Raw genomic sequence first — 139,921 nt, 5'->3', positions numbered from 1 at the left:
CGAGCGAGCGTCGCGGCCCGAGATGCAGTTATCTTTCGGCAGTAAAAGTAGCTAGCCAGGAGAGAGAGTGTCAGTCGAAACGATCGAGATTCGCAGCAGAGGGACCATGGGCGTCACGAGAGTCGGCGTGATCCTCGCGACCTTAGCGATCGCGTGGCTCCAGCCGGCGGTCGGGGTCAAGGACCACGTGGCGGCCTTGAACGAGATCAGTCGCCCGACGCAGGAGGACGCGACGGTGAACGAGGTGTCGTTCTCCGCTGACGAGTTCCAAGACCACCCCCACAGGATGCCTGGCAAGCCCAGCAAGCTGGACATGAACATGGGCCAGGTGATACAGACGGACGACAGGTCGCAGTACCAAATCGAGGCGAGCAGATTGGAGAACGCCACTGCGTCCCCGACCATCGACTGTCAGGACGACGTGACAGAGCCTTGTATACGCAAGGACCTCGACGACCTGCTGGACAGGCTGTCCAGCATCGACACGTACAACGTGACGGACGGCGTGCAGATAATAAGGCGGGACGCCGCGAGGAAGAGCGAAAAAGGTAACGACCGGACGGACGCAAGCCTACTCGATAAAGTTCGCCGGTATGCCAGAGATCACGTAGTAAAGATACGTCTGAGCCAGGACTTGATTCCTGCTAGAAAAGCTAGAACCTTCTTCAATGGTGAGTCCACGGAATCGTCGAGTCACGCTTTCGTAACTTGCGTACCAGCCTCGCGAGAGATGCTCGGGCTGCCGATGTTGCTATGGACGGGATTCACCGCGAATCATTCGAACGCTTGTCACTGGTTTCACTATGTGTGCGCAGGGTGTCGAGGATGGACGGGTCTCGATGGTAGCTGGGGTGCGTTTTCGAGAAGAATTTGGGAGAGGCTAAATGATTCCCTTGATCTTCCTTGAGATCTTTTGAGGCGTGGATTGAGAAATGTAAAAGGGGATGATGAAGTATAATAGTTATTAGGATTGCTGAAATTGAGCTCTTTAATTTTCTTAGTTTGAATTCTATTTCGAATTCTGGCATGTTTAATATATTTCTTTTGTTTACTACTCTTGTGTTTGTGGATGGTGATTCAAAAGGAAAACTCTATATTCTATATGTTCTTTGGCATGATTTTGAGACGTGGGTATTATTAGTTTATGGAATATTAAATATCGGGTCTCTAGGGTGAAGAAAATCATTCTTTTTTTTTAATTTGGACACATATTTGTTATAAGCTGCATGTGACTATGTAGTGCTTTGCTATCGCTATTCCAACAAAAATAGAGGAACATTTTTTAATAGTAAGCTAATCGCTTGAAAGATCAATTAACGAATAATTAGAACTTCGATATTTCATATCATAAAATTTATTATACATAGTATTAGAGGTAAAGAGTAATAATAGATTTATGTATTATGATCAAATCCGTATAAGTAGATCTTTCCTCAAAAATCATTAATAAAATAGAGTAATTTTTAAGACAGTATTTTAAATAGAAAAGTATTATCTCATTTTAGTATCTTCTAAAACCTAAAACGATCGTTCCCTATATTAATGTTTAACGAGAAAGTAGAAATAGGCTTTTAAATCTACTTTCTCAAAACAAGGAAAACAGTAGACCAAAGGAAGTGAAAGAGAAAAGTAAACCTCTCGAAAGCTGAGAACCTGCATTCCGCTGGTTCACTTGTGCGCCTAAATTTTTCAACTCTTTATCGAGGTCTAGAGGGCAACAGGTTTTAGAATCATCCGTAGAACGTCAGGGAATACAATTTTTTACCATCGAGACCCAACTACATTCTCCACCTAGAAACATGAATGTATGTACATACACGTAATTTGTTGAAAGAGTCAAAGGTCACATAACGAGAGAATGAAGCCATCACGTTGAAACTTACAATACAATGCAATACGTACAACATCGAAACAGTGACACTGGTATGCTAAGCTAATGTCAAGCAAACGTCAAAAATGAGCGCTTCTCACATCACACGATTGGCTTTTTTGCGTGCTAGAGAAATGGCTAACGGTTGGGTGGGTCATCGCTGATTGGCAAAGAGAAAACAAAATGTTCGGCTTTTTAATCGCGGGCACTCGAATTCACACGTCCGAACACAGAATCGTCGCCTGTCGATTCTAAAGTGTCTCACGACTTCCCCCGAGTGATTTTCAGCAAAGCCGCTGGCACTTGGAGAGCATCCGAGCGAAACCGACGACGAGAAAACGCAGCATGGCTTTGAGGACTAACCGCAGGGCTTTAATTCGCTGGTACTTTTGCTTTCAGCCATGTTTCAGGGAAAGAGTACCTTTTTAACAGGATTCGGACTTGGTTTTCTAGCGTTTGGCCTGAAGAAGCTGCTGCTACCTCTGATTTTCGGTGTACAGATTATTAAGAGCATTCTGCTCGCACTATTTCTGCCCAGCATCATCGGAAGTATTGGTAATATCCTTGGTAAAGGTACGTATTTTCTTTTAACGTGAATTATATACCATAAAAATCCCAAAAATAGTTTCAGATGTCTTATCTACTATAATTGAGTTAGTAGAATAATATAGGAAGTGAAATTATTTTTTTTCAAGGGATTAGATTCTCTGAGTAGATATAATTATTATAAATGAAAGATTCTGTATATTTAAATATAAGTAAAAGATACCATTTGTAGTAAATAACATTGCAATTGCATTAAAGTGCTCTTTGCTGAATAAATTTTTATTCTAGGAGTTTCGTCTTTCGCACAATCGGCCCATACCACAGCACAGCCCGAAGAAAACTTCGAGTTCAAGGACAATTCGGATCTCTATAACGACGACTATTTGACACGACAGCCTGTTGGAACCCTACCTGCCTCCGCAATGTACGACGAGAGTATGTTGCAGAAGAATCCTGAGATCTCCTCGCGATATTCATTCGTGGACCCTAGAATAACTCACGCCAACGCCATTTCTGATCGTTATTATACTAGACACGTGGCTGCTAATGGACTGTCCAAAAAGCAAGACTTTAAGGTAGCTATTTCAGTAGTCACAAAATCATATCCTCTAGATTGCAGTCTTTAGTCTTTTTCATATTTTATTTAGACTATTCTTAGAGCAAAGTATTTATTAGAATATTCGAAGTCACTGAGAAAATGACACCATGTTAAAGAAATAGTCACATTGAATCAATAGAAAAAATATCGTTAATTATAATCTTACAACTAGCATAAGCAAAGTGAATTATTTCTAAATACCTTTAGATTCAGTTAGAATTAGGTACCTGTTCGAAGAAGATCAAGACAATTAACCACACTTAATTATAAAACTGCAATCGAGGAAGTGATGACCTCATACACCTTATATGAAAGATAGTTGGCAGAGAATTTCCATGCACCAATAACTTCTCGAACGTCATCCAATTTCCACAATAGGTCTTCCACGAGATCCCCACGAGCTCGCTGATGCTGACTAACTACGACCCATTCTACTCCCCGCTGTTATCGCGTCTCGACGCAGTGTTTTCTCGTCTGGGCCACACGACAGAGGGGTGCAGAGAGTACGCGGTGTGCGCGATGTATCGAAGCCCAGCTCGATACGCGCCCTATTCGAATCTGGTCTCTGCTCAGCTATCCAGGGAGCTGAACGAGCTACGAAGGCCCAGCAGCGATAACCCAGACGTCCTGCGGTTCTTCCGATACATGAAGGCCGCGAAGGATGGCCAGGATGGCGTCAAGTGCGAGGACGCGTACACGAATTGCGCGGTCGCGAGGGAAGATGAAAGTCTGAGGCAGAATCAGGCCATTTTGGCGACTTACCAGGACATCGACAAGCTGGTTCACGCGAGGAAGTTGTAAAAGGAATTTTAGACCTTGTGGAATCGCGTTTGAAAGCGAACAGTGACTTTGGAAAGCTAGAAACTAATTTTAGGAATGAAAGCTTGATTGAAGGACTTTGTGCTGTTGCTGAGTATAGAGAAGATGTTGTCTAAAGAGAGAACATGTTTACATCTTGTGGATTATACGTTGAGTATGCAGGTATGAGGCTTTGGGAGGTCTGAATTAACTGGAATAGCGATGTGAGTTGATGATAGTATCTAAAAGTGGGATTAATTGGTCTTATTTGATGTAAGGTACTCGCTACTTGGAGAGAGACTAGCGCTCCAGTAACCTGGGAACTGAGGTGTGGATAAATGCGTAATAGGAGTTTCGGTTGCTTGAGATCATTCGAATTACCTCTTTGTTTTATTTCTTGGAAATTGTTAGTTTCTTTATCCAGAAGGAACATTTGAAGGTTCGGGGGAAGGTATTTATGATACGTTAGGATACTCACTTCTTTCAAATACTAAGAAATGTTAATGCTTCTTTACCGAGAAACTTGCTAATGTTTGTATCAGTAAAATGAGATATGTGGGATACCGTCTATGCGGACATTGAAGTCTCCCGCGCTAATTCGAATATCCAGTTACTTGAAGTTCCGAAACTTTCTCTTATTAAGTATTCGTAAAGCTGGTATTTCCACTATTTTAATGTTTAGGTATTTATCCATTTTATTAGTAAAATCTTCATCTTCTTATGTATCCAGTAGTTAAATATTGATAGCCTAGTATACAAAATATTTTCTGACACCCGTGCTAAGAATTTACCAGTCAATCTTGTTATTAGAAAACCAAGGAGATGTTAATAATCAATCTTAACAACTGTGCTTAATTTTGCTAAATCTACAGCATAAAAGATCTTCTTAAGCCACCTGTCTGCATACTCATGTGTATAGTATACTATAGCAAATACGTTGAGATGAGAATTGACGCAACGAGGAATTTCCTTCCTCAATAATGCAGACGATCAGCCAGTTAAGATGTGATTTTAATGATACGATCACAGAAACATTTGCATTTCGCAAAATCATTCCGCGCGTTCCCGCCGTCTGGGAAGTTAATCGTGAAACGAAGAAACAACGATAGTTATATTAACCACAGTGATAACGGTACATACTATCCGCTTCGATTCACGTACGCTGTCATTAGGATTTAAATGCACACTCGTGCAGTAACTGACCTAAAGTTACATTTTCACGTGGCATTGAAGTTCATAGTATTAGAAAATCCTATTTTTTCGTATCTTTATCACTGAAATCGAACCCTTCGAATTATGATTCTTCCTCGGTAGGGATAATTACCTTCACGGAACATTGCCGCGTCGTGACGCGTCGACGACGCTGTGATCTTCCAAAGTGAAGCACAGTGATTCTTAATTTAGTGTACAATTAATATATCCTAACGAATCGCCGACTAGCGGAGCTGGGGATCGGTTACCCGTTCAATTTTTACCCTTAAGTCGCCCCAAGCGTTACCTACCGCTCCGCGAAGTTAAACTATTTATTAATCTCGCGTGCGTCACGAACGTCGCGGATGTTAATTTATTAATCAATCGTGTGAGGTGTATGAACGTTCCCGCATGAAGTAATGTCACTATTTATTTATTCGAGTCGGGTTAGAGCATCAATGCGGGTCGGTGTGTCCATGTGTACAGTGCGCCAATAAATGCTGTGACTGCGCTAGTTCCCTTCTCTTTTCTTTCAAATTTTATTCTTATGGTGCGTCTAAACATGCTTTAAACTTTAAACCAATCGAACGAATGCTCGTTCTTCCCTCACTTCAGAAAAACTCAAGTGACACGAGCATTGTTTCTTTCAGTTGTCGATTATATTCATTCATAATAATTGAATTTTGTTGAAGGTGGAAGAACGAGTATTTCTTCACTTGGTCTAAATTCTAAACGTGTCATTATGCAACAGAAAATTCCATGAACGATTTGACACACTGTGTAGACATTCGTACCTTAATTTACTATATTCCTGTTCCAGTGAAATTCCGTTTGCGAAACAGAGTCGAGGGAGCGCGTGACAGAAAGGGCTGCGGAGTCGCGAGAGAAAACGAAAGGAGCAGCGCGATGACGCACGCTTCATCGTGGATTACGAAGGAAAGTCCACTGACTCCGGCCATTTCTCGCTCTTGCTCGTCCCTCTTTGTTCAAAGTCGCCTGGTTCCGGTCCTATATCCGGCGACTACTTTCACTTTCGATTTTTAAGCCTTCCTTTTTTCTTTCGCCACGCAACCGCCCACGGATCTTTCCCTCTCTCGCGACAGACGCTGTCCACTCCTATAAATGAGACGGATGGACGCGAGTCGAGTTCATCTTCTAGTGTTATCGGCCGCGATTTAATCGGGATCGTGGGAATATACGTGTTTTTCTGGAGAAGGTGAGAATTGTTTGCTTCCGCGGCTCCAGTTTACGATCCCCTTCTAGCTGGGATCCTAAACTGGTTAATATTAATACGATATACTTTCGTGATTGAAACTTAATTCGAGGATTTGTGTGTAATAGTTGGATTTTAGCGGAATTTTGAAAAGAATATGTAGTAGGTATTTTCGTAAGGATTAATTGTAGACATTGTAGTATTTATACAGAATGATAGGACAAGGTTATGTGAACTGTCACGTGTCAGAAAATTTGTATTTATAAGATTTAGGGAATCAAGATTGTTCTAAATAATTAGTACTAATGTATAAATTTGTCAGTGATAACGTCGCGATGGTCGTCGTAAGTGTTTCGTGATCGTACGACTATATTATTGATTCAATCTACTTACAAAATATTTAGATCAGTGACAGTTTCTTATTCTTTCAATAGGCAGTCGACAGAAAAATGTGGAGGATTTAAATTTCATTCAAGATACGTAGCAAAAATTTGATAAGGATCCTGATTATAAGTACACTAAAATTAGGTCTTTTTTGAACCTACTTATACTCTTAGAAAAACGTCACACAATTCAGATTTCTTTACCTTTCTCTTCCATTCTCTTTATTTTATTTACTTTCTTTATTCTTTTTTCTATATTCTTCTGACTTTTTTTATATCAGGAGCTATAGTCTTCCATTTTTTCCTTACAAAATTCAAAACTGACATTCATCGATCATCCTATCAATATTACAATATTCTTTTTACAGTAGTCACGACGGCTACTTCTCACTATTAACACCTAATATGCCCAATCCTGCTTTCTCTTATAATCATATCCAGTTCGTAATAAAATTATTAGAGTAGAGTACTAACAATAAAAAATTAAATATTCGGGATTAATCGGTCGTCGTTCGAGGAGAATGCGCGATGAGTGTAACGAATACCGTGCACGCGCGACCAGAATACAAGGTTACGGACCTGGTTCCTTTCAACCCTGTGATCCGATTGGCCCGTAGATCTAACGGAACTTCGTGATCCACGGCGCGGTTACGATCCAAGCTGCTCTTCAGCAGACATTCGAGTCTGGTTCGTGAATCACGCCAAGCGTTGGTTTTTTCCCCTCCAAAATAGTGAAACGATGCTGTTCATTACCACGTTCTTGAAGCCTGTCAGTTGATGGATTTTGGTAAGGGATTGGCATCGATTTTTCACTGAACATCCTGTGATCTTCCCCCTATATACGAATCCCTATCTTGACGAGAACTTGTTTCGTTTTGAAATTAAGTAGATACAGCTGTTTCGATCAGACATCAATTTTCGTCATTCCCTGTTTCCATCTCTGGTTTTTTCTGTTATATATTTATAGAAACAAAGAGTTTACTGTTCGTGAAATTAGGTAGAGTAGGTTTCATGTTAACGAGCACGTGAGAAGCGTGAATAGATGTATACACATTGTGTTAAGTGCTCCACGTGAAATGAGTGTCGATAAGGAGACGTGACTACAGGTGCAACATACAAGTGAGCAGCATGCGACTAGTGCAGTTGTTGGTAATCCATGGTCTACTGTTGGCTTGGATGATTCTGGTGCCCTGTCACTCGGTTACCTTCGAGGATGATAGTTCTACTGAACAGTCCGAGGGACGCGGTAAGTTTGATGACTTTTTAAATCTTGTTACACATTAAATAAATTTTTATTTTTTGGATCAGAATATCATTTCCATAAAAATTATTATGAAGTCTGAGCGAGAAGTTTAGCAATTAAATATTGTAAAATTAATCTTTCAGTTACTTTAGCTTAGAAAATTGTTTAACTCTGATCTATATTAAAGCATTTAAAGTAAATATTATATGAACATTTCAGAGAACCATGCACCAGAGCCGCAAGATCAAGGATCCTTTAACAAGACACGACAAGGAAAAGGCCTTTTTGACTGGATCGGTCTGGGAACAGGCCGAAACGTGGATCCATACGTAGCGAAGACAAATAAAGGTTGCTTAAATGGCGATTTAGCGGAATGCTTTAAGTCTCAGGCTCTGGGCTATTTTTCCGATTTCTTTGACCAACCTCACTATGATTTGAATGATTACGTCAAAGTCGTGAGAATGTCCAGAGATGTAGTGAAGGAAGTCAATCGTGAACCGTATGAATATTCTAGCGAAGCAAGGTACAAATATCTTAGAAGATTCTTGGGAAGATACAACATCTTTGAAAGATCTATAATAAATATCCACATTGAATCTACGTGAAACATTTTGCTAGAAAAAATTGCAGATTTTTCTATTCCTGAATCATGGAATCATGGAACACATATTTGCTAATAAGAAGAAAATTTGCAGTTATAAGATGTTGAATTATTTTTATACTTTGGAAATATGAATTTTTTTACTACTTTTGACTTTTTTCAAGATTTTGAGAACATGTTCCAAAGTCCCAAGATGATACTTTCAAATTTTCATAATGAATAAATTTGAAGAACTTTTTTCACCGTTCAAGTGTACTTAATATTATGAGTAGATATAATCTTCTCTGAAGTATTAATTACCATGCTAATTTTTTCTCTTTTATTTCAGATCCAGCGATTCAGAATGGGACCAACTGGTGAAATTCGCCATGAGGAAGGCCGAAAAATTCGTGAAAAGTGTGGCCATTGAATTGCACATACCATCCTCTGAAACTGGAGAGAACGAAGTATACGCGCCTCGATTTCTAGACGAAATAGCCGATGAAATCGATACTCTTGAGAATAAAAAGGACACTCTTTTCTGTGAGCACAGTGTTTCTTATAATCAAAATCTATTCCTTCAATTTAGAGATTTACATAATATATTTCTATCTTTGCAGCTCGTCATCAACTGAAAAAGCTTCTGATACCAATGTTAATAGTTCTGAAACTCTTCAAGCTCAAATTGTTGCTGTTCCTGCCTCTGATCTTAGGTCTGGCATCCTTCAAGAAGTTCCTTGGCTTCTTGGCGCTAGTGATACCTGGTCTAATCGGCTTCTTCAAGCTCTACAAACCTCTTTCTCAAAATTATCACCCCCCAGTGTATAGTCAAAGTGGCATTGGCTATCCTTATTACAAAGAAAATTCTAACAATTATCCTTATGGGGGACAAGACGTCCACCATGGTCCTGAGTATCAAGGGTACCATGGAGATACTGTATCCTTTGGACAGGACCTTGCTTATCGAGGCTATCGAGAGTATCAGTCGTAAGACTGTTCAATACAGTTGTTTTTCATTGATTTTATTACTTGTTTGTTGGAGAACCTGATAGTATTACAAAATCAACGTTATTGTTAGTGAAATTTTGTCTATTATAGGCTAATTTGTAAGCATGATGTGCTATGAATGTTTCACTTCGATAGTCAAAGAATTTTATTAGGATCGAGATACATGTGCAACAGGTTTTCTTATTTCATCTTGTATTTGACGTAATTAGCCGAATTAGAATAAGATTTCTGAATAATTGTCTTGAAAGTTATAAAAATCACGCTGTACAATGTTGCCATTTATATACAGTGTGTTATTTAGGTGATATTCAACAGTAATGGCCATGTCTAAAATTGTAATAGTGTATATGTTTTGGACAGGCTCTGCAGCAGCTGTTAAGATGTATATATTATTTAAGAATGCATGTAGATATTCATCGAATGAACGACATTTAGAATAATATTTTTTTAGCCATTTATTATAATTTATTATGTACGTTATTTAAAAATTTTTTAAATGTAAGTGCATTTTTATACACTGTGGCAATAAATCGAAACTGTCGCTAGATTTAATCTTTATCACTAATTCGTTTATGATATTTTCCTTTATCGTTCATTCATTAATTCATATAATAAATGGATCAGTAGTTTTAGGTGCAGTTATATAATAACTAATTATACATATTCATGTTTTTTATTTTAAAAAATATCAAAGTAGTTTTACCGATAGTAAACTTCTTATGTATTATAATATTAGAGTTTTATAGGTATATTTCATTTGCAATTTAATAATCAAATGTTAGACATAAATACAGGGTAATCTAAAATAGGAAAAATGTAGAAGATTCCATCATTAAGTTTCTTTTCAAATGGCAATGGTACTTGCTTCTGAAATAAACCCGAGGAGATTAATAGACTTATCAGTTAATATAGTTTATATTCAAATAAATAAAGGTCATCATAACGTACTTTATTGTATACAAAAATATAAAAAGAAATTAACTTTCGATCAGATGGTCTTCTCTAGTTACGACTGAATTTAGTGTTGCGTAATTAGGCACTGCATTTACTTACCCCAATATGATTAAAAAATACGCGTTGTCATGGTTTTATGGCATTCTACGTTCCTTCATGCGTGGAAATGATCTGAAAGCGGCCTTGCCATCGCGTTCCAGAAATATCTGACCTCAGCGCATCTGGTTCTCTGTTTTTTCGCGTTCTTGCGGCTCGTTATTAATCCTCCCAGCCGGAAGTCGCAGGAAAATTGGGTCATCAGTCGCGGTAACTGATTACGCAGATAGTCACACCTGCTCCTACCTCTCTAATTATTTATCTTAATGTAAATCACGTCGTCATTCATTAGATACATGTATTCTGAAATCGAGAATTCGTCTATCTCAATTAGATACTGTTTTTGCAGCTTTTCAAGTAGTTCAGGTCAACGTATTACCCTCAAGGCTCAATGACCAGGCATCAGCGTATTTTTATTTATTCAATGAACGTTTAAACTAAAAAGCGTGAAAAGCGAGAATATCTGTACACATTCAGCTTATGAATATAACTGCTAGGAGTAATTGACACGTTAGCAGTATAATATAGAAGACGTTTCGCAAAGTGGACTTCAATTAATCACTTTAATGTGGCGCGAAAATAGAAACTGTAAATTGCTATTTTCTGCATAGTAATTTCCTAATGTCTCAATTCTTCCATAATTCATCTTCTAACGTACTCAGACATTTCCATTACCTCCTTACTCAAACGTTTCAGTTACGTTTCAAGTCTCTGGTTCCTTGTAAATATATTTCTGTACACTGAAAAGCAGAATTGCATAAATCACATATGTTTATTTTCAAGATCTTGACGTTCGATATTTAGATCCTCAGTTCTGTTTTTAAGAAAAATTCGTTGTAAGTTGAATCCTCTTAACTTGACTAAACTTGACTAAATTACTATTTTTCTAATAAAATGAAGAAAATGCAATAAGATCCTGAAAAAGACTTTATTTTGAAAAAAATGGACTTGGGTTAGTTTGGTTCTGGTTTACAAAATTAAAGTATAGATTCAGTTTTTTTTTTTCTTTTTGAACATGAGACTTAAGTTGTTCCATCATGTAACCACAAATTTTAAAATCAACATTTCTCGAAACCTAAGAGAGTAAATAGCGTTGAAATGTTATTTACGCCTTTTTTCCTTCTTTCTTTTCCACGCGACAGCGGCGCGGCGTGACAAGCGTTTCGAACCGCGTGAAAATCTCCGTCGACACTGCAACGCTTTTCTTCTCTCTCTTCCTCGAGCGCGAAGGAGGCAGGTATCGTGGTAACCGGTTCGATGCGATTCTCACTCGCGATCCAGAGAATCGTATGAAACACGGACCTGTTGACCAAGTGGCCTCATTCGGTCAGAAGACCGGAAGCGGTCTGCTGTCCGATGCGATACACGGAAAACACGGAAAACCGAGGCGCGTTTCTGTCGTCGAATAACGATCGCAATAAGAAGTGGTGATTTTGCGAACCAGTTCGCCCATGAGATCCCTCGATCGAAATGCGTGATTCCGTTTACGATCACGATCGCCTGTATTTCATCTTCGACGCCCGAGGCAGTGGAGGTTGATTGGTATTCGATTAATTTTATAGAAAAAAGTGTAAATGTTAGAGCTATATATGAAAATATACGCATACATAAAAGTATCTATTATACATGGAGAATAGTCATGATGATTTCTGATTTGGAAATGTGAATAAGTGTGCAGTGTTTCTATTGAGTGATATGTATTGATTGCATTGCGTATAAAATTCATATAGCCTTTTCATATCGTGATTTCATACGTATAAAATTACGATTACGATGAAATTTAAATTAGGATTGTATTACCTACTCGGTCTGCGAAGATTCTTGGCCTGTTTCTTGTTTTATGTCTGATGTAAAATGAACTTGATGTAAAAAAATAGTGCAGTGAGAAAATATTCTAGAAGAACGTTAATAACTTATGGAGTATGAAATTAATTTTATGTGAGAGTGTAAATGGAGTAATCTTCAAGTTTCAACGAGGATATTAAATAATGAAATTAAAAGTAAAAGAAAGGGATCGTGACCCAGCATTTTCTTCTTGTCTTTATGAAAACTCTGTTATTGAAAAGGTTCATTAATGGAACAAACCTGTCCTACTGTCAGTGAAGGCTTCTATCAGTCTTCGTATTTGTCAAGAGCTCTGCATATTCTGCGCGATCAAAATGTGTGCTGTTGCAGTCTCATAGTTTCACTTTTAATCATTTGTGTATTTATACATCCGACAGTTTGTAACTTGGAGATTGATATTAATGTTTTAGAATTAAGATTGTAAGGCTTAGATCTAATGTTTTGATATAGGTTTATTTCTAATACTATAGCGAAGGTACGCCCCGCAAAGTCATGAACTCTCTTGCTATACAAATTGCAAAAGGAGTGCGCAGAAATTCGCTGATAGGAGCGCGTCAAGAGGAAAAAATGAGGGAACAAGGTTACCAGGAGAAAGTTAACACGAAACAAGTACTTAGATATCAAAGTCCTCGAGCAGTGCTAAACGACAAACCCTGCACGCGTCTATAACAGTTTCTTGAAGTACTGATCAAGCACCTTCGATTAACTCTAGAAAAGTAGGATAATATTAGACCTGCATGTTAGTCGTTAACCCAAGGCAAAAATGTTATAAGTATTATAAATATTTTCTTAACTTCAATTGAACTTTCATTAATCTTTCTTAGTCTCCCAGGAAATTCAACTTTCGAGGAAAAGACGTTGAAATATAATGTGATAAATAACTCCATGACGGAGATCAACTCTCCGCCTAGACTTGACCTACAGCGATCAGTATCCTAGACTATCAGAATTAATTGCTATAATTAAATCTTTCATTCTCCTTTAGCAAATGTATAAGATCAGAGTAGCTAACACTAGTTTTCTTTAAGAGAGCAATTACTAAAGATTGAAGTGCTCTTACATCTGCTAAATAATTGAAACGATAGCTCGTTGGGAAAATACAAATTACATTACAAAAAATATGTTCAATAAATAATTGCAATAATTCCAGTGCTCAGACATTAATTCTCGAGAAAACACCTAAAATATTCCTGCAACGTGTCTGACTTATGACTTATTCTACTGACAATGCCTCGTCCAATTCATCATCTATCTACAGTAGAATAAGTCTCTGAGTCAGACACATCTCGCGTGCATTATAAGTGTGCACATCTTTAACAATTTACAACACAGAAATCAAGCCACAAACTCAATTTTGACATTCTTAATTTTCATTTCATTTTGACGTGTAGAATAGCGCCTTAAGATTTCTAATACTTACTATCAAACATGCTAGGTAGGACTAGATTTATTTACAGCTAGATACTCCTGGAGACTCCAAGGATCGAATCGAAGTGACACCTTATCTTTCGATTCCCATTAGCAGGGTCTTGCTGAAGACATAAACCGAATTCAGATCTTCCGATTTCACCGGAAACCGGTCACCCACGCCGTCTGGTCGGGCAAACGGGTCCAGAGCCAGCGACCCTGACGGATCGTTCGATTGGAATTCAACGTAACGGTTCGCAGAGTATCAAAACACCTCAAGACCGTGAGATCGTGCTGGCCACTGCGAATAATCGCTCGCCATATACGAATTCGCGACGGCATACTTCTTCACGTTTTTTCATTGGCGCTTATCGATCACCTTCCTCACGACTTCCTCAGGATTGGTGGCCCAACAGAATTTTTCGTCGGTACGGTTTCGGTAATGGGCACACGGCGATGGGCTAGCGTGCAGCTCAATTTTGAAATGTAAATTGCAACGTGGGGGACGGTGTGCGTGCTCCTCTGCCTGCAGCTCGTTTTGGCGATGAAAGTTTATGCATTGTCATTTTTTAAAATCGTTCACACGTATCGTTTCCGAATTGACATCTGAATTGCAAATATCGCGGTGTCGTCACTTTTGCTGCCAATTTACCGCACGTATAATTTAGATTTAATTGTAATTTCAGGGGCGTTCAGAGGGAATTAATTTCACCGTGCAAGTTACGTGAAAGCTGAGACTATTCCAAACAGAATTTATTTAAGTATGTACTTGTTTCTAAAATATAGTTATTCCAGCACCTTCTGCTGTAATAACACCATACCAGTCAAGCATTAATATTATTAATAAGTGATTATAGTTTCTTCTTGGATCAATTATTTCGGTAATAAAGTTTTCTCAGTTATATTTATGTCTTTGCTCAAATACAGTAATTCCAATTAGAATTCGAGTACGTTACTTTTTTATCGTCATTTTCTCTTCGATCAGATAAAAGTCGGGGAGAAAATCAGCCTCTTCGTCCGCGAAAGCAGCCTGTAAACAGGCTCGATTCAAGAATGAAAAGCGGATATCGTTCTTTTTCTACGTGTCCTCCCTACCATCTTCTTACTCTGATCTCGATAGAATAGCCGCTGCTCGTAGTCGTGTTGTCAATAATCGCACGGTCGTGCAAGAATTTCAGGAACGATCAGAGGTCTCATTGCTTCTCTATTCCTATGCTTTCTAGTGTCCTTTTGTTTCTTTCTTCTTCTCTCCTCCTGATTGATGCCTCGCGTGTTTAGGAAAGTATATCGAGTATACGGAACGAATAGGTTGTATTTACATTTTCCTCTTTGAATCAGGACAGAAGTGCCAATCGTCTTGTGGTGGAAAGTGTTTCGTTAATTAAAACTAGGAGACCACGAGGTCCCATCGCTGAACCGACTTTGCACTGCGGTTTCTTCTTCGGTTTTGCTCTTATTTTCAATCGTATACCTCGAGTTCTCTGTGGACTCTAGGGAGTGTCTATAGCATCGTTTTCTGTTGCATAGTAAGATTTAATTATGATACGGTAGAGCAGGTTCGATTTAGCAGACATGGTCTCGTTTAGTCGAATAACTTGGGAATATTCTAGTACACTATTCGCCATAGTATTCCATTAATTGATACAAGTTTTTACAATGTATTTCGTTTGTGATAGTATCCTATTTCTTTCTAGTAATTTGAATTCAGATAGTATGCTTTAAACTTCCTGCAATGTTTAAGGAGTCCATTGGATTGCCATAGATGGAAGGTAGAAATTATGTTTATAACCAAATATGTAAAACTCTTTTAGTGGGACGAAGTGGTTCGTTCAGACCATCATGCTCGCAAAGGATCGCGAGCACGCTCGAACTTGGCCCACTTCGTGGTGCGTTCTTCCTTCCTGGCGTAATTGTTTCTGGTTACGGCACTCGGTCCCGCGATATTTACTTTCTTTACGAGCGTCATATAACGCTGGTTGCTTTCTAGAGTGTTTTTCGCCTCGATTTGCGTCCCCGTGTATCCACAGTCGGTTCTATTCCGTGCACGTGTGGCGATTCCTCGTTCATTTCTGGAAAAGTTTCTCCTATCAAGTTTCAGATATAAAAAAGGCCGATCGTAGAATTAAACGAGGAAAGAGTCCGTGAAGTGACATTGATGAACAGAGTTTTTCTTAACACTTGCGTTTCTGGTGGGTTTGTGCGTTACGCAGGAGCCAGGAACTCCACGCTCTCTGACCAAAAAATCAATGGTTGGAAAGAGATGATCTCACAGGGGTATAGAGATAGGAAATAGCATGCAGCCATGTTGTCTTATCTCGATTAAGACCAAACAGGAATTACGAGGCTATAAAGATTTGTAGATTAAATAGGAGACGATTTACGATTTTACCTGATGAACATTGCAACTTGACTTAATGGATAATTTTATGAGTTTCACTGAATATCATGTGCTCTGGGAATTATATTATGCTCTCTTCATTTTGCAAAATTGAACAGGGAGATCAGGAAACTGGTCATCAAAAAGATACTTTATCTTTGAACTTGGTTTTAAGCTACTGCACTACTATCATAGGTATCCTTTTTATACTGATTTCGGAGCGATATCATCATATCATATTGTGAAACTGATACTAGTTAATACTTTGAACTCGATTTTCATACTAACATTCCAGGGATTTAACAATATTTAACCCTTTGTAACTTCTTAACTCTAAACAGGACAAACTGTATAGAAAATCAGGACCTCAAAGCGTAAAGGGTTAAAAATTACCCCAGGTCAAGGAGCATACTGAAACATCAAGGCCCAGCAAACCCCTGAGCTCTTCAAACACCCACAACAATAAAAAGATTTCTCCAACAGATCAGGTAAATCACGCAAAAATAAAGTAACCTACTTAAAAAGATGAAATAAGAATAAAACACAGACCAAATGACATCCTACATTCCAAAGATTAAACCCTCCGCAAAGACAATGCCTCTCTCAGAGGTCTTGAACCTGGCTTTCCGGAAACATTGTTCTCCGCACATTAGATTACGATCGGATCGGTCGAGCAGCCATTGCCAGACCGATGCATGCAGTGCGTGCTCCACATCCGTGACACGGTTCTCGCGGTCGGCAGTTAGCCCTCCCTACGTACTCCAGGAACAGGCTCGGCGTGCGTGGACACGGCCTGGCGGTGCATACACGCACACGGATCTCCGTCGATGGAGACCCCGAAGGTGTCACTGGGGGAACCAGTTTCGCGATGGAGGAGAAGCCCTCACCTAGGGATCGGGTCGGTCCTCTTTTCAGCGCGAGATCGCGCGTAGAAGGAGGCAGTCGATCACCGGGATACCACCACCCGTGTGCCGAGCGACCAGTCAGCCGTCCAGAGAGCTCGTATCAAAGGCAAAAGTGGCCACCACCCGCTCCCCCAAGCGAACCGTGCCTCCCGAGGGAGGGTGGTGGGTCGTGGACCACGTTCCAGCCTCGCTGATCTACGTATATAAACTGGCCAGGGCGAGACGTCGGGTTCAGAATACTGTGCACGCTCGATCCACGCGTCGGGTGACACACGCGCGAAGGGACTGCAGTGCCCAATCCGACCAGGAAGAGGAAGAGAGAGGAGGCGTCGTCCTCGCATCGTGCTCTCGACCCAGCTTCCGTTCATCGCGTACGAGGATCGAAAACAAGGTGGGTACGCTGCCCTTGGCTTGTGTTTTTAGAAGATCGTTTACTACAGCAGAGATTTGTTTAATAGGCTGACCCTGGTAACAAGTTTTTCGCCAGATGCAACAGTATGAAGTTATTTAAAAATGTTGTAGTTTCTGAAATGTAGGATACTATCGTGTGAATATAATATATATGGTAGTATTTTATATTTTTGAAAACAGTAATGTTTTTAAGTAACTTCGTATTCCTGCGTTTGGTCGTAAAGACTTTTTGACAGGGGGAGTATTTTGGTTCTTGTTGAATATTTGGACCACACAGACAGAGTGTATTAAGTCTACTTGTTTTCTGTATGATTTAATGCACTTTGACTCTGGGGTCCAGATATGTGTATGGAGGTTTGTGAGTACAGTATTAGAGTTGGTGAGGGTATTTTTGAGGTAGATTCTTTTTGAGTAGACCTTTTCTGAATAGAATTTTCTTTAAAGCTGATTTTTAGTGAATAATTTGAAATAGTAGTAAATTAAGGGTTTCAGCTAACTTGGATAGAATATGAGCACTAGCTTTATTTACATGAGCTTGAATTATTATAATTTACGACATTGTAAGTCATATATATCGTCACAAATTTTGAATGAAGATTAATATTGAATTATAAAATTAATATTATAAAATCACTATGTAAAATAGACATCATAATACCTATAATTTCGAAAAATGATAATACTCATCTGTACATACTTCTCCCTTCAATTACTAACATCTTACACCTTGCTCCAAACTAAATTAGCTTGAACAACCCTTGACTAACGACGCCCGAAATATTAACATTTTCTTCAATGCTTCTAAATTCAGGATAATTCACTGTAAACTAATTTCTCCACAGAGGAACACGATGAAAGCGATCGTGACATTCCTGACGATCTCGTGGCTGGCCCTGTGCCTGTCCACCCCTCTGGAGAAGATCGAAAAGATAAACGTCCTGGAGAAGCAGTCGACAACGATAACGGACCGCGCCAAGTATGAAGAAGAGCTACTTCGTAAGCTGAACTCGAACTGTTCCCAGAACCATATCAGCAGCTGCGTGATGCTGAAGCTGGTGACGAACATGAACAAGTTTCTGAAGAAGGCGTCCATCGAGTTGACGGATGACATCGAAATCAGAAAAACCAGCCAGGTCTCAGAGGAAGTAGTCAGTCTGCAAACTGGCAGGAGCAAAGACGACGAGTCCGAGGTCCTCGACCTTATCGCTAGCAAGGCGTACGCGTTCATCAAGTCCAGGAGCATCAAGTGGAAGATCCTCCCAGAGGATGACGTAGATATCTCCACCGTCGAGGACGAGAACGGAACACTGAGTCTTAGTCTATCCATCAAACGAGCGGATAATGTCCAAGATGGTAATTAAAACGTTTATTTATATCCAAGAGAAATTAATTTAAGAGCAGATTTTCTTTTCCTTGCTAGAGAAATGTGAATCTTCTTTTTTTTTTTTAAACTATCGCTTGATTTGAAAGAAAATACTACAATCCAGAGGTGAAGAATTAACTCTCATTTTCGAAGAATCATAGTTTCAGTAGTTAATTAAAAATTCGAGGCTTTTATGAATCGTTATCGTACAATCTTCACTGTCGAGGCTTTCTGATATAAATTCTTATTGCGAGGTATATTTCAATATTTTGCAAGCATTGTAATTAGCCTCGTCTGGGGTTCTAATGACACATTGATGCTCAATATTTAAACCTAAGTAAGGTAGCTGACCACAATGTCCCAAGATAATTTATTTATTTATTGAGAGGGTTGAAGTCTTTTACTGTGACGATGTAAAATATAACAATTTAATGTTTAAAACATTTCACAATATTTCTAAATTCCTATTTAGTGACATTATCAAATGTCTTGTAAGATCCAGAGTCTCCTCTAATGCCTAGAACCTTAATGTTATCATGCTATCTTAATTATGGTCCATAAATTTCTAATACTTGGTAAATGTTAAAAATCCTGGCGAAATTGTGGTCACCTGTCTCATAAATAAACCTAGAGAGTCTGCATTCTGGAACCCACATAGTTCTCAAATCCCATCTCTCGTCATAGCAAGTAAAATCGAGTCTCTTCGAAAGTAGAAACAGAGATCCCAAACACATCACGCAAACGAAGGGAAAACGTGATTCCCAATTCCCCCTGTCAGTGGCATCGTCAAACAATAACCAGCCACGTCTCGCCAAACAAACGTCAGTCCTTGCACCTCCAGGCCAGTGATTCGGTCACGCCTCACCAGACTTTACTACCATAGAAAGTCCCCTTCGTTTTACCTTCCCCATCGAAAGCGACAACGCTCATTTGCCTACCGTTCTTCCAGGTCGCGGGAAGAAGAACAATAACATGGGCCCGCTGATCGCCGCCGCCGTTCTCAAGATCGGTCTGATCGGTGGTCTGGCGTTCAAGGCTCTGGCGCTGCTGGTCGGCAAGGCGCTTCTTCTCTCGAAGATCGCTCTCCTCCTGGCCGGAATAATCGGTCTGAAGAAGTTGTTCTCGCACCAGAAGCACGTGACGTACGAGGTGGTCGCCCATCCTCATCACAGCTCCAGCCACTCGTTCAGCTCGGACCACGGCCACGGCGACAGCTACTCGAGCGGGTGGGCGAGGAGCTTCCACGGTCAGGGGCCGATGTCCAGTCACCCTGACGCCCACGAGATGGCCTACTCCGCGCATCTCAAGTGAGAAGAGAATCCAAGACGGATTCGCGGTACCTGATGACGCTCCTCAGAGTCTGTTGGGTCCAGTTGGGTCCTCGGCGACCGCCGAGCCTTGCCAGCACGTTCTTGCCATTAGATTTAGTATTTAATTCCTCCTACCTGACGCTGTACCTTCTTCATCTTCGTTCTTCTTCGATCGCTCTACCTTTCTTCTGGTTACTGTACTTTTCTCTTTCTTCCTGGACTACGTACTCACGCGACTGACTCATGACGGACAGAACCATGCGCGATGGACGAGACGCTCCTTTGATTACGAACGTGATCGTTGCGTGATTTGACGATGCTGGATCGTTTGTGAATTGAGGGATATACGAAGGAGGTTATTACTGTTAGATCGCTTTGGAGAAGGATAGGGAAAGAGAAATTCGATGTAAGATAATGTGATACGGGCTTTCTTCTCGTTTTTAAGACTGATGAAATTGTACTGAATTATTAGGGAATGTTAAGATGAGTTTTGAGAAGTTTTGGTAAAAATTGTTTGAAGACTTTGGGACCGCGGATTCCTTGAGGTAAATATGTTTTCCGAGAATCAAGGATCAGATTAGCGATACCAAAGGTTCTTTAATTAAGTACTGAAGATTTAACGAAGACTGACGTTTATTTTTTTATTTATTGACTGCTAGCCAAGCATCGGAAGGCAGCGATGCCAGTAGCTTTAGAATTGCGTTCTCATGACTCGTTAGGAAAGCGCATCACGTTTGTAGATGACCGACAGACGAACGAGACGCTCCCATCGACACGAAAAATATACACTGACGTACGCATGCGTAGAACCTTGTAGTTACACTTCGTTGACATAATTTATAATTAATTTATTCTCTCGCCTCAGCGTTGTCGGGCGCAGATTGTAAAATAATGTTATCCTCACGTTGTTTTCTTTTGTATAAATAAATATTTATTGTTTTTTTTGTACATCTGCATCTGCATCTGCATCCTACAATGTGTGCATAACTGGCCTCGCGCGATGGCAGACTTGCTAAAAGCATTCCATTGACATATGGAATTACAAAGCAACATTAATAAGAGAACGATGAAAATATAATTTCTCGACACCTGCATCATTTCCTTTCCTCTCTTTTGCGCTGTGCAGGCGCAATTGTAGATAGGTGCTATTAGACTGCATTACGGTAGACAGAAAATGGTTGCAAGAAACATAATCGCTAGCACGTGTAACCTTTTTCGCAATTAATTGCGACCGCTGCGCTGCAAAACGAACGGTGAAACGGAACTGGACAGACAACTTCGCGCTTCTTAAGTGCGACATAGTTGCAAAACGAGATCTTTATGCCGTACAACAAAAGAAGGACGACAGATCGCGAGCGTTTATTTATTCCGATAGATGCAAGCCACTGTAACGTTTCTTTTGCTTTCGACGCACGTTCGCGAACTACTCCGTACGAATATGTAAAATTCACGAGTGAAGTGGGTTGCTCGTTATCCTTGGATTTGGTCTGTTTGCGAACCGGAAGTTATCCGAAACAAATTGCTGGCATCGTTTACCATTACTAACAATTTTCTGTGCGACTATGGCTAATAACCTCAGGTATTTCTATGGACACTTTGACTATTGTACCACACGTAGTTATTTAGATAATTCTCAAATGTATCGATACTAACAGATCACAAATAAAAAAGAAGTACAAAATGGATTAAAAAGATTCATGAAAGGCAAGGTCAAAATAAAAATTATTATATGAAACTATTAATAAAGGATAGCTCGTGTATTTAATCTTTTCATGGAATGCACTTCCAAGAAAATAGTTTCTCTAAGTTTAGATAATAATTATAAAAATGAATGTTTGATTGGAGATGGAATTAGATTTTGCAAATAGAGTGGAGAATACATGAATCTAGTTTTATTTCTCACTAATTTGCATTGATTCGTTATCGATGAAGCGTTGTAAGATATGCTAAAATTATGCCAAACATATCGTATTCACTGCGTTGTGCTCCGGTTTGCGGAACTTAGCGGGACTTCAACGCCAGGTGTGACGATATCGACTCTAGGAATGCGATTCTCCATGAAATGCTGGTTTGAGTTTTATAAATAGAAATGTGTACTTGATATATAATTACCTCTGTATACAATCCTTCTCACAAAAACCTAAAGTATATATTTCTGGAGTAATCAAATTTAAATAGCTTCATGTATTATTGTTAAAGCAAATAATTTCCAGTCCCCACTAATCTCTGAAATTTCTTAAAGCACTCGAATAATTAAAACCTTCTCAAAATCCACAGTTCGAAGAATTCGACTGTTCGACCTGGATATCGTCTCGAAGTTAATTCTGTTCCCTGAAACCCCCACGATGGATGACTTTTGGAAGCATCGAAGTCGATCCCAACGAAGGGAAAACTACTGAGGACCACACGGTGCGCGAGGCATCTCTCATTCAAATGAGTTGGCCTCGTTTCGCAGCGACTGCTTTCTCTTCGCCTCGATTGGGAAGAATCGGAGAGGAGATGACGGCTCGATAAGGGACGCCTGGGAGAAGGAAGCTGCCTCTGTGGGAGATCAACTTTCGGTTTCGGGTATGCCAGGGGAGACGGTGACCATCATCGTTGACCCAATTCTTCGAACGTGATCTTGGTGAATCGGAAGAAAATCGACACGTGCATAGCGCTATGAGAGTTCCTGGATGAAATCAGGCGAGAAGACATTTTGCACCTGCTTATCGAGAGAAACGAAGAATTAATATAGAACTTTAGCGAGGCACATCAGTGAAAGATCATCGAGGTTTGCTTCTTACAGAAGGGGATAGTTTTTCCTTCAATCTTTACTCAAGAAACACTTTGGTTTCGTGCAATGGAATTTATGGTCGTTTTTCGTATTCTGTCTTTTTGTTCTCTCGATAGAAACATATGACACAAAAATTGATAAACGAAATCCTTTTCGCGTGTGAACGCGCGCGAGGTTCTCCCGTGACCTGGTTCCTTTTCGAAGGCACGTTTTCGCCGGATTCGGAGAAATTTAACGGCAGAGGAGAAAGTATCGAATATTGATTGAATCTTCTTGTTATTGACACGCAGATGTCGCATGGATGTTTCTGGTAACGGTGCTGGCCAGTCTGTGAATGATCGAGTGGCCGAGTGGTCGACACACATTTGAGGATCGAGAGGAGAAAACGTCTTCCAGACGGATTCTAACGTTCACCTCGCGTTTACGGAAGTGTGGTAACCATGGACCAATTGAGAATCAGGATTTTCGCTACTGTAGCTATTTCGAAACACGTTTTACACTGATTAAGGAGATAGAAACGACGATTGTCTTAAATTATAATTCAAATACATAGCTGTAGAAGATAAGATCGCGAATGTAGAGCAGAGAAAATGCATTAATTATTAACTTTACTAAGGAAGATCATCTCTGGTGTTAACATAATAGAATCAGTTTTTAAACAGTGGGAATTTTATGACTGCAAGTGTTCATAATTATACAGATTCTCATTACCAAGGCAATTTCTCCGAGGTAATATTTATAGAAGTTACTTCTACTACAATTTTTCTAAGCTAATAATTATCACCTTTCTAATCTGTCACCATTAGAAGTGCCTGTCGAAGAACTCAATCGTTATTGAGCCTTACACCGCTAGTCTATATATTTATCAATTATTCATTTCTGAGTAATGATAGTTTATTTGTAGTTTCAGAAATCTATAAATATTGCAGAAAATTCGAAAAAGTTTCCAGAATTCCTCGCTATTCTGAAGAATAGAAACATGGATCGATCTATTTCTTGAAAGAAGGAATTTTTGAAAGACCTAAATATATTCATTGCAGTTATAGAAACGCAGAACCTAGTCATAAACTACTTAATTAAATATTCGAATATCCAAAATTCAAGGAAATCCCTGAAACTCATCGATGAGGACAAATTTCACCATGAAATGCAAGCGAGCTTAATTTTCAAGAGGAGTTAATCCAGAAACCCAAATATTTCAACTTTTCATTATTAAATACCATTTCCTATTGCAAACTTGAGACAGACGAAGCCAGACAAATTCTTCCAAAAAAGCCTTTAAATCTCCCATTCCCTACAATTAATAATTACCATCCGACTATCCCATCAAATCTCCCTTTCAGCCCTAAAGAACGTCCAAACCGGAAGCCCTCTCCGCGAGTCCCCCGAAACAGGTGTCCCTACCCCCTTTCCCCTGCCTGAGTGGCGAAAGAACGAGGTTCCTTCGAGCGCAGGATGGCTCGTGGACGTCGGGACCCCGCGGACGTCGATCTGGTTTCAAGGATACAGGATCGTTCCGTGTGGCGTGGCGTCGTCCCGAGGAACGAGCGAACGGTTTCGAATCGGGCCTAGTTATACCTACCAGCCGGTGTTACGTATATGTATACCGTATCGGCGGGCGTACGCGAGGGGAAGTGGAACAGAAGAGAAAGGTATGCAGCGAGATGAACTAGTTTCCATCGACGATCTCTTGTTCGGCGCGGACAGATCGTTCCCTCCACTAGCGACGCCACGGTCCAGCAGAGCGGTAGAATTGTCCACAGGGGACGCGGCATGGTCGAAAACCAGAAGAAAACCGAGACAGATCACGAGGGGCCACTTTCCAGTTAAAGGACAGACGGTTCCTCTCGCGAATGAGAAATCTCCGAATAATGGAATCCATATGCAGGAGGATCAGAGAAGCGTGCGTGCTCGCCACGAGCCACGGGGATCCGCTAATTGCATATTGAACGACGCTCAAGCGGCGTATCGGCGCTCGAAATCGGCCACGTTCTCTTCCGCTCCACTAAAGCGCGGAAAGAGGGAAAGGAAGCCGTGGCGGGCGGAACCGTATCGGGAGGCTGATATCCAGTGATCTAGAATAAGAGGCGACGGGACGATCGAGGGAAAACTCGCGAGTGAAAGACGAAGGGAGACGGACCGATCGGGCGTCGGCCCGCGCGCAGGCAGACGCTTACGCTCGCCTCGGCCTCGCAGCCAACCGCGGCGTAACGCTCTAAAACGCCTCGCAAACAAGAATTAAAGGAATCCACGAGAGGATCGTCCGATCCGGACGAAAAATTGCAGGCTAATGCACACAGTAAGAACAGAGAATGCCCCGTACGCCGCCGCCCGATGCTCTCGTTGCTTTTTTCTCCTAGTACAATCACCGACCGTCGCGTACAACGTATATAAACGAGATTTGAAGCCTGCCACGATGCACCACTCGGACCTCCGCCGTAGGTTCCGCAGGATCAGTAGATCGGTCGTTACCTCGTTTGCGTCGCGTGTGTCGTTGCACCCTTATCGTTATAAGCGCGCTTGGTTCCGCTAGGGCCAGCCAAAGAACAGTCGAAGCTTCGTTACTCGTCAGGATGGATTGGTCCCAGAAGAAGCTGGGAGGACCTTGGTCCCTTACCCTCTGCCTGTTAATTCTCTACGTACTCTCAATTATCGATTGCGCCCACTCGCTGGATACAAACGCAACCAAGGACGTCTGGAACGGATTTACAACAGGTTGCTCGAGCACTGATACCAAGAACATGTCTGTGTCTTGCTACGGAGTGAGGATCGTTAGGAAGATCATGCAACAGCTGCTGGAGAAGTCTAGCAAGGAGCCTAATATTGAAATCTTTGATGGCGTCAGTCTGGTAGAGATCCCTGGTGCTGGGCCTAATAGGAAGGGTAGATTGATGAAGGGATTCGGTAGCATGGGCTCGTTGATACAGTTCCTCGAAGGAAGGGAGGTCAGAATAAAGCTGCCTAGCTTCCTGCCGCAGAACATCGAGAGTGCTTTACAAGAGAGCTTGCCTATTGACCAAGGTTGCTTGATTTGATGGGATATTGATGAAGGTGTTATGGGGTTATGTACTTAGGAGCTATATTCTGTTTTCAGCCAGAGGAGGAGGTGGTGGTTATGGCGGTCTCGGAGGCGGTGGTGGAGGAAAGAAGGGCGGCGGTGGCGGTTACCTCATCATGGCGCTGATGATGGGTAAGTTTTTGAGAATTCTTTTGTGGTATTGAATTTTCGAAGTTAGGAAAGTTGAAGACTTTCGTAAGGTCTAATTGGAATTTTTCGAAGGGTTTTTGAATGGAATTTTAGGGAGCGTTTTGAGTCTTTCTATTATAAGTATTTCTAATGGCATTTGTAGAGAATTCTAATGTATGGAGAATTTATACTATTCAGTGATAAAGTTAATTGAAGTCATTTTTGTAGAATTTCTATAAATTCTCGAGAAGAACATATTGAAGTTCTTGGGAATCTTCAGATTCTAACTCTTATGGGCAATCAGAACTTGCAAATTCTTTAAAGAACACTGTACTCACTTTTTTACATCTCAATATAAAGAATCTGCAACCCAACTATACTGATTTAATATTATTAGATTTAAATTTTGTCTCACAACTACAAAATCCTCTCCTTTTTAATCTAAAATTAATGTCATATTAACTATATAGTTATTAGAAAGTTCTGCTTTTGCATCTTTCAAATACTTCTAACGTTTAATATTAGTCTCAAAACCTCGAAAGTCTCAAACCATTCAATATTAAAGGCCTTTACAAGAAAAAAAATTAACATTAAAAGTGTGTCTGCCCTAGGTGTTCGTATATCATAGGGTTATACTACTAGTTCCGCTAAAATCCCTTTTTTACTCCAGAAAAACTCAGATTCCCAAAAAGAATATTCAATAAATTTTCAAAAACTCTCAGTCTCAGCTGCAAATACTAATTTTTCATTCTTTTTCAGGAAAAATGATGGCGGCAATGGGATTCGGCGCCCTCGGTCTCCTCGCCATGAAAGCGTTGATGGTGTCCGCGATGGCGTTGATGCTCTCGATGATCGTCGCCGTGAAGAAATTAACCAGTGGTCACGACAGTGGCGGTGGCCATCACGTAGTTTACGCTCAGGACGTGGGCCATCATCACTACCGGAAGAAGAGGTCTCTAGGAGAAGAAGACAACGATCTTCCGTACAGAGGATACGCGCACCTGTTCGGTGACTCACGGTTGTCTTGATCCATGTACTCGCCCTTCGTATCCTCTTCCAAGGCCAATCCCGCGTCAAGGATACTTCACGACCTGGCTGAAGAACACGACGTGACGCGATTCGACAGTGACAATGACATTGACACACAGACGTGATGACGGACTGACAGCAGTAGAAAGTGACGCTTTACGGAATCGTTTCGCACGTGATGATTGCGATAAACGACGTCCTCGACGACTCACCGGATGACACGCGACACGGATGGACGCTGGATAAACCAAAGTACACGTTCGATCCTCATATTTATTATTTCATTCGCCTCCTTCTTTTTTACATCCATCCCTTTATACTATTTATTTATTGCGCAACACGAATAAAGCTATACTCCAATCATTGACCAAAATCGAGCATACGATTTATTGCTACTGGACTGGTACCCCGAACGATGGACCAGATGGAAACTTATCGAAGTAATCGCGACCGTTGAACGCGGGAAAATCGGACGGCGAATGGAGCCAACGAGGAAAGTGTGCCAACGAGTAACCGTACCGTGCGTCGCATATTTTCTCGTCTCGACCATTTCCGACATTCGTCACTGCCTTTCGCGTTCCGATCTATCCTAATCGAAACGGTCGGTGCATTCATTTCTGATCCACATATCTCAAGCTTTTATGGATTAGGATGTCGATTGCGTAACCATTTGTGCAAAGTGAAACGACGTTCATGGAATGAAGGAGCTAAAAATGGAGAGCAAAGTCGTTTCCCAGCTAATTGTTCTGCAATTACGCTGCTCATCCATTATCATTAAAGTGAGCAATCTCTGGCTTAGAAAATGGGTGATGCTGAGGCTGTTCCGGGTCCTGGAAAATTCTCTGTTCCCTGGAAATCGGGCGAGTCAAGTACTTTGCTCTCGGAAAATTCTCGACTGTGGAACTGATGTTCCGTTTCGCGCGAAAGAAAGCCGCGGAACGAAACGACGGAGGACTCGGTTGAGAGAGTCGGTGGCGTTTGAGAGGGGTCCCTCTTTCTATGCACCCTTTTCTCCGCGTCGCCCTTCCCCTCGTCCTCCCTTCCATGCTCGAAGACTTCGGTTCCGTTCACCGTGGTCTTCGAAGCGATTGGAGGGAGGAAGACCCACTGGCACACATTTCAGACGCTTCCTTTTTTACGTTTGGAGTATCATAAAACGGGAAGATCCCGGTTGAAATTGGCTCAGAACGCGGCGAGGCCTCCACGCAGGCGCATCAGCCGGACGATGAACCTTGATGAGCGCAATTTGAGAACTGCAAATATGAGTTTGCACCGACTTTAACTTAATATGATTGATATTTATAGGGATATATAGTTTTGAATGGTTGCAATTTGTGGGGAGCAAGTTTTAAAGAGTGAATGTTTTGTCAATTCTTACTCTTTTCTTACTCCTATGAAGAGGTTTCAAAGCAATTTAAATTTTTTTTGTTACTGTTGTCTGTTTAAGAGATACATCTGTTTTTCTGTGTGTAAGTCTTTAGGTTTTAGCTTAAGAAATTTTGTACTACTTAAGACAATTTGTCAGACATTTTCTTGTTGAGTATCGAAAGAGGATGCAATGTGTTCAACTGTATTTCTAATGAACTTACTTTAACTACACAAAATGGTACCAAACTTATAATACTCATATGTAGTATCTACTTGAAGTATTAATGACAAATAATATACGACATGATCCTCTTAAAATTCGTTTTCCCATTTTTTTATCTTTTACTTGCAAAATGCTTTCAATAATATTCCACTTTTCAGCTTCCCTAGATGTTAAAATTTTGAAGATGTTGAGGACAGTGGGACCATACCAATTCAGACTTTTCTTCAATTTCCCACAAAAAATTCCAACAATCTTCAACTTCTACTGTACAAATAAAAATCTTTCTCTAAAAGTCAGATACAGCATATCGAAGCTCCCTTTCTCCTAACGCAGCAGAGCAGCTCCACCGAAGTCGACGCCCAGCGTCCGCTCTGCTTTCGTTTTCTTCCCCCTTCCGCGGCGAACAACGAGCAGGAGAACGATTAAATTTTTACAGCGCCGTAAACGCGAGCGCGACGCTTGACGTCAGCTGCATCGCCAAGGGAAAACGAAAGTTAGGATGTTTTCGTGAATGGGCAGGCGGTGGAGGAGCGGCGAGGGAGTCAGAACGCTTTTGTGCTTGTTTTTGGGTTAAAGGGATCTACCGCGCAGGGAGTTTCTACTTTTTGAAATTCCAATCGACGCTGGACCACCTGAAGCGTCGTTGCAACACGGGTCAACCGATCGTCGCCCCTTTTTCTTAAACCGTCATCGTCGTCTATTAATATCGCGTTTTCTGGCACACGGAGACGAGCCCGTTACATTCCACGCTCATTACCGATCGAAAGAAATTTAAAATTCAAATTCAGCCTGTATGGCCGATTTTTCGTGTCGCGCGCGTGTCAGCGACGGATCGACGATACCCCCGTCAGGAATTCGTCGCGCGATTTGGGGATTGTTAGAGGATCGAAAGGCGCAATACACATTCAGAAATCGAATAATTTTAGCGAGACGATGGAATTTTTGCGAGTGGCACGATCTGGTTGATTAAGGTTACCAAATGGAAGGTGGAACGTTAAGGATTTGGGCGTGAATGATTTATAAGCGACAGAGGCTGCCGATTTCTTTGGAATCTTCCTACTTTTCAGGGGGATGGTTGTATGAGGACTCTTCTGATGCAATCTTGAAGCTGGTTGGATGATATCTGACCTAGTTTCGTCGATGATGAGTCGCAATTGGGATGTGCACATTAAGGTGCTTCTTTGATCATTATATTGGCGGTTTGGAGTAACTTTGAGTCTTCTTGATAGAATTTCAAGGATATCCTAATATATCGTATTCTGGATTTAATTCTCCAAAAAGTATTTTTATGCTAGTTTAACCTGTCCACTATATATTCGAGATAATATTTCTCAGATTTAATTAGAGTCGATAGATATTATATTGTAAGAGTACATAGTACAACCACAAATGAAATTAAATAATTTTCCTTTTATGTTCAGCAGATTTACTTTTTAAAGGAATTAAGACAAATATGAAGTAATTAGATCTTGTTTTCACACAAGTATTCCAGCTTCAGTAAAAGTCCTTTCAGGAAAAGTAACAATACAGACAAGTTGCCATGTACACATAGATATTTAGGAGTATGTGAAGTACAGACAGTGAAGCGATTAAGTACCGTTTTTCTCCTCGTGAAAATAACATAATCGCTGTACTTTATTGACCGACTTATGCGCACGTATGCTTTCACGGGGCACGCTTCTGATTTCACGAACATTTTGGTTGGGGAACGATTGTTAGGCCAGTGGACAAATCACCTGGAATTTGCAAGAAATCTTGCGTGCGCGATTGTGTCGCGAGTCACTGGGTTAAGATAGCTAGCTATTAGTGAACGAGTGCCATCAGACGTTTTTCTGGGCTTAAGTGAAACTTCATGTGCTAAGTGAGTCAATCAGAGAGCAAAAGAAATGCTGCTGTTTGTAGATAATATTCTTGTATGTAGCATTTGTGGTGAAATTTTGAGAAATTATTGAAAGACACAATGGAATTTATAATAAAAGCGACCTTTGTCAATTTTTATCTTTTTCCAGGAATCCAAAAAGAAATATTTTACTGTTTCTAATTCCTGTTAAATAAATTAGAAACGTTGTTAGTAAAATATTCATCATGAATGAACCAATGTTTCTTAGTTTGTGCATACTGGCTTTCATTTTATTAAAAGGGAAGGTGAACTATATTTGGAAATAATATTCATAAAAAATACTACTACCTACACGAAATAAGGATTACAATTCTGTGCATCATATAAACACTTTCTACATAATCTCGTAAAATCCATTCAAAGTGAATTTAGAATTCAAAGAACGACTCTCTAACATCTCCACTTGGACACGCAACAGGCTTCAGATTTTCCTGAATCAAACGACAAAAGTGTTTGTAGGCCACAGGAGTCATTCACGAAACCCCGAAAGCGGCATTCCTCGCGGTTTCACATGTCGCTCAATGGCTCGTTCACGCTTGCCAGGAATAGAGGTCACATCGAGGACCTAACATCCTTCGCCGTGGGGATAGTCGTGTGACAGCCAGGAATTAGCGCTAAAATTGAAAGTGGCTGCGCCTGACGAGCCTCGTGCGGTCTACTGACACCCTTTTCCACGTCCTCGAACTATAGAACACGAAACGGTAACTTCGCGAACCGCCTGCCAACTATTCGGCCACGCTTCGGTGCCCACTAATCACTATAATCGACGAAACAGTGGCGAATCTACGCCAGAGCAACAGAAACCGATCGGGGCGAGAGTCATAGAGGCTCGGTGAAAGTTTACATAATCCGTTTAACGAGCAATATCTGCCACACCCGATTTCGCGGGTATCCTTGGAGACCTCGTCATCGTCGATCTCTCGGTTCTCTAAGCTGCGGTGATTTTACCCGCGGCTGGGCGTGTCCCGCGCAAAGGAGAAACTTTGGTTTTACTTTTTAAGAGCCCACGCTGCTCTGCCTCTCCCGACGGGAGTGAAGGATCGACGAAAGGATTCCGACCGGGCAGACTGCGATGACCGAGAAAGGATGAATGAACACTGACGTAAGATCGCGCAAATTTCCTTTTCATCCTGTCCCTTCTTCAGGCATCTCGCTTGAATCAAGAGCTTCCGCCTTATTAGCGGAACGTCACGAGTCTTTGTTGTCTTGTGAACTTTTCCACGCCACGGCGATTATGTCAGCTTGGTTAACCGAGTTACGTTGATCTTATCGTTTTCCATTTAGAGGACATTTTCCTAGTGAATGGGCTGCGGGAGCATGGAGCACTGAAGCGAATTTAGCAGAGCTCGATTGTTTTGGCTTCCTGATGTATCAGATAGTTGAAATTGAAAATGGGTTTACATCACTTGTGTATTGTTACATAGAGGTAATACTGTAGCATGTGAATTATAAGTGGAAATTAGTGAAGATCAAGTTATCAGTCCTCTTATATATAGATGCAGTGTTTAGCCGAATTGTTATTCTTGGTAATACTTCTCACAAGTACCTACCTATAATTTGTGTACCTTAAATATAAACTTGATTCATTAAAACAAAATCTACAAATTGATTAAGAATATATAGCTCTATAAATGAGAAGACAAAAAATATTATGCTGCCAATTTATGTGCCTCAAATTACCTATCTTTATTAAGACAGTGACTTGAAATAAATGATATTCATTTTAAGATGGCGTATACTTATTCTCTCTATTACAGTAGAGCCTCCATTAATCAAACCCCAATTACTCATAATACCAATTGAAGCTTAGGCGTCGATCTAATAATAACTTATACAAGATAAATTCAGTTATCAAAAGAGTACCTCAAATTTAAATTTCACGATATTCCAGACAATCAAAGTACCACAAATTGCACCAACAAATTTTTTGCTCCGTCTATTGAACTTACACCGATCGAAAGATCGTTCACACGATCGATATACGCGGAATCATGGTCTCTCATTAACGACGGGAGTCACGGTGCCGGTAGCAACATCGTGGACACCATTGGAATTTCGATGACAGCGGGCTACACGGAATTCCTGTCAGTGGCACCTACGCTCCGCGTCGATTTCGCAACCGAAAATTCCACGGCCGCTTTGTAATCGCTTCAGGTTGGAAGGAACGAAACGAAAACGACAAGAAGCGTTATCGTCGGTCCCGTGAGAGTCGCCCAGGGGTCAGAGTAGAAAGTGGTGGCCGCAGCGTTCGCGCTCGCGCGCTCACATCGATGAAGGTCGGATCCGGGTGGTTTGAACCTGATCTATACCAGTTTTCTTTCATTCATGACGATCGTGTTTCGCGGGAGAGAGTACGCGGATTTCTGGCTTCCTGTCGTGGAAATTGCTAATAAACTGGCTTGATAGAGCAGGCACTTGCATTGACGTGAACGCCTGACGGATTGTCTTGGATGGCTCGAAGTAATAAAAGTTACCAGGGATCGCGTGGGATTGGCGTTTCCTCCTACGCACATTTCCTAGTTTTCTTTCCTGCCTCTTATCTGACATCGTACATGACTTATCGCTCTCGCCGAGGCATCGTTAATTGGAGAATCTTCGATAATTGTTCGAAGAGGCTTCATAACAAGCTCGAGAGGCGGAGAAAACGCCGAGCACCGGTTTAACAAACATTGAATAATTGAAATTCTTTGCTTTACTTCCTGAGTTTCTTTGAATTGATTCTAGGTCAGTGGAAGATTTAGATAGTCGATGAATCATTGGTGATGACCTTAGATCAAAGTCGTATCACAAATTCGTAGGTTGATTCCTTGCTTTCAGGTCATTATTTCAGTGTGATTGCAATCACTTTTTCTATATTATATATTACTAAATATCTGAGGAGCTATTTTCATTACATAGCTAAAATTACTTCGTAACCTTAAGTTTTTTAAAATTGACTCGCTACATTAAACCAACTCTAATCTCTATCGTTTCACTGAGCTGTCTTTCGAGCACGACCAGAGCACATTCCACCTTCTCCTCATATGGCTTCAGAATCATTTCTAGGTCACTCCTAACTCATCTCTAGCTCGTCTACGCACTACTGACCACTTCAGATAATTACAAATAAATAATATAGCTGTCACCTGTGAAATAAAATTTATAACATCAACTACTCATTACAGCGTGGTCTCATTATATGAAACCATTCTTTTCTGAGGCTTCAGATTAAATTACTGACTCCAAGTCTGGACCTTTCATCAAGACAATGTATCCATCATCTACGACAAATTCTGTAAAACTGATATTCCCCACGCTCCAAAGTGCACCTAGCTTTTCCTGGACACCTAGAACCATGAAGTCGTGGCACGCCACGAGCCGTGACTGTACGATCGTGGAAACTTCCTAAGCGAACGATAAAGAGGAAGAACGGAAGTGTAGATTTCTCGCCTGAGGCTGGCCCCCAGCCCACGGGCGTCCTGTATTTACCTGTCGTAGGCAGGTCGCAGGTCGCGATGGGCGGTGTGTTAGCGGTCGTATACCTGGCGGAACACCTATCCGCGTCCATTGGGCGAATACTTTCGTCGGTTAGGCCAGCTAAACAGCCCGTAACGCAGGCCACAAAGGAACGACGGAGGAACATCGGTGACGACACTCATGCAAGGCAAATAGGAAGAAAAAAGAGCAGAGGTGGGGCGACGAGGCAGGCGATGGTAGAGGAGGGGTCCGCCAAATATAAGCTAAAGAGATTGTACGATGGACCACACGAAATTTCACTACCTGACGGGACGGGTTTCGAAAAAGGGCGTCCTTCATCCTCCGTTGCGAGTTTCGCTCTTCCGTGTACCATTCAGAGCAATTTCATCTCGGTGAAACCGATCTTTGGAGATCATGAAGTTCCACGCGTTTGTGCTACTCGCGACCTTCGCCCTCGCGGCTGGGCAGACTTTCGAGAACTGTTTGGAGAAAGATAGCATCGCCTGCGTGCAGAAGAATCTTTATAGGAAGGCTAAGGAGTTCTTCGACTCTGACAACGTGGAGATCTTCAGCGGCGTCAGCTTGGTGAAGAGTGGAGATAGTCAGGGAAGAGGATCCAGGTCTGGCAAGGAGCTGATGTACGACCAGGAAATTGATGGAGCTAGCAACGTTGCTGATAGACAGAACGCCCTTATGGACTTCGTGAGCGCAGAGGCTGGAGAGTTCCTCACTGGTCGTAGCCTCAAGGTACGTGGGGAACTTTGTTGCTTTAGTGACAACGAGAACTTTTGGTACTCTATTATCAGTTCTGCTTGAAGTTTAAGTACATTTGTCGTAGCTGGTCAGATTTAAAAATGAGACTCTGTTAGAGCATTGCATTCAATATATTTCTTTCTTTCAGATCAACTTCACTCCTATCATTGAGAGAATCGGAAGCTCAGCTCGCGCTATCAGCGACTCTGCACCGGAAGAGGTCCGTCAGGCTGTTGACTTGGTTGTTGAAGGTAAACGTCAAATTGAAATTTTGACTGATGTGAAAAAAGCTGAGGAAGCTTTAGTTTCAAGATGAAGAAGCTAGTACTTGTATAATGTAAAGTAACCTTAAATGAGTTAGAAAACCTTAAGAGTTTGTAGATAATTGTAAATAGTTCTAGGTTAATATGAATGAATGAATTTAGATCTTATGACACTGATCAAAAGAATAGCAGACAACTAAAAAATAGCCTGCTTAATTTTCTAGATCAGCTTTAGATATCCTAATATTCTTTTCTCTGTCCAATATCAATAAGAGACTTCAAACATATGTGTATTAGATTCTTTAATCACATCAGTGAATTTCTTTTCCAAATTCAGTCTTACTTTAAGCCTGTTCGAAACCTTTACTCCAGTATTTCTACAATTCTTCCATATTTGCAGGCCGAGGTAAGAAGAAGCAACTGAAGCAATTGCTGCCCCTCCTGCTCGCCGCGAAAGCGAAAATTGGTGCCCTGGCCACCCTCGGTTACTTCGTCACTGGCTTCATCGCTAAGAAAGCTATCGTCGTTTCGCTGATCTCGCTTGCCATTTCTGCCTTCATTGGTTTCAAGGCACTGTGGGCCAAGGGTGGTCACGATCTTACCCCCTACCACGGGGGATGGAGCAGCGGGCCAGCTACTTCTGGGGGATGGTCTGCCCCAGTTCCCTCTGGTGGATGGTCTTCTGGCGGTTCGTGGGATGATGGTCACGCGTCGTACGCCCAGAATCAAGCATACTCTGGCTACCACCACTAATTTCCCACGAAATTCGTTCATTTGAACCGTCCTTTATCTCTTCCTCTGTCTCTTCTTTCTCCTTCATGCTTTTCTTCTCTCGCTGATCTACTCAGTACTCGAGCACGTTTAGGAGCTCGCGTGAGGATCACGAGAGATGATTTTCCAGATCCCCATCCTCCCCCCCAACGTCTATGTGGGACACTATTATAGCGAATATTTATTGTTTATTTATCAATTTTTAAATGTAAAGGCGAGCAAACGCGCCCCATGTAAATACTACGTATTCTAATTGTCGAGGTACGCGTGTACGAATAGAACGGACATAAGACGTCAGAATCAAACATAGAGGCTAGTCGCAACGCTTCGAGTGCTACGACGTAAGCATTATGGTACAACGTCAATCCTCATCTCAGCAGAACACCATCTAGTCCCGTACGATTTAAACGAACTCCACTCAAGTGCCCTCAACACTGACACTTTGTAATGACAATGTCCATCCAGTAAATACAATTTTTATAAAAACAGACGCCCCGTCTTATTGGCACCTTTAACACGCTTCCCTGGACCAAATACTGGAGACCCCAGAACAGCCAAGCCACTGTCATATTCCTCGAGTAAATATAGAGGAGACAGTGGCTTTGCTCACATAAAAGTATTAAAGATCCCAAAATATCCTCAGCCTAAGGAATCACCTGCAAGCGTTACTTTCTTCGGTTTCGAATCGAGTCTCGCGGCCGAAAACGTTCCCGGATCCGCGTCAGAGAAAAGAGAAATCACGCGTGCTCCGTCGACTTTCCAACCTTCCAGGAACCTCCGAAACGGTTTCTTTTTTCGCTGTTTCACAGGCGAAATTTCAAATGCTCGGCCTCGAAACCAGCCCAGCGAGTTCCCCTGCGATTAAGTCCGCGTCGAGGATCTCGCGAACTGACGAGATGGAAATGCAACATGGCGCGGGGCCGAGAGGAAAGTGCACTGGCAAGGTGCACATCCGGTCGCGCGTTTCCTCGCGGAGGTCGAGAGGCCGAGGCTTGCGTACGTCATTCTTAATCGGGTCGCGAGGACGGGCATTCCACTAAATCTTCCGCGTCCGATGTCCTTAAGTCCCAGATAGGAGGAAAATGAGCAACTGGAAAGGAGGTTGACGCAGATCCGCCGTTTCTTTCGTTCCTGACATCGGAAGACACTCGAGGCTGGCGAAAATGATTTTTGCGCCAGCGTAACGCAAAAAGGGGTCACGAGAAGAAATGGCTGATTAGCGGCTGCATCGGTTGCAAACGCGCGAAACAGGAACTAATCGACGATGAATCGCGTTTGCTATTCCACCTGGGGCGATTTATGCTTGAGGTTCGTGGCGCTTCTTTGAGTCTCTTCTGTGTCATTGGTGAGAGGACACTTTACTTCAAGTGGGGACTATTGGCTGGGAGTTGAATTATGAATGATGAATGTTTTACTATGAATGATAGAATGGAGTTAACTGGCACTTTTTCTTTGCGTGTTTAACACAGTTATTTGTATGTTTCTATTGGAGTGATTTAAGTGGAAGGTCTCTGAGGAAATATGGTGTTTAATGAAATGATGGTTATTCATGTTTACTTTTAATTTTATTTAATTGCAGTTGGATGTATATAATAAAATTTAAAGAGGAAAGGTTAAACTTTCTGTGCTTCTTCTTTTCAAGTATATTACATCTGATAGTTTTCTTCGGTGGTTTATACTTGTAGTTTGTATTTTAAGATTATTGTCTAATCTCTCGTTGATAACTTCCAAGTGGATCATATTATTCGATGAAACGAAGGTGAAACGATTCGAGAGAGCAAGAACGCGAGTGTTACGGCTCGTTACGTCTGTCTGTACCGCGACAGGATCGCGAGGGATCCCAGGGAAAAAAGATGCGAAATTATTTCGAAAGGAAGAGGAGACTTTCGTTAGTGGCGGAGTCACGAGAAGACACGCTGTATTAATCGCGATCCCGTGTTCAGAGAATGTCTTCTCATACATTATCTTTGACTATAATTCGGTAAAATCTTGTTTTACTCAATAACTGATTTAAGCAAAAAATATTTGTTTCAACTCCTTACCTAGAAATAAGCTCATATAATAAATACTGTGCATTCCACGATTTTTAAACAAACACTTTGAGATACCTACTTAAAAGCAGATATATTTTGGCTTGCTTTTATATCTGAATGCAGTTGCATAATCATGCTACTTGTAATTTTAAATTAGTTCCATATAAAATATCTGCCTAAGAACGTTCGAAGGCAATGTATTTTATTTATTAGATCAGAGTAAATTGCACGACCTATTACAACACTTCCTTGTCTTCTAAAAAGAATTGATGTAAAATTTTCATAATAAGCTAATCTTTTTTGCAACGCAGAGGAACTTTTATAGCACGCCCTCGATTAAACCTATGCACTCAGACTTTAGTGAATTTTCCATAAATTTGACCTCCTTAGAAAAAAGTGGAAAAGATTGATACGCTAATTAAAAACTAATTGCTTTAATTACACCACATCCTTATCAAGATTTATATCCAGATTAGAAATCCAATTCGCGTATAATTGACCGAAAGAGCCATAGAAAACTACCCCGCTGAATGAATCACTATCAAAAGCTAAGTGACTTCTTTTCACCTCCATCAATCTCTGCAGAAGGTTGGGCCCCGTAAATCGTCCGATTTTTTTCGACTGTCGAGCAGAACGCGGACAGAAAAATCGGAGCGTCGTGCCCGTTAAAAATGCTCGAGCAAAACGCGCGACGACTGAGGGGGATAGAGGGGGAAGGAGGAAAAAGGGTGCCATGAAAATTGGCGCTGCGCCCCGTCACGGATCCGCGAGCGGATGAATAGGAGGCTTTCTTTCGGATTCACAAAAGCGGAATTTCACTGTGTGCTCGGCTCTGTCGCGTTATTAGAGAGTCGTAAACTAAAAGCGGAAGCCAAACGAGCGTCGCTCGGACCGTATCTAAATCTCGGTACGGTTCTCACGCCACGATTAGGCCAGTTTCTCATGCGTCACTGGGTTACTGGATTCTTTGCGTCCATTCTGTCGGATTTCTTCGCTTATTAGCTCGCATACCAGCGGCTGGATCGTCGTTTCAATGTCAATGTCGACGATCAGAAAAGGACTGCCGTTCGAAGACGTTCCTTACGTGATTCGATGTCACGAGGGTTTGTAGGTTCTTGGTAAAAGCGCGACATGGATTCCTTCGGTGAACTGAAATTGTTTCTGTTAGGCAATTTTATGCATTCGTCTTTTTGATACGTTAGTGGTTAAGTATGGTACGTGGTCTGACATATTGACGACTGCTGCAAACGTCAATGACTGTCTGTTTCGATTTATGTTCTTTGAAACAGTTGCAAGAATTGAACATTAATTATCAATTTTCACGCAATATTACGCATCATTAGAAATGTTATCGATAAGTGTAGTTTTAACTTAAGTAATTTGTGCTTATACGAATGGTGGAATTTATGGAGTGTTAAAATTGATTGGTAGATAATTCTTGCGTTAAGTGTATAACATGTAATGGTACTGCATCATTGGGACTCGCGTTTTTCTTATCGAAAGTGGGGGTGATGGAAGATGAAAGTCAAATGTATAATTCAAATGTAATAAGATACGCTCATTTGAATCTAATTAGGTTACATGTATGCATGTATGTGCATGTATTAAATAATTATTCATTAAGGAGCACCTTCTTAGTTCCATCGCACAATGTCGAGGAAACTAGAACATCATACTCGTTCCCCCAAAAATTGAAGAAACACTTTGTATCTGTGCACTGTTCTCACGTAGCATTATTGTCTCGTGATCGCGCACGCAACTGCCTCGAGCTACACCTTGAACTTCACCGACCGTTTCGAAACAACAATCGCCAGCCGACCGTTACTCTTTCCCGCGTGGCTCCTGAGATCGCCTTCGCAGACACCGTGGCTCCCTCCTCTGCGTCTCTACCTACACTTCTGTAATCACATGTGCTCGAAAGATTGGGTACTTCGGTTTCACTTCACCTAGAAACGATAAATTTTTAAAAATATTAAACAGCAGTTAATTAACCAAAATTTAAGGGAGTTGATAATTGTGATTCTATTTCAAAGAAGCTAGATTTGAAAAGTCTAGAATCTGTTTCCATATTTCAGCAAGTATGTCTATTGTAGAATTTATTATTTTGTAGTCATAGAAGTTTTAATATGTTTAATATTTTAGGTTTGCTTATCCTGGAGGAGCAAGGGAGAAAAAGGGCGCATCCCTTTGACGATGATTAACGCTGATCCACGTCGATCTCTCTTCTCGATGCACGTGTGTCCCGTACTTTCGATGAGCATTTCGACTTTCAGCGGCTTTCTTGATCGACCGAAAGTGTGTTGCCGTGCCTGCTCCCCTCGCACGAGCTCTTAACCTTTGATTCTCTCGTTCTCTAACTATTAGGTCATCCGATGAGAAATACCACAGGAAAACTTCAATCTGCCTTAAAACGATTTACCAACTGCATTTCCAACGCTTTGTAAACAATTGTGATCTGTACTGCTGATGAATTTCAAGGTTTAAAAAAATTTTTATAGCACTATATTCGACGTTTTCTGTGATTGAGAAAATACATGATCCATAGTTACACAGAAATCATTGAAGATTTCACATTGATAAGTCTTTCACAAGGCATTACATTAACCCTCTTGTAAGCTTCTCAGTGTTTTGCAAAAAATAGACTGTTCATCAATAAGTGTCAGGAATTTTAAAAGATGATTCTAAATGCTAAAATAAGACAAAATAAAGAAACACGAAATTGCATTCCAGGTTTCATTCCTAAGTTATAAAGTATTCAGAAAACACCTAAAATACGCCTGAAATATGTCTGACTCAAGACTTATTCTACTGACATCGTCGCTTTAGACTCGATTAACTCACAGCGACAGTAGAATAGGTCCTAAGTCAGACACATACACAACACCTTAACTCTGAAACAAAGCCCCAGACATCGCTCTTAATTTTCGTCCTATTTCGACCTGTAGAATCATCCCTTAAAATTTCTGACATCTATTATCAAACACTCTGTATACAAGAAAAAGGAAACCTTACTTATTAAAAGAGGCATAGATGTTATATTCTTCTTTGTAAACGCTTTTTAGCGTCTATTAAACTTTAAAGAAAGTAATCGTCACAGATTCATCACTCTGTAGCCTTATCAGGCTTTTGACAGCAGCTCCATAAGGACCCACCAAAACGGGACGATCCTCCAGGAGATGCACCATCGATCATCCGCTCACGTGCACATTCACGCCTCTGATTCTGGCCGAGGAGGTCGGGTACGTTCGCTTTTGTTGCGATGCACGCGTTTGCCCGCACGTAAGCCCGAAACGGCGAGCGGAGTGTCAGGTGGATGATTTCGCCTGGGGCGACGTTCGCTCTCGTGGACCGAGATCTTGATCCCCGAAACGAGGCGGAACGGAGAGAGAATCGGCCATTTCGGCCAGACGGAGACGGAGGATCGAAAAAAAGGGAATGGATCGAGGCGAGATGAAGACAGGTGGAGGGAAGAAACGAGACGGAGAAGCCGAAATTGAACGCTCGACCCAGTTGTAAATGGGTGAGCGACCCCGTTCCCAGGATAATATCTCGCGTCCATCATCTACCGACAAACGCTTCGAAGGTGGACCGACATCACCTGCGACGATTAACGATCGCCTAAGAGATGGCTGTCCTCTGGATCTTCTATCTGGAGCTGGAGGACGAGAGCGTATTCCGTTTGTCCCCGATCTAACCCTTTAGATTTTCTCTTTGACAGTGGACCATTAAGCTGCTATTATCTTGTTTGAAGGAGTTTGGAGAAGTATTGCGTGCTAGGGATTGAAAAATGAATTTTGAAATAAATATCTTTGAGTTGATTTTGTGCTCATTGAATTCAGACAGGTTTTTTTTGTAATATATTAAGTAAAATGCATTAAATATCTTTTGGTGTTAAATATTGACAAGAAATTTAGAACAGAAGGAGGTTTAGAATGCTTTGGAGATATTGTAAATAGTTTCGGTCAATCATGGAAGTTGTAGGCAGGTTTTAATGCCTCTAGATTTATAGTTTCTGGAAAATCAAGTAATTTTGAAGTCCAAAGTGATAGTTAGCCACGAAACCTTAAGTAGCCCAGAGTAGTTTCGAATATCTTCCACGGAAGAGGAATTTAACGACATCTCGGTTAACTGTAAGCCACGCTGGACCGGTCTAGGTAGCTCCAGTTAATTTTAAAACAGTGTCAAGCAGATGCTACGACACATCTTTAGAATTGATGAACTGTCGAAAATATAAAACATCACGCCTTCTTAAATATTCCTCGTACTAACGGAGTCTCGGATTGCGGTACCCAAAAAGATACCTGTTACGTATCACCATTTCAGTCCTCCGTTCCCCTCGCCCAAAGTCCTCGCCTCCGAAACCCTCTACTCGAACCATCCTTCACAAAATACAGAAATCAATTAACCACGCATACCGCATTACCTTGCACCTAACTTCAATCCTACTCCTCAATCTATCCAATCGAAAATAGGTTGCACCTGTGCAGGACATCCACGACGAACCCCTCGATCCTTCGCTTTCTAGAGAAACCGACGATCCACATCAGTGAAAAGTCCAATCCACGGTCATGACCCAGGTGTCCCTTGTCAGCAGAGCGAATTTACGACCCGAGGACACCCATCGAATGCGAAAGGGCCTCCCCCCTGTCTCGGCACAGGTATTCGAATCATGGCGCCCGGTCCCATGGTAATAATAGTCGAGGCATCGGTAAAGAGGCACGCGAAGTCGTGCGAGAAATCACAAGGGAGCCGTTGGTACCCTTCCCCACGACCTGCACCGTAGATTTCCCTCATTGAATCTCGCATCGCCGCGAAGAGGCGCACAGAGGGAGAGGGAGGAGGGGGGGATATCTCCCTTCTACCATGGGACCTTAATGGCGGCCGAAGTAGGTCTGCTGCATCAAGAACGAGGCGTCCCGGCATGGGGACACGAGGAAGAAAATGCAAGTGTGTCCCTCTCCTATTTTCCCACCCGTGTCCCGTTGGCTCCGCTTAGAGCGGACTTTTTGCCCTGCCGAAATAACGCGCGCGCGACCAGGGGAGAGGGATGCCGAAAGGGAGAGGAGGTCCTCCGTAGAGAGGGCTTCGGAGGACTCTCGACCGTGGAGAGGGGTAGGAGAGAGGGGCGAGAGGACGAGCAGAGAGACATAGGGGGGAGAGAGAGAGCGTGCACCAAGCGAACGCGAACTCTCGGTGGCCCGCGAGGTCTCCCCTCGTGCGATACTTCGGTATAAAAGCAATGCAACCTCTTTTGGATTAACACACGGGGTCCGAACGACGCATCCTGGCGTCCAGCAGCTCCGACGGTACGGCCAGTCACGCAGGATAATTTAAGCGACTCCCTTCGACCAGACAACCGACCTTCTTTCCACACGGTGGTGCAATTTTCCTAGACCAGGGATCATGAACAAGTACTGTGTCCTGTGGCTACTTCCGTTGATCGCCGCGGCCGTAGCGCTGCCGGCCAACGACAAGCCCGGAAGCGAGAACGATCTGATGGCGACCATATACAGCGACTGTCTGAAGAAGGAGTCCATCAGCTGCATCAAGTACAAAGTATTCTCCTATGTGGACAAAATGTTGGCTGACAAGGAGGATATCACGCTCACGGAGGGGATCACCGTTGTGAAGACGTCGAACGCTGAAGAGGGTGCTCCTAGGTCAGTTTTGGTATTGACTTGATTAGGGATTTTGTTGAGTAGAGTTTTCGTTGAGTTTAGTTATGGGGTCAGTTGTTCTGTATGGGGTTTGGTGTGGTGGATTCAGGAGGTTGAGGTATCGTGATTTTACAGGTCTATCGAGTCCAGCGACTTGGAAACGCTGCTCTTTGATCGACTGGGAAGATTCTTGAAGACCCACACTGTTAAGGTTGACCTTAAGGGCACTGACATTCTTGGCGCGATTGAGTCAGCTGGACGAAGCTTCGAGGACTTCGCTGACAACGCTGTTGAAAGTCGTGGCAAGAAGAGTGAGTATGAATTGTTATTGTTAATGAAGTGTAGAGCTAGTGTCAGTGATGGGATTTTAATCTAACTTCCTTGAGGCGTAATGTTTTGCGCGGTTTTCAGAATAGTTTGACTTTGAAACAGGTTTAAAGATAGTATGAGTATCATTTACACTATCATCGTAACTTGTTAAACAGTTCGCACGTATAACGGTAATTTCTATTCCGTGTGAGAGTTTTCACAGCTGCAGGATTGCCTATCAAATTGTGGTTTCACATTCCTCGTAACTCTTCCATGTATATCGGTTTGTATTGCCATAAAGATTTTCCAGAATATTAAAAGCTATAGATTCAAGATTTATGAGACAACTACATTCTTAAGAATTTCAATTACATACAAACAGTTGTGCAAAGAGTTTTGATTCTTTTAGATATTTCGAAAATTTTCGATCCCATTACTGGTTTCTGCTTCAAATTTTTGACATTTTATCAACTACCCCAGAATACTCAGTCTTTATACTATTCATTATAATTATAATTCAGGAACAAAAGAACGTCTCCAAAATTTGAAAAAGACGAAGTTCCTGGTAAGCGATAAAGTGTCAAGATCAACGAACTCTACTAACTCCTTAACACCACTTCTACATTCATATTTCCAAAATTAAGCCACACAGAAAGTCTTGTCTGATCAAGATTAAAGGAACAACAGATATTTCTCAAACTCTCTGTCCTAAATTACCCAAGATTCCACTTACAACTTCCTGGATACTCATTCTTAAGTCACTTAATTATCTGCACAATTACCATCATTTCGGTCCCCCCTCATCCCCAAACCACTTCACACGTCTTCCTATAAACTTTATTACAAAAACAAACATCAAATGAAATAAATCCACCCCCACCACAATTTTCCTTCTTTCCCTAACAACTTCTCCTATTATCTAACTAACAGGAAATTGTATCCCACTCAAACAATTGAATATCTGCTAAAGAAGTACTCCTTAAGTGACCCAATATCGTTAATTACGCTTCCCAGTGTCTGTCATTAACAATCAACTCAAGGTGCTATCGAGTAGTCACCTAATTAGCCGCAGGCTGACGGTAATTAACTCGAGTAACCGGGATCTGGTGGGTCGGTGTCAGCTGCATCGCGCAAGTTCCTCAGCCTCGTCGTAGCTCTATTCGACGGCGACGATGACGCCGCTGGGGAAGCTGGCAGCGAGACGTTGACCCACTGAGGAACTGGTTCCGCTTCCCCTTGAAACACTCGTTCGAGTAACGAGGAGAGGGTTACGAGCGAGGCGGGCAAGAGGCAGATGGATCTCTCCGAGATCTTGCCGTGCGAGATTTTTGACATACTTTCCAGCCTTGCGTTGGGTACATCGCCTTGACCTTCGCCTATTCCACTTCGAGATCCCCTTATGCCTGAGAAAGGTCGGGTCGCGATCCTGCGAGCGCTTGCTGTGCTGTTATCCGCGTTCTCGAGCCATTCCGTGGGAAATGCTCTTCATTCAGACATTGTTGCGAGAGCGCTCAACACGTGATGCGCGATCGTAATCGCTGAGAAACTGTGGCTACGGTACGCTGAGCTTCCGATCCACGCGCGGCTGAGCAGCAAATTAGCGACGGAAGGTCGTTGGTTTCTGAACCACGGGGCCATTGTAGTTTGTTTTTGTGCAGGAGCTTGTGGGATTCGATAATTGAATGGTTTTCGATGAATAGTAAATTATTGTTGGGAACTGGTGGAAAGTTTTTGGGAATCTGTATTTTAAGATCTTTTAGTTTTTGCAAGTCTCCAGATAAAGAGATATTTAAATTTCAAAATTCCTGGCATTGAAACGTCTTAGGAACATTAAAATAATTGTACGAGTTAAGAGTTTTTGAATTTTAATATAAAATCATAACGGAGAAAATATATTAGATCTGACTATTTGAAAGTTCCTTTAAAGAATCTTGTTCGCACACGTTATCAAGTTCCTTCAAACTTGAGCACCAAAATTCTAATATGAAAATGAAATTAGGAATTCCCTTATTTAAAATTTTATTTGGAAAATCTCAAACACATATTGGCTAAAACCTGCAAGCCTCAATACTAAACAAATTTTAGCAGAACCCAGAATGTTAGACTTTACTTCTGGACAATTTTTTAAACACTCCAAAATCCCTACACATCTTCTAATTTCCACTAGGTTAATAATCTACTTACAGTTTTAGATAATTTCACTAATCAAAAAAATTTTACAGAGAAGGCCCAGAAAATTCTCGGCCCCCTGCTGATGGCCCTGGCTTTGAAGGCTGCAGCCCTTTTGCCCTTGGCCCTCGGCGCGATTGCTGCGATCGCAGGCAAAGCTCTCCTGGTCGGTAAAATAGCTTTGGTGATCTCGGCGATTATTGGCCTGAAGAAGTTGCTCAGCTCGAGCGGAAAGCACGTGACCTACGAGGTTGTCTCGCACCCTCATCACAGCAACAGCCACGTCGTTAGCCACGACGAAGGTCACGGTGGTTACGGAGGCGGCGGTGCTGACTATGGCGGCGGATACTCTGGTGGCAGTGGTCACGGCTGGGCAAGAAGTCTGCCCCAAGATGCTCACGAGATGGCCTACCGTGCTCAACAGCCCCAACAGCAATCTTAAAGCATCTCGTAGGAACCTTTCACCCTTCTATTCTCTAGACCTTCACTTTCCTTCCCTTTCTGTTTCTTCTCATTTCTGCTTCCTCTCTTCTCTGTCCTCTGACTTTCCTCTTCCTTCGTATCTATCCTCTACTTTATATTTATTGTTCCTATCTTCCTCGATACTTGGAGACCTCTTTCCTTTCAAGCTCTCCCTTTCCCAACGACGAACCAGTACCTCGACGGGATACTCGTTCCAATTGTATAGCATCGCTCGAGCCTTGTTATTTATTCATCGCGTCTAACAAGACTTTAGTATTTATTTAATTTACGCTATTTGTTATAATGCCTCCGTTTTTGTAATAAAGAGACATGGCGAACGCCGCGATGGCGTCTTGTCCCAAAGAAAAGAAAAAAAAAACAGATGCAAAGAAACGAGTCGCGTGAGTGAATCAAGGCCCCCCCAGGCGGAACGCGTCCGCTCTTCGCACTTGCACTCGCGACGCGTGACAGAGGGAGGAAACCCCGATGATGCGTCCGCTTTCCGCGAGGCTGATATTTATGAAAACGAGTGAAAGTAGTATAATAACGCGCCGGTGCATCCATTGATACTTGAACCAGATACAACTTAACGAGCCGCGCGTAAACGCAACCGCGAGGCGAGGGGATTCCTGCCTCCAGTAGAAAGTGCATCGATAACTCGGCGTTGCTCTTTCCTCCGCGATAGATAACCCGAGAAGCTTCTCGAAAGAGAACAACCGCGAAGCTGCAGCGGAAGTCCGCCTCGAGTACTCCAGAGATCCCTCAGATCCACTTAGGAGATACTATTCTTCTCTCTTCTCGTAACGACGTCGTAAAGAGCCGCGAAGCGTCTCCCGCAGCGCGGTGACCCGCACAGTTCAGCAGTCGCTTAATGGCTCGTAAAAAGGCCGAGCGTCTTTCCTCGAGGAGCACCCTCATTACGAATCGCATAGATTACCGTCGAAACCGGATACGCCGAGGCCGAAACCTGTAACCTGCATACCAGACGTAACGTTACGCGCGCCGCGGCTGACCAACGGTTTCATCGGCGACGAAGTGACGCGTGACGGAGCGGCGATCAACAGGGATCGCGATGCGGAAAATGACGAGCGCGGCGGCGAGGATCCGCGCGCCGACGAACCGGAAACTCGAGGAGCAGGCCACGGGGGGGCGCGAGATCTCGTCGCTTTCGCCGTGTGCTCGCGGAGAGATCATTTTCACAGCACGTACGCGACCGAGAAATGGGTGAAGCTATGTCTACGCTTAGGCAACGAGGAACATTCTGTCACCTATCGTTACTGCATGTTCCAAAATCTTCCTGAGGAATACTAATTTATAGAAACATTTTGTCTAGAATGAAGGAAGGTAATTGGAGTAATAGATGTTGGTGGTTTGAATGGAAATAGGTAACGTGATGTTCGTTGCTGGCGATAGAAATATGAAGAAATTAGAGAAGCACTGGGCTATATGGAACGGTAGCAAAAAGTTTCTTTTCTTGTTGTTGTTTCAGTGTAGAGATAGCTTCAAAATACACTAGAGTTTGCGAACACTAAGGACATTGAATTTTCTAGAAATTGTCTGTGTCGCGTGTCTGTTCGCATGCTGTTCTTAGTGTTCGTGGAAAAATCGAGTATGGGTGATAAAGAGGTTGTGAATTGTTTACGAGCAGTGTTCGCGAACTGTTCGCTGGTGTATATCCAGCTTAATACAGCCGAGTTCCGGCAGACTGATGGCGAGGGATCAGCCTCGATGGAATCGGTGAATCGTCTGACCAGGCCGACTCATCGTCATTAAGATCGAAAAGAGGATACGGAGCTGGCGCAGCTTGGACGGTGAGAAAAGAGACTGTCCTGAAACAGGGCCAGCATTTTCTCCCCCCGAAATTTCGTCTTGCATCGGTGCTTCTCGATGCTTCACTGCGCCCGTGTGAATCGCTGGACGATGCCCCCTCTCTAGAGGTTGTAAAGGCCTACGCGTGTATCTACGTGTAACGCGTTTTCACTTGGCGCGCGGCCTAGTTACCTACAGCCGCGCAATATCGACCAGGACGAAAATGGCAAGGATGCGAGGGAGGCGGCCAGGATAAGAGGAAAAAGCGTCGACTAACTGGGCCGGCCGATAGCGTCAATCGGCTAACGGTATGCTCCGATCAGCGAATGTGTGGATTCTATTTTTATAAGTGACGGAAGGCTATGGATGGAACTGACTATGCAGTTGACATTAAGGCAGTGGGATCGTTATGATGGGACCAAGTGGGTAGGTCTTTCTTTGTAAGTGGGACGTATTTGGATGAGTATTTGAGTAGTGTTTATAGCATTGAGTAGTATTGAGGCAGTTTATGGGATAGCTGTGATGGGGACTCGTGACTAGCTTTTTATTTATGAACAGGATGTGCTTTAGTAGGTACTTGAGGAGTGTGATTAAATATAGAGACTTTTTTGTATACCTTTCTATGCCAGAACTTGTGCAAAGTGTGGTCTCAGAAGCTTAGGGTTATCGAAATATATTTCAGAAAATTGCTGAAGGTACAGTTCATTATATCCAAGTAGTATTTTAATGTTTCTTCGTACACTCTTACGTTGGTCTTCTATTTTGATATAAGAAAATCTGTCATTTTGTATCCACAATTAGAATAGATCTACAATGTATTCTTTGAAACAAATCACTAAGCAGTCCACTACCTTCACTCTCTATTGCTTCTACCATCTCATTGCCTTCCTTCCTCTGCGTATCCCATAATCTGTACTCGTTCTCCTCGTAATAACAAGAAATTAGACGCAACAGAGTCTGCACTCTATCGATCCCATTTGATCAGCCAGGATCCACCCATCCGCGGATCCTTTCGATTTCAGGTTCATCGAGATCCACCGATAAGCCTGCGAGGGAAATCGCAACAAAAGGACACAAGAGGTGCATCCAGCGATCGATCCACGTGGGCTGCAAAACGAACAACTGGCAACGTTCTAGCGCGTTTGAAGCCGAGTAGATCGTGATCTGGTTAGACCAGTCCGATTCGCATAAGTCGAGCGAGCCAGGGCGAGGACGACGTTCATTCGAGAGCAGCGAAACGATGGCCTGGTGGGGTTGTCATGAGAAGGTAGGGAGGAATTCCCCGCGTAGATCCATTGGAACTATGCTCTCTACTCGCTGTCCCCCAGGTGGTTGGCGAGATCGCGGTCTCAAGTGATCCTTAGCAATGAAAATGCTCCCGATGGTGGTGTACGTACATAGGCTGTGGGTGGGGAGGAATATCGCCACGGTGGTACACCTGACCAGATATATAGAGCTAGGGCAGGGCTTCCGTTGCGGACAGTCTAGTTACAGTGCTCTTCAGTACGCACGCATCTCGCGTACACTAAGTCAGATACCGAGTTGTGGTGGTCAGGACCGAGCAGACATCGGTAGCCACGTTGACTCGCGAGGAGAGAGAAACGGAAACAGGAGCTTCGTTGCTTTGATTCGCGTCGAATCGCGTGGTGGATACTCCACTTGATAGGTATGGTGACCCGCGACAGAGTTGAAGGGGACACGAAGATATAGCTTCGTTAGGGGATAGCTTAGACAATTCGATCGAAAATGGTACAGCTTGTGAAGGATATGTTGTAGGAGGGTTTACGTAGAAGCCTGAGAAGACTAATATAATTTGGTCGACCTAAGATCGAATATCATTATTCTTCCAATTTTAGCTCCAAATAACAGTACATTAAGTTCACGTGCAATTCCTTGAAATTGAGTTTTTCCGCAAATTCACTTAACATCCGGCTTCAATTTAAAGCCTAAAGCAGAGTAATATTGTCATCTGAATCGTATTCACGAATTTGTTTGTCTATTATTATACCAAACCCGAGAGGTCATTAACTCATCTTTTTAACACATGCAGACTCTGCCGACCACAAAAATGAAACACTTCATCCACGGTTGCGTGTATCTGGCCGTCCTCTTGGCCACGGCCTCCTCAAGGTCAGCCGAGACCAACTCCATCGACGAGGAGATCGCAAGATCAAGCAGTGGCAACAGCAACGTGTTCGGTGACCTTAAGCAGATATATCAGGTCTACAAGGAGTGCTCCGAGGATGATATCAGCCCCTGCCTAAAAGTGAGGCTCCTGTCAGCAATAGACAGGATGTACAGAAGCGCCCAGTTGAACGTGGCCGACGGCGTCACATTCATCCGAGACGGTTCCGTCTCCAGCGACGATGAGCCACCGAAGTCCCTTCAGGAGATCGAGGCCAGCCTGCCCAGGGCTTTGGACGACAAAGAGGACGCCCTCAACACCATGATCTTCGATAAGGTCATGAAGTTCTTCCAGAGCCACACGCTGAAGCTGAAGCTGCCGAACGTCGAGGAACTTCAGCGTAGCCTCGTGGAGGAAGGTGAGAAGTTATCAGTATTCTGTGTTAGGATCACGGAGGACTAGATTCGGTTAGGCTAAAGCAGTCATCCGAAAAAAGAGCAGTCCCGAATTCGATTTCCCGGTCTACTAGACCGTATGGCCCACTCTTTTTCTTTATAGAGTCATTATTCTATTATTTGTGCTTCGCTGAGCGAGGCTTATTAAGCGAACTTAGCGAACCAGTTGTCCCGTCTGACCAGGTCGCAAGAAGAAGAAGATGGGCGGCCTCCTCGCCATTCCTCTGCTAATCGGTGGAACTCTGGTGCCCTTGGCCCTGGGCGCGCTTGCCCTCCTAGCAGGCAAGGCTCTGATCGTCAGCAAACTAGCTCTGGTTCTGGCCTCCATCATTGGCTTGAAGAAGCTTGTCTCAGGAGGCGGCGACCACGGACACGAGGTCGTCCAAGTCTCTGGAGGTCACGGATCAAGCGGCTGGGCGAGATCGAGCCACGACCTTGCCTACTCCGCCTATAAACCATCCTCCACCTAGTAAAACGAAGGGATCACCCTTCGACTCTCATCGAACTTCGCTTTTGACGAACGCTTCTCGCCAAGCGTCGATTTTCACTTCGATCATTCGGGTCCATCCTCGTGACTTCTTTCAACTTCTTTCTTTCTTCTTCGAACCTCCTCCTTCTTCGTCATCTTTCTCTGGCGACCTTCCGTTTCGCCAACGCGTCACCTGTCTTCGCCTCTCTCCCAAACGATCACCACCAGCGCCTATTCGACCGTATCATCCTCAGTATTTATTGTTCTGCGCGAAGCTGCGAGGCAGCCATGTGTATTTATAGATATGGAAATATATTGAGATTAACGTTTGTACCGTCGTTGAAGCGAGTTGTCTTTCCACCTGTCCCCAATAACCCTTCTGTAATGGCATTCCTCGTCCCAGTTACTATGTATCTTAATCTGTGCATCTTAACTCTCGCGTATCTTAGGATCTGTGAACAAACCAGGAGATTGCGTAAACTCGAACCGCACAGTAGATTAGAGTTTCAGCGTCGACTAATAGCAGCTACAGAGGTTCATCGAAAGTAACGATCATCGTGACGAGGATGAGCGTAACGCAATTAGAGAAGTCGACATCGTTCAGCTATTAATTAACTTCACATCTGATCGACGTCTCGATCGCGCGTGCCGCCCGATGCAGGCCAGCAGAGCACTTCCGGCTTCTTCCTCGTCTTCTCGTAGAAGAAGCCGCCTGAGAGGAGACGTAGGGAGACAGAGTCGCGTTACCTACATACTTGGAAACGCGCTGGGCACCTTACGCACTGGTCAGGGGCCTGGAAGCTCCGCTGCACGCGTGCGTGTGCGGCTCGTACGAACGGACACACGTCTGGCTGGGAAGTAAACCAGGCCGACCAGACCGACCAGGCCGGTCAGCATCCGCGCTGAGCCTTTTCAAGGTGCGCCTAACACTCTCTACCATCCACGGGAGAAAAGCCGCGCGCTTGTCTGTCCCTCCTTCCCGCGCGACGCCTTTCCCCACCGACGATCGATCTCCCTACCTGCGGCGTCGGGGTTCATCGATCCTCGGGTCAGGTGGTCCCGTTCCCGAAGAGATGCCGCCCTTCCCGACTTCCGAAAGTCGTCTCGCGAGTCCTCGAATCCTTCACCTCCTTTTTCATCGCTTCCCCGGAGAGCCAGCACGTGTTTTCGACGCGACGACGAGAATTCGATCTCTCTATTGGAGCTGATAGAGGAGGTATCGGCGAACTTATGGGTTTAGGTGTGACGGGTAATTCGATCGAGGTTTCGTGTGAGGTGTAAATAAGATGGTTGGTGTTATTGTAGAGTAGATATGGAGGTAATTAATTGTTTGAGACAGTTACTTGGGTAGGTCCTGTAAGTAGTTGCACTCAGGGTCTGAGAGTGAATTATTGTCGATTGATCTATTGACTTGTACTACTTAATTGGTGATTTGCTTATTAGGATCGTTCTTATTGGTATCTTTTTTTTATGTAAGGTGCTTTTTAGGTTGCTCTGTGTTGTTATAGTAATATGAATCACTTGTAGCTTTAGCAGCAAGCAGCATGAATAAAACAAGGGAAAGTTGAAGTTCAAAAACGAAAAAAAGAGGAACGTACAATTCATTCATGCCATCGACGTATATGGAAAGTTGCGTAGCTCTGTCTTTCTCTTTTTTCGGATGGTACATCGCTGTTCTTTTTTAAAGATCATATACAGGAAGCTCGCGAAACGAAGGATGAGAATCGCAGTAGAGCGAATCGCATTCATTCGCTCGTGTAAATGAAGTTTCTGCTTCACTGCTGCGGACTAGATTTTCAAGCAGTTTAATAGCAGGAGTAATAGCTGGGAGGATGCTTCCTGGTAGATCGGTTGTCTGTGCACCTGTTCGTTCAGAAATGACAGGAGACTCCTTTCTGACCCACTTCCGAAGGTTAAACAAAATTTCGCGACGAAAGAAGACGGTCACCAGTGAAATTCAATGAATACAGAGCGGAGGGTCAAACAGACATTTAACGTCGTAATGGTCGTATAATGCTGAAACTGGTCGTCAGTGATTGAAGAGTACGTGGCCAAGCAAATTTTCACTGTTCACATAACAATGAATGAATCTCATTGGGAATTACTGAGTCAGACAAGAATCGGCAATGAAGAAGCTTAGTAAAGCATTCAGAGCTCGCAGTCAACCAAGATTTTAACAATATTCGAGAACAGTTAAAAACGATATTTAATGATAAGAATTATAAAGTCAAACAAAACTTAGAAACCAAGAATAAAGAACTACTGTCAGACGTATGCAAATAATTGAAAATAGAGGATCAAGCATAATATTAGCAGAGTCAACAAAAGGTGAAAGGTGTTACTCGGTAGAAAGCATGCATGGTCAAGCAAGTTGACCATGAATAATTAAAAAATAGAGGTTCAAATAAATCTGAGACACAAGGAACGCAGGCCTATTAACCTAAACTTGACAATGGTTCAGAATAGATATTATCTAGTAACTAGTATATTTCCCTATAAATATAAATTCGATTAGAAACAAGCTCAAACGATAAGCATTTCATATCGACGAAAGTTCACCGATAGGTCAGGCAAGGCTTCATCTAAGGAACATTACAAATAAGGAAGAGAAGAAGGAAGAGAACAGAAGAACGTGAATCCTCTGGCTTCGCTTCGTGGGGGCCTTGACCTGACCTCGATCCTCAGGCGAGTTCACTCTCGCCGGCGTCGTCGAGAGGAAAGTGTTCCATTACCAGCCGCGCGCACCTCGTGCCCGCCTCGCTCTGCCATCGATGGATTAGCGTTTTGGTCCACAAATAGCTCACAATTTGACTCCTCGTGACCATCTCAGCGATTTCTCGTGTTGTACACGCGTGCTCGTAACATGAATCGATGATCCAATGTGATCGATCCGCCTGGGCAGAGTTCCACAGCGCATCGAACCAAAAGGGAATCAAAATTGACGCTCGTCGATCGCGCGACGGACGTCGCTAAAGTGAAAGTTTTCTGTGGGATGTAATGCAAACGATTCCCTTCTTCTCCTTTTTCGTTCTTTCTGTTTTTTCTCTGAATTAGCGTGCGGTCTACTCGACAGACACTTTCGTTTTATCGGTTAGGCGATTTGATAGAACTCGTTTGCGGTGACGACGATTTTCTTCTGTCTGGCTGAGATATTGAAACTATTTGCTCGACCACGAAGATCTCTATGAGTAACAAGAAGAAAAAATGAATGGAATGAAAGAGACTACAGTAAAAGATTATTTAGGTATTTATTAGATTCAAATTAAATCTGAAATGTACCTACGAACAAAAAAAGATAAGATTTTTTGGAACAGTAAGAAAGATAAAAAGTACTAACTAAAGATGTCACTTAACTCACGAATCAATATCTATACATAGAAGCTATTCATATTTTCTTCTTCTCTAAGTTATTAAGTTAAGATATATGACAATTTATTATTATATACTCTTCACAAGTCATTTAAATTCTCAGATCGTACTAACAGTAACCCATTCCTGTAATCACAATAAAATTTAACAAATATCTCCAGCTGAATCTCGCTTCGATTACCCTTCAAATTGAGAGGTAAAGAGGAACGACAACACGAGAGCGAGGAATTCGAGGCAACGCTCGTGCGACCATCTTCAAAACCGCGGAGAAAGTCGCGTGCGATCGTGCTCTCCCCGCTGCTGATCGGAAACGACGCGCTCCGTTCAATCCTGCCCTCTCATCCTTTTTTCCTTCCTCTTTCTCCGCGTTTTTCTAGGCGAGACGTCTTCGGGGTCAAGCCGAGGCGCGGCCAGTCCACGACGAGGTTTGGCGCGGACCCAACTCGTCCGCACACGACTCGTCCGCGTGGACATTCCATGAAAAACCGTTAAACGCGCTCCTCGCGACACTCGCGTGCATATATTAATTTCAAACGCCATCTCGGAGGACGACCTTAACCCATCTATGGTGTCGCTCGGTTCCACTGAATGGGAGACTGAGGAAGAGAGAGAAAAAGGAGCTGAAAGCAGAGGGAGAGACGGGCCAAAGAATGTCGGGGGAACTCGTTTAACTGCGAATTACAGTTACCGAGAAAAATCGCCGAACTGTTCCCTGTAATCGAATTCGACGGGAGATTGGTCTAGGTGTCGCGGCTGGTCTGCCAGATTTAGTTCGAGGAATTTCGAGTATGCGTACCAGGCTGGGAAACGCGTGTTCTGTGCGATAGGAGGTCGTAGCACGACGATGAAAGTTGCGGAGGCGTGAGATTCAAGTATCTTCTACATAATGCGCGGTATTATACGGCTTGTTGAAAGCGAAACCACCGTGGATAGCGTCGTTTTATCATCGCCACTTTTCGCTGAGCTCCGTGTCTATTTTCTTTAGGAATAACTGGCTTACTGGTGATCGAGCGTTTTTGAGGGAGGAGGCCTATTTGAGTTTATATTTTTTAATAGCTGTCTCGATGGAGCGATTACTTTTGAAACAGTTGAAGTATAGTTGACTGGGTAAAAGGAGTATTTCTTAAGGATGTGGTGGAAATGACTGGAGTAATTATGTATTTTGGAAAGAAAATAAATTTGAAGGAGAATGTTATCTAGTGAACCTGTTTCTTTGATCCTCTTGTTAGGCCTACCTTTTTCTTCTTCCATTCATCTTTTCTAATACTGTCTTCCCTATAATTATCTTTCACTTGAATTCTTATTCATATTTTCCAATTTATTCATACCCTTTAAATTTTTAACAGTACTAAGGTAAATGTTCCAATAGTTGACCATGTCCTGACACCCAAATACTACCTCTAATTTTATTCAATTTTTGACATCAATTCTAATATAGTAGCTATGAATAATTAAAAATAATTTGTATCATAAAATAGTATCCTTAGTTTCTGGGACCTCATGGCTAAAGTAGTAGGACATACAATTTTAGGGTGTCTACTTATTGATACATTTGACTTGTTAAATATATAGATACTGAGACATTTATCTTTCAAGAAAATCTACCTTAGATCCAACCAAGATCTTTATTTAAGAGTGTTAATAGGTATTGTAAATCAGTCGACTTTCTCCCTACTCCAGCAGATTTCATGTGTCATATACACCGTTCGTTAAATTCCTACATATAACATCATCGTACTCCAAACGATTTTCTTACCCTTTCTTAATAAACAAACAAACCTTATACACAAAATTTAAATCAATTTATATTATAGCAACACTAATAACAGTAATCTTTCTAACACTTCTGAATCATTCCTACTGTCTACTGATTAAACAACGTCCACTTCTCCCATAGAATCTTCTCGAATCTCCGCAGAGTCCTCCAGGTCCATGGACCGAAGCTCCGATCTCGACAAGATGTCCCAGACGTCTCGTCTGTTACCGGAAACGTCTGAATCCGCGTTCCACGATCGCGTCGTGGAAGCCACTTTGACCCGGCTGAACCAAGGCGGCCGAATCTCCTCGTGGATGGAAAAGGGCAGGTCCGCGTGGGCAAGCATCTTTCAGCGATTTCCACTGTGCCCCCTCTGTCCCTCGGCCCGTCGATCGAGGGACCACGGTCGTCGTGTGCGTGGCACACGGACGTGGAAGCGAGCAGCCACGGACGGAGAGGAGAAAAGCGAGAAGGACCGCGCGTGTGCGAGCGTGTGGAGGAGCGTCAACGGGAGACGAGCACGACAGAGAGAAGCGCGCGCTGGACGACCGCCTGGAGGAGAACCAATAGCTCGTACGGGTTGTAACCCGACGGCGGGCGGGGGCCTGGTCGGTGGGGGCCATCAAAATTTCAAAAACGTACGCGGGCCCCTTTCGCGACGAGGATAAAAGGCAGCAATCGTGATTCTTTCGGTCAGTGTCGATACGATCGCCGCAGTAGTTCGAGTAGCACGGTGTGAGCAGTCCGTTCCGTAGGGAGTGCGAAATTATCGGGAGAAGTACGCAGAGATTTTGTTGATCGCAACAAGTTCCTTTTTGGTGACCGTTCTTCGGAGATGTTCAAGTACGTGGTTCTCGCTACGCTCCTCGTCGCGTCCGCCTTCGCCGCCCCCGCGGCGCAGGACGCGGCGCAGCCTTCCATCCTGGAAGAAGCCCTCGACGTTTACGCCTCGTGCTCCGGCGAAGAGGATCTCTCGGTGTGCTTGAAGCTGAAGGCCCTCCGTTTCGTCGACAGAGCGGCGCGATCGGCTGACATCGAGATCGCTGACGGATTCAAGATTGTGCAGACCGAGGAAGCTAAGAACAGGTAAGGATCACGTTTGGGAGACAGTGACTGAGTTGCTCGAGTGTATTATATGCGAGGCACCGTGCGTCGGCGATTACGTGCGCCAGTCAATGGGATTGTCGATGGAATTGTCAATGGAATTGTTCTTGGGGTTGCGTCGATCCTCACGCGAGGATTTTACTTTCCAGCCGTGCTGACAACGCCAGGTCCCTCAACGATATTGAAAGTTCTCTGCCTGCTGAAATCGAAGCCAAGGAAGCGGCCATCAATGACGCTCTCTACGACAGGGCTGCCAAGTTCCTCTCCACCCACACTGTTGAGCTGAGCCTTCCTGAGGAAGTCTCCCGCAGTTTCGACGAAGGTAATTCATTACGACTGTAACTTTCTCCGAGTTCACAGTCAGAGTTTCTTTAAATAAAAGTTATATGTATAACCTACATATTCACTAAATTTATCAGACTTCTACCTGGGACTTTGTCTCGTGGATCAGTTTATGCATTCAGCTACTGCAGGATGTCTTAACTTTATCTAATTTGTCAGAATTTTTTATTAAACATGTATAAAGGGTTAACGATATGCAAGCATGCAAAGGTGTGACGTTAACGTAACACTTTTTATTTCATTCCAGCCCGTGGAAAGAAGAAGAAGATCGTGAAATCCCTGTTGCCAATCCTTCTGCTGTTGAAACTGAAGGCTGCTGCCCTCATCCCCATCGCTCTCGGTGCTCTGGCTCTTCTAGCCCTGAAGGCCCTCGTGATCGGCAAGATCGCCTTGATCGTCAGCGCCATCATCGCTCTGCAGAAGCTGTTCGCTAACAAGCACCAGAGCTACGAAGTGGTTGCTCACCCCGTGCACTCGTACGGCCACGAAGAGCACCACGACCACCACGGCTGGGCAAGATCGGCTGGCTCTGATCTCGCGTACAACGCGTATAAGCCTTCCGAATAGTTCGACGGCTTCGTCCATCATTACCTCTCAATTCTCCACCTTCGTTCGCCAAAGTGATCGTCCAACCATTGACGATCACCCGAGGGCTGCGTGACTCCACCCTTTGAGGACCTCCGCGAGTCGAGGACCGTGCGCGAACCTATCGACTCGATCGACTGGACTACTTGCTTCTTACAATGATACGCGTTTCATAAAACGACACGAACTGCACGTGACTAAGTGACTAAACGTGACGAACTGTGACGTGGACTGACCACTGACTGGACTATGTAACTTGGACTAACAGAACTTGGTGTCGAACGATGAGATTACTGTTGTCGCGGTGCTTCAGACAGAAAAGAGACGTCGAACAGACTCTAGTAGGAACAGTGAACGGTGACAGTCGCGCACCCTTGATCACCCAGTGCGGTAACCCTTCAGGGGTCAACAACGACCTCTCCAGAGGGAGGCTAAGGCTTCCTGAGGTCGGTCGCGCACGGACTCGTAGTCAGTACCTGCACAGGGCCACCAGATTCAATCCAATGATTATTTATATACCCCACGGGGTTCGCCATGTAACTTATCGCATTATTTATAAATAAACTTTAATTTTATACGACACATCGTCTATCATGCTACTTCCTGTTCCTCTTCCCATTGATGACTCTCAGGTGTGACTCTCATGGACCGTGCTAATTGATCGTAATCGTGTTAACGCTGCTTTATGTTTGCTCAGTTAGCTAGCGTGTTCTTTGCACAGTCTGTTGGCTGTCACTCGGAAGCTTTCGCGACAGCAAACATCGTCGATTCTTTTGCATGGCCCAGAGTTTCTCTTCTCTTTCGCTTAGACGTTCTGACGGGGTAACGAGTCCTGGCTACCAGACGCTTCCTCAGCCAATGAAAATTGTTCTTCTCAGGTGCATCCGGTGTATCAAAGGATCCCGGACGAAAAACAAGGCAGACAGTACTTTCGCTGCTCGCAAGATCCGTCGAGTGAAACCGATTGTTCCGTCGTGTGTGAACGCCCCCTTGACGCCTATATAGTCGGCTGATCGTGGGTGCTGGATCAACAGTATTGTTTTAGAACCCGGCCACATTTCTTCCACCTCGCTTCGTGAGGCTCTTGTGAAACATTTTTAGTCGTGGTACGTTCAGTCGATGTTTGGAAGGGTGTGCTTTTACTGCCAGTGCAATGAAATGGGGGAACATGAGATGTGGTTTCATTAGGTGAGGATCGGGAACGAGACAATATTACAAGATCAAAGAGTGGGAGAATGACAGTGGAATGGATATGGGAAAAGTGGAGGGTGGTAGATGTAGGACTGTAAGGGATGAAGTGTTTGGAAGATCTGAGGAATAGTTTACCTTGAGTGTTTCTGACTTTAGTATGAAAGGTATAGTTAAATATTTAGGTATGAGAATATTCGACATTTTATTTAATTTGTGGATATGAAGCACTGTTTAATAATGGCGGAGTAACATAAAACTGTAAGTAAATCATCAGACTAAGTGAGAAATTTTTGCATTTTTTGTTTATTCTGAATTTGATACAAGTAGGTTACCCAGACAGAGCACCAAATTTCTTATTCCACATTTTCAGGTTTAAAAGTCAGTGTCTTCTTAAATTGTATAAAAAGTAAGGTAATAATAAAAAATGTCTGCTGTGTCTCAAGTTCATTATTTATAATTACACATATCTACTTATTATGTACTTACACATATGTATGTGATGAACTGATATGTATCTACCTCCTTCTTACTGAAAAACGTACAAGTAGAAATTTCGAGATAATAACATTTCCCATAGCCGTTCCACGTCTCTGAAGTCAATCTTCACAATCGACAAGGTTCCCATTCAGGTCTTTCCTGTTCGCCGCATTCACCGCAACTTCTCTTTTCCCAGAGCGGCGCGATCAGCTTAATTAACAATTCCTCTTTCTCGCGAGGGACTTTCATCGCGCGACCGTTTGCACGAAACCTTATCAACTTTCTCCACCATCATACTTCGAGCTTCTGTTCATCAGCTGTTGACCGTGTAGCACTTAACGTCACCATGAAACATGAACTCCGCAGTTTGTGCCTATTAGTATTCGTTTCCACGGGAATCACGGTGATCATGGAGCCAACCGAGGACCCTATATTAAATAACGAGGACTCAGCGAGCTTCAATGAAGCTTTCGGCGCTTGTTTATCCAGAAAAGAATATGGTCCCCTGGAATGCGTGAATCGTGGAGCTCTGAGCACTCTTCAGTCTATGAATCAGAATGACGACTTGGATTTCGGGGCGGTGCATCTCGAGAGAGCCGATGGCTATGGAAGAGAGCTTCTCGATTGGGATTACGATCCAAAGGATTTCGGGAACATCGTGAAAGCGGCGGCCAGGTTAATGGAACGCAGAAGCCTCAGGTGGAACTTGAATAATTTGTACCCAGGGCTGGAAATGAGGGCTGGCCCGATGTTAAATGGAAATGGAGTCCTCGAGTTCGCTATCAATGACAGAGTAGCAGCTTTTAGCGACAGACAGGCTGGCCCAGGTAAGCTGCAACTTTATGAATGGTTCTTTGATTGAATATCTCAATTGATAATTCAGAGAAATGGTAGAGTATGAGAGACTTGAACCTCGTAGAGTTAGTATACGCAAAGTGGGACACTCTGAAGTTTAATTGACCTCGCGAAGATGAATGATTGATTCAAGCTGCTTGCCTCGAGAAATTGCGGCTATTGGCTGGGGGAAGCGTCAGATTATCGTAGAATGGAAACGAACCCGTTGTTCTTCAGGGTTCGCATCTTTGCTGAGGCACCGTTCGCCACGAGCTGCTTTCAGGAACTACCTCCAGTAGGCAGCACGGTCAAGGCCACGCACGTTGAAGACTTAAGAATCTTGCTTGCTATATTCAAATGTAGTTAAAAAGCTATAAACTGCATTGCTTAGAGATTCACGGTTCTGTTCTTCTGATACGATCTAAATCTACTGTCACACGACAGTTCACATAAGTACTAGAATTTATTGGCCTACTTGTGCTAAAATCTACTAATCCTGTTTATTACCCGGAAGCACTCACCGCGCGGTTTTATTCGTTCTAAAAATACTACGAAGTTTTAAGGAACAGGATCCTCAACTGAATTGTGGAAAAATAATTTGAATTCAAATTTTTGTTCAGGAAGACTAATGATGAGGCATCTGCTGGTTCCTTTCCTTCTGGGATTCAAGTTCAACTTGGCTTCTCTCATTCCACTGCTCTTTGGATTCCTGTTACTGCTAACGAAGAAGGCATTGTTGTTAACAAAGATAGCTCTGATTATCAGCGGTCTACTAGGTTGGAACACGCTATTTTCCTCAGCCTCGGCTCCCTATCCAGGAGGTGGATTCAATGGATTCCACACGCATGGTCACGAGCCTCCAGGTGGGGGTTACCCGTACTATGACTACCAAACCTATCAGCATCGACCATATAAAATCTATCAGACGAACAATTTCGAGCCGTACAATCAGCATGTGATCAGGGAAGTCGTTGATGTCTACGATAACGCAGAGACTGCGAAGAATAAACGAAGTGGGAAGAATTTTGTTTGGGTGAAGAATAATTAGTTTCAATTTGGATGCTTCGGAGAATTGTGATCGATGACATGGAATTTGTGAACTATGTTACTTTAAGTAGGAGAATACTTTTGTTGTCCAAAGATTATTATTTATAGAACCTGTTCAGTATTAAATTCAAAAGTAGTATAGGGTATTATTAATCTTCTTATATACTACTGTACCTTTTTTAATAAAATTAAAGCTCAAGGAAGAGCGAAAGAACTATAATTATGTTACGACTTCCTGCATTTTATTAGTATGAGGATAAAAGGAAGTGGAAGCTCTTCTCTACTTTCAACAATTAATCGACTGTTACAAAGACACTTCTTCTTAAAAATTATAAAAATACACGGATTTGAGAAATGAGATATTTCAGATAGCATGTAATTCTAGCATTTATGTAGAACATATTTATCGAAAGGATTTCGAGAGGTCCATTTTGTACGTCCGATACCTTCAGTTAAATTAGTCAAGTAGGACATACGTATCTCGCCAGCCACTAAAGGGCTAACGAAACTCATTATCAGACCCAAGCCAGTTCCTCTCTATCACTGTCGGTTTCACATATCCCCAGGGAGGGCATTTGACGTATTCTGGACAGTTTTCACCCGACGAGTCCATTAGTCTCACTCCATTATCGGATAGCCCTCTCGTTCGGTCGTCTAACTGTTCATCGGTCGGAAGAAGGTGGATCACGGTGGCAACGTAAAACGCGCGTCCAGGAAACATTGCTGTTCGTAAATGTAATAGCTTTCATGGTCCCGTGATCGCCTATACCGCCACGTGCTCGTAACTCCTTATGTCAAGTGTAACAATCAAGGTGAGCATATATTACGCGGGCAGGAGACGGTCGACCGTAAAAGTTCCTTGTTTTCCGCCATTGTTTCACGGCCCCTGCGCTTGCACGAGAACTGTTTGGACTTCTGCCTCTGCCTAGCTGGCCGTCGAACATGCGTGACTACGATGGATTCGTCGGAACGTAACGGTTCGATTTTTCCTCCACCTCGAGAGTTTCGTCCACTCTTCACTCGAAGAAGCCTCATCCGTGGCACAGAAGCGTTTCTGTTCTCGATAGATTTATCACGGCGTACCTCATGAAACTTACGAAGAGGAAATCGTGCTATTACACATGTTGCAGTTTTTCCCTCTATTCTTAAGTTCTTGTTGCGTTAAATAATGGGACTGTGGCAGCGAGTAACTGTACTTCGTCTTTTTATATCCTATGTACTAGTAGTGTGTATCGTAGCTTTTCTACTTTTATATGTACAATGGGATAAAAAGTTTGCATTCAAGTACGATGGGATGAAGACATCATTGTTATAAGGAATAGTAGTAATTGCAGTAATTGTTGCAGTTATTCTCATTACTGTGATTAGTATTGTTAATATTTTCCTGTGATTTAAGTGAGATCGTACACATAGCCCGAGAGGTCTAACCGAAGGCTGATGCAGCTCGAAATTTGTGTAATATTGGGAAGCGTAATTCCATGGCTCCTCGAGTTAATGATATTAATGTGCAGTCTCTTTTTTGTCCAAAGTAGGGTAATTGCGATCGCTACGTGGTCACAAGAACGATCAGCGTGGAGAAGAGTGCCCTGGATTTTCAGGCGGAGCTCGAACGACCATGAGTCAGTGGACAATTTTCAATAAAATGCGTGCGCGTGTAATTGCCCCGCTCGTTTCGTCAAAAATAGTGCGTCACGGTCCGTAATCTGTGTCGGACTAACAGTATCTCCACAGCATGAATTAATCTCTACCATTAAGGAGAACAATGCGTTAAAGATCGGTCGTGATATATGTAAACACTGACACTTGCCATGAAAAGGGTTGCAACCCCTCCTCCTTGCACTTCATCTAAGAGATCAGAGTTGCAAATTTTCTTTCAATTCCTTAACTTCATGCCTGAAGTCCTCTGTCCAGATAATTCACAGAACTCTAAAAAAAGATTCCCAGGATATTTAAACCGATCTGTACCTTCAACTTCTCTTCTGGCTTCTGCTTCCAAACGCATCGAAGTTCCTCCAAGGAATGATGGCCAAGCAGTAGAAGTGGGCAACAAAAGAATTCCAGTTCGGACCTCCGATCCTCCTCTGAGCAGGCCTTTGATACCCATTCAGCGGCCGTTCTGAGGCGGTTTCGGCTTCACTTGGCAACCAGGTCGGAGGGATACTTACTTACGGGGCTATACGACATTGTTTTGGTTCAGGAGTCCCTCCTCCCAAAGGAGGAGGCGTTAAACAGCGCGTGGATCAGGTGTGATGCGGCAGTCGTAAGGACGAACGATGACCGATGGTAGGAGAACGTCAAATACCCTTATAAAAGAGCCGCCGCGATACTATTCGATTTAGTTCGCGGCATTTTCCGGGCGGTCTTGTTGCCGCGAAATAGATCGTCGTAGAAGCTTGGAGTTTCCTATTCGAACAGAGGAGTATCGGGCAGAATGAGGAGGACTAGGGCGATTGGGGCTGGCTTTCTTCTTCATCTGGTGCTGGTGGTCAACCTGGCGCACAGCAAGAGCGAGTATATGAAACTGTTCGACAGATGCGCCAGCGAGAAGAAAGCGTTCGATTGTCTGAAGCAGAGGGCACTGGAGATATTGGACTCTGCGGTTAAGGACGATACGGTGTACAAAGTTAACGATTACGTGTCTATCGGGAAAGATCCTGCTGCAGGTTCCAGGAGCGTCGATAGATCGTTCAAAGACGAGAATGGGACTGAGCTGAGCTTGGACCAGAAGCTGGATAACAAGTTTCATGAGTACTTGTCCTCTAGGAGCATTCAGTTGACTATTCCTGGAGATGCATTTGAAGGTGCGAACTTTGGCCTAGATTCAATGATTTTGGAGTAATTTTAAACAGAATATTTTTAATCGTATCTAATGCATATTACAGTTGTTATTTTAATACTGAAGTTTTTGAAGTTAACTAAAATTGAATAATTAAAATTGATAATTCATGTGATATGAAGGTTTTGTGCGAACTTTCTTTCTGCTTCTGAAGACATACTACAGTAACTTAAATATAATCGAAGAATCTGAATAGTCAATTTGAACAATGCCATATAAATTGTTGCTATTTCAGGTCGAAAAAAGAAGGGCAAAGGATACGGGGCTCTAATATTGGGTGGCCTCGCTGTGGGAGGTAAGTCATAAAAGACACTTAGAAAATGTTAAAAAGTATTTAAGATTTTAACGAAGAACGTTCTTCTAGCTATGATGGCGCAATTGGCTTATGGAAAAATTGCATTCATTGCGGGGACGGCGTTGCTCACAGCCAAAATAGCTTTGGTTCTGAGCGCTATCATCGGTCTGAAGAAGCTGGTTTCTAATCAGGGTGGGAGTGCACATGAAGTAATCTACGCTACAGGATCAGAACACCATGGAAGCTATGGAGGTGGAGGATACGGTGGAGGTTGGCAGAGAACTCTTGAAGGCGTTCCTCCCACTTGAATTGAATGTACAATGTTTCATTTATTTCCTTCCATTGTATTACATACATTGTAAACACCAAATTCATGTACTAATGACTGGTTAAATGAGTGATAGTAGTTTGTATACACATAACAATTTATAATTTATTGAAAGTACCTACGATAGAAATTATAAGATTGTTAATGATGAGTAGATAATTATTATATGAAATGTGACGCATGTAAGTGTAGTATTATTTATTATAAATCTTGACCAAATGAAAATATTTTTTATTTTAGTTACTGGTAGTATTTTATTTATTTTTGGTGGTCGATGCAGCATGCTTTACCAAAAATTAGTTGTAGTTTCGTAAAATAAGATTTATATTTAGATGTCAGTTGCGTATGTCAAATGTAAATGTGTACACGACAATTTTTATTGTATTTTTCAGTGGAAATAAATAATGTAAACAAAAATTTTTGTTTTAATTATAAAGAAAGTATATTAATAGTAAGTTAATACTTTAGGTTTTGTATAATTGGAAAATCCATTTATTTTATTTAATAGCACTGTTTTATTTTTCAGCTATACATTCGTACTTAACAAGCTCATACAAAATTGTTTATTAAATTTAGGGGTCTTTACGAAAAAACTTTTCGTCGATTCCAGTCGCTTTCGTCGAAGCTACTGTGAGGCTCGAAATCGATGCTTGAACTGTGTGTATGTTCATAGGTATGATATGGATGCTTAATTATTTCATACGACACTTTTTCCTTGTGTTCTGAAAAAAAGGTTCCACATTATTATCATTAAATTCATAAATCTGTATTTTGCTAACTCACTCACCAGAAGATTTCTTCAATGCAAGTGCAGTCGCGATCGCAAGTGCAACTTTAGCCACGATCAGAGCCTTTGCAGCAATAGCAGCGACGGTATTGATAACAGCGTAAAGCATTGTCAACTTTCCAGCTCCCAGAAAATACAGCAGCATGTTGTATCCTTTGTCTTTTTTCTTCCTCGATGTGACTAAAGAATAGTACCACAATTTCTCATTATTTAATCTAACAAAATTAGCAATACGATTTGCCTTAATTATGCATGCCTGCATTCTAACGTAAAGTAATGAAAAAATTACTGTGTCACGCGATGTTACAACTAGAGTCCACGTTTTTCGCTCGAAGAACAATCGAGATCGGACTTGGAGATTACGTGGAAAGAAAACAATAAGCAGCGTTAATTTGTGGTGTTCATAGATTAAGTGAATAATTAATAGTTAATGCGGTCTACTGCATACCTACTGCATATCTACTGCATAGAATCATTTCCATGAAGCTAAAGAAAACCTTTAGGGATACTTTCAAGAAAGAAATGAGGCAGGAGAAAGAAAATTTGGACGTAATTTAATTCCACTTTAATCGGTCGAAAAAGTTCTTAGGTCATGTCTGACCTGGCCATACCTATTCCCCTGACAACTGAAGTAAAGTATATTTAAAATTGCGTACGTTACTATACCTAATGCACTACTCATTTAATCGCTATATTACTATATTAATACCTATATTACTGTACCTTACTAGATTTAGTTACTATACCCAATGTAACACTAATTTAATCAATTGTGGGCAATCTGATAATGCAGAGAATTACTACATTCTTTGGTTTCAAATATCGTGATTACCTGAAGTTATTTTGTATTGGAAAATAGACATTAACTAATGATAAATTATATACCTACTAGGTTAGTACAAAATTTAATTATATTTTAAGCAATCAATGAGACCTATACTACATGAGAAGTAGAGATAAAAAATATTTGAAAGTCAGAAAGCGGAAATGGAAAAACTTTTATGATATACTGACAGGACTTTGTGAGTTGTAGAGTCTGACCTCAATCCACTAACTCTTCTTAAACCTTCGAGTACGAGCATAAGATTCCTTTCCACGTAATATGTACGAATATTTTCTGCTCATATCAATTGACTATATTCGTGTTGATAATTATGAAAGTGGTTTAAATAACAAATTAAAAGGAAATTGAACTCGTAAGAGATACATTCACCTTTTCCAATTCTTTATTTATTGTTGCACCACTTTCATAATTACTAACACATTCGTCGATGCTAATCGGCATTCGGTGCACTTAATCCTTAAACACACATCCACTTGTCATATTCATAACACTAAAAAGCATATAACTTCTTCAACACTATTATTCATCACATTCTCCACAAAACTCACCCTCTTCAATTCCCCCATCACCTTCTACATTATTTTCACCAAGCTTTTTCAAATCGACCGTCATCTGACTACTTGTCGACTGAATCTCTTGCGTCGCAGACCCACAGGTCGAATTCCCATCCTTCTTGCAGTCTATCGATATCGGTGCACCTCGATACGCGTGTCCACGAACGAAGTAGCAGCAACACAGGGCTAAAATACTGCAAAATTGCAGAACGACGAACGTATGTCGAAGCATGTTCGACGCGGACTGACCAGTTACACACGTAGTCATTTTTATAAGTGCAGAGGCAATTAACGGTTACGCCATACAGAGCGTGAATGCATCCACGGTTTAGAATCGTTCTCGCTCTAAGTTTTACCATGATTGGGCGATCGTCGTTAACTTAGGGGCGTTTATGGCTATGCGTAAAAGAACGCATGGTCTGCGCGGTAAGAACGGCAGAATCAAGGTCTGTGGCCATGATAATTGCTTCGTGCGCGGAGAGTGTGAAATATGGCTGTTCCTTGTTGGATTGAAATCAAAAGGAACTGGGCTAATTACGAGGAAGCTGGGAAATGTTAGTGAGTAGTCAGAAGTATGATGATCAACGACATTTTTTTTAATGCTTCGAAGACTTATGACTGCAAATGTTGCTTGTGCTTTAGGTATTACTTTTTGTGAGAATATTTAAGGTAAACGATAATTTATATGTGTATGTGAAATGTTTTTGTAGAAAGAAGTATACTTTGACGAAAATTAATTAGAATTGTCTCTCAGATCTTCAGAAAGGAGATCAGTGAGAAGATCAGAAGATAACAGTGAAAAACACTGTTATCTACAGACCAAAGTCGCTTAACCTGAATCATCCTTCAGCACTTCCAAACTGCTGCTGTTAAACACCATACGAGGCAGTAGCTTGATTTCTCACGATTTTCTAAGCAGGGTTCTTAAACACCGCGTGTAACACTTTTAGCAACTCGGCGGAGGATCAAAGTATCATGGGTAGAAAGCAACACAAGGCTCTGGAGATCGAATAAAACACTGTCGCCTAACCGAAGATGTCTGGATGCTCCCCTTACACCGCCTCCCTTGTTCCTAGTACGCTAGGAAGTAGAAAATAAGGTTTAAAAGGTTGATTACTTTTCTTCCACCGCTTTGTGTGCCACTGGGCCGATCGAGCATCCTCGATTCACTGCTTCCAAGCATATAGTGCTGCAGCCTACGAAGGTCGTGCACTGCAGGGGAGTCGAACTGTGAAAACAAGCTTCTGCAAAACGGTGAACACCATCCTCGACTATCATTAGAGTTCTTAGCATTCCTGGCATAATGGGTCTTCAGAAAACAGTGTTTGCTATCTCGTCGGTGGATAGTGTGACGGAAGACAAGACAAGATTGCGAAACTACACTCGTACCTTTAGAACCTCAATGATCTCTTAATGACTTTGCAAATTCCTCTTGGGTGTTTATTCAGATATTCCTATGATCATAATAAGAAATTTAGTAGCATAATTATTCTAGGATTAATACTCAAATCGCATAGAAAATTCTCTAGAATAGAACTTTCTTCTGTTTGAAAGGGGATTCCTTCAAAAGAGGACACTAACACTCCATCGTTAAGTACCCTGATCGTGTCATGAACTTTCTGCTGTGAAACTGAACAGTAGTTTATTTAAACGACGAACATAAATTCGTGCCTTTACAAGCGTGGTAATGAGTTAGGTCAGCATCAAGACTACTTGTCGCGGATCAGTGACCTGAATCTAATAAGCGAGAAACGAGCTCTGTTCTTATCAGAGAGCATCTGCAGCGAGAATCTATGATTTCATGGGTGCTTGAGAAATGATTAACTTAGTGAAATGAATTTTCTTATGTTCTGAAGTGTTGAAAGACTGTCTGTTGAAGAATATTCAATTAAAATTTCCAAAGAGATTTAAATGCACAGAATTCTGTAACTAACATTCTTTTTGTGCTTTTCGGAAGCGTGTAACTGTTTAACCCATTGCCATACTTCCGTCACTCCGGAAACCACTTGCAGCTGGTCACGTTTCCGCGCGGTGTTTCGAATTGCGTAAGGGGAAAACACTTTTCCGCGAGCTGGTTTAGCTGCATAGCACGTGTGTCGTGTAAACTTGCGCAAAGTGGCAATGCAAACGATCCGAAAGTGTCTCCTTGGGGGATTCTGTTGATGAATGAACGTAGTTAGCTTTCTGGAGAACAAGCTTCCATTTGCACGTAATTCTGTTCTCCACAATCTCAAATGCAAATGGAATGTGTATTGGTATTTATTGCTGGTAGAACAAAAGTGAAAATTCTATTATATTATGTCACAACTATTCCAGCACAAATATTCTTAGAATTTTTGCAAGTAGGATACCTAATATAATAGAGTGTCGATTATCTGAACTGAATTTTCCTCGATCTTTGTTATTTAGAATTTGCGGTATTTGAAGTATGAACGATGAAACTATACAAGGACCTCAAGTAAAAAGAAATTAATTATGAATTTTGAAGTTAGTGTTAATTCCGATAATCGACATCCTACTGTATTAATTTTATTAAAAATATCTTTGCAAATCTCGACTTTCTGATGAAAACTCTTTTCATACATTGGAAAGATTCCTCCGTTTCCCGTAAATTGATGGAAACGTGATCCCAGCAGAGAAACTTGAGGTGCATTGACATTATGACAGGTACATATTCACCCATTAATTCATAGTGTCCTCCTTCGGGGACAAATCAACTTTCCTTCGTAACAATGGAGAACGTGCCCTCAAACGTAGTAAAGTAATCTCAGCATATTCAAATGTGGTTAGGTCTTCTGCAGTAGTAAGCAAGTATTAATTTCTGGCTACATTAATGGAAGATGGGGACACGCAGTTAACACAGCAGGTGCTGACTAGCTAATTGTTTCTCTCCAGACTGATCCACCTCGAGATTACTTTAACTAGGTCAAGGCTAGACCTGATTCCTGTCAACCTCAAATCTAAATGAAAGTAGACCAAAATTTTATCAAATTAGGATCACTGGCATGAAATCATTTCTGAATTAGGTTTCATTAGAATATTCACTCGTTCTCTGACTGATTTAGATTAATTCTACAATTCTACTATGTTACTAATTGAATTGTGCCACTAAAATGCTAGCAAAAACTGTTTACTTAATATAAAGTTCAGAGCACAAAATTTCAATCTTTTCTAACATTTACAGCAAGACACACGTCGCGCTGTTTGCACCAAACGATTACAACCTTGGCGATTCATCATTTGCACCTGTCACAAACTTTCAATTACACCTACCTCTCGCAACCGTGTCCTCAAATTAACTGGATACCATCGTACACCTCGGAGGATTTTTTAAACTCGTTAGTCTTCCTTCTAACACTTACTAGCCCGTTAAAATCAGTTTACGATGTAATTCGCGCCCATTGTTCACCGTGGAATCCGTTCCTCGCGCAACTCGTGTGAATTCAACTGCGTGCCACGAATGTGGCACACGCGTTAACGCTGCTCAACTCCTCCGCGAGCCTGACTATGGGATAATCGCGAAGTAGGTAAGTCAGCAATGGAGGATGCATCGTTGTCGCATTAGAGATGCGTTAACCTCGATCGAGCCTGTGCCAGCGTGACTGTGAGATCGGCACAGTGACACGTTCCATTTGATGGATATATTTCCATAAGGGTATGACAGTTGTCTTTCTTTTGGCTTCCGATCGGTCTGACCTCTTTGCTTTGTTGGCCACGAGCAATCTTTTATTCGAGATTTCTTTTATACTTCATGATACCATCAGAAATTGCTAATAAGTCTTGTATTTAATAATCATATAACAATCTTACTGTACAATTTATAATAATTGTTAAAATAAGATTTTCCTCCTCAGTTAAATGGAAAATATTTTGACAGAATTTCCCAGAATTCTTATTGGTCTTTGTATTGGAACTTCATGGTAAAGAGCTGTTTTATTAAGTAATGTAAATGTTCAAGTTTTTATTATGAATCATTCAATGTATTGTTATTAGTAGAGTAGAATTCTATTACTGCTTCCTAGAACCGATCTACGTTCGTTTTCATCCGTGGACACGCCCAGTAGCCATCGGAAAAAGAGGAAGTTCCCGAGTGAAGGTGCAGAGCCACAGCCCGATGCAACAAGCAAAAAAGGTGCAACCGATGCGGTTCACTTTTAGCGGACGTAATCTCCTCTCCCTGTTACGTATGCAGCATCTCGAAACCTGTCTGAGTAATATCGGCAATTTTCAAAACCGATTTCCCTGAAACCAGAATTCCACGCAAAAACGTCATCCCACATTTTCTACTTATTTTCGCAGGAGGAAACCCCCCCATTCCTCCTTAAACTACCATCATCTCGATAATAACCACTAACTTCACATAACTCTTAAATCGCCTCCAATCAAGTGCAATTTGACAAGAAAACCTCTTCGATCGGAAGAACGAGCGATAAAAAGCAGATTAAGACAAGCGCATCGCATTGTCGCCGAAGATTAACTCCTCGGTTCATTGAAGCCTCGGTCTCAGCACAGAAAACAATGCGACCGGATCGATATCATCGTAGAAATCGAAGAACACGGGCGAATTTTCACGAGGTATCCCAGCAGCAATTTAACGCTGACCAATCGGCGCTCGATCGAATCTGGATCGCGGGCGGGAATCTCGCGAGAGTAAGGCCGCGGTCCGTCCGCGACCTAAAACTACTTCCAGTCATCACGACAATATCGCGGAGGTCGACTGGGGTCACGGTGCCAGGTACGCCAATGGGATGCTTCCTGGTGCATCGTTCCTTTCCCCTCCGCCGACTTCCCAGGCGAATCCTGGCTGGCGTTAGCGAAACTTAATGACCGAGCTGCTCTACCTCGATCCTCAGTGGGTCTCTGTGTCAGGATGGGTCACATGCACGCTCTATGAGAGAATCTCCTTGGGTAGGAAGGAACGAGGAGGAAAGGATCGAGCGATCTCGCCTCGGCGGTGCAGCAGAGGACAGCGTGCGCTCGTTTAGGAGCTGGAAAGGGACGCGGAGGTTGCGCGGGGGACGTCGTCACGTGTACCACTATGTACGTCCGCGGTCTTGGTACGGTTGCTCACGTGGGAGACGGTTCACCCTGGTTCGCGAAAGATGGTGGATAGGTGGATGGTATATATCGGCCCAGGGACCAGGTCCTGGCGCCAGTTCTCTCCAGCTGAGGATCCTGAAGACCGCGACAGTGCTCAGTCGATCTCGTCTCGGTGCACGATTGCGTTCCAGTGACCGGTTACACGTTGTCTCGAGGCTCCTCCGTCAGGATTACCGTGCAGTCTCCAAGGGAGGACGACCATGGCTCTGTCCAAGTGTGTGTTGATCTTGTTGGCGTGCAGTGCGTTTGCAGGCGCGTCCACGACACCGAAAGAGGACGACAGTATGCTGGACAGAGGGTTCAGGGCGATGTACCGTGTCTACGAGGATTGCCAGCAGCGCAACATAGCGGTGTCGCCGTGTCTGAAGAAGAAGGCGATCGCGTTCTTCGAGAGACTCGGCAGGATGCATAGCCTGCCGTTGTCGGAGAACTTCGAGCTGGTCAGGACCACTGACGAGGCTCCTAAGAGCACTCTGTCCGAGCTGGAGACTAGTTTAGGCAGGAACGCGGTCAGCAAGGACGAAATTCTCACCGAAATCCTGTTCGACCGAGTAGCGTCGCTGTTGAATAGCTTCAACATCCAGATTCGTCTGCCCAGGACCAGCCCTGGCGAGTTGAAGAGGGGCATGGAAGAGGGTCGCGGAAAGATGAAGAAGATGATGGGCATGATGATGATGGGAATGGCTATGAAGATGGCAGCACTGATACCTATTGCTTTGGGTGTGTTGTTCCTGTTGGCAGGAAAGGCGCTTATAATCAGCAAGATCGCTTTGGTGCTGTCGCTGATCATTGGACTCAAGAAGCTGCTCAGCCAAAAACAGAGCCATGATCATGGCGGCTGGCAGCAGGGCGGGGGTGGCTGGGATAGGAGCCTGAAGAACGTTTTCGACCCTCTGGAGTCGACCACGACTGAGGAAACGAGGGAGTATGCGCAGAGTTTAGCCTACTCCGCGCGACATCAGCATTGACGCTGAAACTTGGAGAAGGGTGGAGAAGATCCTCCGGGTTCCGCTTGCAAATGGCGTCTGTGGCTCTTTAGGAGCTAGCTTTCGACGCTCAGAGCGATTTTTTATTGGTTAGATTTATTGGACTGTTGTACTTTAGTGAATGCATTTCTGATTGTGAGCAATATGTTCATTGATTATGAAACAATAGAGGTATTTTCATGGAAAGCGTAATCGAATGAATAGAAGAAGCCTCTGAATGTACCCCTAGTTGAAAATATGGTACTGCATATTACTCTGCAATTATTATAAATGAAACGAATCAACGTGTGCATTTTCATAACAACGACAAATTGCATAGAATATAGATTGAATTATAAATACTGAGATCATTGAATCTGACAATTGGGAAGTCGTAGATGTCTTGAAGAAATTATCCTTCCTGCTTTACTTGTGTGAATTCTACTATGTGCAAATTCAGAAAAGATAAAGAGTTATGACACAATGGGAATTCAAAATTCGATCCTCGAGTCTACTACCTTTCATGAAAAGACCTCTGTACTTGAGCTTAATTCCTTGCCTTGTACCGATAAGATTAAGTTACAATTACAAAAGCAAACTTTACCAAAAAGAGGAGACTTCAGTATCTCTAATTACTGATTCTCAAATAATTAACAGTCCATGTCAAGGAGTAAAGCTTACTTTTCAAAGAATTCTTCCACTTATTGTAACCCGTAATTACTTCATTACTAAAAGTTGAATGTAACCATTTACAAAAGGAGACAAGTCTTATCTGTAATTTAAAATTACTGTGCCTTGTTAGTAGATCTCGGTCAAATAATCTCAAACATTGACAAAACAAAAATATATTTAAAATTGCTCAATCATAATCGTCTCTTTAACGCACGACAAGTGTGTCAGGTATGTGTCAAGTCTGCGCAATCATTAGACGATCGAGCGTCTTAAACATCGATAAGAGGATAGGTCACGCGAGAGATCGAGGCTGGAGCCGTCTATCATTTTCGTTCTTTACCTCCGAGGAGAGTAGTTCGACACGCTAATGGCGACGCAACCATTTCCACGCACGCGAGTTTCTAACGGGACCCGGAACAAGGCCTTTTTTGCGCTCATGATCGAAACGACTGGCAAAAAAGAAACCAATGTAGCGGATCTGAAAGAAAAAGGCGCCTAGCTGGATTCACAGTCGTTTCTTCCGCTTGGGTCTTCTCCGTATTTATAACTTAACCACTTAGGATACAAAGTATTTATTCCCGAACGCCATGTATTTATTGTTATCGCGAGAGCTCACCGATTTCGTATGCGAACGAAGACTGATCGAATAAAGGATCGTACAATCGAAAAGGGAGCCAGGAACGTTTTAATTCCATGATCACCGCTCGTTTGTTTCGTTACAGCAATCACAAATATTACATACTTGCGCGATAATTTTTTACATCCTATTTCACGGTCGTGGATCGCACGCGATCTACGAGAGAAACGAAACTGCAACTCTCGATGACGCAAGCTGTTACGAAATAAAAACGACTTGTTAGCATCAATTTTCGACTCGATACATCTTCCCTTTCCTCCCTTGCGAACATTGCGTAAATTGTTGGGCAAATTTTATTCGATCAGCGCACTTTCAGTCCCAAAACTGCAGCGAACAGGGCGAAGAAGAAGCCCGCAAGAAGGGCTGTGGCTTTCAGAAGGATCAGACCACCGATCATCGTCGGAATCAAGGCGATGAACTTCATTTTATACGCCATTAGGAGGGCCATCATCGTGCGGTCCATTCTTCGCTTCTTTCGCCTTGGGCTGTCTGAAAATTATTGGAATCATTATTGTCTACTTTTAGGGGTCTCTTATTAATATTGTACCTCTTTCGATTCAATAAAATGTATTCCTATTCAAGTAGTATTATTATCTTATTTTTTAAGCATTAAAGGAAGTTGACTGCCGAGATTAATTAAGTGCCAATTTTGATTTCAATTTGACCCAGTAAATCTTTAGAAGATTCAGAACTTAATTCTGATCTAATTTTGAAAATTCAATATCACATTGATATCGAACTATATAAATCATGACGAATAATGAAAATATCAGAGACTAAACTTGGCAATCAAGTTAATTTTCACAAGTGTCTAAATACAATATTATTGAAATAGCCTCTATTACATATTACCTCGACTCTGCAAGTAAGTCTTCGACAAAGCTAGAGCATTGCTCTTCATTTGCGTCTTCCTCGTCTTCGCTCTGTCTTCGTACAGAAAACCCTCCATCTGTGGCGTAATTTTACTTTCAGGATCCTTAAGAACCTTCTTTTGCATAAAATGCCCTTTCTGGATCCCTTGCTTTTGACTGGTCTTCGAACTCTCCAGCACGTGAATCACGCAGACAAGGGTTAACAGGATCGCGACTAGATTCACTCTTAATCTCATCTTCTCGTCTTCGCCTGGATTCTATCTACAATTATTCGGGACTCCTAATTACATTCTCAAGGTGTTCATGTGTTCTCCGAACGAACACCAATCCTGAACATATCCACCTTCCTGGATATTCTGTCTCCCTTCTTGGTGATTATAATTGGAGTACTGTGTACAGAGCTGCTGGCAGCATGGTTTCCTTCAATCTTAGCTCCAGGTGCTACTAAAATATTGGGTATTCGTCAGGTGAAAGATTTGGTAAATTTGTGGTTTGAAAGAAGGACGAAATATACGATCCTGGAAACTAGATGTACTCTGTGAGATTGATGTAAGAAAAATGTTAGCAAAGGATGGTGTAAAGTGGAATTGGCTAGGGAATAAAGACAAGAGGAGTATTTGAAGAAACAGCGCCAGAGTAAAAAGCAATACTGGAAGTAAGAAACGACGAAGGAAGTAGCAGCGTAAAAAAATAAGAACTAAAACCAGGAAGTGGTGCCAATAAAAAAATCGGTAGTAAAGAAAATAGGAAACGATATCTATAACAAAAATAGACGAAAAGACATTATTCAAGAAAGAAATTATTTCTATTTTCAAGTTCAAGCTTCAACCTTCTTAAACGAACACAATTTCGTGATTGGATTTTAAAGTTACTCAAGAGCTACTTGAAGAAGCAGCACCAACTAAATATATGAATCCAAAACACAATATCAAAGCATGAAGAAATTGACCAAAGAACAAAAGCTATAGAACCCTGAAGTAGACACCCAAAGCTTCAACAGCCCCTGAAACAGCTCAAGTTAAACATACCTCTAAAAATGAGACCTCCAAGTCACATCAACCTCACAAAGAATTACTACGTTTCCTACAGACCCAGTATTTCACTGAAACCAACTTACGATGCCACGGAGGCTCCACAAGCACCCAACGAAGCAGCTTCCTCCTACGATCACCTCTCACGAGCCCGTCGAATGTCCCAGCGAAACGTCACGTGTGCTCGTCCAATTGATTTCCGTGTTCACACGAGGCTGATCCAGGAAATGCAAATAACGAAGAGGAGAGCCTTGGAACTGACTGAACAACGAGCAACCGCGAACTAACTGATGCGCTCTTGATTCCTCGGCGACGACCCGAGGGGGGCTGGCTGGGGTACCGCGTCGGGCACGCTTCAGTTACCAACAGGATCGACAGTCCGTGAAAAATGAGCACCGCGGGACGAGCTGGTAATATATGCGTGCCGCAACCACTATGATCCAAATTGTCGACGGCAATATATGTGTCAGGTTATACTGTCGAACGGTACAACTCGTCGTCGCGGCGATTCCACGTTCCGCGTTCACCAAGAGACCGAGCAAGGGTGGTGGAGGTGGGACCCGAGGGGTTCGAATGGGACGTAATAACGTAGGAGACGTACATTGATCAGCACGTTGATTTTTAAGTTACGCTGCGCTGGCATTCGGGCCGACGACAAGTCGACTGTCCTGATGGATCGATCGATGTCGAGATCTAGGTGGGATCGATGGGGGAAAGCATTCAAGTGGGGGAGTTTCTTGTATTCAGTGGACTGGAGGGGTTGGAGTGATCGAGATTAATTTCAATGGAGAGATGAAAAAAGTGAAATTTAAGGATTTAGAGGTCTTCAGGATACTTTTGATGGCTTATTGTTTCATGAGTACCTACTTTGCATAATGTTAATGATTCAAGTTTGATAAAGTATTGTATTAGTGTAGTGGATCGTAGCTGAATAAAATTGAAGGAAATAGATGAATATTTTTATAATATGGTCTGAATAAGTTAGTTATATTCTAGTTTCAATTTTCACGTAAGCACACGTCGAATGTAATAAGAATTTGTAGTTAGGTAAGCCAAAAATTAAGAGTGGGACAGAAAATTAGATCATTTGTTTATTTATAGCCCGTGTCAGATCTGAATGATACTTTCTTTATTCCAGTGGCTCAATTTCTATTCTAATGATCGACTGGTTTCGCGCCCGCAAAGTTTCTAGAACTTCTGAATGAACGCAGTTCCGCCGGAAGTCGATGGAGATATCGGTTTATCGACTCCCGCATTATATGAAAACCGAATTCCTCTATCGTCATGCGTGACTGCCTTTATGCTTTCATGTAAAGTCGTTGCCCTAATATCAAGTTCACCGCAACAGCTTGTATATCACGGTCTAATTAGACCATTGTAGTAAATTCTCTGGTTAGGTTATTATTTTTATCAACCCTACGTGCACTTTCTCGACTTTCTTTTTTACCTGTGTTGATAATAAAATTTCGCGTGCAATTCTTCTCTAGTATTATCCACTATTTTTATATAGTGTAAGTTTCTAGTATCAATATCAACTCTTGAAAATTTAGTGAAATAAAATTTAGAAAGTTAATAAGATTTTTATACGAGTTTTACTTGAAAGAACGACTTCCTTCTTCCTGTTCCTCGCCTAAGAATAGGGGGAAAAATGTCCCCAAATTTTCATTGAAGTCAAAACAGCAAAACTAATAGAACTGCCGTGATTTATTCGAGAAGAATGGTGCTTACCGCATTATTCGATTCTCTCGCGTATGAAACGAGGAACCCAGATGTCGAGCAGTTTTATTCATGTGCCAGCTAGAGAGAGCATTGTGTCGTTCCTCGAGGAAAGGACAATTTTCCCGTTTCCTGCGCGAGAGCACGGGGCTCGAATAATTGGCGGAGGAAAGAGAAGAAAGACGAAAAATCCAGGTCCACTGAATCACTATCATCATCGCGGTCCTCTTTCGTGGCTTTGTTTCGACGTTAGTGCATCGCGTGTGGTAGTCGTTTTAACTTTAAAAAAAGGTACCAGTCGTGTTTGGATCATTTCCAGTACACGGGGTCACGAAAGTGCATACTTCTGGGAAACACTAGTGAACTCTTCTTTTCTCTGCGAGCTCTAAAAATTCTAATTTATCTATAATCTGATACTTTTGTAGAAAATGAGAGATGTTAGGGAATCTAAGATTGTCGAGTGTAGATATGATCAGAGAAATATAGGGAAATTGGGATTTTGAAGACTTGAAAATTTGAGAAATTGAAATGCAGAAATATAAAAATCTAAATTTTCTCTACAAATCTACTTCTCCGCTCCAACCTACTACTACACTAAATTGTAGGAACAAAATTAAAACACTCTATTAATCGTCCTGGTAATCATGCTATATCCAACGATAAACAAAATATAGTAGGTAAACTGCCTATATCGAATTAGCTGTTAAATCACGTCAAACGTGTGTGTAGCAATTAATCAACGATTTGCCACGGTGATTTATGAACTCATTACGGGAACAGATGCAATTAGAGGAATGTTTCGTGAGCGTTAATTGAAATATTCGCTGTGAAACACGCTGTTTCAACGCAGCGATGGGCCCAGTAATTAAGGGTGATACGAAGCGTGTGACGACAGCGTGATTTCCTCTTTTTTCCAGGGGAGACGCCCGTAATAACGGGATAGATGGTGACGTGGAGATCCTTTTTATTCATGGGACAAATTGCTGGTTACAATAGAAGAAATGTGAAGAAAGAATACCACAGATTTCTTCTCACGCGCGCTAGAAAATGCATGGAATCTTTGGTGATAGTCCAACCCCTTCAAAATGCTGTCAAAGGATAGGAAGTACTACATACTCTTCTTTAGATTTCTTCAAATTTCTATCTGCTTAGGATCGATGACTTCTCTCTGGATTAGCGATCTCTGAGCCACTTTTTTCCATATTGTACGTGTCGAAGAAGGACCTTCAAAGTTTATATTATTTCTCAAGATATCGAAGCTATTACTATCATTTCAAGAACCTCATCATTTGTGGTACCTGTATCTATAGTAGTTCTAAAACATTTTGGCTACCATGTCATCTAATTGTAAATAATATTAATTTACACAATTATGAATGTCATTAACAAAAAATTATAGCCATAACTACTGGAAGAGGGAGAGCTCTAAACATATATCAGTAAAAGAGGCCTATAAAATGCATATGACAGTGAACCATAGCTAATTTTGAAATGTAACGTGAATCAACATGTAAATGGACACCTACTCTCTCAAATTTCCAATCTGAATTTTCCTCGACCATGGATTCTTCTCCCAGAACGAGTTCCTCTAGCTCATCCCCGCAGCTATCATCGACAACAAATTTCCAAGATCATCGGGACGCTTCTGTTCACCACGAAGCTCGCCCCGTGTCACGTCCTCATCTCGCCAACATCGCGGTTCATCATTGTAAACACGCCACCGCTGAATTAGCCGGCAGTGAACTCGTCCAGTCGATTGCTCAAGTGTGAAACGAACCTTGGATCAATGATCGAGACGGCGCGAGCGATCTCGTTGGCTTTCCACTGCATCGTCGCCGTCGACGATAAACAACAGTCCCCCGAAGGGACTAATCGTCGTGATTCTCGGTCTGCCCCGCTAACCACGCCGTCCAATGATCGGTGAGAACAGAAGACCGTGGCGGATGGGGATGGTCGGCGATCCTTCGTCACGCGTCAGTACCAAGCTCGGATGGTGGTCTCCTTCTCTAGGCTTTTCGCGTTCCAGCTATATAAACTAATGGCCCGACCTAGGACGAATGTCAGTTGACAGCTTATATGCCAGTAGGCAGCTACGTCGCCCGCGTAATACGTCTTCCATTGTGCATCTCCTGCTCGCGACGAGTCTGGGCTAGTCGAAGGCGCACTCTTCGTTCGATGGTCGCGAGGTGCATTTCTGATATAGGTACAATTTCATACGTGAATTGATAGACGACCTTCGATTACTTTGGATTGCGGGGTACATCGATCTTCAGTTGTAAGATCAAGCTTCTGAGGCTTGAGGTGTATTCGACGCTGCTGCGTTAGAGGTTGGTGATTTCAACGCGGGGCGAGAGCGTCAGATGAAACGGGAGGATGCTGCTGATGTACCCGTTGCTCCTTCTGCCTCTGTTGGTGGCGACAGAGGCAGCGCAGCCTACGATGATGGAGGAAGAGTGGAAATTGCAGTTGAAGGAGTACAAGAGTCCTGTGGATTGGATCAGTGAAGGGATTCTGAATGTGGTCGATAGCGTTCTTCCTGCGTCGCAGTCTTCGCTCGAAGGTAGGTGAAATGGTACGATTCCAGTCTTGTGGATAGGTACAAGACTTTGAAGGATTTTAATGTCGACTTGACTCTTACTTAAATGTGGGGGAAAAAGCCCTTGGGAAGAGATTCAGTTGCTATTTAATTCTTTTAATTATAGGTCTTTGGTTTTATGGAATAGTAATACATGGTTATGTAGAAAAATACTAAAAACTGATGTATTAAGGAATTAAAACAAAATTTGTACAATAGTAAATAATCATACTTTTTCATAATTTAATAAGTCGGAAGACCGACAGGTCCTCCTTATACCAATATTTGTCTTGATAGTAAATTAATAGCTAGTTAATTCATTCTTCTCAAGTAACAAAAAATTTCAGAAGTCGCAACTTTATTTTTTGATTTGTCAAGATTCTTCTTAGATTTTCATTAACACGTGTGTTATTCAGCGTCGTACCATATTGTATGGTATAATATAGCATTCAATTACTGAGGCAGTATCTATTCATTAATTCATGAAAAAGTTACCACCATAACACGTCGAATATATCTACATTATCTCGTTCCATCAGCAGTTAACTTTTTGGAGCCGTAAACAAACTGCATAGAGATGTGAAATATGTATAATGAAATTCCGCAGTGGATCGAGTAAAACCGCGTTAGCGCGTTAAAGAAGCGTGTAACTATTACACAGGCTTGTTAGCCGCCTCTAATATGTTTCATGATACGAAACCTGATCGTTCACGGCACGTGGTTCCTCGACACAAAAAGCTATAAGTGCTTTCCACTCCAGTTCACCCTATCGCGTTGCTTATTTCATGAATATGCTTAATAAGGAGTGCTTCTTTTTTGTTCCTGATGTCCCGTATTACATAGTGCATCGCCAATTGCATCGCGTTACCTCGCTCCAAAAAGTTTCTACCCTCCAGCGAACCATAATTTAACATTGAATAGGGGTTTCCTCGAATTCTTTATAAACATTAAGAACTGTATTCGATTAAATAATGAATTTTGTATTCTTCATAAATTTTTATTACTTGATATAGAGCGCATAGGAAGATGCATCTAGATTTATGTCGAGATAAATTCAGTTTTAGAAGATTTTAAGATTTGTGAAAACTACTGATGAATTCTTTTTTTATATCGCATTTCTGTGATCTTGGTAGATCTCTATTCTACTTTAAAAATTTTTTTCTGAGTTCTTCATATCGAAAGGAATATTTCTCCAATGAATGAGAAAGTCCTTAGGAATAAATTAACTCCAAATTAAAGATCTTGTATTATTATTATTCTTTACTGTTACAGCTCGAAAAAAGAAGAAACATAAACTAAACAGGTACCTTATTCCTCTGATCGTTGGATTCATGCTAATCAAGTCCATCCTCCTGCCCATCGCGCTGAAGACCCTAGCTATCCTCAGTGGCAAGGCAGTCGTCCTCAGTCTAATGAGTCTGATCTTGGCAGCCATCGTGGGTCTGAAGAAGGTTGCCCAAAGTCACTCTGGAAGTAGCTACGAAGTTGTGAATGTACCTGGTAAATACAGGCGACAGGACTTCTTCGAAATATCTGAAGACACGCCTGAGTCAGAACCTTACAAATTTTATAGAGAGCGACGTAAAAGGAAGTAAACATTAATTGCATTTACACTGAAATCGTTCTATTTATTTTAATTCCATTTTACTTTCCTTTTCCCTAATTCTTCAGTATGAAAAATTATACAGGATAATTTTCTAGTCATGAAAATAAAATAATAATAGGCATTTAATATTCAAAGCCGAATACCAGACAATAAAGACAACTTAAATTCTAGAGAAGAGAAAATGAATCCTAATTTACATCAGAATCACGATTTCTTAGAGTCTATGTGCTTTCTAAAACTATAATTTGATAATCAAGACGAAATACATGCTTTAATTGTCTTCCTTAGGAAGTGATTCTTCTTCTACGTTGAGGAAGATCTTTTAAACTCTGGTAATATAGCGAAATCTCTATCTACAAGACTGTTAATTATTTCGACAAATAAAGGAGCTAAGTTTGGGAATCGCACACAACTGCAAAGCGAATCGTAGAAAGTGTTTTTTACAAGCTGTCATTCATTCACAAATCGTTCTAGTTAGCGAGAACAATATATGTATATACTTAATTACTTCGAGCCTCTTCGAGTTCGACAGTGAATTACGTAATCACTGCTTCGCGGAGAGAAAGTTCATCTTGAATTCCAAGAATTATGAACTACATCGAGGACTCGCGTAGCGAGTAACACAAGCCTTCAACTTTACTGCTGTTCCATATGAAGAGTTGCATCCCATTAGTTAACGATAGCGATTTTTTATAATTGTTGTGTGAGGAATCCAATTTCAATTTAATTTTAAAGTAGGTGAAACTATGGAAGTGGTACGAATGTTAGAAAATACCAGATACGTTTAATATAAAATTCCTGTACTTTATTCAGTGCCATTTTCTCGTAAATCTGTTGAAGGTCCTAGCTTCAAACTAAAGCCACGCCTGAATTATTAAGAAAGGAAGTAAAATATGTTCCTAACGGGAATACGATTTGGTACTATTCCCCCAAAGGAGAAACGATGCTAATTCTATCTTTGCGTTCCACTTAAATTTTAGGCCTTACACGTATTCAGAGATGAGATTTTCAAATGGTATGGTAATTACTATTAAGATAACTAGTTTCATACGTTTTATAGTGTAATAATCACTTGAATATTTTGAAAGAAACTTAATGAAGAAACAAGTAATCACTGTAAAATAGAAACACCTTTTAATGGTTGTTAATATTCAACTAGTGCACCTCTCTTACACTGAAAAGAAAGATAAGAAAGTAGAGAAGAGGAACACACCAACAGCGTCAGTCAGGAACCAATCGAGATAACACTGGAATGAACCACAATGAAATGGAACAGACGTGGTCTAAGTAAATACCTCAATAAGGACTCTAAAACCTTCAACTTCAATTTTATACTAGTTTTCCTTTAACAACCACCTTTTCTATAATATTCCCTGGTCTGTGCAACCGAGATGCAATCATCACAAAGAATTCTCAAGAAAATTCCTCATTCCATCCCATTAAAGTTACATCGACAATCGAAAGAAAGTAATACAGGCGCATCGCGTCGAAATTGAATCATCGTCGAAAGCAGCGTGAGTAGCCGCGAAAAAATTTCTCTGTTTAACGTCCCGCTATTAGCATTCTGGACCTCCTCTCCCCCTCTCTCCCTTTCCTCGCCTCATCAAACGGACGTACCATCTTAGGATACTTTCCGTTTTCCGAATTCTCGTTCACCAAGCCGAGATTCGTTATTTCTGTCGGAGCAGCTGCTGTCGGAAGTAACCGACTTCGTGGACGGGCGTAACCTAGAAAATTAATCGCGAAAATCCATTGCGTTCGAACAGGGATACCGTTAACGTTCACAGATGACGAAGTTCCGCGCGGCTGTTAAATATTTAAAGAGACATGGCGAGACAATGGAGCCGCGAATAAGGCTGTTGCCATTCGGAGACGGTTGTCGCCTGAAAAATGTCCCCGATGAGATACGCGCTGTTGTACATTGTTCGACAGCCGAACGACAGCCTTTGGGCTACTTCTCGCCAGTTGTGGAATGCATTAATTGAGAGAGGGTGCACACTTTGCATGTGATTCGGGGGCAGATTGATCGGTTATGTATGAGGGCACAATTGATTGCTCATTTTTATGCATTGGGGATTTGTAAGAGGATTATAGAGGAATAGGTTTTAGATATTAGTACAGTTACCAATATGATAGAACTGGAAGAAAGAAGTAGATTCGTGGGGTATGTAGATACGTGTAAATCTTGGTTCATAGTCTGATTTGAAGAGCTGTTTAACTGATTGTGAGATCTAGCTCGCATCTGACTCAGAATTACCTTGTGTCTAATCAAATTTGAGCCAGGGTAGGTTGGACAAATTTAGAAGTTACTGTCAGTATTGTAGGAAAAGGATTAATTTGATAATTAAAAATGTTAGAAACCTTGTGAACCTGTATTCTAATTATCTTATAATGAATACACTAATTGTAAAATTTCCTACCATTCAATTTAGCTACAATTTAGCTGCTTGTATTCTATGACGAAATACAATAAAAAAACTTACGATAAACTTGTAACAAAGAACAGGGAAATTGTTCGAACAAGTATTATATCAGAAAATTCACCGACGATGTAATATCCACCATCAAACGGTGACCGTGCCTGTGGGTCAAGGCGAACAAGTCACTGCACGTGGACGTGCTTACTCGAATGCAATGGCCCTCATTCTTGGAACATATTTGATTCTAATGTTTAAGGAGCAATAGCGTTTTCTAATATGTTCTAGAGAAAATTGAGGTGACACAATATTCCATGAGATTCATCTGGGACACTGAAGTATTTCCAACCTTCAGTGTCTACTGTTTGACGAGTGTAACTATTACAAACGTCAACTAATAAACAGGCTTTCAAGTTTTAAACCCGTGGACAAACGCCGTACGTTTACCCATTCGCTCGTAAAACTGTCGCGTTTGCAAAGGGAATTCTCTAGCTTGTAGAACTGTCGAATTCTTGTAACGGGTCGTGAGAAACCCCGAAGAAATCTTGATACTGGATTCTGGAATTCGAGTTATGTGATTCATCAGAAAGAATGATGCCTATTGATTAGTTCATCTGTGATTAAATTTGAGTACACCTTCTTGGACGATAATTAGCGTTTAAGAGAATTAAATTGATTAATAATATAACACTTTAAGCACTGTATTTCCCAATGTTTCATATTCTTTATATCAAGCACTTCAGACTTAAGCCTGCTTAATATCTTAATTCTCTCTAGATGCAGAACTCACTAGCCACTTGTGGTCAGGTAACCTGAAACACTTTATATATTCTCATAAAAAAGCAGATCGAAAGTGATCTTCGTATCCCCACAGGCAGAGGACCCACGAGTTCTGATTCTTTGTCCACACAACTTTCCACTTCTAAACTAGTTAGATTGTGTAATACTATTCGAGCAATACAACTTCTACACTCTCTTCATGGATGAAATATAAATGCTCTTATAAGACAGAAAAATCCCTGTGCATTTGCTCCGTCTACTCCTAAACGCAGTGATTTCTGGATGCATACGCCACGTGATCAACGAGATTCTAACATGGTCCAGGCACCGAAGTACCTCCTCTACTGACCCAAATCCGTGGGCCCAGATGGAGCACCAATATCAGGGATCGCCTAGACGTTAGGTCCGCCCAGCCTCTCCACGCTCCTCGACTCACAAAACAGTCCAGCGGCAGTTTGTTTAAAAAATTATCGAAGAAAGTCGCGGGGAGGTGACAACGTGTGGCATCGATGACGCCTCGCGTGCCTTGGTCGTTTGTCGTCGTCATACGCGTCATCGAGCAGAGTGGGGACATTGGGAAGGGTCTCAGCTGCTGTACACCTATAAAGATAGAAGCTACGGAGGGTCAGATCACACTTTGCTCCGAAAATTTTCTGAGGGACGTGCTCCATCGTCTTCCAAACGCGAGACCTAACGTTCTACCTTTGTGTTACGAAGAGAATCAGGGAAGATGAACAAGCTAGTGATTTTGGGACTCCTTGCTGCATCCGCGATGGCGGTGCCCATGCCTGACTCCAGCAGTGTGCAGGTGGACAGGAATCTCGATTGTCTGGAGCAAGAGAGCGCGCTGTTCAGCTGCATCTTCGTTAAAGCTGTCAGCACCTTGGATAGAGCAGCCAGGTCGAGCGATATCGAAATCTTCGATGGTGTGAAATTCGTGCGGGAAACGCCCAGTGAGTTTTTGAACACTTTTAGAAGATCTTTGTGAAGTTTACGTGGATTTAGAATTCTGCAATTGGTGCATTTTTCGGGGTATCAGACAGCAATGTTGAAGTTCGTTTTATGAATTATATAGATAATATTGCGGATATCAAAGAGTCAGCTGGAGTCACTTTTTCTTAATCGATTTAATACCACATATTTCTGCCTTATTTGTTCTCATCTGTTTCGCTAACTTTGTTACTACATGCAGTAGTAATTTTGTACTACCTTCCTCTACTGCTAGCATTAGCGTGGGCGGGAGTTGCAGACTCTTGTTAGACTTAGTTCTGCTTTAAGATCACTTTCATGAGAAATTACTAATCGCCTAAATATGCTCAATATTTTCCTCAGTTTAGATGTCTTATCGAAAGTGAGAGCTCAAGGGTCTCGAATTAGTAAACAAACTTTCAGCAATCCTAATACATTATCGTCATCATGGTATGTTATTACTTGTTCCAGTGGAACGCAGCGGAAAAGACTTAAAGACCGAAGTGGACATCATGAACGAGCTGCCAAAGGATACGTCCGACAGAGCCATCAAGCTAGCAAGCATGCTGTATGAATCGGCGATGTCGCTCATGAAGTCTCACAGTCTGAAGCTGAGCATGCCCGAAGAGGGATCAATTTCTCGCGCTTTCAGCGAAGGTAACTTTCCATCTTCTGCTATCATAGAGACGTCCCCGTTACGTAATCGTTTCCCTCCCATTCCTGACGATGTCCCGATGTGCTCAACGTCACGGCTCCGCAGCGTCACTGGTATGAACGAATAAACTGTTCGCCTTTCACCTTCGTGATATCTATACACGCAACCTGTTCCGGATAAACTCGTTCCTCGCTCGTCTCCCATTCCCTTTCCTTCTGAAATCGTCTTCCTTTGATGGGAAAAAAGGGAACGAGGAAAGGTTCTGTGGGGTGATTAGACAGTTTTCGTTCTTTGGTAAATGAAATTGAACTGCGGAACGGGAACCTAAGTAAGTGACACGCGCGTGTGTAAATAGGCTTGGGGATATTTGTAGTGAAATGTTTGCCGAGGTTTTCACATTCTTTGGGCTTACAGTGCACGGTACTTCGTCGCCAATCTTTCATTAGTAAGCGCTTAGAAACCTGTTTGAGTGGGCAGCTTCAAATATTTTTCAAGGGAATGTGATATCTATTGAAAGTATCTTCTAAATTCTATATTTTCGAATTTACATATGTGTAATAGTAACTTTTGACAAAAAGGTTTCTTAGTTTCTATAAATAATGAACTTTGTCAAACTAGACTCTAGTACATCAAATTTCTAATTCTCTATTTATATATTAGAACTTTCTCTTCACCTAACAAACTTATCCCTAATCTCTACCTCCTTCTTATCTAATGTATAAGAATAACAAAATTCTTCGCTGAATAAGTTTCCTTTAATACACCAGCAAACCTCATCAAACAAAGTGTCATACATCATCAGACTCACCCTACCTAAAATTCTCAAACTCCTCCTACTTTTTCCAACTCTACATCACCAAGTCCACCTTTTCAATCTTGGTTACCCCTTTTCCAGGTCGCGGAAAGATGAAGAAGATCATCCTCCCCCTGATCGCCGCAGTGGCATTGAAGGTTTTCGCTCTAATCCCAATCCTCCTTGGTGGCCTGGGTCTCCTGGTCTTGAAGGCTGTATTCGTCAGCAAGATCGCCCTCCTGTTGGCTGGCGTCTTGGCCTTCCAAAGGCTCTTCGGCAGCGGCAGCAGCAGTGGCGCAGGCTACAGCAGCCTCTTCAGCAAGAACGCCCAGCCTGCGTCTGGATGGTACGACAGCGCCAGCCAGGGCTGGCCCGCTGGCGCATCGGCAGCTCAACCTCAGGGCTACTACAAGAGGAGCTTCAACGCCGACAACGCTAAGATGGACGCCCACTCGATGGCTTACTCTGCTCAGGCACCGATCTCGAACGAAGCCAATTAGAAAACGATCTCGACTCCACTGTTCGTGGTGAACGAAAAGAGATCTAGGCAGCCAGGCCGCGTTAGAGGCTAGTCTAGAACTCTCGAGGTCCGCTGGACTCGCTCTCGACTGCTAGATTAGTATTTATGACAGTAATTTATGACCCATCTAAATTATTATGTAACACCTTTGTATTAATAAATTATTCCCTCTAAAACGAACTGTCTCTTGCCTCCTATGAAAGGGATACGGCTGACCGTGACAATGGTCTCGAGCGACTGTCTGTCGAAAGCAGGCACGATTTCTAATTTGAAGAAATTATTTATGCGTGGTCAGGATGGGCCAGGCCTCAGGTGCATAGAAAACACGCCGTACGTGATTAGTTTGAGCTGCGAGTGAATATCGACGGCTTTATCGCGCGCCGCGGGCCGAGCATCGGTTCCCGGCCTCATATGCGATTCCGATCGGACATGCCTGCTCTCCGTTTGCACTCCCACCGCCAGTTCTCTACTCTCTTTTCTCGCCTTCTCCTCCCCGTTCTTCGTCGACTGCTCGCCCGTCCCGTTTCTCTCTCTGCTCCCGAAAGATTCGGGACACCGACGGTTTTGCATGCCATTCCGTGTCACACGTGAACAGACACGGAAATCTAATTTTCACCGCAAACTTATCGACGGCTGTCACGTGAATATGACGCGCCCCATGCTGCCTCAACTGGCTATTGTCGCGGGGAAACTCGGCTTTGTGCGATCCCGACAAACTGGCGTTTGTTCTTTGTCGAATCTTTCCCTTTATCATTTCCTCTGGGACGGGAGGCGCCATTGTGCTTTGTACTGTTAGAGCATTTTATCTGCTAATTTATGATCTTGTGAATTCTTTCTTTAACTTGAACAGTATTTGCTTTTGTCTTTTTGAGTTACTGTTATTGAGGATGTCGTATGGTGAATTGTTTCTCTTTTTTAACGTCATTCTATTTATTTCAGGATATTCTTGTAAAAGCTGAATTGTACTGATAGCCATTCAACCCTTTAATTTGTAATCCTTGAAACATTTATTGCTCCATTTTTCTGTAATCTATATCTTCTCAATTCAGTGGAATCAAGAGACTCAATCTTTCTGTGATAAGCGTTGGTTAAATACTCTGCTTTCAACCAGAGTAAATTAATTGTATTGGTAAAGAAATTCTTCCGAATCAATCCAACACATCAGTTCCCCAAGAATTAATATGGTTGTAAGGCAAAACGACTTGTGTCCTATGTTCAAAGAATTTGAGTTAATTGACATCTAGGATATAGAATTTATATTTCCAGAAAGAAGGCAGAGCATTAGAAGAACTTTTTCACTTAAAAAGAAAGGTTCAAGATGATACAAGTCTATAAGACAGTATCGAATTTACAAACCTTAAACATCAGTAACTCGAAACCAAACATATGTGACTTACGTCGCTTTGCCTTACAGCCACAGATACACTCCCATGAGAAAAGTTGTCAGAAAATCACCAGGGATCCAATGCAAATAGCTAACGCCAGCAGAGAACAATCGCTCGAAAGTGATCCCGGGTAAAAGGAAAATTAGTTTCTATCGATAGACGCTACGTCACGAGGAGCGCACAGTGGTGTGCAGCGGGTCCCGAGAGAGCAGACGCGTCGAAATTAAAATTCTCGACACCGCGGTCCTTGCACGTCGCTTGCCAAATGGTTCAAAGAGGCCCCACCAACGCTCACGGGTCGACGTATAAAAGAAAAATTGCCCCGGGGGGCAAACAGTCAAAATCGTCGCCTCGACTTCGATACTGATCGATGACAATGATGAGCGCGAAACTACTGATCGCTTTAGCGCTGGCTGCGTTGGTGGCCGCCGAAGACGCGACAACTTTGGAACAAATGGAATCCAGGCTGACCAGGGCGATGGACGATCTGAACCGAAAGGACACCCTTCAGATCTACGGAGACATGATCACTTTGGAGAAGGTGAACGTTGAAGAGAATGCTGAGGTGGGAAGATCCAGCGAGGATCCTCTAGTGAGCAGGATTGAAAAGTTCTTGAGGACTCGCAGGATTCAGGTTCACTTGCCCAGCGATGGCTCCTCCGCTGACCTCTTTGGACGGGCTTTGGGTCAGAAGGATGTGGGAGTCGAGCTTAGGGGGCTGGCCACTGGAGCTTCTGAAGGTGAGTTTGATTGTGAATAGAAAGCAGATTATTAGAGAGATAAAGAGATCTTTGAGTTATGGTTTGTAAGTAGATAGTTCTCAGAAGGATTTTAATGGTTTGACTAATTGAAGGACTAAGTGTAAAATTCAGTCAGCTACATTTTTTAAAATTTTGCAATATTAATAAAATATATATAAAAAAGAGTTCTGACTAAAAATTTGAACTAATTTTTGCACTCATTCCTTCAATTGCTTCTGGTATTATTTCTTTATTGTGAATTAATGTTTGAAAGAATAAGCTAAGTTCTCAGACTTGCTCTTAAGGAATTTTAATCTATTTTAAAAGTAACAGGAATATCTTTAAATATTTGGTAATGGTAATACACTATATTCTTATGCTGAAGTTATCATATTTCAAATGAAATTGAATTCGAGTGACTGAAGAACTCTTTTTTGAAGATAAATTTAAATTGTAGATTTAAGCATAGTGTTGTAGGATTTCATTTGCATTTGAGAAAGAATTGTATATCCTTTAGAAAACATGATATAAGACATAACCTTTTATTTAAAAATACATTTCCAAAGCTTAGAGCTTAGAGCGAAAGAATTATCTTCTAAAACGAAAGAAACATAATAGTAGAAAAAAAGTAAAGCCAACTAAGCAGGAAATTGCAATTATATAAGTACTGCAATTGCTATAAAACTAACAGAAATAAAACTTCTTCTAAAAAGCAAATTTAATTCAAGAATTTAAAGAAAAAGATTAGCATAGAATATGTTCCACTGTAGGCCTAAAAGATTTTATTCAATATATCCAAATTCCCAATTTCTACTCTGCATGCAATTCTACAATTACGAACCTACATTCTATTCTAAAGAAAATCTTCAGCCACTCAAGACCCACAATCTCATCATCTATGTCAACAATCCTGAAAATGAAGCTACTCAAAGCATATCCTGCATCGTCCTGCAGCATCTCACCCAAAGGATCAAAACCCCCATAACTCGCTTCTGGATCGCGAAAACGTCTCTCGATCCTCGGCAACGCGAGTCTTCCTGCGAACAAGCCGCTCGCGATCCCAAATTTATAGCGCCTCGCCTTTCTAAAGCTTCTCCAATAGGGTGGAAGTAAGCCAGCAAACTGCAGAACGATTGGCCGAAAAGTGGAGCTTCCGGTGCCGCGGTTTCCGATTGGCCTCGCCTCTCGTTCCTTTTTCGTCGGCCTCTTTTCGCGCGTTTAAATTACCTCTCTACGTTTTTTCGCGTTCCCTCGAATTATCAGCGCGTTCCCGAGTCGCGAACCGACGCGTCGAAGAGAGAACGACGTCGACGGGGAAGCGAGACGTGGCGACGAGGGGGGAAAGTAGACGTCCAGAGCGTAGAAAGCCGCCGAAGACGCGTCCTACTTCTTCTGCATCCGCGAAAACGCGGGTCGCGCGGGGTAGGGATCGGGGCGAAGTGGGTCGACGTTGGGATTCCGGGTTTCTGGGACGAGCGACGAGAGAACACGGCGAACGAGGACCTTGAACGAGAGTGCCACATGTCGAAGAAAGTAGACTCGGTGTTAAGTGGCCATTAGAGCCTCCTAGAAACCCCCTCTCTGCCGCCGAAACCAATCGCCGTGACCAATATCCACTGGATCCATTGGATCCATCGAATGTGGGCATACCGACACGCGTTTCTTTATTTTCTCCTGGCGAACTGTTTGTAAATTACCATGCTGAATCTGTCTCTGAATCTGAGTTTTTCGATTTTCCACTGAAAATTGTTTCCCTTTCGTTCCAGCCCGCACCAAACTGAAGAAAATCCTCTTGCCGCTGCTGATTGCCCTGAAACTGAAGGCTATGATCGTTCTGCCCATCGTTATGACTCTGATCGGTCTCATAGGCATCAAGGGACTCGGCGCTGGCCTCCTGTCCCTTCTTCTCTCTGGAGCAGTCGCCTTGAAGGCGCTCCTTACGCCGCCTCCACCTTATCCTGCCAGAGTCACCTATGGGATAGTGAAGCCTGAAATTTATCACGACCACTGGCACAGGTCGCAAGAAGAAGTGAACCAGCCCTACAGAGGTTGGGCACCTGAATTCAACCCTGAACAGTATCCCTACCAAGAACTTCCTTGATCGATCCTTCGTCGCCTGATCCATTCCTTCATCCCATCACTCTATTTATTGTCTCCTTTAATATATCCCCTATGTCGAATAAAAGTATCATATTTTATTTTCTACAACTTTGTGTTCTGATTTCGACCCGATTCAACAACTTACTTAGCATTTCAATTATTTTTTACACGATTAAAGCTCCAAATTTTGGAAACTTTGCTTCATAGTTGACGCTACATAAATTAGATCCAAGGTTCTTTAAACCCTCTGCAGACTTGTAGCACTTTTCACCCTTCACCCTATACCCTATTTAAGACGTTTCTCCCTCCCTCGATTGCATCCTCATGATACTGGCCATGCTCCATAATTAAACAAAATAATTTGAAATCTATAATGAGGCGGTAAGCAGGTTAGTCGCCGAGTCGTAGGAGAAGGCTAACGACCTAAATAGCAATCTTCACGGGTGGAGGGGAACGCGCGAGCAGGTGGGGCGAAGAACGAACAGGTGGGGGAGTAGGAAGAGGAAGGAATCGGGGTCACTGTGACGAGAAAGGTGGGAAAACCGGTCGCAGACGCGATTGGACAGTACCGCTTCCCCTCCTGGGTGGATCCTCGCGATCAAGGTCAGTGGGTCATTGCCTCCACGTGGACTCCCACCCTTCGTTCTCTCTTCGTCGAGTAGGGAGGCGGTGTAACGGGATCGGTTGTGATCAAGTCGAGTACGTTGGAGAGGGCAGAAACCTCGGGTATATACGAGGCTGATCGAGAGGACAGCACTGTCAAGAGCTGCAGAGCTCGGCAGGGCAAGAAGCCTGCGTTCGAACTCTGGCTCCACTGATGAATGACGTTTATTAAACATTGGAGCCCTCTTTAGGGTCCTTTAAAGAAGCTAGAGAATTTGTGGAATATTTTTTACAGATTATAGTATATTGAGTACCTTTATCTTCATCCCTTTTCTTTTCTAGTTTTAATCAAGAGGTTCAAGGTAGGTCTTTGAGATTTTTAATAGTCTTTTAATAGTAGAATTTATCATTTTGGGGGCGAGTAAATTTGTAGCTTTTGTATAATAGTATGATTAGCTAATAAGTAATAATATCAGTCATACGAAGTGCTAAATTTTTGAGACGTAGTGAATTAACTTACAATTTTGTTTTTTATAAGAATATCAATTTTTCTCTCTAAAATTGTATCAAAGTCTTCATACTCTCCCTCAGAAATATCGAAAGAACGTAAATTCCATTGTTTAGCAGGAATCTCGGACTTTCACATAATCAAAGCCTTCGACCCACTCGAAAGCATACTTTCAAGAAACCTTCTACCATTTTCTCCAGAAGCAATACGACATGTAGCATTAACTTCACAGCAACATCTGCATTTCAGATACAATATATTAGGTCAGACATGTAGTTAAATCTGAAAAATATATCTAAAACAATCTAAGAGACAATAAGGACACTCTGAATGGTCATCGGTTTTTCAAGCGACACGATCAAGGGAAATGTAAGACGTTCGATACTTGCATCTGGCTGATTCCATGAAAAAATGCGAAAGTATTAACAGACAGGATGCATTTCGAGTGCATAACGGATGCTCGTTCTCGAAGGAACGAGGTCTGAGAAGCTAGTCTTGGGCAGCGACCGAGATCAGTCGTTGCCAAAGCACTCTGATTTTTTCTCGTTTCACGGAACCCACGGCTCGATAACGCGGATGCATTTGCACGGAACTGCGAGCAATGCGTCGCGGAAATATTAGACGCGTGAACTGGCCGAACGCATGGGACCATGAACACTTGCATCGCCGAGAATTCGTTCTACGTACACGCCTCTTGGTATGCAAAAGAGAGACCTGGTTCTGGTGTCTGAATCCTCTCGACGGACCACCTGCATCGATCCATTAAACGTGTGTGGTAAAAACTGCTGCATATGCATTGCTATTGTACAATTGAAAGTAGTATAGAAACATATATTTAGTGGTTGGTTTATAATTGTTAACAATTTGGTTAATAGAAATTTTGTAAAGTTATAAAGAAGATTTTTGAAGTGTAAATTGTGTGCTTTCTGAAGATATAAGTGATTAGAATGGAGCTGTGAATTCTGTATATTTTGTTTTCCTTGGAGTAGTAAGAGCGCAGTGAAATAAGATATTATGGTCAGACATATGTATAATGCTAGTTTGATTAGTATAATATCAAACAGAATTTAATTAAATCCTAAGAATTCCATTACCTTGAAGTTATTATTGCTATGTGTCTCAGATGATGCTTCTTTCATGCATAAAGCCCAAGGGGAGTCAGACATTATGGCCAGACTCTCCGTAAGAGTGGCTACTGGCTGTTGCTTTTCATACTCTACTTCGTAGAATGTAATCCTGACATAGTCACCATTTTTCTCCAGGCATGGAAATCTCTATTTTCTTTAAATTTATGACTACTCAGTACAATCAGCCGTTGTGGATAAATATATTGCCACATTAACTTCTCAGCTGGAACTTTTCATACTCCAATTCATAAACTATAAATCAGCAATAGCACTGATTTTAACCTAATCCTAGAAATTCTTTCTTTTTATTAGGTTTTTTATCATGATACGTTCTTCAAAATTTTGAAAGTAAGACACAAGATACAGAATGTATTTTAGTAGATTCAGATGGTTCCTGAATATTAAAGATCCATATGATTCTCACATTTACTAACTGACAGGAATTGCAAAACTACAATCAAATACATATTTCATTGTTTCCTTAATAAGGTGTTCTAAATTCTAAATATATACCAGAGATCTTCAGTAGAATCAGATTTCTTGATCAGACACATTATGGTACTGTCTCTTCACGAATACCTCCCGAATCCAATACACACAGCATAACCCAACTAACTAAAAACCTATCTCACTCCTAACAATCTCTATTTTCTCCAAATTTACTACAACACAGTAGAATCAGACTTTATGGTCAGACGTATTATGAAACTACCTCTTCAGTATTAATTTTGAAATCTTGCCCACACAGGACTCAAATAACTAAAAATATATCTCATATCTAATATAAACTTTACTTTCTCAAACTCGACAGCAGCACAGTGGAAACGAATTTCATGATCAGACACGCTGTCACACTGACACTTCAATAACACTTCCTAAATCCTATTTTCTCACCGTGAACACAAATATAATATCTAAGATTCCAGTTCAAGCCTGATAATCCCTATTTTCTCTAAATCAAAGTTATTACAGTAGAATCAGACTTCATAGTTAGCCATACATCATCCGCCGCGACACGGTTCTCCAGAATGGCGCGCCGCTCACTCGTTGCACAGGAAACGATGGTTCATTTTCCTCAAGGATCGCGCACGGATCTTCGGGGAATTCTCGTAAATCGATCAGTAACTGTAACTTTCTCGCAGTCGTGTCAATTTTCGAGCGAAAATGGGCTAAGCACAGCATCGAAGCGACGGACGATCAGTCGCGTCTAATGCTGTGCAATTACGTTCACCGTTTCAGAGCATGTAACACGAGCACCGTCGTGGTCGGAGCGAAAAAAATGAAAAGGGGCTGGCCTGGTTGTACCGTAGACAGGGACAGTCGATCGCAATTGACGCTCACCACTCAATGGACGATCGATCCGTCGTTTTTCTGGCTTCCGTGCTGGCATTCGCGAAGCCGAAAGCCTGGCGCGCGTTAGCCTCGATCGACGAGGACCGATTAACGCGTTCTCCCCCGTTTCTGTTATATCATTCCCTTGATCGTCGGAGAAACGTGCACGCCGGGAATTAAGGACACTTATGAAATTGCAAATCGGCCATGAAGCAGCCGTTGATCCGTTTTAATTTTCGCTTTCGCAGCCTTGGAAAGTAGAGTAGCTACTCATTCAGTCATTTTGCGAGATTAACCCTCAAATGCACGGTTTAGGTCTGAGGAACCCATCAGAATCATCATTTTTTACTTTCTTCGTTGAAGAGTTGGTCAAGTATTAATAAATGTGTATTATTTCCTAATGGAACTTATTGGTAAAATATTTATTAGTAAAATATAGAAAAAATAGTGGATCCCTATCTATGCTATAGCAGGAGTATTTTTCACCCCCACACTGAAGTGTTAAGTTGTTCCCAGCAGTTGATGAGCGTATGAAGATTAATGTAATGGAATTGTATAGGAGAGCCCACATTTCGGGGAATTTGATATACTCGGTCGAGTTGCGTACTAAGTATACATGAATAGTAACAGTAGGTATACGAGGAATGGTTATGAGGAACGGGAGGAACTCCCATTCACGTTTCACTGGCACGGTTCGTATCAAGCGTGGAGATTGGAAAGGTGTGCCTCGCTATTCAACAAAATTCTAGCGATTCTAGTGCATTCTCCTAGACAACATTATGGGAGATAAAATATCTCCCACTGCAGTGGGTAAATAAAACGCCATCTATGTTGTAATTTTGAAGCCAAGACTGATGTTTTGGCTGCCTTGGGAAAGAAATATTTCAAATTTGGTGAACGATGACTGCGTATTCAACAAGGCTCGCGTCCTCGAGTGACTGGCCGACTCTTGGGCGAAACAAGAGCAAGTGGCTTGGAGATTGGCGCGATTATTAACGAAAGGAAGGCGTTGCGGTAAAAGGAAGTAACAAGTCGCGAAACAGATACCTGAAGAAGAAGGCTAATCCGCTCTTTTCCGACACACCTGCGAGCATGTGAGCGCATCGTCTCGACTAGACGAAACAAACGCGCCAGCTTAAGCTGCAGCTGTTCACGCCATGAATTTATCGCCCTGATCGCTGTACGCACGTTTTTGACGGTAAATTAGATACAATTTGTGTGGAATGTAATAACATGGAATTTTTCCAAACATATAAATATGTAGGTGAGATATGAATAAGTAGATGTTTTGTAAAGGCTCTTAAACTGTTCGTACATGCATATCTTATTTCACTTCAGATATTTTCTATTACGATTAATATTCCTGCGTTTACCATTCTAGTTTCAATCCTTTTAGGAGAACTCAATCATGTAATTATTTAAAATTTGATCATTAAACGTTTAATTGCTTTGGTCGGAAATTTTTATAAGTATTTATAACGTGAAGAACCGCAATACCTTTGAAGAAAGATGTTCTAAAATATGTGTGACTCTCAAGTGTAGTGCAATAATCATGAACTCGCAGATAATTCCACGATTGATAGCGATAATAAAGCAATAACACTCGAAGTAAGTACATGAAAAGTAGAAAACTGAGGCATAAATGAAGGAAAAGAGTCAACTAATAACCATAAGAACTTTTTCGCAAAGCAAATGAATAACAGTCATTATAAATTATTGCATTGGTTTTTTAATTATACTAGAGTAGAAAGTACTTCAACCACCAATAAAAGCACTAACTTTAGATCAAACGTAACTTCATCATACAGCATAAAATGAATTAAAATTGTCAAGTGGTACGCTTCTACATTTTCACGCTAAATTTCGAATAATGGTCCAAGAATAATTAAAATATAGGTAGTCGAAACAATTCCTCAATGCAATTAAAACAAACGTCGCTCTAACCACAAGAAATAAACTATACCCTAACACAACCAGCATAGAGGTAAGCACAAACGGTCCGACACTCTCACCTCACAACCACAAAAAAAAGAAATTGCAGATATCACTCCAGGTCTCGCGTTCGAAGCAATGCATGAACGAAATCTGTTTCCGTTTCTCCTGCAAAGTGGCGTGAAAAATCTCCGGAAGGACGAGTTCTCCCAAGCTGCGACTCATCGTGCGATTTTCAATGTCCGGGGCGTCCGTGGAAATTGGCCGCGCACTTTCTCGCCGTCAGATCCGTCTGAAGCGTCGGTCGTTCGAGCGTGCCGCGCGAAAATCCGATCTCCCGCGAGCTAACTGGGCTAATTCGAAGTAGGCCTCGTCACGTTTCGCTCGGCGGAGGGAAATAATGCGTTCACCCGCGTTAATTCGTGAAACTCCTCTGGCTTTTCCGCTCGTACCGGATCTCGCGGTTCGACCATGCCCGACCGGTGGCCGCCTCGATTTCGTCGTCGAGATCGAAAGTGGTTCCCTGGCGGGTCGCCGCAGTCACGGAGAACTCCGTCGAACACAATCGATTGGAGCTGCATCAGAACTTCGTGGAAGAGACGCGTGGAAAAATGAATGACTGTACGATTTAAAATTGGGCGAGAACGTCGTTAATGAGGTCGCGTGTGTTGCAGATGTAGACAATCAAATTCGAGAATACGAAACTGTTTCATTTGTAGTTTAAACATTTGTAGAAGCAGACGTAACGAGAGCTTGCAGCATTGAAGCACAGTTACGAATTAAAAGAGGCCTGTGAATATGTAATTAATACTCAGCAAAGCATAAAAATCTATGCATTTTCTCCAAAAGTATTAGTGCGTTCATTGTCCCTCTATGTGGGTTGAAAGGCCTACTAGGCAATATACTAGCTATCTAATTTTAATTTTAAATAAGCCTGCTGGATCTGCTTGTTCATGTATACAGCACCTTTCATTTTATTAGCCGCCACTGCAAATTCTCCTCACTAAATTGTACAGTAATTCTCTTGTAGACTTACTAATACCACGATCGCGGTACACAATGTAACATCGTCCTCGTAATTGCCGAATCCTACTCACTAGACTAGCAGCATACACGATACTCACTGACAAATTTCATTGAAATAAAAATTCCACTGATTAAAAAATACGAACCACGAAACTATTAATTATCGCTCAGTAGTCATGTAGGATGTAATTGAGATACTGCAGGCCAGCACGCGATCGTCAGCTCCCCAAACAGCTAGGTTAAGGGACCCCATTATACTGTGCCTGAATCTACTATTGTGCTTTCCATACAAAATTTATATAAAGCATAGTAATAGATTTAGACTCGGTGATAATATAGACTAAGTCTAAACCTATTACTGTGTATATCACAGTATATATCAGTAATGATATAAACCTACTATTGTGCTTTATAGAGATTTTGTATGGAAAGCACAATAATAGATCCAGGCACTGTAATAAGGTCTCTCACCCAAGCCGCGATCTCGTGACAGCGATCGTCGACGAAGGGACAGAAATCGCGAGTTCGATCTGTTTTCGGGTGAAACGGAACCGTGACGATGACAAACCCGCGGACAGAGGCGGTGGCTCGACGGCTTCGCTCTCATTAGAGTGTCCCTTTTTTCCCCGGCAAATTCGACAGAGATTCGAATTCTCCGCTCTATTTGACGCTCCCTCTCGCCGCGTGCGAGCGGCGGCGGCCGCGCGCGAGCTGGCCCCTCGCCTCCTCTTTGCCGTCCGCGAAAGAAGAGAGCCACGCCGCCCCGCGTGCTCTCGGCTACGGAGAATGTATGGAAGCGGCCCGAAAGGCAAAAAGGAAAAAGGACTACCCGCTGGCTCGCTCTATATATACTGCAACTATCCGAGGGTATGTCCAGTGCACGGTACGCGTCCCGTCCGTTAGCTTCGAGAACGAGATCCTTCGTCTGCTCGCCTCAGTCCTCAGCACTCGCTGCCGGACAGGATACATCCACCGAGACAGTCTCAGCGTCCGGAACGACGACAGAGAAGGGCATCGAGATGAAGGGACCCGCGGTTCATCGTCAACTGTCGCGACAGCAGGTGCTGTTCCTCCTCCTCGCGATCGTCGGCTTCGCAAGCGGCGAGATAGAGAGACGCACCTCGAAGCAGCTGGTCGAGGAATCGCCGGAGAGCCTGGCCTCCACGCTGAGCAAGGATTGCGGCAAGTCCTACAGTGCTACATGCCTCAAGCTCGACGTGGTGTCCTTCCTGGACAGGCTATCAGAGCAGGAGGACATCAACATCCTCCCTGGTGTCTCTGTCATCAAGGAAAATGGCTCGGTTAGCTTGCCCGCGTCGGAGGTGGTCGCTAACTTGGCTAGAGATTTCCCGAATGACGTGGAGAAGAGGCTGGATGCATACCTGATGCACAAGGTTGGAAGTTACCTGAATAGCCACTCGATATCCATCAAGCTGTTCGACCCGAGGACCTTCGAGGCTGCTAGGAACTTCAACGAGGAGACACTGGCTCAGCTGGGTCTGAGTAGTGGCCCCAGCGTTGGAACTGGTGAGGACATTTGCGTTGGCTTTCATTCGAAATTCGGAATTCCAGTGATATAATAACTTGTTTCAATGTTTAGGGCGTAAGAAGGACAAGGGTGGATACGGCGGCCTCATGGCTGGTCTGATGATGATGAAGGGTACCCTGGGTGCAATGGGATTCGGTGCTTTGGCTCTGCTCGCGGGTAAGGCCCTGATGACGGGTCTGATGGCGCTCATGTTGTCGGCTATCGTAGGACTGAAATCTCTGGCTGGTGGTGGCGAAAAGAAGACCACCTACGAGATCGTTAGTAAACCTGTCTACTCGAGTTCCCACACCCACAGCTCCGAGGAGCACCATGGCCACGGTTACGGCCACTCTGGATACGGAAGAGCGTTAGACGCTGGCATTCAGGAGACTCTTCACCAGGCGATGCTGAAATACGGGAACACGCGAGATCGTCGACAGATAAAACCATTCGTCTAATAATTGTTGGTCTAATGTAGCAGGAGAGAGATCAAGTAGCACGTCTCTACCTCACCGAGTTCACACTTCGATTCCTTTCTTCCTTTCCTTTCACACTTCACGAATCTCCTCGATGTCCGCGCGACCGTCTCGCTACAATCTCTCGTAATCCTTCGTCTCGCTTTCTTGTCCCGTCACCTCGCCTCTGGTCTCATTTCTCATCGTCCTTGCGTTTTATCGCCGGTGTTACAGTTATCCCATAGATTCGCAGGCGTTCATCGCGAGCCATCGCGCCAGCCGGCCTTGGAATCGTGTACATGACTTCCCTTGTTATTTATATTTATATATTTATATATATAATATGTATTTAATGCATTGTAAAGTTTTTAATAAATCAACTTAAGAGTGACCCTCGTGTTGCCTTAACCTTAAGCCTTGAAGCCCTTGACGAGGAGAGGGCTTCGAGGATATCAGAAATGCAGAGAGGCGTTGGGTTTTACGACTTTAGGTAAAAGTTGTGGAGAAGACGTTGCGTTCTGATTCGATTAAGGGAAAAGGAGAGCATGGTATGAAAAATGAATAGTTTCACGTAGAAAGTACCCTCTTTCACATTAGGTTCTGTTTTGGAAAAGGGTAACGCAAGCTTGGACTTTGATTCGGTTTCCTACTACGAAAATTATACGACGACGGTAATTGCAAGATGAGTATACCTATCAATTGGAATGATATAAAACAAGGTCGTCCCCTTCACAACGCCGCAAATTAGGCTTCCTCGAGGCTGGCTATCGTCGAGGTACTGTTGGTCACCTTTCTTCAGGAGTTTCCAGAGATGCTCAGACGATGAAGATATGGAGAACATATTTAATTATTATGATCTTGTGTCTAATGTGGGTAACAGATAAATCTAATTCATAGTAATTAGGAAAATTAGATTTTTGTTTTCTGATGTCACTGCTATTAGTTACGAGAAATCCTTTGCTATTATTGACATACTGACACGTGACAATCATAGATAGTCAAAGACTTTGTCTCTGTAGTTTAGAAGCATGACACTTAAAGTATTTTTAGTGACCAGCACTTACTATTTAAATATTATTGAGAATACTTTCTCGATCTCTTCTCCATGTCAGTTTAGATGTCTTGAAATGAGTACTCCGTGTACAATGACAATTTCTTATATTAATTGAAATATAGTAAACTATCGATGAATAGAGTCTCAATTATTCACAGTGGTTTTTATTAATTTTAGGTTACAATTATTTAATGAAATACCAATAAAGCTACAGCAAAACATAAACTGAGACTTGAACCACCTTCTAGTGGTAGTCATCTGAAAACAATAAAATTATTTATGACTAGAATACTACAGGTTTCCATCTCGTCTTAAGCTAGTTAATCGAGGACTTATCATATTGATACAATCTTCAAGAACTTCAGATTTCTCTATTCTATGATTGTTATGGATTCTTGGATAACACATTAACAAAGGACCACCTCAAGCCGAAAGCAATATTTTCTCACGCAAAAGACACCTTGTCCTCCAGTTTCTATGCTGGGTCAACAAATTGTCCCCGAAATCCCGAAACGCTGCATCCTGTTTGATTATGCGGTGGAGGAAGCACAGAACCACGACAGGAACGAACTGGGGCCAGAACTTGTCATTAAGTTATTTGCTCGGTCGGCGATAAATGACAATCGTGACCGAACACTGAAAAAATCTTTCGAATGACATAAATCCATTGTATATAAGCGATTACAAGCAAACAGAGATCAGTCTTCGGTGGCTGGTAACGTCAGGTCAACTTCGTCGTCGTTGACCATCGCGTCTCGAACGATGTTCGTTTCAAGGATTATTCAAAAAGTGTGCAAACTATCGATCATTGTTCTGGGATTGCTACCAGTCGCTTATGGGAATAATGGAACCACTGACGCTAAGGATATTAAAGTGAACGTGGATCCTTACAAGTTTGTTGGAACCAGCGCTCGGCAACAGTACTGTGTCTTCATTCTAAATATGTTTCTTTTGGGTTTTGAAGTGTTGAATGAGTGGGATAGGCTGTAATGGTGATGGGAGGATTATTAATTGTTATTTGTTAAGGCTTTGTTTTACAATACTCAAAATCGACTAAGAATTTGTAACTTGTGGTAACATGGAATATAACTCGGCTGAAAAATCTTTTTTGATAACATCAAATACTTAATGATAAATAACATCTTGAAATTATTTATTCAGCTGTTCAAGTTGTCTAAATACTAATTAAGCTTCTCTATTTTTTAAGTTATAATCTGAAATTCTTCATTTAATTAATCAAATTAATTCTTCAGTCCTGGTCACCATCTGTTCGACTTCCGGAAGAATGGAATTCGGGTAGATGTTCGAGTCGTGCCAGCAGCAAGAAATGATTCAGCAAGAAGCAATGATAACGACGGTTTTCCACAATTTCCGACGAAAGACATAGGCTCTTGTATCATCAGCTTCTCACTGGTTTGCGCGAAGGAGCGTGTCAGTCGTTACGTAGAATCTCTAAGGGAATTAAATGAGATTTACTTGATGGGTCAAGAGATAAAATTGGTGAAAGCCAGGGTGATCAATGATCGTAGATCTGATAATGATTCTAGTATTGAGCGCAGCGTGAATAACTTTTTCGACACTTTTGCACTGAGGATCACTTTACCTAAATGGAATGGGAAACGAGAAAAGAATCAAATTGATGTTATGCTTGATGAAACTGCTCTATCTGAAGGTTCGTAAATAAAAAAGTACTGCATTTTCGTAAATTTTACTTCGATAAAAAATTGTGAGAAAATATACTTAAATTCAGCAGTCCACAAAATTATGTAAAGAAGATAATTGATTCCTTCTAATTTTTATTGCAGGTCGTGGTAAAGGTGGAGGAGGTGGTGGTGGAAAAGGTGGGGGTAAATGCAAGATGATGATGATGGCAGGTCTGATGATGCTTAAGATGAAGCTTATGGGTAAGATACCCATTAAAATTGTCTCACCTTCTTTTACCTAAAAATACCAGCATACTGTATACTTAATTTACTTCTCACGTAACAGGAATAGCAACGATAAAGGGGATGATGATGGCAGGCATGTCTCTCATGTTGACGATGGCTATGTTCATGCACAAGTATATGAAAGGAGGAGGCGGGGGCTACGGTGGTGGTGGTGGAAATGGTAAAATTTAAAATAAATTATTTTTAAAATGAAACACAGTTCATGCACTTTACTCAGTGAAAAATATGAAACATTTAATTATCATTGATATTTTCAGGTCAGTATAAAGAAATCGTACTTCTCACAAAATCTTCAGGCGGAGGAGGTGGAGGTGGAGGTGGAGGTTGCTGTTCACCCTCAGACAGTTACGCTGCGCCACCACCCAGCAGCTATGGTCCCCCATCTGGTGGCGGTGGTTACGGTGGAGGATGGGGACGTAGTTTTGGAAGAAGATTTATCACCACAGATTATGATAGAAATTACACCGTGGGTTCGATTAATTCATCTCCTGCAATAGAAAAATCTATTCTCGATAATGGCACTCCGATGAGTTCTAATTTCTCGTCTTCAAAATGGAACTTCAGTAACTATGATGATATACAGGGATATCATCGTTTGAATAATAATACAAATAACGTGAGAAACAATACTAACGTGGAGCCTTTGTTACATTCAGGATCCGCCAATTTCGCAATTAACACGAGTCCTTACCAAAATGAGGATTCGAAGGACTATAATGTCGATCCTATTCCAGCTAGCTACGTGGATAATGTAAATCAGGCTGGTTCGCCAAATTATGTCACAAGTAATTATGACACAAATGTGGCAAGGCCAATTTACGCTGACGAATGGGATGCTACGAATGACAAGGTTTTGTTATCGAACTTGAAGAGGGAAGCAATGGAAAGTGGATAAAATTGAAAAATTTAGGTTGACTTCTCTATTTATGAAATGTAAAATTTGAATATAAAACTTACTACCAAAAGTAAAATCAATATTCTTTTTTCCTGTCATTTTCTTAGTAAGTATTATATCCTTTCACATGCAGCAATTATATTTCCTTAAAATTAATATCCCTAATTACTCCTTTTAACAGAATTCTATATTCTGTACCATTCACTTTACATCAGAAGTTCAATGACCTTTACTCGACCTTGAGTTATATTCGAGATTGCTAAAGGCAGATGGAGTCAGCAGATGATTTTCAGGCACAAAGCAGTGGCGCGATCTTTTGAACAACTTTCCAAGACGCTCAACAGGTGGGATTTACCTGTCCCTGACAGGTGAGTTCCCCGTCCGTGACATTGAACTCGAGTCTACCGACCGAGAAACTAGGAGTTGAAGAACATTACCACCAGGCGTCCAAGGCTGTCGACCGATTTCCGTATTCAAGTTCAGGGCCGCTTAAATAATCATGCTTCCACCTGGTATCTTTAGCTTCAGCAGTTGATGTGTGATCCATGGTTACATCAATAACATACACATATGAGCACCTCTGAATACAATTTTTTTCAGATTTATGGAAAACCTTCGAAATAAATAGTAATAAACATTTATTATAGATTAAGTATTAACTGAAGTAGGGAGCTGATAGTGAGATTTACGAACAATTCTTTTTTTGTTTCTAATGAACTGCAAAAAAATGCAACAGCTTTGGAAAGTAGGCCAATGCAAACTATACCATCTATTTTACATTTCGGTTCTGAATTATCCATCACGTCAATACTGAACATGAATGATTTAAAAAGTTTTACTGCAAGAAAGTTTCAAAATGAAATGCAAAATAAGTTCAGGTATTCAAGCACCTCGGACGATATGAACTTTGCGAAGAGGATGACGATGGCATAAAGCGCGCAAGTAGTACGCACTGAAATGAATCGTACATTTTTTAACTTTTAATAGCTTGGTAACTGTATGCTGAAATTGACACATAGAAATGTGTGACTGCCCCTTCGTGAACGACTTAGAATCGACCCTGTACAATAACCGACCCACATCAGTATACGACTAGCTGCTTGATAATCGCTGCACGTAACATTTTCGGAGACAACGCGAACTGATTTGAAAGAAGTAACGGCAGTCGGATTTTTCATGTGTGTTGGCTGACCACGATTTCTGCCTACTTCCTACTTGCCAGTGGCGATTTAAATGTCTGCATTCTAGATGTTGGAACGTCGAAGTGATTGACTTTCGATGACAGTAAATGCAGAGTACAAATTCAAATAGTTTTTACAGAACATTCAGACTTTAGATTAACCCTTTTTGAATTTAATAATTTGTACTGAACTATTTCCAAAGGATAGAGCTTTTCTGCCTGCAGAAGCATTGCGCAAATACAAATAAAAATTATGTTACTACGGAACTTATGTTTTTTAAGTTAATTTGTAATAATTAATAGACAATAAAACGATTGGTGAAATAATATATAATAATTATGAATTGTAATATAAGTGTCTAATATGTCTGACTCGGGACTCATTCTACTGACTTTGCTGTGTCTGACCTGACTAATGCACGTCGGCAGTAGAATAAGTCTCCAGTCAGACACACTTCACGCGAAGTTTAGATTTCATTTTCGTCCTATTTTAACATGTAGAATCACTCCTTAAAGGTTTTGTTACCTGTCATCGAACATCCTGTATAATTGCCTAAGTAAATTAAGACCAATTTAAGTTAATTGGAGTTAAGTTATACCTTACAATGAGCCTGGGAAGATTACATCATTGTTATATCACTATTTCACATGAACTAGATCTGAATCTAATTAACCTTTACCTAGGTTAAGTCTACATAGTTTAGATAAAAAGGATATCAACATTATGACTGGGCTAAGCATAAAGACTAGATCTAAATTTTACCAGTATTTACTATTAAGACTGAATCGTGTCATCAGCAGTTCTGTTCCCACGCTTGCCCTCGAATGTCTGAGCTTTGTCTGGGTTACATATAGCTTAAACCCGACGTCTAGCTGTGCTAGATCTGCGTGAAGTGAAGAATGTGTCTTCTTGTTAGGTCATGGTTACGTCTCGATTACGCCTGCATCTCACCTGGGCCAAGCCTCAATTGTATAATACCACCACTAACATTAACATCTTTCCACGAACATCGAGTACTTTACACAGAGAGAATACTTAACACGTAGGAATCCAAATTCCAAAATTGAAATTCTCTGCTGTCCAGCCATCAATAGTGTATAAATCAACTATGTACGCAGAGTGGCTGTGCAGGCGGGTCTGGAAAATCGGTGAAAGTTTTAGTGTCGCTGGACAAAAGTGGGCTTCCGTTGTGCCAGAAATAGGTGGAACGTGTCACGACGCTAATTCACGAATCGGTTCACTTTCCTACGCGAGCACAGCACGCGCTGGCGACGAGCATCCTTGCTTGTCTTTTAGTTTACGTAACGGATATTACTTGCAGCTTACAACGAGAAAGTGGATGAGGGATAGAGGAGGAAGAAAAGGAAGGACAATGTAGAACGGTGTCACAGTATTTGCATAGTTTTAGAAAATGACGGATCAGAAACGAGGAGTTAATGACCGCAGAAACCGTGTCTCCCTTTTTACGCACGCTATGTCGTCGTGTTCTCAAGGTAAATTGCTTAATGAGACTTTAGTTGAATATCTCGTGTCATTTTGTGGTTCCCATGTCTTGTTTAATGTCCATGCCTGCTGAAAGCTTTTCAGTTTCTTGGAGTTAGATTGATGACGTATTTAAAATAACATGATTCTTGGTAAGTGCTGTAGCATTTCTTTGCCTACCTGCTTGGTATTCGTTTCCTCTATACATTTAGCTTTACACCTTTTCCTCCATTCCTACTATGTATGTCATTTCCTCGTTTCTTAAGTTGCCTCTTCAGTCTTGCGGTAGAACTGTGTAAATTATTATTGTAAACTGTGGACTTCTGTATATGATAGTCAGTAGAGAAGAAATATGAACAAAGATGACAGTCCATCAGTCTATTACCATTAGACAATATTTATAATACGAAAGGTTTAAATAATAACACAAAATTTTAAACAAAAATACAACTTGGTGTACAGATGCAGCGTCTATAGTAAATATTCTTATATAACAAGAAAATTAAGAGAGATTGTTTAATTAATGAATATTTCAATTGCCATTAAGATATTAACCTTAAGATAACCTGTCTGCCATCAGCTAAAGTAAGTACTCATTTAAATTTTCCAGCACTTGCTCTCGAACGTCCCATATCACTCTGCTTTCAATATTCGTTCCAAAGCTATTAGTCAAACAAATTCGTTTCAACTGGAGCAGAATTACATTAGCACTGCATACAGTGTCGACAATCCAGATTGTTAACAGTGTACGTGACAATCTTGAAATTTTTCTGCCCACCCAAAATGTAACGTGTCCCAGTTGCTTGGTTCACTTCGTCCACGTGCAAACCAGTTCCAATGCACTGCCTCTACAAATACTTTCAGCCCATCAACGTGCGTTCCTGCTTCTCCTTACTTCCGATTCGAAGAGCTAGGAATAACAATCACGTTTTGGGAATCTTCTATGACTCGACACGATTCGTTCACCTACTTCCCGAAGCCAAGGAGTTTCTCCTTCTTGTTTATCGAGCATTGCTTCGTTTGTCTTCCAAAGGGAACTATTGACTTCCTCCATTCTCCTTCGTACGTTTCGCTGTTCCACTTTTGTCGATTTAAATTTAGTCCAGTCAAATTTTATATCTGAAAGGTATACTAATCCAAGTCCAGCTTTTTTCAAAATTGAGTTTCATACACTATCTTATTGCTTTTTTTTCTGTTGTTTTATTGGTATATATTTAAATTTTAATGAAGGAATAGGTGATCGTATAAAGAGAATTTGGGTCAGCTATGGTTTCAGTTAGTCACTTTGGTGTTTAGAATTTTCATATCTCTCCTGACCCATGTTATTAGGTCAACGAATAGTAGATTTTACGATAGGGTACTAGAAAAGCAGTGACCAAGCATGTTAATCTAAACTTTATTATCTAACAATGATATACCGTTATATTCATTACAGCGAATCATTAAAATTCATGGTGGATCTTGGATAATCTTCACACCAGCAAATTCTACATATCGAGCCTTATCATCGGAGAACAAGGTATAAATTTCCATAAAACAAGCAAATGCTAGCGAACTTAAACAGACGAATATTTCAAGAGTCTTTCAGTGTCCCTTTGACTGGTGTCGTGTTATTTTATCAATTAATGTCATCTCAAAGGGGTCATGTAAATTCTAACATTACTTAACGCTGTGAGAAATGAACACACATCGAGATGTTCGATTTTAATAGAAACTCCACATATCGAATAATAGTTTGTTCAGTATCTAGGCTGTCCAGAAATGGAACGTACTGCTTGTTCTTCCATGGATATCGAGGACCGCAGAAAAGAGGAGAGAAATAGCGGCAAAAGAGGCGAGAGCATGAAATTTGTTTCTGTGAATGTCGATCACATTTCGACGATGGAGGAACGAGTTAAGAACGTTGGTCAGACCTTGACTTGCCTACCTATTTACCCAACGGTCAGGTCGATAGTAGGTCAATGGAATTCACACGCACAGGTTGAAGTCGAGGTTCGATTTATTTGACTCGCTTTAAGAAATTCTGACGCTGCATAAATCTACTGTTTCCTGTAGTGTCACAGAAATTCGGACATGCACTCTATCAGTTGCTTAATATATAACTACTGAGTGAGTTATAGTAGGAAAGAGCTGAGAAACTGGCAAGATGAGAGGCGATTATCTTGGAGCAATTTTCCTCCTCAGCTTAAAAGATTACGTATAGGTATTACGATTTTATAATTTGTAGAAGGAAATCTAATTCTTTGTTAAATATCTGAATTTGCAATTCTTTTCACAGTAAACTCCATGGCGATGACCTGTATAAATTGTTGGTATATGAGAAATTCGAAATGATAAGTGAATGGATTCTAAAACAGGAACACGGTAAAATGCTTATGAATTATAAATGAGATATTTACGAGTAATGCTACATTCATATAACATGGGCACTGTAATTACTTTGGCTCAAACGTGACTCGTTTTTTGATGATTCAAACCCAGCTTTAAAAATGGTCATTTTATAAAGAAACTGGAACATAACACTGCCTCTGCTTGCAAATCTGAAATTTCATGTGAAATGATATTAAATAAATTTTTACGTTTAAGTTTGAAATCTTATGTTAAATTGTTCTAAATAACTTCTAACATTGATTTTTTGCAATTGAAATTATATTTCATATATTAATCATTTTCCAAATATTTAATTCCATTATAAATAATCACATAAAAATATGTATAGTTTCTATAACCATTGTTTCTAATTTCACTTATCAGTAAGAATATCCAAAAAATAGCTACCAATTTCAGTGCAATTTGTATTGCAGCATTGTGAGCGAAAAAACAAAAAACTTCAAGGTCAAATTTTCCCGTCGGTGATGGAACGACATTGAAACCATTTCCCTCTAACGATCAGCGAGATGATCAGATGGTTGCGAAAACAGGTCTGAAGCCACGATAACGAACGCTTATCGTTCGTTCGGGCTGAGAATGTAGGTTGCCAGAGTAATACGTTCGAATGGTCAGACCTAGCTAATGGGAACACCTTCACCGATCTATTAGTGAAAACTCTGAGGCGGTGATGTCCGAGAATTCGCGGTATAGCCATAGTCCATTGAGTAGTTCTCTCCACTGAGGAAATTAATGCAGTTAGCTGGGAGACTTTAACGCGATGTCTGCCAAGATATATGTGATAGAATTTCTATAAAATATAATTGTACGCAAATAATCAACTATTGTAATTTCAATTCATAGTTATGCAACTGAAACTATCATTCATATTTATAGTCTTAAAACAGAGCATCTGGCATATTTTTTCATCAATTAATTAATAGGTAATAAAGTAGAGAAAATAAAACTTGAAGAAGAATATCGAAGGATTAGATCTTCTGGCTGAGTAGAAATAAGAATCATCTTATTATGTACATAACTTGACGTTGGTGGTGTTAACACTAGTCTTTGAGAAATAAAAGATTTTTAGAAATAAAGATTTTTTATTCTCTATCTTTCATAGATTTTCGGAAAATCAAAACATGGTAATCTGACGCAACGAAGAGTTCGTTCACCAGTGATTTCTCCTCAACTGGTTAAGCATTTTCTAGTTTTTTTTTTCGCTTCGGATCACACCACGATTATAGTAATGACAAACAAGACATTTTTACCGAAAATCGGTAGCTTTATTTTCTCCTAGCAAAAGAAAGATGATGAAGGTATTTCTCGAGTTTGTTCCAGATAGGAGTACCTTAACTGGGAACACTTTTTTAATAAAAAGAAGATCAACTCGAACGATCCACAAATCTCCGATTTTGCGACGTCTGTCACAACAATTAACCTCGATACGGAAACTTACGGCTAGATGAAGTTACTTAATATTCCACACTGGATGTTCTCTGTTTTGCATCGTTTTGTGTTTTTCTTTGTACGTTCCGAATTTCGCTCTCTCGCGCTCTACTTTTTCCTTTTGTCTCTACTCAAGGGGGGATTCGAAAATCGACTGGAGGGACTTTGTTGAAAGTTGACGATGACCTGTTTTTATTATCTCTACAGGAACACTTAAATGTTTTTGATCGATAATCTATTGGCAATCAAAGTAGATCACTTGCGAGATCGTATCCAACCGGTTTGACGGCACGTAAATAGTGCTACGGTTTAATGATTTATTGCCTCTTATGAAAACGAGCTGAGTTTCCTTAAGCATCAGTAAATATGACACTATGGATTCACATTTTTAATTTGCTAGAAATATACTGATTATAGTTTTTTCATAGGATAGACAACTGTTGATAGAAATGGTTGATAATTGCAAGAGATTTTTATTCAACTATTTCGAAATTTTATTTATGCAGAAATTTTCCAAGTATAATGTAAGAATTTTATGTATCGCAATTGAAAACAGAATATTCATAAATCCTATCAGTAAAAATTCAGTTTTTTATTTTTAAAGATTGCCAGTTTTACGATAGTAGAAAATATAATATTCAAGTTTAATATTGCAACCTCAATCTCTGAATATATTATATTATAATTAGCGATAAAATCTTTATTAAAATTTTATATTTTATTACTAGATTACCGATACTTATGCAGATATATATTCTAAAAAAACCAGTGGCAGTTTCACTACAAAATTGAGGTAAATTTAAATATCTACATTTCGGGAAAACCAAATTCCTCCTCAAAAATTATTACATTATCCTAATAATACTTCTCATTACTGAATGTTTGAATAATTCATCATCTTCTACTAAAAAAATTTCAAACTATTTTTTCACTACTCTTCAAGCAAATCAGCAGTACCAATCCTCACGCAACCCTTTGAAGAATATCTTATCATCTTCTCATCTGAATCTTCAGTGCACCAAAACCACTGGATCCCCATTTACACCTAATCATCCCCGAAACATCCATCATTCCCAACGTTCGAAACATCCAACGTTCCCCCACACCTCTCACTCAACCCTCTAACACAGAAACGTCCAATAAAAGATCCAGTGGATTCCACCAAAGCATCCACGCACTCAGAATATCGAAATCAGCGTCAGAACGAGCCACATTCCTCCCAGCTGCTTTCACCGCGAACCGGAGCCAAGACGGGCCGCCGAAAACGCGGAACGATGCAGGCGAACTCCGAAATCCCCTGAAGTGCTCCCTGGAACGCCTTCCGGCACATGCGTGCGTGTAACACGGAGCGCGGCTGGTTGCAGCCGAAGAGGAGACGACGATAATGACCTTCCACGGAGTGGCCGTGGACGGAGTAGGAGGGCCTTTGACACACTTGACGCTCAGGTGAATTGTAACCAAGAACGGAGAAGCCTGTGGTTAGTTTTGAGCGGGAGATCGAACGGAGCGCGTCTCGCGAGAGGAAGAGAAGAGCAAGAGAGGGAGAGAGAGGAACGTGGACGACGTGACATGCGGCCTAGGTGACACGAACGTGTCGAAGAGGTCGTCTGCGATGCAACGAAGAAGCAGCAGTTTTTGGTTCGATCTTGTGCATTAGCCTGAAAACCAACCAGCTGGGTCCTTCGATTTCGACGTTCGTAAACTAAATTGAATTGTATCGTCGCCAGCGAGCACTCGAGACCGAAGGAATTGGCGCGAGTGCGCGTGAATGTGTGTCAGCTTGACGAAATCAAAAGTGTGTGGGTGTCCTGTCGGCTGTTCTACATACGGGGTCGTTCTGTTCGATTCTCGGCGATAGCAGCTGCTTGATATCCGGCCCAGGTTTCCAGGCCACGTTGTGCCGCGGTGAACAGCGAATTAGTCATCGTTGAGGATGTATCTGAGGACTGTTGTGCTTCTCGTGTGCCTGTCGCACGCGAGTTCTTCGTTCTTCAGTTTCAAGAACTTGAAGACATACGCGAGGATCTTCCATGGGTCGAACGAAACTGGCAACGAGCTTTGGGATGGTCTCTTCAGGGACTGCGACAAGTCTGTCACGTTCTCCTGTATACAGAAGAATGCTTATTCGTATCTGGATAGTGCCTTTGTTGAGCGCGACAATATCACCGTGTTCGATGGGTTGACATTGACGAAAAACAGCTTGGACTATGGGACGTGTCGTAGGAAGGATGATCAAGAGACTTTGGATGATAATCTTGTGGAGGGTTCGAGTAAAGATGATTGCAGCGAAGAGGAAAGTGAAGAGGAGGGGGGAGAAAAAGGACGGGAGATGGATGAAGAGCAATCACCTTTGGAGGAAGTAACTAATGCGATGAGGAAGAAGGCGGTGAAGTTCCTTGCAACTAGGGATTACGAAATTCAATTACCAGAATTCTTCTTCGAGGGTGCTGCTGTGAAGATCAGTCCTAAGGAGGTGGATGAAAATGGCGCCCTCGTGAGGGTAGATTTCGGTGAACGTGGGCTTATTAATCAAGGAAGAATCTTCAAGAAAATAAGTACGATTATGGTTCATGGATTAACTACAATCCTACATTACAGATCATATCGAATCCTGTTAGAGTAATAATCTCTCAGTCCACATTCTATGCGCAATGACCGCTACTGTACATGTAACCTGCAATTTGATTAGCCTTCTGTTTTTTATTTTTGTTCCGATATTCAATTCCACGTTGAGCTAATCCTGATCCACAAGTTCCTAGAAGATACATATCTCTTCCAGGTGGTTTAACTCGTGTTATTCTTGTTTTAGGGAAGTTCATACAGAACAAGCTGCTGACCAGTCTATTGGCACTGCTGCTGATCATTAAATTAATCAAGCTGAAGTTTATGTTTGTGATACCATTCCTGTTCGGAGTGGGCACTGCGAAGAAGCTGTTCCTAAAGCTGCTGCTCTTCTTCATACCCGCATTTGCGCACGTCTTCAAACTCTGCTCCAGTTATTATTCCTCGCACTCTGCGAAGTACCATCATCACCATCATCATCAGGTACAAATGGTCTTCAGATACTTTGAACGATACTTAGGGAACGTGAGAAAAATATTCATTAAATATTAGTAAATATTAAGGGTATTACTGAATGTTATAAAAATGTTATGCAATATTAATAAATTTGATGTCCATTTTAGATAGCACACCACCATCATCACGTTCCAGTTCCAGTGCCAGTTCCCGCTTATTACAACCATCACCATCACCATCACGACGAAGATGATCTAGACACGTACGATTATGCGCATCCTCACATCCAATACCGAAAAGACATGGAAGAGTTAAAGGAATGGGGCATCGAGCCCTACGAAGATCCTGAAGAAGCTCATAACGAGCCCATAGGCAACGTTGCTGTTCCTGTTCGCCCTCCAGGAGTACTTCCAGCGCCCTTCCCAGCGCCTAACTATCCAGGGAACTATGGTGCTCCCCAATATGCACCGAATGTTCAGCCAATTGCGTCTTCGTTCCAAGAGAAACGTCCTCCAGTCTCAGCTCACAACCTGGCCTACTCGGCGTACGTTGATAGCAATCGTCGAGCTGTAGTACAGCAACCCACTACACCTTCTATTACCAATGTCCCTCCAAATCTTGGGAACTTGGCTCCATCCACATTGCCAATTGCAGCAAATATCAAAAACTCTTATGCTGTTGTCAGTCAGCAAAATTTGCGACAAATATCTGCGAAAAGTTCGCAAGTGGAGACGAAGACACCTGTGGTAACGCAACGCCAGTCCTACGATGACGAGTACTATGGGCCAATAGTTGGCAGGCTGGAAGAAATTTTCAAGCAGCTGAGATTCTTCGAGGAAACGTGCAGGGAGAGACTGGTCTGCAGCATGTACAAGAACCCGACCGTTTACTCGCCACACAGCAATCTCGTTTCGAACGAACTGTCCAGGTAGGGTCTTAGAAGTCTGCTATTAGTGAGTTAATCGTTCGGTCGGAGAATTCATGGAAAGGAGCACAGTGGATCCAATTGTTACACTGGAGGGAATATGAATTCGACGGTTGATACTTTGGAAAGTGTAGCAAACGAGAATACGAGTGCTTGGTGAACTCATTTGCGGTGACATCCTTTCGTTTAAAGCACGACAGTTTAGTTCGTTTAACGTTTATTACTCTTTCGTGTCTGTTTGTTTAGAACTTTTAATATTTAATTAGGCAAACATGCTCCAGTTTTTACTAAAATGAAAGAAGAGAATTGTTACAGATTTCACCTTATTATTGTGTTCTTTCCAAAGTGTCAGTCACGAAATTCCAAATTCGAACTTCTCACTCATTTGGCGCTAGCAGTAGATAAAATGGCTCCTATACAGCAGGTGTAAATGAATTTCGATCATTCGAAGCCTCGATGGCAAAGAGAAAGGCCCACCGTCCCAAATCACTCGGATCGGAACGTCGAATCACGTTCCAAGTGGGCCTGTCTCTTTTCCATCCTGCCTTCTTACCCGTAGCCGCCATTCGCGGCCGACAATGAACATTGTGAAAATGATTCGCACTAGAAACGTGGAATCGTTAGTTCCGCCACGTAGTAACGCGATCGCGGAATCTGCGTGCTCTCATGGTACTTCCTCAGTTGCCAGTTCATTCTGGAAAAGATTATCCTATTAGCGACTATTCGTAAAATAGCGAAAGCAACACAAATATTGGCGATACGCAAGCACAGGGAGGAACTAGGTCAGAATGCGTGTTTCGAAGTAATTATCGATTTATTATAATGTGGGACTGGGTCGACAACGTTGTTAACAAGTTCGTTTTTTTCCTTCTCAGGGACCCGCAGGAGCTGAAAAGAAGTGGAACCGAAACCTCGTCCAGCCAGAAGTTCCACAGATATCTCAGTGCCGCCAGAATAGGTCAAGATGGTGGTGATTGCCTCAGAATGTATCCGTGTCACATAAATACTGAGTAAACCTGACATTGATTTTTCTACCGGCTAATGAGGGGCCAGACGAGACCTACACCGTCTGACGCATTGAAATTTCCGTGCGGACCACGCGTTGAAGTCTCCAATCAAACCACGCGTCGAAGTCTCCAGTGGCAGCAGGCGTGAACCTGTTAACTGGGTCATTTCTCGAGGAGGAATGCCTAGTGTACATTTAGAGGATAAGTTGATTCGTCGTGCTCAGTTAACAGGTCAAAGCTCCTGGCTTACGCTGCATTACAGTGAATGTGTTTTCTGATGAATATGTCTGGACTTGTCTCGCTTAAACGATAAATAGTTTGGACGTATTCGTGAGAACATCAGTTCGCCAGAAAATGCATCCACTGTAACCGCAGTTTTAAACGTGTGCTGAAATCTCTTACTCAACCATGCATTGAAATCTACAGCTCAGCTACGCGTTGAAGCCTCTGAACGCAAGTCTAAATGGTCGAATTTGTTAGATGTAATTGTGTGCATAATTTAGGGATCCAAGAGTGCAGAGTCGTGTTGCTCCTCAGTTAAAAAGAGGTTTAAATATTTATTTAAATACCTTGGTTAGGTATTCCTCTTAGAACTTTATCGAATGGAAAGACGTTCCTTAAAGGATTTATAGTATACTTGAATTTGTTGCGTTTATTGTAAGCAGAATATTAAATTGAATGAGAAAGACGAAACTTTTCTCTTCAATTTAGTTGCAGTTTGTCCATGTAACTTATTTAACAATGTAAATAGCGAATAATTTGTGCTGCATATTCTACAATACTTATTTTTGAATAGGTTGAGTTTTACAAGAGGATTTTATAGGTCGAGAGAGCTCCGAGCAATTGAATAGCCTCTTCTGACAACGTGTCGAACATTTTACAATTTATTGACACCTTGCCAGGATAGTCAGATGCAAATCTACCTCTGTGTTAGATTTGTATTAATTCCTGTAGTAATTTTTCTCAGTTTTATAATGAAACTGGTGTATATATACTGTTGAAACTGTATCCACATAAAGAAGATCTTATTGAAAAATTATGAAAGACATTATTTCTTGTATTTTACTAATATTTTGTCGCTATAGATTATTGAGGAAAGCGAATGAGTCTCTGAAAAAGGAACTTCTAACATTCAGTATAAGAATTTATATATTTATAAGAGCGATTATTTATTACTACATTCTCGGGTGCCATACCCAATTATCGTTTATTAAGTATAACAACTCGGTAATTGTGTAAGTGGTTAGTAAGTTATTTATTGTACAAAGAGTAATGATGCTTCGATAACACTACCTCGAAGTTTCTATTTATGTATATCATTGTTTTGTTCATAATAAATTATATGAAAAAAGAAGCTAATGTATTATATTCAATACCATTGAAAAACAATACTACAGTATAATCTATATTTTAATTTTAATGTAAGTATAATTATTATGACAATATGGAATAAAGTACTTGTTCCCGAGTTTATATTTTAATCATATCTTTATTGTATTTAATAAGATAAATGGAAAATAAAACAGTATATGGTTACTAAATTGAAATTATTATAAATTTCTTGTACTATATCTCATGATCTCCTAAGATATTATCAAGTTACTGCTTTGAAATCAATATAATATCATCAATAATTTTAATCAACAATACTAAGAAAACCTTGATTGCGAAAATCGTAGCAGAATAAAACGGCGTATTTATCTTTCTCAAATGACAGAGCCTGAAGATACTTATAATTACATTAGCAACGATCTGTACCCAATCATCCACTCGAAACATATAATCAAAATCACCTTATGCAAGAACGAATCAAACTCCCACACGATATCACTTTCCAACAAGTTTCCAATGATCCTCATTATTCTCCATCACGAAGCATTCTCACTTTCATCTGTTCTCCTCTCACGATCGTCGCCCAAACAATTTCACTTTACTACCATTAGTTTTCACATAGAAGCTCGTGCCATCGTCGAAGTTTACCCTCGAACCTCCACGCAGGCGAAATGTAGTAGCTCACCCGTTCGCGTCACGACGACGATTGACCTAGGAAATTTTTCCACGCCCAGAATCGGAAACGACAGGAAGAGTGGATGTCGAAACCAAAATCGTTCGAAACGCAGGGACAGAAGGCAGAGCCGTGAAAACATCGGCACCCTAGATAATGAGGCTTTCTTCTTTCCTTTCAGCCAGCCACACGTCCCTGATCAAAATTCATCGGTCGTACGTGGCTACCATCGGCTATAAAACCGCGTTGTCTTCGTTCGTACCGGCATTCGGAGTTTAGCCTCGCAAATCGGTGGTCACCGTCATGAAGTTCCTCACGATCATTGCACTCATCGCCCTTCTGGCTGCCTTTGCAGCTGCCCAGAGGACGGAGACCACGACAGAGGTCCTTCGGAATATTTATTACAAGTGAGTTAATTAATCAAAATAAATCCACTGATTACAAAGAACGGCGGAATTTCATTGAAGCCACGTGAGAATCATAATTTCTGGACTTGATATTCGAGTTAATGAGCAATGTTAATGTTACAGGTGCATAGACAATGAGTCGATGTTGTCCTGCGTGAAACCGAAGGTCCTGGCCTACCTCAGTAACGCTGTCAAGCAAGACAGAGTACCGATCACCGACGACCTTGCAGTGGTGAGATCTAGGGAAATGCATGAGGAAAGCAGCGACGAGTACTACCCCTCGCAGTACGACTCCGTGGATCCAGCAAGGAAGGAACTTTTGAGGTCTCTGATGCTGGAGAAACTGGACGCCTACCTGTCGAGCCATACACTTGAGGCTAAGCTACCAGAAGCTATTGCGGGATCCAACATTGTACCCAGGGCTTTGGTGGACAACATGCCTACGAGCTTGACTGTCCCCCTGTCAGACTCTTCGAATGGTCAAGGTAAGCTTCTTAAACATTTTTAAATTCATTATTTAAAGACAGCTTATAGCATATGACTGAAAGTAAAAGAATGAGAAGTTAATTATTTGAACAACTCAGCTTGACTACCCCCCTTTAAAATATTTCAAATGAGTATGATAACTAACTTTAGTAGGATCTTCCTAACTTCTGAAAAATATGAACCAATTCATTCGATTGTCTTCCACAGGCCGAGGATTCGTCAAGAAGGTCATGATACCGTTCCTCTTGGGTCTGAAGTTCAAAGCAACCGCCCTGGTACCGCTCGCCCTCGCCCTCATCGCTCTAAAGACCTGGAAAGCCCTGACCCTAGGTCTCTTATCCATGGTGCTTAGCGGAGCGATGATGATCTTCAAGCTGACCAAGCCGAAAATCGCCTACGAGGTCGTGCACTATGGACACCCACCCGTGGAACACCCTCCCCATTGGGACACAGCACCCCACGGACCCTACAGAGCCTACAGGAAGTAGGCTGACGTCGAGAATCGACCCTCACCCCTAGATCGTTCTATTTAATATTTATTCGCGCGACGCTGTTATTTATAATAAAATATTTTAAATAATACCATCGAAACCTTGTCTATCTGTATCACTATACCCCTGCATAACCAAAAGCACGTGCAGCCTCTTGGTTACTTTCCATTTTGTTATTGCCTACGCGATCAGGATCGACGATGGGGAATAAAATGGTTAAGAATTTAGGGATCGAGAAAGTTATCGTTTTATTTGTAAATTCGTTGGACATCGAGTATCTGGGAGGAATTAGGTCGATCGTGGAGAAGTGTGTAGTTTGGAATCAAGAATTAGTAAAAGTGGACGTTGTTTTATTTTATAGATCGTATCGAAATGAAAAATAGGGCACAGGTTGAAATTTAATTAGTTTGAAGGGTCTTCGAGTTTGTTTCACAGAAATTTAGCTATGTGAGTGCTGGCGAATTTTTAAGAAAACGATGGTATCCTGTGTAGATACGCGGTAGTTGAAATCACGAGCCAGTACACGTGATAACGAAGGAAAATAGAGTTACCAAGCTGCGTCCAAAGGCGACATCGATACTTCGGCCTGAATGTTTATGCAAACTCGACCCAAAATTCCAATTACCATTTCATTGTTACGGGCAGTAAGAAGTCGGGCAGAGAGGACGCAAAAGTGTCTCCTCGCAACCCCACGCGCGCATTCTCGCACGAGAAACTCGCACGCAACACGCATTCTTGATGCGAAGTAGAGGAATCCTCCGTTCACCGCGTTCGCGAGCAGACGGTGTAATTAGAGTTACTGGAGGGTGAAATTGATCCTTACTCTGTCTGGACTAAACGTGTTGAGTTATGGAGAGAAATGCACAATTATCTAGGGTTGATTCAATTCATGATGAAAGGGGTCTTCAACTACTGAATTTTTCAGAATATTTCATATTTTAATCACTAGTCCAATTGCCAATTTTATTTACATTGCTATATACTAAAACAAAAAAATAATTACTGACTTTAAAATCTAATAACATACTGGCCCTAAAAGTGTAGCATTATTCACTGAATATTAATACCTATAATTAATGTGAAATTTTAACTATGTATCAATGAACAAGAAGGAAATAGTGTGAAATGTATGATTTACATACTAAAGTAAATTGTACCTGTAGTAATTTACTTCTATATAGAGACACTGAATTAAAATTTAGACTAATGACAGGAAAGGCGTCCAGTTTCTCACAGATAACGTGTTGGCGAATTTTATGCGAAAAGGGTGACCATCGCCATTTTGAAGGTGCCAGGGAGAGCGTGTAGGCATTAACGGAGCAAACGTGTGGAAAGTGGCGTGTCCGTGGCGTGAATGAACGATCAGTTCAATGCCAATGTTACGGTGCCATTGGTGCCAAGGATGAAGGGTCTTCTACTCTTACTCTACCGCGCGACTTCCGCTTAGCCGATGCTGTAAGCTGGCAAAATATTCGAAAGTTCTGCCCCGTTTATTACGTGATCCGATTGTTTTATTCGCTACCTAATCGAGGTTAATAGAACAAAAGGTACTTGGTTTCATTTGAAATAAATATGTTAAACTCTAATCCTCCTTCTTAACATGGAACCTAGAAGACTCTAAAATCAAAAAAGTTTGGTCTCAAGGAAGATGATACATGAGCAACTTTAATAGATATCTGCTTTCATGGAACAGAAAATTTGTCTACTGAGCAGGCAAGATGATATTACTCTAAGTTAATGAAGATTAATGAAGATGAATGATCAATGAAAAGTTTACAGAGTTCTATACCACAAGTATAGACAGTTTAATTGAATCAAAGACGCAGACTAATACTTTCATTGTCATATCGAAAGATGAGTCACATGGAACTGAATTCAACTACTTCATCACAGATTTTGGTTCGATCTTCAACCCTTATATTAATATCTAAAATTGTCGTCATTTGAAGAGTATGGGAAAAAAGTACCCAAGTACCCAGGTACTGACATAAGGGTTATCTACATCAACTCTAGCTTCAAACCTGAACACTTCCTCCAGGTCTCAAGACACAACCCCCAAAAGAGCTCGAAGCTAATTATAGAGTCATGAAGTATCGGCCGAAATTCCATAGGCTAGCCCATGGAATATCTACGACCAATTACAGTGACAAGTGGGTCTGCTGCTAATAGAAAGCAAACTCATTAATATCGACGTATGATCGTGTCTCGTGAGCGAAACGCGCTGCCCCCGTGCCGCAGAAAAGCATTTCTTCGGGCAGCAGTGATCCCGTCTGCTCCCGTAATCCTGTCACGATCGCGTCGAGGCCTCGATAATCGAACACCATACCGAACGAAAAGAAAATTCGTGGCCGGATGGAAGTGGGGGAGGTGTGTTCGGGTGCTCCGCTACGCGGCGAACGCGCTACGATTCGACGATGGGGGCTCCGTATAAATAGCCTCAAGCCCAACCCATTGGCATCAGTCGTAGCACCATCGTCGTTTCCAGACAATCGAGCAGCCTTCTTCAGGGTATCGCGAGATCGACCTTACACCCGCAGAAACATGAAGTACATCGTCCTGTGCTCCCTGTTGGCCCTGGCCGCCGCCCAGCCAGCGAAGAACGACCTGTGGAAGGGCAGCAGCATGGACCAAATGGTGGACCAGACCAAGATAGAGTGCGCTCAGAAGAACGACGAGGTGGCCTGCATGAAGTTCAAGGTTCTGAACCTCCTCGACCAGGTCTTCCGCAAAGACAGCTTCAAGGCAAGTGGTAGCCGACGATTCGGCCCGATTGCGCAACCAGAAAAGTGACATCGCTCTTCTTTTCTATTACACTCTTACCACCCCAGTAGCTTTTACTGCTTGAAAGTTTTCGAGAGCGAAATCACGGCCAGCTAGTCCAGTTTAGGATTTAGCCTTTAATTCGAGTCTGCCACTTTCCCTTCTGCACAGGTTTCCGAGACGGTGGAAGTCACTCGCAACTCGTACCCCGTTGAAGAGGTGTCTGCTCGCGGCGAGGCTTCCTTCCTGGACAACGTTCAGACCTACCTGACCTCCCACGACGTCACCTTCAAGCTGCCCATGGAATCTTCCGTCAAAGTGAGCGCCAGGAACATCGACGATGATCAGCTCACCTTCGACGTCAAGTTCGGCCAGGGTCGCGCCGTCGAGGAGGCACGTAAATCCAAGCTGAAGAAGGTCGTCATCCCCATCCTTGTGTTCGTCCTGCTCAAGGCTATGACTTTGATTCCTCTGGCCATCGGTGTCCTTGGTCTGAAGGCCTGGAACGCCCTTCAACTGTCCTTCTTCAGCTTCCTCGTCTCCGTGGGAATGGCCATCTTCCAATTGTGCAAAAAGATAGCAGCTGACAGCCACGGTGCACCACTCAGTGCTCACGGACCTTGGGAATACCAGGCCCAATACAGGTCCTTCCAAGATGACGAGCAGCCATCGTCGCAGTACGCGCAGAATCTCGCATATTCCGCACACGCGCAGGCGTAAACGTGGTCCCGTGCGACTGTCTATTGTCTATCACTGTCGCGACTTTTGTAAGATACCTGTCTTCCTTCTATCCTCTGTACTCTTTATTTAATAAATTATTGATTGCAATTTATTTGACTTGTCTGGTTTTGTGAATCTGTGCTCCATAGAGGGTGGCTGGGGGAATTAATTTCCTCAGGGAAATTAGTATGATTTAGGTATGGAGAAAATGGGAAAGTATCGAATCGATATGGAATGGCAATTGTTACTAAATTGAAGTGACAGGAATGTTTAAGGAGAACAAGCAAAGTGGTTTGTATTTCAAGTTGGAGCCTAGATCAAGAAATTAAAGAATTTCTACCCAGCCGCTACTTAATTAAAAACAAAAGATATAAATGAATGTTATCTTCACACCAGTAGCTATAAAATGTTATTTCAAGCATAGAAAAGTAAGCGTAAATGTTAACTTTCTTTCGAGAATATAAACTATTATAGTTTAACCCTGATTTTGAGAAGATAAAATAAACTTGACTAAAGAGGAAAATATATCTGTTTTAATTGAATAGGGTTCCACCTAATTGTCAGCATCTTCAAATTAATTTCCCTCTTGAAAATAGGTATTTCTTGCGCTTCACTTTCTAGAGTTGACGTAAATGAAAGCGTTTATCGCGACTCGTATACTTTGCAAACGTAATCATCCCATTAAACCTAGTCAGTTTACCTTATTAAAGAGAATAAAACGTCAGGGTGTAGTCTTCCTTAATTAACGTAATCTATCTTGGACGTCGATTAATTATAAAAAAGGTCTGAAGCACAAAATCTTCTGCCTTGGGGAATCTAGTTCTAGATCTGCAGAGCCGGTTCTGCAAGGAGATTATGTGCGATAATGATCAGACATGACTACTTCGCACGACACCGGAAGTACCACTTTGTTTTATACACATCTCTTACAAAATGGAACTCCAGTTTCTTTGTCCTGAACTCGTTGCAGACTGACGATTCTCTTAAATACTTTCCATTTTCAAACACGCTTGGAATTTTGAACGTGCTTTGTTTCGAAACATGTTGGTCTTCTTTGATATTTGTGTCTTACTGGTACATTTATAATAAAGTGAAAGTAATAAACCTAATAAATGTGGAAGCGATTTAAGTATAGATTTCACTAGACAATGAATTACAAATACTTACATTTATTACAATTACATGTGATTTTGTAGATGTATTTGTAAGAGTAGAAGTATGTATTTAGGTAATTTGAGATGGTCAGAGACATAAGTTTTATGTCTTGAATGATGCAACTTTGATAAGTGTAATAAAGTTTCATTGAAGAAATAAATTGGCAATGCATTTTAAGAATTCTGTCTATTGATTCATTCTCTCGTGTACAAAAATTGTATGCTGTGGAAGTCATAAATTCATAGAATATCGGATAATATGTCTATATTCTTTTTCACTGATAATAACTGAGTAATTGATAGTATCTAGTATGATGTTACCATGAAAAAAACAGTGAATAGAAAAACCGATGAATAAGTGAACCTAAATTGATTATTCTAAAGAAAATAAAACTACTTTTTAAAGCTACGACTTTTACAAAGTTTTTCTTCCAAACATCCCTTACAAATTGATAATACTCTAAACTACTGATAGTTTAAAAACTCAGACTGATGACAACCAGAAGATTACACTGTGCCCTTATTCTACAATGTGTTCCACAATTATCTACTTGAACAATGTATGTTAGGTAAACAACAACTTCTTTACTGTTTTCTCCAACCTTCATGCATTTGTCATAACTTTCCAATGAAGCTTTCACGATCTTTCACCTTACACTTCTCATTTATCATTATTCTGAACTGTCACCAGCAAATTTAAGGAGAAGCTATGTCTACACTCAGCCAAGAACGAGGAACATTTCGCCGCTTCCTGTTGCTGCATCAATCAGAAGAATAGACGTTGCTGCTCCGAATAGAAACAAGCAACCAAGAGCGATCTTTGATCCTCTCATTTCCTAAATCAATTAACTTCACACAATAGAAATATTTATATTTATTTTAAATATAAAAAAGTTGAGCATTATTCAAGTGTTCTAGCACTCAAACTTAAAAAAATTCAAAAAGCAGAGTTAATCACTTTGGCTCATGAAAGGTTCATTTCTTGTTGCCAATAGAAACAAAAGAATCACATATCAACAACCGATTGTTCAGGCTACATGAAAGAGCAACAAAAAGTACCTCGTTGTTGCCTCACTCTAAACATTCCTTTAGACATCTAAGAACTATCTATCCACTTTCATCCCTTTTCCACATGCTCCAAACAACTTAGGCTTCTCCAACCCCTGTATTCCTCTTTCCACCAAATAACTGAATAACTGTGTTGTGCCACGCCACAAGGCTAGACCATCCAAAAAGCGCGTGTTACCGTTCTCTCCAGCCAGCACCGTACAACGAGAACGGTTATCCCGTTCTTCCAAACTCTACTTAGATGGTATAGGACACAACGACGACGTTAGAACGGCCGCCAAGTAAGAGCAGAGGTACGTCGAACGCGGGGCAAGTTCCGTTTCCCGTGGCATCAGCGTGTCGTGGTCGCATGCCATCGTGTACGTCGCAGGGGTGGCGCGGGGGACGCTCGTTCCGCGTACGTACACGCTTCGACACGCGTCGGGACGCGTGCACGCACGTACCAGCGCGGCGGAAAGGGGAGTAGGCGCGTCGGGAGGTGGGGAGGAGGACGGTGGCGGTGTGTCTATGGTGCCAGTGAAATTTGAATAATTTTCCTTCAATCGACGATTCCCGGCATGCGCGACCGAATAACATAGATTCGCGGGGGGCAAATTAAATAAAAGGGGCGGGCCACTCCTCTGTCAGTCGCAGTTCGATCGGCGATCGCTCGCTCGCAACGCACGGGTGGACGATCGATCATTTTCACGTTCCTATCGCGAGAGAAACGTCGCTGGTGAACGACAGCGAGGAGAAAAGGGTTCCAGGACGAAGGAATAAGGGATACCAGAAAGGATGCGAACATTTGTACCACTTGCAGCGGTCCTCCTGCTGGCTGGAGGCTCCCTCGCCAACCAGGACTTCCTCTCCAAGTCCCTGAACGAGTGTATCAGCGCCGACTCGTGGATATCGTGCTTGAAGCACGAGGTTCTTGGATACTTGGACGACAAGCTTGGCACTAACACGGAAGCGAGATCTTTGGACACTGTTGACGAAGCTATCGTTGCGAGGACCTTCAAGTACCTCAAGAGCTTCGATTATGGAGTGGACTTACCCTTCGTGGACGCTAGTCTGAAGTACAGACCCAGCAGAAGTTTGGCTGACTTGGACGTCGAATTCAAGGGGAATGAGGTCGCCACTAGCCAGGCTCGAGGAATCTTGAAGAAGAAGCTGCTGTTGCCAATTCTGTTGCTTCTCAAGTTGAAGATGAAGGCTCTGATGCCCATCTTTGTTGCTCTCATTGGATTGAAGGCACTCAAGGCTTTGGTACTCTCGAAGTTGGCCATTCTTCTTGTAGTTGGGTTCATTGCTGTGCAGTTCTTCAAGAAAGGTGGAATGATGATGCCTATGGGTACGTTGCCTGATGTATTTTAATAATAATAAGTCTTCGTTAGCATGTTATTAATAGGTCCCGAAATATTCATAGCTGACTGTCAACAAATTATTTTTCCCTACACCTTTTATTTATATAAAATTCTCTAAAATTCTTGGTTCAGTGATATAGCAAGTTGTTGCAATGCAAGGACTAATAAAAAAATAAGAGTCCGGTTTTTGACTTCACTAGTAACTTGAGCTTGTCACCTCTCAAGCTGGGATCAGATAAATTGATAGAGTAATTCCAAAGAAATGTAAATGAGAAATTGAGAGCAAGACTAACCCCACTACTCGGAAAAATCGAAAAAATAGGCAATATAAAATATAGGGTTCCTTTGTAATAGATTAATACTGCTAACTCAATTTCAGAGAAAATGTGACTTAATCCACTTTCACACTCGATGCCTTAAATGTACCACCACGTTTGTGTAAACATAGCACTGCACACTACGTATCACATTCTAATTTATCCCAACTTCTTTCTAAAATTGATTAAGTATAGCACAGAGCGATCTAGAAACCAGTTAAACTGATCACCCTGTTCAATTAAGCACTGCTTAATTTCCAAAAAGCAGTATTAAAGTTCATCCTGAGTAACAACGTTAACATTTACAAAAGAGTGAAAACTGATGGTTCCTGTTGCAGGAATGTCGATGGAACCGGCTACACCGGCATACGGAGCTCCACCTTTGCCCTCGACCACGTCGAGCTACGACCCAGCCAACACGTGGGACGGAAACGGACCATATTCCCGCGTCTGGACGCCGACAAACGGTGTGGAAGCTCAAAATCTCGCTTACTCGTACTACTCGCCAGGCAGCAGCTCTAACTCGTACAGCCCCTCTTCGTCCTCTTCGTCTTCCTCGTCGTCGCTCAACTCGGGCAGCTCCTCCAACTACTAAGCCTCTCAAGAGGGGTGCCAGCCACTTCCCGTTGACGTTCATCCCTCCAGATTAACTCATGCTCTTTAACGACGGAATCGATCGTTCGGCGACGTTCGATCGAGAGACGAAACCCTACGTCGACACGACCAAAGAAACGCACGCCAAATAACACTGAATCTTTTTCACAAATGATCGTCGATCGTCGCTGGTACCGTCCACATGATCGACGGAAGACTGTAGAATATTTTTCTTCATTCGCTGTTCCATCGTTTCGTTGAGGAATCGATTGAACCGCAGGCTTGCAGGAAGCTCTGTTGAGGCTCTTAGGTTTCTGGGGTTAATCGATGGAAATGGAGATTCTGAAACCGACGATCGGAATTTTCAATTCTTGTTCAGCGTCACGTGTGCGCGTCGAAGGGTAAATTGATTAGTAGAGAACTGACACGGTTGAGAAATATACGTGGTTCGATTGACGACGAGCCGAAGAGTTGATTCGGAGTGAATTCGAGTTGTTGTTTAGCGCCTGGACATAGTAGTCTCTTCGGCGATCCTCGGTTTATTTATTACTCGCGCGACACGATTATTTATTATCTCCCTCGCATTTGTTAATAAAAGCATATGTGTAATTAAATTGGTGGACCTTCTTCGTTCCTTGCAACTTCCATTCCTTTACTTGAAATATTCTTGACTTTCAATCTTATTAATTCAAAATAATTATGAAGTCATGAAATGTTGATAGATAATTCTTATAATTTTTCAGATTTATCTATTGCAATTGTACTGTATATTTGAGAAGTATTTCCTTGTACTAACAATAGAAGAAATTATTTGTTCAGCACACTTTGATAAAATAATTTAATTTTGTGATATTTGTAATAATTGAAGGATTATAATTTTTAATAATTATATCTTTGTGTTAATTTAACTCAGTAGTTTAGATAATGTGGATAACATGCGCACCTTGAAATATACTACACATCTTACAGTGATGTAATTACGGTTATCGGAGTAACATACACTTGTTTCACATTATCGTAGTTTAAATATAAAATAACGTATCATTATGTTTTATATTATAAATTCATAAAAAATATTTTAATATTGTCAGCGCAATTTCTAAAGTGAAAACAAGTTCTTAAGATGTTCATTGCATTACTTAAACTCTACATTACTTTAAATCCAGTAGAAGTATTCTATCAAATATCCTTTAATATAATACAAATACTAAACATTACATATATATAATAAAAAAAGAATAACTGTGGTAAGAGTAATAAAGAAGTGTGAATATATCGATAAAAACGTAATCGACACTCACACTTCAAGTCAATGAAGGCTCCTCGAGTGTCAATGTTCCATAGCTGGTAACACGACCAACACCATCTCGTAACCTTCCCAAGCTTTGGGACACCTTCAGACGATGGCGCCTCTGTTGCTCTTGAGAAATCTCAGGTATTATCTACCTGTGCACGATTATTCATATATAGAACCCAAAGGTATCAACATATTAAAAACAGTATTCCACAAGTTACTACAATTATTAAACAATCTCCAAACTTTCCTACCTTTCCAACCTGTTCACTATAAAAACACAAAGGAAGGTTTCGAGAAAGTAGAAGCACCGAACAGAAGGCCAATCAAACTGAAATAAATTAAAATTTCGCCAAGGGCCCATAAAACGATTCGTCGAAATTTCATAAAGGTGGAGGATCGTCAATACAATCACGTTGAAGAATCCGAGAATGACTGTCTGGGTCTCCATTATGACAAAAGGGCGACGGTAATCTCCCATTTACCGGCTTTACGCGACCCTTCCACTGTCAGGGCAACCCTTTCGTCGTGTGTCTTTAACGAGGCGCAGCACGAACGTCCCTTTCACCAGTGGGAACAACAACCCTTTCTCCTTTCTCTCGTTGAACGGATCGAAAAAACCGCACTGACCAGAAAACGCAGTAAAAGTTTATGGTCCCAGCACGGAGGGCCAGGTAATTCTACGGTGTCGAGACGGGCTAAAAGGGGTTTAAAGGGGGCCCCATGGAGCCGCGAGTGGCGTAAGCCTGCGCGTTCGACAAGAAAATCGACATAATCCGCTTTATGTCTTAGTCCTTTTGACCACTTGACCGCAGGATTTCCTTTCCCGCTGTTATAAACGCCGCCGTGACAGTGGAAAAGAGGAAGGATTGTATGTCACGCGGTGTTCTTGTCGTTGCATTGCCGAACGAAGGATTAATGAGACGAATTCTCGGTTATTGGAAGAGTATCTCACATGTAATGCTATTTATGGACTATGGAGCGACAGGAAATTGATTTTTCCTGTTTGTATAGAGATAGAACCGATGCTAGACAATTAAGAGGTACTATTCGAACATAATTTACTTCGAACCTCTAAAAAAGGCAGGAATGAAACGACTCAATAATATTATAAATTTGGAAGGAATTCAATTTATAGAATCGATAAGAGATTTTGTTCAGAGATTTCAATGAAAGACCAAGCGCGATTATTGCGCAGATTTTGGCCTTTCACGTGCATACAATTTTTAAAATTCAACGCAGCGTATCAGTAAATATTTCAAGATTACCAGGAAGTGTGTACTCAGTTTTTATACAACGATTCTAATGGACCCGCAACATGTACAAATTTCAGGGTATTAATAAGCGCCCATCGCATCCCGTTTTCTCTCGCGTTTTAATGAATTCCGAAAGAAAGACCGGTTCGAGCCGATGGAAGGAGCAAGCAAGGGCGCAACCCTTTTTCCAGAAACCGCCTCTCGTTCGTTTCGGCCTCGTTTGTACCCCAAATCATCGCCGTCATCGTAGGAAACCAGTAGTTCTGTTCTTTTTTCAAGCTGCAACGCATTCTCACGATCCACTATAATGGGCATGCCTGCCCCTCGTTTCCTCATTTTACAGGTTTACGATCCACATTCTGCAATCTTGTTAACAGAACGTTATTGAATAATTTCGAGAGATTATCTCTCGCAAGAGATTTCGCATCTAATAGTTGTCTTGAAACAAGGACGCAGTTACGAGTGGCTCGTGGTTACATACTGAGCTGTGATGGATCATTCCCTCGAGCTGGTGCACGCTGCATGCTGAATGTGAGATGTGTGAGAGGTCTGTTGGACTCTATGAAATCTTGAGAAGATAATGGGGTATAACAAATCTGCCTAGTGATGGAGAAAAACAGTATCTACCATAAATATTTGACTGCTACTTTCTGCAAAATAAGAAACAAAATATTTAAAATTATCCAAAGGTGTAAAAAATCTCAATTCCACACTTCTCTGTAGTTACTGCCTTCCTCCATATGTGAACAGATATGAGTGTCTAGAGTTTAGTATTTATCAATAAAATTTCAGGAAGCAGTACCTTATTTCTGTAAACTTCAATACTAACATATATTAAATAATGAAATTGTAATATAACTAGTGTGTCTCTGATAGTAATATTATTACTATATACTGTAATATATTTTTAACTTTTAACTATTGATACCAAGTCTGACAGACTTCACATAATACATTTTTATTACTGATCTTATTTAAGTATCAAAAACTTCATAATGCAAGTTGGGAATATTCGCCATACCTCGTCTACAAATTCCAATTAATACTACATTAATTTCAGAAACATTTAATATCAACAGGTTTCAACCAAAGTCTTTCTATCTGAAAATAAGGTGTCCACAGTTAAGGGTCAAGAATAAGCACCAAAGAAATGCATCCAGTAACCTCGCAGTTGATCGTACCAAGTCAGATCTATTGCATAATCGAAGTTCATCGGTTTTCCGCGTCCTGCGTCCAGGATCGATGGAATAAAGCCTGAGGTCTGATTCTGTGAACGCGTAGATCGATCGGTCCGATCGTACAGGATGCGTAACTTCCTGCATTCGTATTCCCTCCGCCTCGTCCTCGTATATGGACACTCGGGGGACCGAAAAACTCTGCGGCGTTTACCATCGACAAGCTGCACCGTTCGTTCTCGTTTTTTTCCCCCCTCCCCCCGTCGGATCGGACCTATTAAAAAAGCTTCTGGAAAACTGGAGATCCTTTGTGGAAAGGACGCGCGGCCGGCTGAGGTTTCAGGGGAAGAGACGGGGTGCAACTGCTGTTGCGCAACCGGAAGGAAATCTGTAACACAAGGATTCTGCTTCCTCTTCTCGTTGCAGGGGCGAAGGTGCTGCTGATGCTCATGGCGGAAGAACGAAATCTTTTTAATAGTCATGTTTCTTGATGGTGAATATTAGTATTAAGATAGAAATCGTTCAATTTGAAGTATAAAAGTAGAGGGAAGAAACATTGAGATGAAGTTATTGAAGTCTTGGAGAATTTACAAAAGATAAGAATCAATGAGAGTGGACTTTGTAGATTTACGAATGCTGTTTTTACTGCAGTGAAACTACCTTTGTTAATTTTACAAAAGTCTGTAACAGATCTTACAAGAAACTGTGTTGGAACCAACTTAGGAGACTTGTGCTAGATCGGTAGGACAATTTTTTTCCATGTAGAAACGAGAATTTTCTTAAGGATAATATCCTATTAATCCTAATAATTTGTCGAACTCGAATTGACTATTTAGTACGTGTTTCTTATTTTTTAATACCTAGAGTAATTACTGTGATTTGATATACTTTATATGCCTTAAGACATTTCTGTTCATAACAGTCTAGAATCTACTAAACTATTCTAGAACAAGAAAAGCGGAAGCAAGGATATGTGTGTCGCGACAAAGTGGCAGAGGAAAGTTCCCGAATCGACTCAGCCGTACTTTCTTTCTCCCCTCCTTCCTTTCTCCGTGCCCCTCTCCGTCGATTGCATAACGAGAAATCGATCTTCGTTGCATCGATACGTGCGGCTTGCGGTAGATTGCGTAATTTCGTTTCGTTGAGCTGTCTTTTCTACGCGCGTAAGGCCCTCGATGGGTCTCCAATTCAGCTGGAAATAAGGACGTCCCTCGAAGCGCTTGGCGTCCCTGTACATCGCCGCGGCGACATTTAAATCGCGTCGCGATATGTGACATTTGACGCTTCCATCGTCGAGGCGAATTTCCCCTCGCTCGTTTGCGCTCAACTAGCGGGAACGAACTGTATCCCAGCCACTTGCAAAATCGTCTTGAGCAACGTTTTTTTCCTTCCCTCGGCTTGGTTTTTCCCTTCTGCCGCGTTGACATTTGCTCGAGGACTCGAGCGGCGTCGCGATGAACCCGAACTGGCCGAGGAATATGAGAGACGACTCAAGGATTATTTAAATTTAGAGAGGAATCTCGCCAAAAGCGAGAGGAATAAGGTAAATGTCCCAGAAGATGACCATGCTCCGATACTTGAACAGTAACTTAATTTTATTTAATTTTAGGCTTCAATTCTGATATATTTCGTGTACCTATTTAATTAAAAATAAAAATTAGCAATATAAAATAGTATCCTCAGTTACTGAGATCTCATAAGTGAAATATGGAAACATGCAGTTTTAGATTGTTCACTTACTGGGACATTTGACATCTTGAGTGTTTAGGTATTGGGACATTTATCTTATTGTGTTTCTGAAGAATTAGATACTTTTGCTCTTGTGTCATCGAATATTTCAAAAATAGTGTATCAAGTAGATTTCAGAAACAAAATATCTACAAAATATCTTCAGAGTCGAGACAGAAACTAAAAAGCTTTAATAATTCAAATTTTACAAATTCACGACTCGATTATTATCAAACCTTGTTATAAATCTTACGAGCTTCACGATCTTTCACAAAACCAGGAACTCTGAAACAGTGAAATTGATGACCTTTCAAAATTGACATCACTGTACTTACAGGCCCCAAGAATTCCAAACCCACTGACTACCAATTACAATTATCAATCACTTCGTTCAGTGCTCGTCAGGCTCATCACAGCACGGATTAACCTCCGATTCTTCAAGCTCGACCGGTCGCCAGCGACTCGCCAACAGGTGCAAGGAAGCTGTTCGGTGGCCGTCGGGTCAATTCTTTCGCCGCGAGATCCGATAGTCGCGATAACGACCTCTCGGGCGGCAGCAGGCCGAAGAAAGTAGCGAGAGAACAAGCGAAGAACAAAAAACACGAGGAAAGAATGGGTCGCGGGCGGGAAAGGAGGCAAGAAAAAAAACAAAGTGAAAAGAAAAGCACCTTTCGGTGAAACACAGGTAAAAGCGAAGTGACGCAAGATCTCCGCGGTTTGACAGCCGCTAACGACTCTATTCTCTCCGTCCAGTTTCGTCGAAGGGTTGCTCGTAAACCATCAGCTCCCAGGGCGACAGAGTTCGACGTTTTCGCCGCAAACGAAATCGGCGACGGAATGCAAAACGGTCGCGTTCATCTCCCACGAAAGTCCTCTCGCTCATTATCTCGCCGAAGATCGTGCGGGATGCGATCTCTGACGAGAATGAAACGAGAAGTTACATTGTTCTACGTCGTCCTTTCCACCGTGCCAGATTGGCATCGAGAAGCCTCCTGTCGTTGCGGAAGGACATGATATTTATTTGGTTCCCGATGGAGTGACCTTGGCCGGGATCGACGCTACTGAGAAGTTGGATTCGGTTTAAAGAAAGTGGAGGAAAGCGTCAGAATAATCGCGAAAGGAATAGATACAAGATAATGAGAAAGAAAGTCGTTAAATGTGCTCGAGTGGTTGTAGGTTTCGAAGATCATCTTGAATCTCTTCATGTAATCTTCACAGCTAGATATCCTTGCTACTAAATCAGTTCAAGCTTCGACTCAGTGTATTACTTGCGGGGATGTCCTGGCCTTGGCAAAGACCATTAGAAAATCGATGTAACACTAGGAAACTTCGGAAAAGAAGAAATGATCTCTGATAAGGAACAGGAATTTTTTTTCTCTCCTCATTGGAGTCATAATCTCCCTCCAGATTCGACGAGAGATAAATCACTTGCTGGTACCGAAACGAGGGAGGAAGTTCGTCCTTTCGCAAGGACGAGCCTTAACTTCGCCTCTGTGGACTCCAGCAGTCTCTTTCCCCCTCGCTGCTTCTCCTTTTCTCTTCCTTTCTCTGTCCTGGTCGCGCCAACGATCCACAGGATCGCATTCCAGCGCGGCTACTTTTCGAGTCGCGCTCGAGAGATCGCGGTTGCGTAATCGATCGCGCCGCACGGACACCTCGATATAAAATATCGTGCTTCGTTAATGGACCGCGATTGATACGCGTCCGGTCGATACCGCGTAATTATTGAAATTTATGATTTTAATCGACCACCTCACATCGATCGACGCAGTGCGTTTTAACTAATGAAGCTGCGGGGTTGCACGAAAATTTATTGGAATTCCGTCTCGCGTCGAACAAACTGTTGCCGCTGGCTTTATTTCGCGTAGGACAACTGCTCCACGCCATGGTCCCATTTACGCTGGATGGTTGAATGAAATGTGGTGGGCTGGGGGTAAAAATGCGCTCCTGATTGGCGTTGCGACACGTCTTTATTAGAGATAACGCGTGGAACCAACTTTCACTTTTGTTGCAGGGTTAATTGCTATAATATTAGCTTCGGCTCAAGATAAATAGGCAGAATTCATTAAATTCACTTGTGTCTGATATACTACTTTATTTTATTCCCTTTTGAATCGGTTATTGAATTAAGAATAATCAAACATTCACTTCATTCATCTTGAGTTTACTCGCTGGTCAAAGGCGCGGATTTTCATTGATGGTCAGTAATCGAAAATGTCTAGACGAAAGGGTACGGGCGATTAGGAATCGACGTGTGCCCAGTGATCCACTGGATGAATGGACTTTGTGTTTGCTAAATGGAATCTGTTCGATAGATCGTGGCCACTCGTACACATCCTTTCTGGCCTTCATCGACGAGGACCACCAGCAAGTGGAGAGAGGCTCGTTGACACGGTCCATCGAGTCGAAGTCGTCTTTGACGAAACTTCCTGCCACTCGTTCCGCGATCAACCACCGATAAGTCGATTAGTCTTCCATTTATGCGTTTATGAAGGTGTAATCATGCAAAATTGACGAACAGAATCACTTCTATTTATATCTCATAGGATAACACTTGGAAAAAGTGTTTAAAGTGTATTTCTGTTTTAATCCTATAAGAGCTATCAAGCTGTTAATTTGATTAGAAATTGCAGAGGTTGAAAAAATATTCTATTCTTTTATTCTTTAGAACACTTGTAAAAAGAACGTATTTTACTTTTTATTTGAATTTTATCGATGCCTTGTCATGTCTGAGTCTCACTCTAGATAAAGTGTCAAGGAGTCAAACTTGAAACGCGGGAATGGTATAAACTGAAACCTAAGGAAAACAAAATAGAGCAGAAGATTTTCCAGAATTCTTAGATTACCCAATATATCCTTCAGTTAAAAGTTCTCTAATAACCTTAGAACGCAGACTCAACACCTTTTCACAATCCATGCATAAATACAAAGCTGATTTCTCGTTCCATCGAGAGTTATTAATAAAACGGCCATTTGTCTAACTAAAAGTCAAGCAAGTCAAATCACAAATCTACATTTCCTCTATAGTCTGAACGAGCAAACGACCGACGATTAGCGCGGGGAACAGGACAGCGTGTAATTAAGGCGCCACTGCAAAGCTTCGTTCCACGCGATACGCTTCTATCCCGAGGACGATCGTCGAGCATCGATGCGTCACGAAATGTCGAGACTCATCGAATACCCTTCGAATTCCTTCGCTTATCCGCGCGTCTTCAAGGGTCAGCGAGCCTGGTGCGACCACGGTTCGTGGCTTCACGATATTTCCCAGCGACCACCACGAAGAAATAAATAAGGAAGAAAACCAGAAAGCAAACGCGTCAAAGGACACGGGAGGGTGAGAGAGTGTTACTAGGGGCGCGATAACTCGCTCCTAGGGAGTTGTTCCTCGAACAGAGTAATCTTATCGGCAAGAAAGGGCAGAAAGAAGCTCGCGACCGCGCATTTATGTTGTAAGACACTCTGAAGGGAGATTCTTCGGTGGTGCAGTCACGAATTGTATGCATTCCTGCGAGGACGCCGCGGGAGGCTTCCTTAAAAACCGAAAGTGATACGGAGGAGGACGGCCGAGCTGGGAAAAGACGGACGAGCCGCGTGTGTACGTACGTCGACGTTGCGTGACATCGGTCCATGTTGTAGCAGGGGCCGGAAAACGAAGAAACGCGGAGATAAACAGGACGATAAGGCTGTTTCGTGGACGTCCCTGTGACGAGCGAACGCGTTAAGTGCACCTGTGTGACGAATACTTGACCATCGATGCGGTAGATAGGCGATGGGAGGAGGAAACAGGTGTAAATGGGCACTGGGCCGCATGATTGAGTGTTTGGAGCACTCGTACAAACCGTGTCCCTTTGAGAGCGGCTTTACGAGTAAATTCTTGCCACGAACGAGTGGTGTAATTTATTCTTTAGTTTTAGTGTCAGGTGCTTTAACCCTGGAACGACCACATACAATTTTTAACTTCAAGACCTGTATAGTATACACTTCGAGGTAATTGAACATTTTTTTTTGTAAACAAAAATCAGAGCGTGCAATTATCTCTTCTTAAGATGTCCAAAGTAGAATGGAAATGAATTTTTGGGCATTTTTGAAAAATGAGTCGCTTGCATCCCCATAGTGTTATTTATGTCAAAAAATAGTGTCATTATATAGGGTGATAAGTTCAAGTGGAAATTCTTAGACTGTTGGCAGCATTTATTATAAATGCTTCCAATTAAACTGGTCACCCTATAGAGTTAAGAATTAACTGCACCAGAACGGTTGACCTAATTTCTTGAAATTTAGCATGCACTTCAAACTAAAAATTGGAAGCTTGAAAGAATAAATAATAGCTATACAGATCTAAAAAGAAATGCTGTATTTCTATTCTCAGGATTTCCAAGTATTTCTATAAAAATTTATCATTCAATTCCAAGAAAAAATGAAAACAATTCGCATAAAAACTGTTGCCTATGAAATCGTCTTCTTTTACAGTATCGAATGCAATCACATGTCCATTAACTGGTAGACCACCCTATGCACCTCAAGCGAAGCACATTAACAAACTATGTATCTTGACAAACGACTATCGCCATTAGCATTAACATTCCCCGCCCTTTTCTTTTAATTGCAACGGAAGAAAAACATCCAGCGAATTCAGAATCGCGCAGAAAAAAGGAGCCCGCGGTGGAAATCGCTCGAAAATCTCCGGATTAATCAACTGTCCGCAAAACGAACCGAGAATAATGCACGGTCGCGGCTCGCAAAAACACTGCCGCGCCTTTCGACGCGATGAAAAACCGAGAACTGTCCCGTTACTCTCGATTAGTCGTATTCAAACAGAACAATTACCGAGACGGCTTCAATTAATTCCCTCTTCATTTCAATTTAATTAGTCATCGGAATAAGCGTACAAAGCAGTCCATTAATCGCTAGAAAATTGCTATTAGATCAACTGCTACTGGATGTTGGTTCACGGGGACGTAGGAAGAGGGGGTAAACAGCTGGCGAATTTCCAGGCACCTGGCCAAGAAGGTGGAATCTTTCTCAAGTAGCTTGTCCGTGATCTGGAAGAAGCTGAGGGATGACGAAATAGAAAAAAAAGGAAGATAAAGGGAGGGACAGAGAAAGGGGCTCGAAATCTGGCAGGGGAAAGACGTTCGAGGTTACAGGAAGGGGTTGAAGATCGCTGGGCAAGAGCTCGCGTGAAAGGTACTTTCTAAACGGCTGCCCTGTACCACTGGCATGCGGAAGGGTTGAGGCCAACCTGGACTCCTTTCTCATTCGATGTTTTTTTGATCCCCTACCCGATGCAAAGGGGAGGTTATCCCGTGGTCCCGTTAGGTCAGCAGACTGGCTGCCCTTCGGGGTGGGTGGAGGTGCAGTTGCGTTCTATCCTCCCCTCTGCTCCTGTTTTTTTATTCCTTTACGCTTCCTTGAAGACCTCACATAACTGTGATCCATGTAATCCACGCTCAGCTTCCGCGTTCGGGGGATGGTTTTGTGGAGCCCCGAGTTTTCTCACAGTGCACCGGTTGGGAAACGGTTATGCTCCTTGGGGGAGTGGACCTCGTCCTTCCCTGAAAATTAATCCCGAATCAGTGGCTGGGAATGGGCTTTCGAGCTGGAGTTTTTGAGAATATTAATTGAATTTTGTGGTGCTGTAAAAAATGATACTGCAGCTGTCCTTTCCACCTACAAGCTGTTCCCTGCAAAAAATTACAAGTACTTTTACATTATGTGTGATTAGAGAAGCTAAATCTAATCTTCGAAATCTCTTTTGCATTCTTTCTGCAAGTTTACTGGCAATAGTTTATGCGAATGCGATTACTGTAAAGCTTGTAAACAAGTTAGTCTTTGAAATTCTCTCGTGGGACAAAAGGTAGAAAAAAACGACCACCTACAAGGCTAAATAATAGAACCTTTCTCACAGATTATTGTGTTTCCATGCCAAAAATTGCCTGTCCTAAAAAGGTCATGAAAACGAAACAGATTATTTTGTAGAAAAAAATTTACGATACATGCCATAGAATTCCTTTCAAAAGCAATTACCAATCCATTCCGTCGCAGTAAAACAGTATTACACATAATCGTAATAAAATGGCACTGATCACGA

General features: G+C 41.9%; 18 protein-coding genes across 18 annotated transcripts; all 18 read left to right on the top strand.

The window, feature by feature from the left end:
* Positions 1-106: 106 nt before the first annotated feature.
* On the top strand, positions 107-3,815 carry Osi24 (Protein). The gene is made up of 4 exons (XM_076385394.1): positions 107-671; positions 2,324-2,443; positions 2,705-2,991; positions 3,393-3,815. The coding sequence occupies exons 1-4, from the start codon at positions 107-109 to the stop codon at positions 3,813-3,815; spliced, it is 1,395 nt and encodes a 464-aa protein (XP_076241509.1).
* Positions 3,816-7,727: 3,912 nt separating this feature from the next.
* Osi2 (DUF1676 domain-containing protein Osi2) lies at positions 7,728-9,413 on the top strand. The gene is made up of 4 exons (XM_076385261.1): positions 7,728-7,845; positions 8,062-8,365; positions 8,772-8,965; positions 9,043-9,413. Exons 1-4 carry the CDS (start codon positions 7,728-7,730, stop codon positions 9,411-9,413), a joined length of 987 nt encoding a protein of 328 aa, XP_076241376.1.
* An 8,863-nt stretch (positions 9,414-18,276) lies between these two features.
* LOC143183745 (uncharacterized) lies at positions 18,277-20,099 on the top strand. Its single transcript, XM_076385435.1, has 2 exons — positions 18,277-18,778; positions 19,738-20,099. The coding sequence occupies exons 1-2, from the start codon at positions 18,277-18,279 to the stop codon at positions 20,097-20,099; spliced, it is 864 nt and encodes a 287-aa protein (XP_076241550.1).
* A 13,816-nt stretch (positions 20,100-33,915) lies between these two features.
* Osi6 (DUF1676 domain-containing protein Osi6) lies at positions 33,916-35,806 on the top strand. The gene is made up of 5 exons (XM_076384887.1): positions 33,916-33,946; positions 34,002-34,384; positions 34,449-34,784; positions 34,939-35,041; positions 35,454-35,806. Exons 1-5 carry the CDS (start codon positions 33,916-33,918, stop codon positions 35,804-35,806), a joined length of 1,206 nt encoding a protein of 401 aa, XP_076241002.1.
* A 7,454-nt stretch (positions 35,807-43,260) lies between these two features.
* On the top strand, positions 43,261-46,434 carry LOC143183125 (uncharacterized). The gene is made up of 3 exons (XM_076384564.1): positions 43,261-43,517; positions 43,650-43,825; positions 46,046-46,434. Exons 1-3 carry the CDS (start codon positions 43,261-43,263, stop codon positions 46,432-46,434), a joined length of 822 nt encoding a protein of 273 aa, XP_076240679.1.
* Positions 46,435-50,331: 3,897 nt separating this feature from the next.
* LOC143183126 (uncharacterized) lies at positions 50,332-51,313 on the top strand. The gene is made up of 2 exons (XM_076384565.1): positions 50,332-50,806; positions 51,027-51,313. The coding sequence occupies exons 1-2, from the start codon at positions 50,332-50,334 to the stop codon at positions 51,311-51,313; spliced, it is 762 nt and encodes a 253-aa protein (XP_076240680.1).
* A 5,959-nt stretch (positions 51,314-57,272) lies between these two features.
* Osi9 (DUF1676 domain-containing protein Osi9) lies at positions 57,273-58,450 on the top strand. The gene is made up of 3 exons (XM_076384566.1): positions 57,273-57,523; positions 57,691-57,863; positions 58,131-58,450. The coding sequence occupies exons 1-3, from the start codon at positions 57,273-57,275 to the stop codon at positions 58,448-58,450; spliced, it is 744 nt and encodes a 247-aa protein (XP_076240681.1).
* A 2,032-nt stretch (positions 58,451-60,482) lies between these two features.
* Positions 60,483-62,018, top strand: LOC143183876 (uncharacterized). Its single transcript, XM_076385646.1, has 2 exons — positions 60,483-60,963; positions 61,591-62,018. Exons 1-2 carry the CDS (start codon positions 60,483-60,485, stop codon positions 62,016-62,018), a joined length of 909 nt encoding a protein of 302 aa, XP_076241761.1.
* A 1,888-nt stretch (positions 62,019-63,906) lies between these two features.
* On the top strand, positions 63,907-65,456 carry LOC143183361 (uncharacterized). The gene is made up of 6 exons (XM_076384886.1): positions 63,907-64,056; positions 64,107-64,300; positions 64,357-64,362; positions 64,433-64,818; positions 65,089-65,148; positions 65,218-65,456. The coding sequence occupies exons 1-6, from the start codon at positions 63,907-63,909 to the stop codon at positions 65,454-65,456; spliced, it is 1,035 nt and encodes a 344-aa protein (XP_076241001.1).
* Positions 65,457-72,179: 6,723 nt separating this feature from the next.
* Positions 72,180-73,729, top strand: Osi12 (DUF1676 domain-containing protein Osi12). The gene is made up of 3 exons (XM_076384885.1): positions 72,180-72,470; positions 72,531-72,898; positions 72,943-73,729. Exons 1-3 carry the CDS (start codon positions 72,180-72,182, stop codon positions 73,727-73,729), a joined length of 1,446 nt encoding a protein of 481 aa, XP_076241000.1.
* A 7,298-nt stretch (positions 73,730-81,027) lies between these two features.
* Osi13 (Protein) lies at positions 81,028-83,449 on the top strand. The gene is given in 7 exon segments (XM_076384884.1): positions 81,028-81,226; positions 82,502-82,820; positions 82,918-82,929; positions 82,971-83,060; positions 83,124-83,126; positions 83,196-83,254; positions 83,310-83,449. Coding segments are annotated over 7 exon segments (822 nt in total).
* A 3,313-nt stretch (positions 83,450-86,762) lies between these two features.
* On the top strand, positions 86,763-88,949 carry Osi14 (DUF1676 domain-containing protein Osi14). Its single transcript, XM_076385536.1, has 3 exons — positions 86,763-86,985; positions 87,473-87,658; positions 88,552-88,949. Exons 1-3 carry the CDS (start codon positions 86,763-86,765, stop codon positions 88,947-88,949), a joined length of 807 nt encoding a protein of 268 aa, XP_076241651.1.
* A 1,781-nt stretch (positions 88,950-90,730) lies between these two features.
* On the top strand, positions 90,731-93,195 carry Osi15 (DUF1676 domain-containing protein Osi15). The gene is made up of 2 exons (XM_076385607.1): positions 90,731-91,094; positions 92,861-93,195. Exons 1-2 carry the CDS (start codon positions 90,731-90,733, stop codon positions 93,193-93,195), a joined length of 699 nt encoding a protein of 232 aa, XP_076241722.1.
* Positions 93,196-100,741: 7,546 nt separating this feature from the next.
* Positions 100,742-102,703, top strand: Osi16 (DUF1676 domain-containing protein Osi16). The gene is made up of 9 exons (XM_076384883.1): positions 100,742-101,249; positions 101,323-101,682; positions 101,732-101,852; positions 101,940-102,000; positions 102,071-102,195; positions 102,238-102,253; positions 102,303-102,376; positions 102,425-102,601; positions 102,649-102,703. Exons 1-9 carry the CDS (start codon positions 100,742-100,744, stop codon positions 102,701-102,703), a joined length of 1,497 nt encoding a protein of 498 aa, XP_076240998.1.
* Positions 102,704-114,015: 11,312 nt separating this feature from the next.
* On the top strand, positions 114,016-117,039 carry Osi17 (DUF1676 domain-containing protein Osi17). Its single transcript, XM_076385292.1, has 4 exons — positions 114,016-114,637; positions 114,892-115,127; positions 115,268-116,028; positions 116,901-117,039. Exons 1-4 carry the CDS (start codon positions 114,016-114,018, stop codon positions 117,037-117,039), a joined length of 1,758 nt encoding a protein of 585 aa, XP_076241407.1.
* A 2,301-nt stretch (positions 117,040-119,340) lies between these two features.
* Osi18 (DUF1676 domain-containing protein Osi18) lies at positions 119,341-120,418 on the top strand. The gene is made up of 3 exons (XM_076385313.1): positions 119,341-119,444; positions 119,568-119,929; positions 120,138-120,418. Exons 1-3 carry the CDS (start codon positions 119,341-119,343, stop codon positions 120,416-120,418), a joined length of 747 nt encoding a protein of 248 aa, XP_076241428.1.
* Positions 120,419-122,962: 2,544 nt separating this feature from the next.
* Osi19 (DUF1676 domain-containing protein Osi19) lies at positions 122,963-123,901 on the top strand. Its single transcript, XM_076385061.1, has 2 exons — positions 122,963-123,163; positions 123,353-123,901. The coding sequence occupies exons 1-2, from the start codon at positions 122,963-122,965 to the stop codon at positions 123,899-123,901; spliced, it is 750 nt and encodes a 249-aa protein (XP_076241176.1).
* Positions 123,902-126,897: 2,996 nt separating this feature from the next.
* Osi20 (DUF1676 domain-containing protein Osi20) lies at positions 126,898-128,378 on the top strand. The gene is made up of 2 exons (XM_076385288.1): positions 126,898-127,453; positions 128,122-128,378. Exons 1-2 carry the CDS (start codon positions 126,898-126,900, stop codon positions 128,376-128,378), a joined length of 813 nt encoding a protein of 270 aa, XP_076241403.1.
* Positions 128,379-139,921: the final 11,543 nt, after the last annotated feature.

The sequence above is a fragment of the Calliopsis andreniformis genome, chromosome 9, assembly GCF_051401765.1.
Source record: "Calliopsis andreniformis isolate RMS-2024a chromosome 9, iyCalAndr_principal, whole genome shotgun sequence".
Lineage (NCBI taxonomy): Eukaryota > Metazoa > Arthropoda > Insecta > Hymenoptera > Andrenidae > Calliopsis > Calliopsis andreniformis.
This window is presented reverse-complemented; position numbering and strand designations above follow the sequence as displayed.

What these genes read in the sequence shown, in the direction of transcription:
- Osi12 (XM_076384885.1), top strand. Translation starts at nt 72,180, where the DNA reads ATGCGACCGGATCGATATCATCGTAGAAATCGAAGAACACGGGCGAAT. An exon ending in CCAGGCGAATCCTGGCTGGC is followed by an intron (nt 72,471 to 72,530) that starts GTTAGCGAAACT and finishes TCTCTGTGTCAG; the next exon opens with GATGGGTCACATGCACGCTC. An exon ending in CGATTGCGTTCCAGTGACCG is followed by an intron (nt 72,899 to 72,942) that starts GTTACACGTTGT and finishes ATTACCGTGCAG; the next exon opens with TCTCCAAGGGAGGACGACCA.
- Osi18 (XM_076385313.1), top strand. Translation starts at nt 119,341, where the DNA reads ATGAAGTTCCTCACGATCATTGCACTCATCGCCCTTCTGGCTGCCTTT. An exon ending in CTTCGGAATATTTATTACAA is followed by an intron (nt 119,445 to 119,567) that starts GTGAGTTAATTA and finishes TTAATGTTACAG; the next exon opens with GTGCATAGACAATGAGTCGA. An exon ending in AGACTCTTCGAATGGTCAAG is followed by an intron (nt 119,930 to 120,137) that starts GTAAGCTTCTTA and finishes TGTCTTCCACAG; the next exon opens with GCCGAGGATTCGTCAAGAAG.
- LOC143183745 (XM_076385435.1), top strand. Translation starts at nt 18,277, where the DNA reads ATGAAAGCGATCGTGACATTCCTGACGATCTCGTGGCTGGCCCTGTGC. An exon ending in AGCGGATAATGTCCAAGATG is followed by an intron (nt 18,779 to 19,737) that starts GTAATTAAAACG and finishes CCGTTCTTCCAG; the next exon opens with GTCGCGGGAAGAAGAACAAT.
- Osi6 (XM_076384887.1), top strand. Translation starts at nt 33,916, where the DNA reads ATGAAGTCGTGGCACGCCACGAGCCGTGACT. An exon ending in GCACGCCACGAGCCGTGACT is followed by an intron (nt 33,947 to 34,001) that starts GTACGATCGTGG and finishes ACGGAAGTGTAG; the next exon opens with ATTTCTCGCCTGAGGCTGGC. An exon ending in TCACTGGTCGTAGCCTCAAG is followed by an intron (nt 34,785 to 34,938) that starts GTACGTGGGGAA and finishes TCTTTCTTTCAG; the next exon opens with ATCAACTTCACTCCTATCAT.
- Osi15 (XM_076385607.1), top strand. Translation starts at nt 90,731, where the DNA reads ATGATGAGCGCGAAACTACTGATCGCTTTAGCGCTGGCTGCGTTGGTG. An exon ending in GGCCACTGGAGCTTCTGAAG is followed by an intron (nt 91,095 to 92,860) that starts GTGAGTTTGATT and finishes CTTTCGTTCCAG; the next exon opens with CCCGCACCAAACTGAAGAAA.
- LOC143183876 (XM_076385646.1), top strand. Translation starts at nt 60,483, where the DNA reads ATGAAACATGAACTCCGCAGTTTGTGCCTATTAGTATTCGTTTCCACG. An exon ending in CGACAGACAGGCTGGCCCAG is followed by an intron (nt 60,964 to 61,590) that starts GTAAGCTGCAAC and finishes ATTTTTGTTCAG; the next exon opens with GAAGACTAATGATGAGGCAT.
- LOC143183361 (XM_076384886.1), top strand. Translation starts at nt 63,907, where the DNA reads ATGCCTGAAGTCCTCTGTCCAGATAATTCACAGAACTCTAAAAAAAGA. An exon ending in ATGATGGCCAAGCAGTAGAA is followed by an intron (nt 64,057 to 64,106) that starts GTGGGCAACAAA and finishes TCCTCTGAGCAG; the next exon opens with GCCTTTGATACCCATTCAGC. An exon ending in TCCTGGAGATGCATTTGAAG is followed by an intron (nt 64,819 to 65,088) that starts GTGCGAACTTTG and finishes TTGCTATTTCAG; the next exon opens with GTCGAAAAAAGAAGGGCAAA.
- Osi14 (XM_076385536.1), top strand. Translation starts at nt 86,763, where the DNA reads ATGAACAAGCTAGTGATTTTGGGACTCCTTGCTGCATCCGCGATGGCG. An exon ending in ATTCGTGCGGGAAACGCCCA is followed by an intron (nt 86,986 to 87,472) that starts GTGAGTTTTTGA and finishes TACTTGTTCCAG; the next exon opens with TGGAACGCAGCGGAAAAGAC. An exon ending in TTCTCGCGCTTTCAGCGAAG is followed by an intron (nt 87,659 to 88,551) that starts GTAACTTTCCAT and finishes CCCCTTTTCCAG; the next exon opens with GTCGCGGAAAGATGAAGAAG.
- Osi24 (XM_076385394.1), top strand. Translation starts at nt 107, where the DNA reads ATGGGCGTCACGAGAGTCGGCGTGATCCTCGCGACCTTAGCGATCGCG. An exon ending in TGGTAATATCCTTGGTAAAG is followed by an intron (nt 2,444 to 2,704) that starts GTACGTATTTTC and finishes TTTTTATTCTAG; the next exon opens with GAGTTTCGTCTTTCGCACAA. An exon ending in CCAAAAAGCAAGACTTTAAG is followed by an intron (nt 2,992 to 3,392) that starts GTAGCTATTTCA and finishes TTTCCACAATAG; the next exon opens with GTCTTCCACGAGATCCCCAC.
- LOC143183125 (XM_076384564.1), top strand. Translation starts at nt 43,261, where the DNA reads ATGAACAAGTACTGTGTCCTGTGGCTACTTCCGTTGATCGCCGCGGCC. An exon ending in GCTGAAGAGGGTGCTCCTAG is followed by an intron (nt 43,518 to 43,649) that starts GTCAGTTTTGGT and finishes GTGATTTTACAG; the next exon opens with GTCTATCGAGTCCAGCGACT. An exon ending in TGAAAGTCGTGGCAAGAAGA is followed by an intron (nt 43,826 to 46,045) that starts GTGAGTATGAAT and finishes AAAATTTTACAG; the next exon opens with AGAAGGCCCAGAAAATTCTC.
- LOC143183126 (XM_076384565.1), top strand. Translation starts at nt 50,332, where the DNA reads ATGAAACACTTCATCCACGGTTGCGTGTATCTGGCCGTCCTCTTGGCC. An exon ending in GCGTAGCCTCGTGGAGGAAG is followed by an intron (nt 50,807 to 51,026) that starts GTGAGAAGTTAT and finishes CCGTCTGACCAG; the next exon opens with GTCGCAAGAAGAAGAAGATG.
- Osi20 (XM_076385288.1), top strand. Translation starts at nt 126,898, where the DNA reads ATGCGAACATTTGTACCACTTGCAGCGGTCCTCCTGCTGGCTGGAGGC. An exon ending in TGGAATGATGATGCCTATGG is followed by an intron (nt 127,454 to 128,121) that starts GTACGTTGCCTG and finishes TTCCTGTTGCAG; the next exon opens with GAATGTCGATGGAACCGGCT.
- Osi9 (XM_076384566.1), top strand. Translation starts at nt 57,273, where the DNA reads ATGTTCAAGTACGTGGTTCTCGCTACGCTCCTCGTCGCGTCCGCCTTC. An exon ending in ACCGAGGAAGCTAAGAACAG is followed by an intron (nt 57,524 to 57,690) that starts GTAAGGATCACG and finishes TTTACTTTCCAG; the next exon opens with CCGTGCTGACAACGCCAGGT. An exon ending in CTCCCGCAGTTTCGACGAAG is followed by an intron (nt 57,864 to 58,130) that starts GTAATTCATTAC and finishes ATTTCATTCCAG; the next exon opens with CCCGTGGAAAGAAGAAGAAG.
- Osi19 (XM_076385061.1), top strand. Translation starts at nt 122,963, where the DNA reads ATGAAGTACATCGTCCTGTGCTCCCTGTTGGCCCTGGCCGCCGCCCAG. An exon ending in TCCGCAAAGACAGCTTCAAG is followed by an intron (nt 123,164 to 123,352) that starts GCAAGTGGTAGC and finishes CCTTCTGCACAG; the next exon opens with GTTTCCGAGACGGTGGAAGT.
- Osi16 (XM_076384883.1), top strand. Translation starts at nt 100,742, where the DNA reads ATGAAGGGACCCGCGGTTCATCGTCAACTGTCGCGACAGCAGGTGCTG. An exon ending in CCAGCCGGCCTTGGAATCGT is followed by an intron (nt 102,001 to 102,070) that starts GTACATGACTTC and finishes TGCATTGTAAAG; the next exon opens with TTTTTAATAAATCAACTTAA. An exon ending in ACGAAAATTATACGACGACG is followed by an intron (nt 102,377 to 102,424) that starts GTAATTGCAAGA and finishes ATATAAAACAAG; the next exon opens with GTCGTCCCCTTCACAACGCC.
- Osi2 (XM_076385261.1), top strand. Translation starts at nt 7,728, where the DNA reads ATGCGACTAGTGCAGTTGTTGGTAATCCATGGTCTACTGTTGGCTTGG. An exon ending in GAATATTCTAGCGAAGCAAG is followed by an intron (nt 8,366 to 8,771) that starts GTACAAATATCT and finishes CTTTTATTTCAG; the next exon opens with ATCCAGCGATTCAGAATGGG. An exon ending in TAAAAAGGACACTCTTTTCT is followed by an intron (nt 8,966 to 9,042) that starts GTGAGCACAGTG and finishes CTATCTTTGCAG; the next exon opens with CTCGTCATCAACTGAAAAAG.
- Osi17 (XM_076385292.1), top strand. Translation starts at nt 114,016, where the DNA reads ATGTATCTGAGGACTGTTGTGCTTCTCGTGTGCCTGTCGCACGCGAGT. An exon ending in ATCATCACCATCATCATCAG is followed by an intron (nt 115,128 to 115,267) that starts GTACAAATGGTC and finishes TGTCCATTTTAG; the next exon opens with ATAGCACACCACCATCATCA. An exon ending in GTTTCGAACGAACTGTCCAG is followed by an intron (nt 116,029 to 116,900) that starts GTAGGGTCTTAG and finishes TTTCCTTCTCAG; the next exon opens with GGACCCGCAGGAGCTGAAAA.